The sequence below is a fragment of the Hippopotamus amphibius genome, chromosome 5 (genome assembly GCF_030028045.1).
Source record: "Hippopotamus amphibius kiboko isolate mHipAmp2 chromosome 5, mHipAmp2.hap2, whole genome shotgun sequence".
NCBI lineage: Eukaryota > Metazoa > Chordata > Mammalia > Artiodactyla > Hippopotamidae > Hippopotamus > Hippopotamus amphibius.
Window position 1 is genome coordinate 98566633 of NC_080190.1, and position 144179 is coordinate 98710811.

General features: G+C 35.3%; 1 pseudogene; it reads left to right on the plus strand.

Annotated features, from left to right (window-relative positions):
• Window positions 1-34322: 34322 nt before the first annotated feature.
• On the plus strand, window positions 34323-61173 carry LOC130854262 (iron-sulfur cluster assembly 1 homolog, mitochondrial-like; annotated as a pseudogene).
• Window positions 61174-144179: the final 83006 nt, after the last annotated feature.

Sequence of the window (144179 nt, forward strand, 5' to 3'; positions counted from 1 at the left end):
CTTGGTATCACATGCAATTGCTTCCAGGGGCCCCCAGCCATATACCAAAATCTGCAGATGCTCAAGTCTCTCATATAAAATGGTATTTTACAATGAACATATTGGCCTTTTGTATCTGAGGATGTGAAATCCATAAATCCAGAGGGCTGATTGCATATTTATTGAAAAAAAATCTATGTATCAGTGGACCCATGCAGTTCAAATATGTGTTGTTTTAAGGTCAACTGTATATATTAAGGAAATAACTGGCACTACCAATTAAAAGAAACTGTGTCTTAGGAAAAACTGACACACAATGGTTCACCAGTAAACATATATTGATAAGTAAAGCATCCTATGGAAAAATATCACTTAAAGATAAAATCAATCCAAACTCAGAATTTTCAATATCCCAAATTCAATGGCAAAATCAACCTTTGTTCAGAAATCCCTCAATGTCATGATATGTGATCAAGAAAATGGCCATTTATATATTTTTTGGAAACAGATAAATTTTAAAAACCTAAAATAAACTAATAAAAACCAGACAAATCATTTTAAATATGCAAAACTCAAATAAAATGTGAGGTGACCTTATGTCACAAGACCCATCTATGTCTGTTGTTCTATGCTTGTATTAAGAGTTTAACTTCTCAGCATTAAATATCTTGATTTAGACAATAAAATTTATAGTCATTTTAATAATGAACCCTACACACACACACACACACACTTGATGACAAAATTCAGCCATCTAAAAAAGATTTACAAATAAAGAATTCAGAAATGGCAATATAAATAAGACTTCCAGTTTCAAATCAGAGATATAAAGAGTTTAGATGTTATTACTTATAATCTAAGAAGAAAAAAGCTGAACAAACTGAAAACCAGTGACCTTTCTTGGACCTATCAGAGAATTGTGATTATAAGGCAAATAACCACCCTGGAATCTGTACAGACAAGTTAATACAGTGAATCACAGCCACCAACTTATTTGGAGCAGAACTGTTGGAGGCTTGCAATGATAAGGTGCATGTAAGCAGTAATTAACAAATTGCTGGAGATAGAGTGTGGACTAGCATGACAGTGAGAAACTCCTGGGGGGTGTGGTTTTAGTGGGGTCCCCATGCTTTCATGAATTTTTATCTCCAGGAATTTCCCCCAGGTTCTCAACATGGAATGTCAAGAGAAATCCTCCTGTTTTGGCAGAGGGAAGAGAAAAATAATTATTTAAAAATTAATCCTAGAATGTTCTCTAAAATAAAGACTTAGAGGAAAAGACCTTAACATAGTCTCATCTAAAATAGGGAACAGAAACTATCCAACTCCATCTCTTGCTAGCATTCCTGTCTCACCCAAAGGAGGAATAAAAGCTGAGAAACTGTTGTGAAGGTCATAGTCCAGGATCATAGGCCCACTAAAAGGCAATTTTAATTATAGGATTAGACTTAGATTACTTTTTAAAGTATAATGCATTGGAGTCACAGGAGAGAGGGGATATAGGGGTATATGTATAAATACAAATGATTCACTTTGTTGTACAGCAAAAACTGGCACCACAATGTAGAGCAATTATATTCCAATAAAGAGCTTTAAAAAAAAGTATATTGCAAAATCTAAGGCAATGGCTGATTTCTTTAAAAGAAAGTATGATAGATATGTTAAGATAATAGAGAAAATTTAATACTATAAAATGCTTTATTAAAACCAAAGAAGGAAAAACACAAGCAAAAATAATTAAACAAATTAAAGAAAGAAATAGTAATATAATGACGTGAAACTGTCAGGTTCTAGAGTTTGTCTTTAGCAAAATATGAATGTCTACTTCCTTTTTCATCTCAACTGGAAATAATTTGGAAAAAGAAAACCAGTTATTAATATTAATAGCAATGTTCATAACTTCAAATTCAGTGATTGTGATTATGTTGTGATTTTACTATTTCTTGTCTACTTTTTTTCTACTGAAGAAGAGTGACTTTATTTCAAATAATTAACAATAGACATAAAAAGTGATGTTCTAATGATATATGAGGAAACAAATGAAAAGAACCACAATATTCAGATTATCTTGTAAATTTCTTCAATTTTGCATAGTTCATATCTTCTTAAAACAAAAACAAAAAGGGAAACCAAGATGGTGAAGTAGAAGGATGTGGAGCTCACCTCCTTCCACAAATACTTCAAATATACATCTACTTGTGGAACAATTTTTACAGAACAAGTACTGAATGCAAAAGATCTCAAACACACAAAGCTGCAAGAAAGATCACCATGTAACTGAGTAGGGTGAAAGAAAAAGCAGGAATCAAAATGATACTTGTGCCCTGGGGGTTGGGGGGAAGGGGGGGAAGCTATGGAAGAAGAAAGGTTTTCTCACCCTGGAAACACCATTCACCAGTTGGGAAATTAGCTGAGAGAGATAGGGTGTTTCAGAGGCTCAGAGGAGAGTGCAGCAGTTGGATTGCAGCAGGCAGAACAGATAGAGACCAGCACAGATGGTATTGGCCACCTCATGTCAGTCTTCAGCAGACAGACCTGGGGAGAGGACTGAGTTTGGCTGGACAGAAATAGCCTGAAGGGAATAGTGTACAGTCCAAGTCACTACTGGGGGTGTATTCAGGATGGAGACCAAGTCTGCCATAGAAGCCCCATTGTTAATGCCCACACAAAGGGAGGGGCAGGGTGTTGCCTCATTCTTGGAGTGCTCACAGCAAATGCAACTCCACTTCTATGAGAACTGGGAGTGTGCAAGCACCATAGGTTTCCCACATGTGGAAGTGATGCTGAAATCTGAGCCATTTTCCAGTGGCTGTGCCATCCACTCATTTACTCCACCACTGGTGGCTTTGAAAGCCCAAAACCTGCAGGACACCTGAGCAGATTAATGGTGTCCTGTGGTTGGGGCAGGTCTGACATTAGCAATTGTGGGCTCTGCAGGTGCACATATGATGAGAGGGCTGGGGTCTGTACTTATTCAATAGTTCCCAAAGTGGGTATACGTTTGTGACTACACCAGTCCTAGTGCCTGACTTTGGCAGATCTGTGCTAGCAGATGTGCCCTGGTGGCTTTGTGAGCACAGAGCCTGAGGGACACCCAGGTTGATTGCCTGCATTCTCATGGTTAAGGCAGTGCAAAAGGCAATCAACAACAGTGTACCTTGTAAGTCTGCACAACAGGTAATTGTCAACACCACACTTCCTGGTGGACAGCTTCTACAGATGAATACTCTGTGGCTCCTCTCCTAATGAGATCATTCCAGTCACGCCTACCTCACACTGCAGCTCACAAATGGATTTGGAGGACTCTACTGCAATAACTGGGGATCTGACTGTACCCCCAATGTTCTGTGACAACCACAGAGAAAAGAGGAGGCCCCACTCAACATCCAGTGCAGGCTCTGGTCATCACAATACCAATCACACCCCCTATCAAGGGCATAAAGGCCAGTACACATGGAGGAAATATGTGGTAGGCATCCATACTAAAAACAGCTCTCATACCAAAAATATTAGATTCTCACAGGTTGCACAGGGGTGGCCCCACATAAAAAACATCCCTTCAAAACCACAGTAGATCACTGTTTCTCCTAGAATCAGAAAAAATAAACTGAAGTAGTAGAGTAACCATTCCCAATTAAAATATCAAGAGAATTTCCCTGAAAGAACAAATGATAAAACAGATTTCTCCAGTCTACTAGACTCCAGGTTCAGAAAGAAGGTAAACAATATGCTAAAGGAATTAAGAAAATCTACCAACAGAATGCAGATAATTGTAAAAAGGAACTAGAAAAGAAAAATTAGAAAACTCATTTGCTGAGATGAAAGCTAAGCTTAAGGCAATATATAGCAAACTAAATTATGCAGAAGAACAAAGAAGTGATCTGGAAGATAATAATAATGGAAATTACCAAATCAGAACAGCATACAAAAAGACAAATTAAAAAAAAAAAAAATGAAAACAGTATATGAGACCTATGGGATAATATAAAGAGTGTAAATGTATGCATAATAGGAATCCCAGAAAGAGAAGAAAGAGAAAAGGGGATCAAAAATGTATTTAAAGAGATTATAACTAAAAACTTCCCATACCTAAAGAAGGAAACAGATATCCAGGTACAGGAAGTACAGAGAATCCCAAACAAGAGGAACAAAAACAGATCTATACTAAGACATAATTAAAATGGCAAAACTTTAAAAATAAAGAGTCTAAAGGCAGCAAGATGAAAACAAAGAGTTAATTACAAGGGAACCCATATAAGGCTATTAGGCAATTTCTCTATAGAAACATTGCAGACTAGAAGGGAGTGGCAAGATATATTCAAAATCCTGAAAGGGAAAAAACTGCAATCTAGGATAGTCTACCCAGCAAGCTTATCACTTAGAATAAAAGAAGAGATAAAGAATTTCTCAGATAAGCAAAGACTAAAAGAATACAGCAATACTAAACTTATTCTAAAAAATATGGAAAGGTCTTCTCTAAATAGAAAAGAAGCAAGAATATAAAAGAAACTGCAAAAGTTAAATTGGAAAGTAAATCACTTAGATAAGCCAGTACACAAATTAAAACATCTTTTTTTAAATTTTGTGAAAGCAATTTTAACTAAAATGAACAGCAAAGGGAAAAACATGAAGATGTAAAAGAGGATAACAAAATAATAAAATGTGGGGGAAGGGAATAATAAAATATATATATTTTTTTAAGAATGTGTTTTAGCCTATATAATTACTAGCCTGAAGCAAGTAGATATAGTAATGATTTTATAAACTTGAAAAACAGGGTAACCACAAATCAAAAATATACTATAGATTCACAAAAACCAAAAAGAAGAAAATAAAAGCATAATACAAAATAAAACCAGAAAACCACAAAAGAAAAATATAGAAAGAAACAAAGAAGAAATAAGAATCGACTGGAAAACGAGGTTTAAAATGATGATAAATACATATCTATCTATAATTATCTTAAATGACAATGGACTAAGTGCTTCAATAAAAAGACATAGAACTGCCTACAATGGACCCACTTTAGGGAGAAGGACACACAGATTGAATGTGAGGTGATGAAGAAAGATATTTCATGCAAATGGAAATGACAAGGAAGTGGAGGTAGCAATACTCATATCAGACAAAATAGACTGTAAAATAAAGGCCATAAAACAAGATAACGAAGAACACTATATAATGATAAAATTATCAATACAAGAAGAGGATATTACACTTAACATATATGCACTCAATTTAGGAGCACCTAAATATATACAAAAATACTAACAGACATACAGGGTGAAATTTCACAGGAATGCAATCATAGTAGGAGATTTTAGCACTCCACTGACATCAATGGACAGATCTTCCATACATAAAATCAATAAGGCAACAGAGTTCCCTAGTGACACAATAGAACAATTAGACTTAATTGATATTTTCAGGATATTCCATCCAAAGGAAAAATAAAACAGACTATCTATTCTTTTTGAGTGCATATGGAACATTTTGGATTTTAAAATTGCATCCAGAAATGTAGCATACTTAGGAATAAACCTGACCAAGGACATGAAAGACTTATATGCTGAGAACTATAAAATGTTACTAAAGTAAATGGAGGATGATTCAAACAAATGGAAAGATATCCCATGCTTTTGGATTGGAAGACTTAATATTGTTAAAATGGTCATACTACCCAAAGCAATCTACAAATTTAATGTGATCCCTATCAAACTATCCATGACATTTTTCACAAAACTAAAACAAATAATCTTAAAATGTATATGAAAGCATAATGACCCAGAATTCCCAAAGCAATCATGAGGGAAAAGAACAAAACTAGAGGCATAACACTCACAAACTTCAGACAATACTACAAAGCTACAGTAACCAAAAGAATGTTGTATTGGCACAAAAACAGACATATGGATCAATGGAACAAAATAAAGAGCTCTGAAATAAACCCACACACCTACAGTTAATTAATCTTCAACAAAGGAGGCAAGAATATACAATGGAGAAAACACAGTCTCTTCAGCAACTATTGTTGGGAAAGCGGGAGAGCTGCATGTAAGTTAATGAAGTTAGGACACTCCCTCAGACTGTACACAAAAATAAACTCAAAACAGCTTAAAGACTTAAATATAAGACCTGACACCATAAAACTCCTAGAATAGAACATAGGCAAAATATTCCCTGACATATACTTTAGCATATAGTTAAATAATTACAAAACTGAAGATGAATCTCAAGATATTTCTCAAGAGGCATCACAGAGATATTTTCTTAGATGAAAAATATATCAGAGAAGTTAAGAATGGGATGGGAAGAAAAGGTTTAACAAATATTTCATTGGATTTTCAGAATACTAGAATAGAGAACATGAAGGACATTGGCTATTTTTTTTAATGTCTGAGAAATTCCTAGACTTGAGGAAATATATGATCCCTTAGATCCAGTAATCATAGCAAATCCCAAGGACAATACGTTAAAAAGAAAAGGAAACCAAATATAAGCCTATTATTTCTGTCAAAAATCCCCAAGTACTGGTGGCTTATACAAACCCAAAATATTATTCCAGAAATGTGTCTTTCTATCTTGTTTGACATCTCCAGGGTGATGCCCTCATTCACATGATGTAAGCTGACTCCAGGTAAGCTGCATACCTCCCAGCTAGTTGCCAAAAGGGGAAGCAAAGAAGAATATACCTTTCTTTGAATGTATAATTTGGAATTTGCATGCAGATTGGGTTTTTTTCATCCCTTTAGTAAATCTTAGTCTACCTGGCCACAGCCAAACCTAGGCAAAGGGAATCTGGAAATAGTAGTTTTTCACTGAGCAGCCACTTGCCCCCTCCCCCCAAAAAATACTATAAATATACTGTCCAATACAATCATTAGTAGTCACACTTAATCAGAATTAAGTAAAATTTAAAAATCATTTCTCATTCCCTCTAGCCACACTCCAAGATTTCAACAGCTACATGTGATTAGTGTGGGGAAGCACAGTTTAAGAATATTTTCATAACTCAATGCACAGTGACTACCGCTGCTCTAGTAGTAGGGTAGAATATTGATTGGAAGAAGTTCAGCATTCTGTGTCATCAGCTTCTCCTTTAGCCACACAAATATTTGTTTGAACCCTATTTCCATATTTGAAACACACTCTCATTTTTAGACATAATTACCAGTCCAAGGCCTTTGGATGCTGTCTCTGCTCAGATGACTACTTTTTCAAGATATCTCCATAATAAAAGATAATTGATCTATCTATGACTACTCCATATACAGTGATAGAATAGGAACAGGAAAACAACATTTAAAGTACCCGTATAAGCAGGGAAGAAAGGGAAGCACACAGCAGTCATTGGCCCCAAATAACTACCCAATTCCCCTGGACAGGAATTGTTAAATATTCAAGCTGGATTTAGTTTAGCTCAGCCCATCCAGCAGTTTTGGCTCTATTGTCTTTATATCTCTGAAAATGTCTTCCTTGGGGCCATATCTGAAATGATACTGGAGAATATTCTTTGTGAGTATTCTGGTACAGATTTATAGGTTATCTTAGAATTTGAACAATCACAAGCTTTTGCCTTTCTTAAGGTCATCTGAAATAAGGGTTTTGAGTGGGAAGACAACATTCTTAATTCATTGCCACTCAGCTGATTTCAAGTTGTCTGGCCTAAAACTCTTAATGGAAAATACTTGAGTATTACATGATACTACCTGTTGGTTTGAATCTTCTGCTAAGTCTGCACTTTCAAAGATACTTGTTAAAATTGCTTTTTGTTTGGGACACAGAAATGAGTGGATTTCTAAAAACTATTAATTTATATTGCAGGCCATAGGCAAAGAGTGCTAGATCTTTCTAATTATAATTTTACAATAGCAATATTCAAAATCTTCTCCAATGTCTTCCTCTAATCTTGCTAGCCAGTGTGCATTAAGGGAATAGGATGAATTAGGAAAACAAAATTTGGGGGCGATAGATAAAAAGAAGTATGGAATATTTTCTGTAGTATGAGGTATAAGTCACAGTTGAGTCTATTTACAAGATTTGGGGAGACAAACTACCTTAGTGTCCTCTGGCATTTCTGTCAGATTTGATTGAACTTGCTCAAACAGTTTTAATATTGTTAAGCAAAGGGCATACTTTCAGGTAGACTGGGTGATTTATAGCAGAAAGAAGACTTTCACTATCTAGTCTATTAATCATTCACTTTTCTAGAAAAATGTTTCAGCTAAGTTTCTTAAACAAAATAACAGACAGCAGCTTGTGGGTATAAAATAGCCTGGGTTCTAGTCCTAGGTTTACTGATGTCTTAGCAGTGTCAATGCAAATCTTTTTATCTGTTAGCTGTAAGAAAGCACATTTATTTGAGTTTACTATATGAAATTAAACTGACAACACAGCTTATGTAACATGCTTCAAATTGTGAAATCTCAAAGTAATATTGAATTGTCTTTTTTAAGTCCTATAGAATAATTTCGTTTAAGCCATTGGAAGAAATCCTAGCCAAGTGTAGCCAGGTAAGAAGAAATAAATAGAAAAAAGTCTCAATAATGGATATAAGTAATACCCTATTGTTTCATTTAAATAGGTATAATGGTAATTGTCACAGCATTTTGGTATTCTACCCAGCAGTGTAGGATATACTACATAGGGCCTTTTATGTTAAAATATCTGAAGAGTACTCAGCAGAAGCCCTCACCTCAAAACATGTCTCTAAGTGCATGCCCAAAGGGCATAAATTCAAGAATAGAGAATGCTTCCTCTGCATTTTCAAGGTTTATAAAAAAGCTTTTTATAAATGGAATTTTTTAAGTTTACATGGAACTGTACACTTAAAAAGGGTTAAGATGTTAAATTTTGTTATGTATACATTACCACAATTTTTTAAGAAGGGAAATTCACCAGGTTTTACTTCTTAAAGACAACACTTCAAGAATAAGAATGGAAAGTAACATTTTTTTAGAAATGGAAAGTATCTACATTAGGTTAGGTGCTTTCTATTTGGATTGCATTTACTCTTTACCCAAATTCTTACAGGTATTATTAACATTTACAAATTTGAAACTGGTTCAGTAAGATCCTGTAGTGTATCTGTGGTTGCAATATTAAAAAGTGGAACAGCCAGGATTCAAATCTATTCTACTGGTCTGCAAAGTCACTGTAAATAAATATGTGTAAGAAAGCAGAAGCAAAGGAAGAGGGGTGGGGAAAATCTTATGGATTCCATGGAATATGGAAAATGTAAATAGAGCATCTCTACCACATTCTAATTGCCTTTACTGTATCCCATTCCTGAGCAATTTCCCAAATTAACATTAAGATAGCAAGATCCAGCAATCAATTCAAGTAAAATTAAAGGGAACTATAAATTGTTGTCATCTATCTATCTATTTATCTATCTATCATCTATCTATCTATCTATCATCTAATCTATCATCTATATCATCTATCTATTTTTATATATCTATCAACTGTCTATCTATTGTCAGTAACAGACTTATGCCCCATAAGAAAAATAAGGCTTTAGTATAACATCCTCTCCCAAATATGTTTTGAACAATTCTGTCCCAAGTTTTCTCTCAGGGAGAGCTAACTTTAAAAATGAAATTTCAAACTGATATTTTATTCAAACAATTATAAAACAAATACAAAATTCTGCAGTAAAAAAAGGTAAGAACTAAAGATAAGAATAGTTCCAAATATACACACAGGAAAAGGTACTTTAAAAAATAAAATGCTACTAGTGATTGCTTCCTGTATTCTTTACAATTCTTCCCTCTGTTCACCCTTCCTCAACTTTATAGCCAGCAGCACACAGGAAATATGAATGCTGAGAATCTTAATCTTAAAATCTGATCCAAAACTCTGAAAATAAATCAATAGCAAAAGTCTGTCTATGCTACTTACTGTTTTTTACAGGAACAGTAAAAAAAATTCTTCATCAGATAAAACAAAAACAGATTTTAACATTAAGGTTAAAAGGTGACATAACATTTAAGAGATGAAGACATATATAATCTGTCTTTATCTACAGAAACCTCATGACTAACTATTACTGTTTTCCTAATATTAGTATAATCCAGGAAAGAAGGACAGGTGTGAATTACTCTTGCCTTTGGGTTGCTGTAGTATTTACTAATAGAATTGAGAACTATGCATCTCACCTACTTCTAGGAATGGCATCATGAACTCATCGGAGGGGTATTTTGTTTGTTTGTTTTCTGAAATTCTAATAATTTTATAAGAAGGGTTTGTAAATAGACTATTACATAATAAAAGGAATCCAGACCGCTAAACACCTAATCACTCTATTAGGTTGGCCAAAAATTTGTTCTGGTTTTTGGTAGGAGCTTATGGAAAAAACCTGAATGAGCTTCTTGGTCAACCCAATATTTTGTGATATTCCCACTGCCAGGAGTTAATTAGCTTCAAGTTAGTGGAACACTTCCCACAAGAGACCACCTCATTTGACACCAACTGCAATTTCAAGGGATTCTCAAAACCATCATCCGTATTGATTACTTTCTAGAAGGACTCACAGAATATCCTGAAAACTATTATATTCATGGTTATGGTCTATTCCAGGGAATAGATACATAAAGTCAATCCAGAGAAGTACATAGGTAGCCAGGTAAGTACCAAATACAGAGGTTTTATAGTCCTCTCCCTGTCAAGTCAGGATATATTTCTTTCTTGGTATCAATCAACAACACCTATGGAGTATTTCCTAGTTGAGCTTTCGGCTCAAACAAGCCCTGGTGTTCAGTGATTTTATTGGGATACCAGTTACATAAGTATGATTGATTCATTGATTGCTCATGTGGTTGATCTTAGTCTCCAAGTCAGCTGATACTGCATGACTTAAAGCCTCCATGCTAAATCATACCATTGGTTTTTCTGGTGTGGCCAGCCCCCACCTAAAATCACATGGTTACCTCTCTTGGGCTAGACTAGTCCAGGCCAGGGTCCATCTCTGGAGAACAGCTTACCTGAGGGCTGCCTTGCTGAGGTTCTTTTTCTTTCCTGCTCATTTCTATATGATCTTTCCATGATCAGTAGCTGTTCAATCAACAGTTCAGGTATTCTTCAAAAGGAATTGCTCTACATGTAGGTGTAGATTTGGTGTGTCCATGGAATAAGGTGAGTTTAGTGTCTTCCTATGTTGCCATCTTGGACCTTTCCATACCCAGATTTCCTTTTGTTTTTGCCTAAAGTCTTTATTCTGTTCTAGGATCCCAATCAGTATACCACATTACAAAAAGTTATATTTCCTTAAGCTCCTCTTGACTGACAGTTTCTCAGACTTTCCTCGCAGTTGATGACCTTTACAGTTTTGAGGAATACTGGCTAGGCATTTTGCAGAATGCACCCCACTGGAATTTTTCTCATGTTTTCCTCATGATAAAACTGGTGTTATGGATTCAGAGGAAGAAGATCACAAAGGTAAATTACCATTTTCATCCCATCATGTCAAGGATACACATCATCAATATTGTTCATGACTGTTGATGTTGAGCTTAATCACCTGGCTCAGGTAGTATGTGTCAGATTTCATCAACATAAGGTTAGTCTGCTTTCCCCCTTTCCATCCTGTAATCTTTGAGGCAAGTCACTTTGTGCAGCCTATAGTTAAGAAGTGGAGAGCTATACTCTCCCTACTGGAGGGTAGAGTATCTACATAAATTATTTCAAATTCTTCTGCATAGGACAATTATCTTTTCTCCCCAATTTACTAAATTAGTCATTCATTTATACTTTATGACTTATGGATATGTATTTTATTTGGTAGATTATAAATTAATACTGCATATTTTGTTGCTCATATCACTTTAACTTTTGCTTTGAGAGCTGTCTCAGTTGACTGTGTTGCTCCTTTGAGTAACTGCTTTGTGTAAACAGACATGAAATGTTATCATAAACCTCTCATATTAAGTAATTAGACCAAAAAAGTACTAGGAGTTGTCTTCTAAAAGTAATACATATTTACAAGTGTTTTCTTTCTCTAGCTGTGCGTTTCTTCTTATTTTATAACCATCCCTTTTCTCATTGTCAAGGTCATGACCAAATAATAACCCAACAAGAACAACTGTACTTCAATGTAATGCAAAGCACTCTTTCTTCTCCATATCTCAGAAGTCCTCTGTTACACCTTAGTAAATGATTGTGGCATTACTAAGTTTTATAATTCAATGTCAGGAGCAAATTTAAAAACACTGAAAAGAAAAGATGTGTTCTATAAGGACAGGTAATCATGTCAGCTTTTATTTAGCACTGTACAATGATCTAAATAAAGCCTCTTATTTCTTACTGGAACTCATAAATGTTCTGTCACAAAATTTTGTAAGCTAGGGTCAGCTACATGTTAGCATGTGTTTAGTGAAGTTGGCAGATAGTCCAATGGGGGAAAACAACCAACAGTAATGTGATGTTAACATATCAGACTAATGTTTCCCTTGTGTCCTGAAAGTGAACATAGTTTCTATAGACAAAATATTTAAATAATATATACATAGTTTTATATGGGAATTTAGAATAAATACAGCTATAATCTCTGTTGTTGAAGACCTGCCTTTATAAACATGCACATCATTCTAAATATTAAGCACTTTAAATTACATGCTGTTTAGACTTTTAAAAACCAATCATAATTTCTAAAAGTAAAATGTCTTTTTTCTCTTTGTAACAGAAGACATAGATCAATGACATCTTCATTTTGTGTTCTGTATAAGCCTCTCAATCTGAAAGATTTCTTATTCTTTTCCCTAATTTCCTAATTTGTTTACTTGGTGTGCAGTTATGTTTTATTCATCTGTAGTTTCACATTCAATTACTTTCTGTTAAAAGAAATTACAAAATTAATTGCAGATTTTTACAAGACATTGCTTGAAAGATATAAAATATGTCATTTTAGCAGGACCTAATGCTTATTAATATTTTTAAATTAATTTTATATATTTATGTATTTAAATTTATATAAGTTAACAATCCAGTTGCATGTATTCAATGTAGTTAACTCATACCTTCATCTCTTGTAGTGCCTATCTAATATTATGCCTTTCCATATTGACTATAGTTGGTTGCTAATTCACAACCAGTATTACTAGTATTACTATTTAACTTGTCCTGTTGTATTTTCCCTTGTCATTTTCAAGTTTTCCTCTTCTCTTATGTCTGTCTTCATTGAAGAGAAGTTTCTTTTTGCCTCTTCTCTTTAATTACAGTAAAGTTTCACTAGAACTTTTCTACAGTTTCTTAAAGTTTCCACAGCTCAGTCATATTTGTGTTTTTAGAAACTTTTGAACATGATCTAAGACATACTTTTTAAATTAAGTTAGTCCTAGAAATACACTTATAATTCTTATAATACTCATGAATTAAGTAAACACCAATAATAGCTATTAGTTCAGAAATGTAAGCAACTTTTATACCCAGTATCTACCGGTCTATTTGTTGGGTCAATATTTAGAAATTCAAATGTATTGCTTTATTCCGGTCACTGGAATCTTTCAGGAGTTCTGAAAGTGATCAAGTGATAATTATGCCTTCCAGAACCCTAAGGTATCAAACTTGTAAGTTATCTAAAACCCTAAAATAATAAATTGAGTTTCCTGTCTATCTTATATTCTATTCATTGGTACTTTCTCCCATTACATAGCAGCAAGTTAAAATATGTGCCTTCATAGAAGTTATACAAGTAAAATTGTAAACAGAAGGAAAACTTAGTTTAAACCAAGTTAGTCAACAGCATTTCAGAATAGGTTGGGAAAGATACAATTGTCTTAAGAGTGAGAAATGAAGATGGTATTTCAATCTCAAAATTAGACTCTCTGACTCTCAACTGTGTTCATAAACAATAGTTGTGAAAAAAAAAAAAAGACCTAAACTGATCAATCTCCTGCTCCCAATGATGAGGGAAGGGAAGAGTAACTATTGTGAAATATACTCAGGGCCTCTACCTTTGGAAGTAGGTAGAAACTTTGCAAAAAACTTTGTCCTACCAGCTGGAGGAAGGGCTTTTATCCCACTCCAGACACTCTAGGATTTCTACCTCACTTATAGAGAAAAAAAAGTAGTCAATGGGGGTCAGTTCTTCAAGGAAACTGATGAGGAACACTGTAACCAGGGAAGTCTCTAGGAAGTACAGGGTAAAATGAATACCTATACTAGTGGAGACACACTTGTGAAAATCACAGTCCCAATACACAGGCAACAAAAACACTAAAATTTAATGGGAATATTATAGAACACTCCCAGTCTTTCACACCTTATCACCATACCAACATGAATCCAGAATAACAGTGGATTGCAGCTGAAAGAGCTGCAGGATACAAACTCTTTTGAGAAGTGCATCAGGAAGCCTAAAGTTAAGAGTAGAAGAAAATAAAAATTCACTAAAGGAATTTGAAGTCTTTGACACAGCTACAGGAAACATTAAACACAGCCCAACTCCTAACCATAGTAATATAAATCTTTACACTAAATGCCAATTTACTTTCATCTTTATGATCCAATTCCTGTCTCATTTTCAATAAAAGATGCAAGGTATACCAAGGCACACCAAAAATCTGAAGAAAAAACTGTTATCATTCAACTAGATCAGATATGATACATATTTTGGATTAATCAGACAGGAAATTTAATTAATATGTTAAAGATTCTATTGATTCTATAGAAAAATTAAATAATATTAAAGATAAGATAAGCCTTTTTTCAGAAAAATGGAAACTATAAGAAAGAATCAAGTGAAAATGCTATAAACCAAAGAACGCAAATTAGAAGTGACCTTCAATGGACTGTATGGTACACTCAACATAGCCATAGAAATAATCTATGAACTTGAAAAGAGGGCAACAGAAATCATGCAAATAAAAAAATATACTTAAAAAACTGTTAGAAAAGAGCGTCAAAGAACTGAGAGACAAGGTAAAACTATGTAACAGAGTCATAATTGAAATTCCTGATGCTAGAGAATGAGACAATGGAGCAGAGAAAATATTTTAAGAAGTACTGACTAAGGATTTTCCAAAGGCAGTGGTAGATACCAAAATGCAAATGTAATAAACTCAGGGAAAAATAAGCAAGAAAAACTGCTAAATATTAAAGAAATAAAGAAAAATCTTGAAAGCATGTATAAGGAGAAAGATATAGCAGAAAAATTATTAAAAGTATAGTATATTTTTAATCAAAGTATATTCAAGCCAGAAAAAGTAATTTTGACAGAAAAAAGAATCAACTGAGAATTCTATACCCAGATAAATGATCTTTCAAACACTGAGGAGATATTAAGACTTGCTCAAATAAAAACAAAGATGATGCATTGCTAACAGACCTCTATTTTACAAGAAATGTTAAAAGAAGTTCTTCAGAATTGGATTCAAGATGCTGGAGTAGAAGGATATGCACTCACTCCCTCATGCAAAAGCACCAGAATTACAACTAACTGCTGAACAATCATCAATAGGAAGACCCTGGAACTCACCAAAAAAGACACCCAAAATGCAGAGAAAAAGGAGAAGCCACAATGAGATGGTAGGAGGGGTGCAATCATAATAATATCCCATAACCACTGAGTGGGTGACTCACAAAATAGAGAACAGTAATACCACAGAATTCCACCCACTGGTGTGAGGATTCAGAGCCCCACATCAGGCTTCCCAACCTGGGGATCCAGAAATGGGAGGAGGAATCCCCAGAGAATCAGACTTTGAAGGCCAGTGGGATTTGATTGCAGGACTTCCACAGGAATTGGGGAGACAGACTCCACTCTTGGAGGACACACAAAAAATAGTGGGCACACCAGGACCCAGAGAGAAGGAGCAGTGACCCCACAGCAGACTGAACCAGACCTACCTGCTGGTGTTAGAGGGATGCCTGCAGAGGAGGGGGGTGGATGTGGCTCACCATGGGGATGGAGACATTGGTGGTGGGCATTCTGGGAAGTGTTCATTGGCATGAGCCCTCCCATAGTCCACCATTAACCACACCAAAGAGACTGAAATCTCCAGTGTTGGGACACATCAGGCCAAACAACCAACAGGGTGGAAATGAGTCCCACCCATTGGCAGACAAGTGGATTAAAGTTTTTCTAATCTCTGCCCACCAAAGCAACATGCAGCCCTACCCACCATCAGTCCCTCCCATCAGGAAGTGCACACAAGCCTCTTAGAAAACCTCCTTCACAAGAGGGCAGAGAGCAGAATCAAGCAGTATCAGCAGTATTTCATTCTATGGAATTGAAAACCATAGCCAAAGAAAGATAGAAAAAATGAAATGGCAGAGGACTTTGTACCAGATGAAGGAACAAGATAAAACATCAGAAAAACAACTAAATCAAGTGGAGATAGGCACCCTTCCAAAAAAGGAATTCAGAATAATGATGGGGAAAATGATCCAGCACTTTGAAAAAAGATTTGATGTAAAGATTGAAAACATGCAAGAAAAGTTTAAAAAGACCTAGAAGAATTAAAGAACAAACAGAGATAAGCAGTACAATAACTGAAATGACAAATACACTAGAAAGAACCAATCAATAAAAGAATAACTAAGGCAGAACAGATAAGTGACCTGGAAGACAGAATGGTGAAAATCACTGACATGGAAAAGAATAAAGAAAACAGAATGAAAAGAAATGAAGAGAGCTTAAGACACTTCTGGGACAACATTAAATGCACCAACATTTGCATTATAGGGGTCCCAGAAGGAGAAAAAGGAGAGAAAGGACCCGAGAAAATACTTGAAGTGATTATAGTCAAAAATATCCCTAACATGAGAAATGAAATAGCCACCCAAGTCTATGAAGTGCAGAGAGCCCCGCCAAGATAAACCCAAGGAGAAACACACCAAGGCATATAATAGTTAAATTGACAAAAAATAAAGACAAAGAAAAATTATTAAAAGGAACAAGGGGAAAATGACAAATAATATACAAAGGAATTGCCATAAGGTTAACAGCTGATTTCTTAGCAGAAACTTTGCAAGCCAGAAGGGAGTGGCAAGATATATTTAAAGTGATGAAAGGGAAGAACCTACAACCAAGAATACTCTACCCAGGAAGGATCTCATTCAGATTTGACAGAGATATCAAAATCTTTACACACAAGCAAAAGCTAAGAGAATTCAGCACCACCAAACCAGCCCAACAAGAAATTCTAAAGGGACTTCTCTAAATGGGAAACACAATAGAAGAAAAGGATCTACAATAGCAAATCCAAAACAATTAAGAAAATGGTAATAGAACATACATATTCATAATTACCTTGAGCATAAATGTATTAAATGCTCCAGTCAAAAGTCAGGAACTGGCTGAAAGGATACAAAAACAGACCCATATATATGGTGTCTAGAAAAGACCCACTTCAGACCTAGAGATACATCAGACTGAAAGTGAGGGGATGAAAAATGATATTCCATGCAAATGGAAATCATAAGAAATCTGGAGTAACAGTATTCATATCAGATAAAACAGACTTTAAAATAAAAACTGTTGCAAAAGACAAGAAAGGACACTGCATAATGATGAAGGGATCAATCCAAGAAGAGCAGATAACAATTATAAATATATATGCACCCAATTTGGAGCACCTCAATACATAAGGCAAATGCTAATGACTATAAAAGAGGAAATCCAGAATAACATAATAATAGTGGGGGATTTTAACATCACCTGTACACCAATGGACAGATCATTCAGAGAGAAAGCTAATAAGGACCCACAAGCTTTAAATGACACAATAGACCACCTAAATTTAATTGATATTTATAGAACATTCCATCCAAAAACAACAGAATACAAGTTCTTCTCAAGTTCACATGGAATATTCTGTAGGATAGATAACATTTTGTGTCACAAATGAAGTCATGGTAAATTTAAGAAAATTGAAATAATATCAAGTATCTTTCCTGACCGCAAAGCTAAGAGATTGGAAATCAATTACAGGAAAGAAAATATAAAAAACACAAACACAGGAAAGCTAAACAATATGCTACTAAATAACCAAGAGATCACTAAAGAAATCAAAGAGGAAATCAAAAAATACCTAGAGACAAATGACAATGAAAACACAATGATCGAAAACCTATGGGATGCAGCAAAAGCCATTCTAATAGAGAAGTTTATAGAAATACAATCCTACCTCAAGAAATAAGAAAAATCAAAAAAAAAAAAAAAAAGAAAAGAAAAAAGAACAATCTAACCTTACACCTAAAGAAACTAAAGAAAGAAGAACAAACAAAATCCAAAGTTGGTAGATGGAGAGAAATCATAAAGATCAGAGCAGAAATAAATGAAAAAGAAAGAAATCAATAGAAAAATCAATAAAATTAAAAGCTGGATCTTTGAGAAGATAAACAAAACTGATAATATTTTAGCAAGCCTCATCAAGAAAAAGAGGATGTGGACTCAAATCAATAAAAGTAGAAATATGACAGAAGAAGTTACAGAAGAGACACTGCAGAAATAAAAAGCATCATAAGAGATAACTACAAGCAACTATATGCTAATAAAATGGAGAACCAGGAAGAAATGGACAAATTCTTATAAAGGTTTAACAGTAGAAGATTGAATCAGGAAGAAATAGAAAATATGAACAGACCGATCACAAGTAATGAAATTAAAACTGATTAAAAATCTTCCAACAAACAAAAGTCCAGGACCAGTTGGCTTCACAGGTGAATTCTATCAAACATTATGGAATAGCTAACACCCATTCTTCTCAAACTCTTCCAAAAAATTTCAGAAGAAGGAACACACCCAAATGCATTCTATGAGGCCACCATCACCCTGATTGCTAAACCAGACAAAAAAAAAAAGAAAATTACAGACCAATATTACTGATTAATTTACATGCAAAAATCCTCAACAAGATACTAGCCAACAGAATCCAAAAACACATTAAAAGGATCATACACCATGATCAAGTGGGATTTATCACTGGAATGCAAGGATTCTTCAATATATGCAAATCAATCAATGTGATATACCACATTAACAAATTGAAGGAAAAACATCACATGATCATCTCAATAGATGCAGAAAGAGCTTTTGACAAATTCAACACTTATTTATGATAAAAACTCTCCACAAAATGGGCATAGAGGGAACCTACCTCAACATAATAAAGGCCATATATGACAAACCCACAGCAAACATCATTCTCAATGGTGAAAAACTGAAAGCATTCCCTCTAAGATTAGGAACAAGATAAGGATGTCCACTCTCGCCACTACTATTCAATATAGTTTTGGAAGTTTTAGCCATATCCATCAGAGAAGAAAGAGAAATAAAAGGAATCCAAATTGGAAAAGAAGAAGTAAAACCGTCACTGTTTGCTGATGACATGATACTGTATATAGCAAATCCAAAAGATGCCACCAGAAAATTACTTGAGGTACTCAATAAATTTGATAAAGTTTCAGGATACAAAATTAACACACAGGAAACTCTTGCATTTCTCTACACTAACAATGAGAGATCAGAAAGAGAAATTCAGGAAACAATCCCATTCACCATTGCGACAGAGAGAACAAAATATCTAGGATTAAACCTAACTAAGGAGGTAAAAGACCTGTACTCAGAAAACTATAAGACACTGATGAAGGAAATCAAAGAGGACACAAACAGATGGAGAGATATACCATGTTCTTGGATTGGAAGAATCAACATTGTGAAAATGACTGTACTACCCAAAGCAATCTACAGATTCAATGCAATGCATATCAAATTACCATTGGCATTTTTCACAGAATTAGGACAAAAAATCCTAAAATTTGTATGGAGACACATAAGATCCTGAATAACCAAAGCAATCTGGAGGGAATAAAACGGAGCTGGAGGAATAAGACTCCCTGACTTCAGACTACACTGCAAAGGTACATTCATCAAGACAACATGGCAATGGCACAAAAACAGAAATATAGATTAATGGAACATGACAAAAAGCCCGGAGATAAACTATGGTCAACTAAGCTATGACAAAGGTGACAGGATATACAAGGGAGAAAAGAGAGCCTCTTCAATAAGTGGTGCTGGGAAGGCTGGACAACTACATGTAAAAGAATGAAATTAGAACTCTCCCTAACACCATACACAAAAATAAACTCAAAAGAGATTAAAGACATAAATGGGAGCCCAGACAGTATAAAACTCTTAGAGGAGAGCATCTTAAAAATACTCTTTGACATAAATCACAGCAAGATCTTTTTTGACCCACCTCCTAGAGTAATGAAAATAAAAACAAAAATAAATAAGTGGGACCTAATGAAACTTCAAAGCTTTTGCACAGCAAAGGAAACTATAAGCAAGACAAAAAGAGAACCCTCAGAATGGGAGAAAGTATTCGCAAAGGAATTAACAGAGAAAGAATTAATCTCCAAAATATGCAAACAGTTCATGCAGCTCAACATCAAAACAACAACAACAACAACAAACAACCCAATCAAAATATGGGCAGAAATGCCTAAATAGGCATTTCTCCAAAAAGCACATGCAGATGGCCAAGAGGCACATGAAAAGCTGTTCAACATCACTAATTATTAGAGAAATGCAAGTCAAAACTACAATGAGGTATCACCTCATACCTGTTAGAATGGCCATTATCAGAAAATCTACAAACAATAAATGTTGGAGAGGGTGTGGAGAAAAGGGAAACCTTTTGTACTGTTGGTGGGAATGTAAATTGTTACAGCCACCATGGAGAACAGTGAAAAACTAAAAATAGAACTACCATATGAGCCACTGGTCCCACTACTGGGCATACACCCAGAAAAAAAATATAATTCAAAATCACATGCATCCCAATGTTCACTGCAGCACTACTTACAATAGCCGGGTCATGGAAGCAACCTAAATGTCCATCAACAGATGAATGGATAGAATAGATGTGGTACATATATACAATGGGATATTACTCAGATGTAAAAAGGAATGAAATTGGGACATTTGTAGAGACATGCATGGACTTAGAGATTGTCATACAGATTGAGGTAAGTCAGAAAGAGAAAAAGAAATATCATGTAGTAACACATATATGTGGAATCTAGAAAGATGGTGCAGATAAATGATTTGCAATGCAGAAATAGAGACACAGATGTAGAGGACAAATATATGCACACCAAGTGGGAAAAAAGGGGAGGGGGATTGGAGTGGGATGCATTTGGGAGATTGGGATTGCCATATTTACATTACTAACAAGAAAAAAATCAAATTATACACTTTAAATGTATGCAGTTTATTTTCAATTATATCTCAGTAAAAGTTCTTAAAAAAATAAAGTTCTTCAGACGAAAAAGAATTACTACAAGAGTATTGTAAATGGAATAAATGAAGATGAGCTATTCAATATAATGCTCTTAATACTGTCTTAATTACTTGAAGAGATACTAGAATTTTTGAAGCAGTAATAACAGCAATGTGTTAAAGAAAATTTAAAAGTAAAATCTCTGACAAGAAAGGCACAATTTATGAATATTACTGTTATAAAGTCCTTACAATGCATGTGAAATTTTATGCTGTTATTTGGGAAATGCCCTGAGATTACTAAAAATATATAATGTAAACCTAAGATAATTGACTAAAAAATTATTTATTTATTTATTTTAATACTGTCTATTTATTTATTTATTTATTTATTTATTTATTTATTTTTGTCTGTGTTGGGTCTTCGTTGCTGTGCTCAGGCTTTCCCTAGTTGCAGTGAGCAGGGGCTATACTTCATTTAGGTGTGTGGGCTTTTTAGTGTCACGGCTTCTCTTGTTGCGGAGCACGAGCTCTAGGTGCATGGGCTTCAATAGTTGTGGCTCACAGGCTCTAGAGCACAGGTTCTGTAGTTCTGGTGCACTAGCTTAATTGTTTCATGGCATGTTAGATCTTCCCAAACCAGGGCTTGAATCCTCCATTGACAGGCAGATTCTTAACCTCTTAAACACCAAGGAAGCCCTAAAAATGTTTTTAAAAGACAAACTAATATAAGTTAATTGAAGAGACAGAATTTAAGTTTATAAAATACTCTGAATTAAATCTAGAGAAGGAAAGAAAAGCAGGGAAATGAACAAGTGCAATAAAAATAAAACACTTTGGAAGACAACTGATTTTAATCCAACTATTTCAATGAATACTTTAAATGTGAATATTTAAATATACTAAAAGACAGAAAATTTGATATTTGATTTTAAAAAAGACAAACTATATGCTAAGTATAAGATTTAAGTTAAAAATACAAGGAAAGATAATTAGATTTCACATATATAATCAACTGTTTTTTGACAAAGATGCAAAGGAAATTCAATGAAGAAATTTTAGTCTTTTCAACAAAAATTGCTCATATGACTGAATGTCCATAAGGAAAAACAGAAACCTTGAGATGTATATCACATCTTCTAAAAAAATTAAGCGGAAATCAAAGATCTAAATTAATTTTTTCTAGGAAAAATATCTTCAAGACTTTGGATTTTGTTTTGTTTTTTATTTTTTTTTATTTTATTTTTACTGCAGTATAGTTGGTTTACAATATTATGTTAGTTTCAGGTGCTCAGACTAGTGATTCAGATTTTTTTTCATATTGCAATCCTTTATAATATTTTACAAGATACTTGTTAAAGTTCCCTGTGCTATATAGTAAATCTTTGTTGCTTATCTATTTTATGCATAGTAGCTGGTTCCTAATTTGTCACTAGCCCTCTCCTTTGGTAACCATAAGCTTGTTTTCTGTCTCTGAATGTGTTTCTCTTTTGTATATAGGTTCATTTGTACTCTTTTTTATATTCAACATGTAAGTTATATCATATAGTGTTTGTCATTCTCTATGTGACATTCCACTAAGCATAATATTCTTTAGGCCAATCTATGTTGCTACAAATTGCAATATCTCATTCTTTTTATGGCTCAGTAATATTTCATTTGTGTATATATACCACATCTTCTTTATCCATTCACCTGTGATAGACACTTAGGTTGATTCCATATCTTGGCTATTGTAAATAACACAGCTATGCTATGAACATTTGGGTGCGTGTATTTTTGAATTATTGTTTTCTCTGGGTATACCCCAGGACTGGAGTTGCTGAGTCATGTGGTAGCTCTATTTTTAGTTTTTAAGGAACCTCCATACTCTCCTCCATACTGACTGTACCAATTTACATTCCCACCAACAGTTTAGGAGGGTTCCCTTTTCTCCACACTCTCTCCAGCAGTTATTATTTGTAAGCTTTTTCATGATTGCAATTCTGACTGCTATTAGGTGATACCTTATGTGGTTTTGGTTTGCATTTCTCTAATGATTACTGATATGAGCATTCTTTCATGTGCTTGTTGGGCATCTATATGTCTTCTTTGGAGAGATGGGCAAAAGATCTGACTAGACATTTTTCCTAAGAAGATATACAGATGCCCAACAGGCACATGGAAAGAAGTGCAACATCACAAATTATTTGGAAAAATGTATATTTATATCTCTACCCATTTTTTATTGTTTGTATTTTTGATATTGAGTTGTGTAAACTTTTATACATTTTGGATGTTAATCCCTTGTTGGTTGCATCATTTGCAAATATTGTCTCCCATTCTGATGGTTTTCTTTTCATTTTGTTGATGATTTCCTTTGCCATACAAAAGTTTTTAAGTTTTATTAGGTCCCATTTCTTTATTTTTGTTTTTCTTTCTTTTGCTTTGACAGACTGACCTAAGAAAATATTCCTATGATTTATGTCAAATAATGTTTTGCCTATGTTCTCTTCTAGAAATTTTATGATGGCATGTCTTGCATTTAGGTCTTTAAATTATTTTGAATTTACTTTTGTATATGGTGTGAGGGAGTGTTCTAATTTCATTGTTTTACATATAGCTGTCCAGCTTTCCCAGCACTGCTTCTTTAAAAGACATTTTTGATACAATGTGAAATGCAAAACCATTAAGAAAAAAAAATGATAAATTGGACTTCATGAAAATTACAATATTTCGCTTTTTAAAATACTCTGTTAAGATAATGAAAAGAGAAGACTCAGACTACAATCAAATATTTGTAAATTACAAGATTGATAGAAAATTTTAAAAACTCAATAATAAAAAACTTCAAGAGTAACATCAGCAAGATGGAAAACTTGCAGCTCCAAATAGTCATCCTCCCCACCAAAAAAACAAACAAACAAACAAATGATTACTCAACAACCTACCAAAGACAAAAACACTAGGAGTACAAGAAACTGCAGCAACACATTGGAACATAGAAATCAGAGCTAGAAAAGTATAGACAGCACTTTACATATGCCAATCCTTCTGACACAGTTCAATGTATGAAGGGATCCCCTGGGCCATGCTCTACCCCCACTGATGGAAAACAGATCAGGAGGACTTAAGCAGTCTTTGCCACCAATGTGGACACCCACAGCTTTCACCACTAAGAACACATACAATCTTTGCTAAGGCTGACCCCAACTGACAGAGGTCTCTAAAGCCCATGCCACTACAGACTGGTAGAGAAGGATGTGTTTCCACTGATGTGCTTCAGTGAGGCTAGAGCCCCACTCTCCACCCCTGTCCTGATAATACTATGCACATGACCAGAATCTGGTTACACAGCCACTCCATTAGTGCCTGTATCCTTGAAAATGTTGTTATTGCAGCCATATATGTGCCCATATTCTGGACTCCAGTGCCAAGAGGGTTCTTCTAGGCCATGACTTTCACCCATGTGGGAAAAGGAAAGCAGGAGGACCAGAGCATCCTATTCCATAGAGGATCCAAGTAGGCCTCACCACTGCCATGAACACACACAGCCTTGGCTATGGAAGATCTCTGCAGTATTCACTAACATTGACCTAATTTGATGCCTGGAGTCTATGTTTTTATATTCTGAGGAAATAAAGAAAACAATATGTGAACACAATGACAAGTTCAACAAAGAAATAGAAACCATAAAATAGCAAAGAGAAATTCTGGAGCTGAATAATGTAATAAAAAAAATGAAAGAGGCAATAAAATGTTTCAACAGTGGAACTGATCAAGCAGGAGTAAACATATGCAAACTTGAAGACAGATCACTTGAAATTACCTAGTGAGAGAAGAAAAAAGACAAAAACAATGAAAAACAGTCAAGAAAACTTTCAGCATTTATGACATATCATCAAACAAATCATTGTATGCATTACAAGTGTCCCAGAAGGAGAAGAGAGAGAAAGGTGCAGAGATCTTACTTAACGAAATAATAGCTGATTTTTTTTTTTTTTAATTTCAGGAGGAAAATGGACTTCTACATTCATGAAGTGCAAATATTTCCAAACAAAATCAACCTAAAGAAGAAACACTAAGAACAATTAAAATCAAATTGACTAATGTCAGACAAAAAAAAATTTTGATAGCAGCAAGGGAAAATTTATTTGCCACATATAAGCATTTCCATAGGATTATCAGTGGATTTTTCAGCAAATCATGAAGGCCAGAAGGGAGTGGGATGTTATTTTAATCATCCCAGTGGAAGGAAAAAAACTGCTTCCAAAGAATACTATACCTACCAAAATTATCCTTTGAAAATAAAAGTCTCAGGCAAACAAAACTGAGGACATTCATTGTCACTATGTCTGCCTTACAAGAAATACTTAAGAGAGCTCTTTAGTTTTAAAGAGAAACACACTAAACAACAATGAAAAATTATACAAAAACATAAATATCACTGCTAAAAGTAAATATATAACCAAATACAGATTAATGTAACATTGCAATGGTGGTGCAAAAGTTACATTTAAACTGAATATAAAAGTTAAAAGATTAAAAATTGTTAATGGCAGTAAAAATGTACAGTTTTGTATGTGAATGAAGTTAAGTTGAATTACCTTAAAATAGATGGTAGCCTCAAGCTAATAATGAAGAAAAATCTTGTGTTAGATACACAGAAGATCAAGAGAAAGGATCAAATCACAGTACTACAAAAAATTATCAAATCACAAAGAAAAACAGCAAGAAGGAAAAGTGGGACAAAACAACTGCAAGCCAAAACATAATTAAAAAAGTGGAAAAAATAAGACCATATCTATCAATAATAAATTTAAATAAGGGGATTAAACTCACCAATCAAAAGGCAAAGAGTGGCTTTGGAATGGATAAATACAGACAAACAAACAAGATGGAGGTCAGAGTCAATTCAACAGGAAGATATAAAAATATAATATATATACCCAATTTCAGAGACTAAATATATAAAGCAAATATTAACAGAACTGATGGCAGATATTGACAACAGCTCAATAGTAGGGGACTTCAGTACTCTACTTACAGTAATGATAGAATTTTCAGACAGAAATTAAAGAAAAAAAGAGGTGACTGCAACAATACTATGGACCAAATGAACCTAACAGATATTTGTAGAATCTACACACAACAGTAGAAGAATACACATTCTTCTAAACCACACATGAAACATTCTCCAGGACAGAGCATATGTTAAGTCACAAAGCAAATTTTAAAACAAATAGAAAGCTCAGGCCCACTTCAGACCTAGGGACACATACAGATTGAAAGTGAGGAGATGGAAAAAGAAGATATTCCATGCAAATGGAAATGAAAAGAAAACTGGAGTAGTGATATTTGCATTAGATAAAATAGACTTTAAAATAAAAAAATGTTACAAGAGACAAGAAAGGACACTACATAAAGATTGAGGGGTCAATCCAAGAAGAAGAGATAACACTTATAAATATATATGCACTCAATATAGGAGCACCACAATACATAAGGCAAATGCTAACAACTATAAAAAAAGGAAACCAACAGTAACACTATAATAGTGGGGGACTTTAACACCCCAATTATACCAATGGACACATCATCCAGACAGAAAATTGATAAGGAAACACAAGCTTTAAATGACACAAAACACCAGCTAGATTTAATAGATATCTATAGGATATTACATCCAAAAACAGCAGATTACACATCCTTCTCAAGTACACATGGAACATTCTCCAGGATAGATCACATTTTGGGTCACAAATCAAGCCTTAGTAAATTTGAGAAAATTGAATTCATACAAGCAACTTTCAAGACCAAAACGCTAGGAGATTAAAAATCAATTACATGAAAAAAACTGTAAAAAAACACAAATACATGGTAGTTAAACAATATTCTACTAAATAACCAAGAGATCACTGAAGAAATTAAAGAGGAAATCAAACAATGCCTAGAGACACATGACAATGAAATCACAAGGATCCAAAATCTATGGAATGCAGCAAAAGCAGTTCTAAGAGGGAAGTTTATAGCAATACAATCCTACATAAAGAAAAAAGAAAAATCCTAAATAAATAATTTAACCTCACACCTAAAGAAACTAGAGAAGGAAGAGAAAACAAAACCCAAAGCTAGCAGATGGAGAGAAACCATAAATATCAGAGCAGAAATAAGTGAAACAGAAACAAAGAAAATTATATCAAAAATCAATAAAACTAAAAGCTTGATCTTTGAAGAGAAATAAAATTAATAAACATCTACCAAGACTCATCAAGAAAAAAAGGGAGAGGACTCAAACCAATAAAATTAGAAAGGGAACAGGAGAAGATACAACAGACACCACAGAAATTAAAAGCACCATGAGAGACTACTATAAGCCAATATATGACAATAAAATGGATGAAACAGAGAGATTTTTAGAAAGGTATAACCTCCCAAGCCTGAAACAGGAAGAAATAGAAAATATGAACAGACCAATCACAAGTAATTATATTCAAACTTATTAAAAATCTTCCAACAAAAATAGTCCAGGACCAGATGGTTTCACAGGTGAATTTTACCAAAAGTTTAGAGAAGAGCTACCACCTATTCTTCTCAAACTCTTCCAAAAAATTTCAGAGGAAGGAGCACTCCCAAACACATTCTATGAGGCCACCAAAACCCTGATACCAAAACCATACAAAGATACAACAACAACAAAAAAAAGAAAATTACAGAACAATATCACTGATAAACTTAGATGCAAAAATCCTCAACAAAATACTAGCACACAGAATCCAACAACATATTAAAAGGATCATACACCATGATCAAGTGGGGTTTATCCCTGGAATGCAAGGATTCTTCAATACATACAAGTCAATAAATGTGACACAACATATTAAAAACTGAAGGATAAAAACCACATGATCATCTCAAGAGATGCAGAAAAAACTTTTGACAAAATTCAACACCCATTTATGACAAAAACTCTCCAGAAGGTGGGCATAGAGGGAACCTACCTCAGCATAATAAAGATCACATATGACAAACCCACAGCAGACATCATTCTCAATGGTGAAAAACTGAAAGCATTCCCTCTAGATCAGGAACAAGACAAGGATGTCCACTCTCACCACTACTATTCAACATAGTTTTGGAAGTCCTTGCTACAGCAATCAGAGAAGAAAAATAAATAAAAGGAATCCCGATTGGAAAAAAAAGAAGTAAAACTGTCACTGTTTGAAGATGACATGATAGTACACATAAAAAATCCTAAAGATACCACCAGAAAACTACTTGAGCTAATCAATGTATTTGATAAATTTGCAGGGTACAAAATTAACACACAGAAATCTCTTGCATTTCTAAGCATTAACAATGAAAGATCAGAAAGAGAAATTAAGGAAACAATCCCATTCACCATTGCAACAGAGAGAACAAAATATCTAGGATTAAACCTAACTAAGAAGGTAAAAGACCTATACTCAGAAAACTGTAAGACACTAATGAAAGAAATCAAAGAGGACACAATCAGATGGAGAGATATACCATGTTCTTGGATTGGAAGAATCAACATTGTGAAAATGACTATACTACCCAAGGTACTCTACAGATTCAATGCAATCCCTATCAAATTACCAATGGCATTTTTTACAGAAAAAGAACAAAAAATCCTAAAATTTGTATGCAGACACAAAAGACCCCAAATAGCCAAAGCGATCTTAATGGAAAAAAAAAAAGGGAGCTGGTGGAATCAGGCCCCCTGACTTCAGACTATACTACAAAGCTACAGTAATCAAGACAATATGGTACTAGCACAAAAACAGAAATATAGATCTATGGAACAGGATAGAAAGCCCAGAGATAAACTATGCTCAACTAATCTATGACAAAGCAGGCAAGGATATATAAACTAATCTATAATAAAGGAGGCAAGGATATACAATGGAGAAAAGGAGGCCTCTTCAATAAGTGGTGCTGGGAAACTGGACAGCTACATGTAAAAGAATGAAATTAGAGCACTCCCTAACACCATACATAAAAATAAACTCAAAATGGATTAACGACCTAAATGGAAGGCCAGACACTACAAAATTCTTAGAGGAAAACATAGGACGAACACTCTATGACATAAATCACAGCAAGATCTTTTTTGATCCACATCCTAGAGTAATGGAAATAAAACCAAAAATAAATAAGTGGGACCTAATGAAACTTCAAAGCTTCTGCACAGCAAAGGAAACAATAAGCAAGTGAAAAGAGAACCCTCAGAATGGGAGAAAACATTTGGAAAGGAATCAACAGACAAAGGATTAATCTCCAAAATACATAAAAAGTTCATGCAGCTCAATATCAAAAAGAACAACAATCCAATCAAAAAATGAGAAGAAGACCTAAATAGGAATTTCTCCAATGAATCCATACAGATGGCCAAGAGGCACATGAAAACCTGTTAAACATCACTAATTATTAGAGAAATGCAAATCAAATCTACAATGAGGTATCACCTCACACTGATTAGAATGGGCATCATTAGAAAATCTGCAAACTATAAATATTGGAGAGGGTGTGGAGAAAAGGGAACCCTCTTGCACTTTTGGTAGGAATATAAAGCTATACAGCCATTATGGAAAACAGTATGAAGTTTCCTTGAAAAACTAAAAAATAGAATTACCATATGACCCAGCAATCCCACTACTGGGCATATATCCAGAGAATACCATAATTCAAAAAGACACCTGCACTCCAATATTCATTGCAGCACTATTTACAACAGCCACGTCATGGAAGCAACCTAAATGTCCATCAACAGATGAATGGATAAAGAAGATGTGGTACATATACACAATTGAATATTACTCAGCTGTAAAAAGGAATGAATTTGGGACATTTGTAGAGACATGGATGGACCTAGAGACTGTCATACAGAGTGAAGTGAGCCAGAAAGAGAATAACAAATATCATATAGAAACACATGTATGCAGAATATAGAAGAATGGTACAAATCAACCTGTTTGCAAAGCAGAAATAGAGACACAGATGTGGACAAACATATGGACACCAAGTGGGGAAAGTGGGGGGAGAGGGATTGAGGGGGAATGAATTGGGGGATTGGGATTACCATATATATTTTACTAATAAGAAGAAAAAATTCAAATTTTACACTTTACATATATGCAGTTTATTGCATATCAGTTGTACCTCAATACAAGTTCTGAAAGAAAAAATTAATGAAATAAAAAATTAAAATAATATAAAAATGACTTTCAGAGAAAAAAATGAAAATAAAAAAGTAAAAATTATAGAAAGTTCAAATTTTTCTGGTCATCTATTACAACCACAGTGAGCTAAAACGAGATATCAATATCCTCAAAAAATAGGGAAAAGTTTAAAAGTGAGTGGAAAGTAAATAACCCATTATTGAAAACCCACTTAGTCAAGGAAGAAATGAAGTATTTTAGTAATTTTGGACCAGTGAACTGTTAACATCAAAGCTGAAGAATCTGAATGTAATAAACTGAGTGGCTGTAAAAACAACAACACACCTATCTTAAGACTAATGAAATAAAAAACACAACAATTCAAAACTTATGGGTCACAGCAAACTATTAAGTTTAAGATTAACTAAGAAGGAAATTTATAGTAATAAATGCCTGCAGTATAAAGGAAGAAAGATGTCAAATAAACAACTGATTTTTACAAATAGATTAGAAAAATTAAAAAAAAAAAAAGCCCAAAAAGGAGGGAAACAATGAAGATTAAATCAAAAGTAAATCAAATGAAGAAATAGATGATACATAGATATATAGATAGATAGGTGATAGATAAATAGATAGATAGATATCAATAAAACTCATAAATAAAAATAATCATGCAACTATTAAAAGCATTTATATTCCCACGAAGTGGATAAACTAGAAGAAAAAGGTTAAATTCTTAAAAATCTAACAAAACTGATTGAATAAGAAATATAAAGACTGAATAACAAAAAAAAAGTGAGATTAAATTAAAAAAAAAAAAAAAAAAAAGGCTTCATATGTGAACGCTACCAAAGGGCTTCATGGCTGAATTCTACCAAACAATCAAAAGAGAAGAATTACAAAATCTTCTTAAAGTCTTCCCAAAAATTTAAGTAGAAGAAGCATGAGGCTGTCAGCATCCTAATACCAATGCCAGATATGGACACTACAAGAAAAGAAAACTAAAATCAATATTCCAAAATAGTCAGTGGGAAGTTGTTGTATAACAAAGGGAGTCCAACTCGAGGATGGAAGATGCCTTAGAGGACTGGGGCAGGGAGAGTGGGGAGGACTCGGGGGGGGGGGGGTCAAGGAAGGGAGGGAATATAAGGATATGTGTATAAAAAACAGATGATTGAACCTGGTGTACCCCCAAAAAAATTAAAAAAAAATCATCAATAAAATACTAACAAACCAAATTCAGCAGCACATTATAAGGATCATATATCATGACCAAGTGTGATTTATGCCTCAGATACAAGGATGGTTCAACATACGCAAATCAATTGGTGTGAAAGAATACATTAACAAAATGAAAGGAAAAAACATCTTGATTATCTCAATAGGTGAAGAAAAAGCATCTGAGAAATTTTAACATCCACTAATAATTAAACTCAACAAAATATATATACAAGGAACTTGACCTTAACACAGTAAACAAGCCCACAGCTAAAATAATCAATGGGAGAAAAACTGAAAACTCTCCTTCTAAGATACAATAGAAGATAAGGATACCCATTCTTGCCTCATCTTTTCAATACAGTACTGAAGAGACCTAGTCAGAACAATTTAATAAGAAAAGAAATCCAAAAGGAAGAAGTAAAATTATCTCTTAGCATATACATGATCATACATGTAGAATAACCTAAAGACTTCTCAAAAAAAAAATATTAGAACAAGCGAAAAAATTCAACAAATTTGCATAATATCCATATACAAAAATTTGTTGTGTTTTTATCCACAAAAAATAAAATATCTGAAAAGGAAATTAAGAAAACAATCTCATTCACAATAGCAACAATGAGAATAAAATTCTTAGGAGTAAAGTTAACCAGATTTGTAAACTAAACATATAAATTATTGTTAAAAACATTAAAGAAGACACAGATAAATGGAAAAACATCTTATGTTCATGAGTTGTATGAATATGCTTAAATGTCCATAATACTTAGAGTAATCTAGATTCAATTACCTTCAAAATTCAATAGCAGTCTTTACAGAAATATTTTTAATCCTAACATTTTTATGAAACCACAATAAACCCTGAATAGCCAAAGGAATTTTGAGCATGAAAACCAAAGCTAAAGAAATCACACTTTCTTATTTCAAAATACATTACAAACCTGTAGTAATCAAAACAGTATTTTACTGATATAAAAACAGACATATAGAGAATAGAACAGCATATAGATCTCACAAGTAAATCCACGTCTACGCTCATCTGATCTTTCACAAAAGAACACATATTGCCAAGAACACATAATGAGGAAAGGATAGTTCCTCTTCAATAAATCATGTTGGAAAACAATATCCACATGCAAAAGAATGAACCAGGCCTTCTATCTTAATCCACTCACAAAAAATTAACATGAATATAATACTTAAATGAAACCATAGTCTTGAAATCATAATATTTCAACCCATACACTTAGTAGAAGACATAGGAGAAATCTCCTTGACATTGGTGTGGGCAGTGATTTGTTGTATATGACAGCAAAAGTTCAGGCAACAAAAGCAAAAATAAATGTTACATTACATCAAACTAAAACGTTTCTGAACAGCAAAGAAAATAATCTATAGAGTGTAAAGCCAATCTACAGAATGGGAAACAATAATTGCAAATCATGTATCTGATAAAAATTAATACCAGAAATATATAAGGAACTCATACAACTCAAATGCAAAAAACAATTTGATTTAAAAATCTGAAGACACACTTCTCAAAAGAAGACATACATGGGGGGAGGAGACAAGATGGTGGAGTAGAAGGACCTTGAGCTCACCTTCTATCACAAGAACAGCAAAATCACAACTAATTGCTGAACAACAGTCAATAAAAAAGACTGGAACCTATCAAAAATGTTATCCTACATCCAAAGTCATAAAGAAGAGGGATTCCCTGATGGCACAGTGGTTAAAAAATCCACTTGTCAATGCAGGGGACATGGGTTTGAGCCCTGTGCTGGGAAGATCCCACATGCTGCAGAGCAACTAAACTGGTACACCATAGCTACTGAGCCTATGCACTGCAGTTACTGAAGCCCATGTCCCTAGAGCCTGTGCTCCACAACACGAGAAGCCACTGTAATGAGAAACCACACACTGAAACAAAGATTAGCCCCTGCTTGCCACAACTACAGAAAGCCTGTGTGGAGCAACAAAGACCCAATGCAGCCAAAAATAAATAAATAAATAATAAAATAAATCTTAAAAAAAAAGACATGAAGAAACCCACTGAGATGGTAGGAAGGGCACACTCACCATATAATTAAAGCCCATAGCCCACAGGTAGGTAAAAATTGGAGAATAATTATATTGTAGAAGATCTCCCACAAGAGTGAGTTCTGGGCCACATGTTAGTCTCCCCAATCACACATCAGACATCAGGGTAAGGAACTCCCAGAGCATTTGGCTTGGAAGGCCAACATGTCTTAATTGCAGAAGCTCCACAAGACTAGGGAAAATAGGGACTCCACTCTTGGAGTGCTCACAAAAGGTCTCATGTGCACTGGGACCCAGGGCAAAAACAGTGACTTCATAACAGTCTGGGCTAGACCTAATTACTGGTGTTGGAGGGTCTTCTGGGGAAGTGAGGGTGGTTGTGGTTCTCTCTGGGGTAACAAATGAGAGTTCATCTACTTGAACTCTTATTTGAGACAGACATCTGTCTTGGGTAATTAACACCATGATCTGCCCACACACTATAGGCTCCAATGTTGGCACACCTCAGGCCAAACAACCAATAAGGCAGGAACACAAAATGACCCATCAGCAGACAGGCTACCTAAAGACTTCCTCAGCCCACAGCCACCACGAGACATGCCCCTTGATACAGCCCTGCCCACCAGAGGGTACAGACTCAGCTCCACTCTCCAGTGGGATGGCATTGGCCCCTCCCACCAGAAAGCCTGCACATGCATCTAGACCAGCCTTACCCACCAGAGGGCAGACACCAGAAGCAAGAAAATTATGATCTTGCAGCCTATGGAAATGAGCCTACAAATGCAGGTCAGAACCTACCCTGAGACCAGCTGGTCCCTGGCCCTTGGATGAAGAGTGGGGAGTCTAGCAATGGGATACATTGGACATCCTCTATAGAGGACCACTTCTCCAAGATTTAGAAACATAATTAACCTTCCACATACATAAAAAGACAAATAGAAATTTAGACAAAATGAGACAGCAGAAAAATACATTCCAGAAAAAGGAGCAAGATAAAATGACAAAAATACAACAAAATGATGTGAAGATAGGCAAGCTACCTGAGAAAGAGTTCAGAGTAATGATTATAAAGATGATCAAAGAACTTGGGAAAAGAATGGATGCACAGTAAGATGTTACAAGGATTTTTTAACAAAGAGTTAAAAAATATAAAAAATAATCAAACACAGCAGAAGAACATAATAACTGAAATGAAAACTACACTAGAGGGAATCAGTAGCAGAATAAATGAGGCAGATGAATAGATGAGTGAACTGGAAGAGAGGGTGGTGGAAATCACTACTATGGAGCAGATAAAAGAAAAAGAATGAAAAGAAATGAGGACAGTTTAAGGGACCTCTTGGACAACATCAAATGCACAAATATTATAGGGGTCCCAAAAGGAGAAGGGATAGAGAAAGGGCCTGAGAAAGTATTTGAAGAGTAATAGTTGAAAACTTCCCTAACATTGGGAGGGAAACAGTCACTCAAGAGCAGGAAGTACAGAGTCCCAGACAGAATAAACTCAAGGAGAAACACACCAATACACATAGAAATCAAATTGACAAAATTTAAAGATAAAGAGAAAATATTAAAAGAAGCAAGAAAAAGGCCACAAGTTACATAGAAGGGAATCCTCATAAGTTAATCAGTTGATTTTTCAGCAGAAACTCTTCAGGCCAGAAGGGAGTAGCATGATATATTTAAAGTGATGAAAGGGAAAAATCTATGACTGAGAATATACTACCCAGCAATGGTCTTATTCAGATTGGCAGATAAATCAAAAGCTTTACAGACAAGCAAAAGGTAAATGAATTTAGCACCACAAACCAGCTTTACAACAAATGCTAAAGGGACTTCTACAGGCAAAGAAGGAAGGGGCACAACTAAAAATAAGAAAATTATGAAATGGGAAATTTCACAAGTAAAGGCAAATATACAGCAAGGTAACAAATCATCCACACACAAATATAATATCTAAACTAGTAACTGTGAGAAGGAGGGAAGTACAAATGGGGGAGATATATATATATGGTAAGCTATAATAGATATTCACATGAAAGAGAAAAAAAGAATCTAAACACAGCACTAAAGATAGTCATCAAATCACAAGAGAAAAAAACAAAACAGAAAAGGAAGAATAAAAGACCAAAACAACAAATCCAAAACAATTAACAAAATGGTGATAAGAACATGCATAGTGATAATTGACTTAAATGTAAATGGATTAAATTCTACAACCAAAAGACAGACCAGAATGGATACAAAAATAAGACATATATATGTATATATATACACACTGTTTATAAGAGACCTACTTCAGATCTAAAAATACACACAGACTGAAGCAAGGGGATGGAGAAAGATATTCCTTGCAAATGGAAATCAAAAGAAAGCTGGAGTAACCAATACTAATATCAGAAAATAAAAAAAAATACACTTTAAAACAAAGACTGTTACAAAAGACAATGAAGGGCACTACATAATGATCAAGAGATCAGTCCAAGAAGAAGATATAACAAAAGTAATTATATGCACCCAACATAGGAGCAACTCAATATATAAGGCAAATACTAAGAGCCATAAAAGGAAAAATTGACAGTAACACAATAGTAGTGGGGAACTTAAACACCCCACTTTCATCAAAGGACAGATCATCAAAACAGAAAATCAATAAGGAAACACAGGCCTTAAATGACATATTAACTGATATTTATAGTGTTCCATCCAAAAGCAGCAGAATACATTATTTTCAAATGCACATGGAACATTCTCCAAGATAGACCACATACTGGGTGACAAAGCAAGCCTAGGTAGTTAAGAAAGTTGAAATCATATCAAGCACATTTTCTGCCCACAATGCTATGAGATTAGAAATCAACTAAAGAAAAAAAACAGAAAACCCAATCACATGGAGGCTAAACAATATACTTCTAAACAACCACTGGACCATGGAAGAATCAGAGACAAAATTAAACAAACATACAAACAAAAACCTAGAGACAAATATCAATGAAAGCACAATGATCCAAAGCCTATGAGATGCAGCAAAAACAGTACTAAGAGGAAAGTTTATGTCAATACTAGCTTACCTCAGGAAAGAAGATAATTGTAAGTAAGCAAATTAAACTTATCCCTAAAACAACTAGAAAAAGATCAATAAACAAAGTGCAAAATTTGCAGAAGGAAAAAAATCATAAAATCAGAGCAGAAATAAATGAAATAGCCATGAAGGAAGCAAGAGAAAAGATCAATGAAACTAAAAGTTCACTCTTTAAGAAGATAATCAAAATTGATAAACTTTAGGCAGACTCATGAAGATAAAAAGGGAGTTAATAAAATTGATAAAATTAATAATGGAAAAGACATTGCAGAAGTACAAATGATCATAAGAGATGACTACAAGCAACTCTATGCCAGTAAAATGGACAACCCAGAAGAAATAGACAAATTCTTAGAAAAGTACAGTCTCCCAAGATTGAAACAGGAGGAATAGAGAATATGAACAGAAAGATTACAAATACTGAAATTGAATCTGTTATTTAACAACCCTCAGAACTTCTCTGGTGTAGTAGTCCAGTGGCTAAGACTCCATTCTCCCAATGCAAAGGGCCTGGGTTCTATCCCATATGAGGTAACTAGATCCCACATGCCTCAAGTAAAAATCCCAGATGCTGCAACTAAAAAAATAGATCTTGCATGCTGCAAATAAAAGATCCTGCATGCCACAAGGAAGATCCTGTGTGTGGTAACAAAGATTTCACATGTCACAACTAAGACCCAGTGCAGCCAAAGAGATAAATAAATATTAAATAAAATAAAATAAAATAAAATAAAAACTCCCAACAAACAAAAGTCCAGGACCAATGGCTTCACAGGCAAATTCTATCAAACATTTAGAAAAGAGTTAATACATATCCTTCTGAAACTATTCCAAAATTTGCCAATGAAGGAGCACTTCCAAACTCATTCTATGAGGCCACCATCATCCTGATACCAAACACAGAAAAATATACCACAAAAAAGAAAATTACAGGCCAATATTGCCAATGAGCTTAGATGAAGAAATCCTCAAAAAATACTAGCAAACCAAATCCAACAATACATTATATGAATCATATTCTGTGATCAAGTGGGTTTTACCCCAGGGATGCAAGAATTTTTCACCAAATTATCAAATTGAAGAATAAAAACCATATGATCATATCAATAGATTCAGGAAAATCTTTTTATAGAATTCAACATCCATTTATGATAAAAAAAACTCTTTAGAAAGTACTGCATAGTGGAAATATACTTCAACATGATATAGGTTATAAATGATAAACTGGACGCTATCATCATATTCAATAGCAAAAAACTGAAATCATTTCCTTTAGACCAGGAACAAAACAACGATGTCCACTCTCACTACTTTTATTCAACATACTTTTGAAGTCCTAGCTAGAGCAATCAGAGAAGAAAAGGAAATAAAAGGAGTCCAAATTGAAAAAGAAGAATTAAAACTGTTACTGTTTGCATATGATATGACACTTATACCTAGGAAATCCTAAAAGTGCTACCAGAAAACTAAGAGAGCTCATCAATGAATTTGATAAAGTTGCAGGATAAAAAATTAATAGTCAGAAATTGGTTGCATTTATATACACTAGCAATGAAAGATCAGAAAGAGAAATTAAGGAAACAATCCAATTTACCATTGAATCAAAAAGAATAAAAGAACTAGGAATAAACCTACCTAAGAAGCAAAAGACCTATACTCTGAAAATTATAAGATGCTGATGAAAGAAACTGAAGACAACACAAACAGGTGGAAAGATATACCATGCCCGTGGACCGGAAGAATCTGTATTGTCAAAATGACTGTAACACCGAAAGCAATCTACAGTTTCAATGCAATCCCTATCAAATTACCAATGGCATTTTTCAAAGAACTAGAACAAAAAATTTTAAAACATGTATGGAAACACAAAAGATCCTGCATAGCCAAAGCAATCCTGAGATAGAAAAATGGAGCTGGAGGTATCAGACTTCCTGATTTCAGACTGTACTACAAAGTTGCAAAACTATATGGTACAAGTACAAAAACAGACATACAGATCAATGGATCAGGATAGAAAGCCCAGCGATAAACCCACATGCCTATGGTTACCTAATCTATGACAAAGGAGGCAAAAATATACAATGGAAAATTAAACAGCCACTTCAATTAATGGTGCTGGGAAAACTGGACAGCTATGTAAAAGAATGAAATCAGAACACTCTCTAACATCATACACAAAAATAAACTCAAAAAGGATTTAGACCTAAATGTAAGACTATATGCTATAAAACTCTGGAAAAGCTAGGCATAACACTCTTTGACATAAATTGAAGCAATATCTTTCTGGATCCATCTTCTAGAGTACTGGAAATAAAAACAAAACTAAACAAATGGGACCTAATTAAACTTACAAGCTTTTGCACAGCAAAGAAAACCATAAACAAAATGAAAAGACAACCTACAGAATGGGAGAAAATATTTACAAATGATGCAACAAACAAAGGATTAATCTTCAAATTATACAAAGTGCTTATCCAGTTCAATATAAAAAAAAAATAAGAAATGGGCAGAAGTTCTAAATGGACATTTCCCCAAAGAAGACATACACAAGGCCTAAAGGCACAAGAAAAGATGTTCAACATCACTAATTCTTAGAGAAATACAAATCAAGACTACTATGAGGTATCACCTCACACCAGTCAGAATGGCCATCATCAAAAAGTTTACAAATAATAAATGCTGGAGAGGGTGTGGAGAAAAAGAAACCCTCCTACACTGTTGGTAGAAACATACATTCTTACAACCATTATGGGGCACAGTATGCAGGTTCCTTAAAAACTAAAAATAAAGCTACCATATCATCCTGCAATCTCAGTCCTGGGCACATATCCAGAGAAAACCATAATTCAAAAAGATACATGCACCCAATGTTAATTGTAGCATTATTTGCAATAGCTAAGACATGGAAGCAAACTAAATGTCCATCAACAGAAAAATGGATAAAGAAGGTGTGGTATTTACACAATGGAATATTAGTCAACAATAATAAAGAATGAAATAATACCATTTGCAGCAACATGAATGGACCTAAAGATTATCATAATACATGAATTAAGCCATAAAGAGAAGGACAAATATGGTATGATATCACTTACATGTGGATTCTAAAAAAATATGATACAAATGAACTCATATACAAAACAGAAATAAACCCACAGACATAGAAAACAAACTATGGTTACCAAAGGGGAAAGGGGGGAGAGAGATAAATTAGGAGTTTGGGGTTAACACATACACACTACTATATATAAAATAGACAAACAGTGAGGACCTACTGTATAACACAGGGAACTATACTCAGGTGTATATATGTATATATATATATATATATATATATATATATATATATATATATATATAATCTTAATCACTTTTCTGTACATCTGAAACTAATACAACATTATAAATCAATCATATATCAATAAAAAATTAAATTAAAAGAAAAACATACAAATGTCCAGCAAGTATAAAAAAAAGGTGCTCAACATTACTAATCATGAAGGAAATGAAAATCAAAATCATGTGAAATATTGTTCAGACCTCTTAGAATGACTATTATCAAAAAGACAAATATAACAACTGTTGTCAAGGTTGTGAAGTAATTGGAACCCTTATATACTGTTGGCATGAATGTTAATTAGTACCATCATTATGGAAAAGAGCATGGAGTTTTCTCAAAAATTAAAAATACAGCCACCCTATAATTTAGCAATCTCATCGGTGGGTATGTATCTGAAGGAAAAAAAAATAAACCATTTATTGAAGAGATAGTTTCATCCCTGTGTTTATTTCAGGATACTGTGCAGTATCCAAATATGTAAATAACCTAAATACCCATCATTGGTTGAATGGATTTATGTGAAAAGGTGATATATATGTATAAATACACACACACACACACACATACAAATGGAATTTTTTAGCCCTAAAAAGGAGTAAAATCCTGCCATTTGTGGCAATACACATATACCTGGAGGACATATTCCTAAGTAAAATAAGCCAGATGCAGAAAGATAAATACTACATTGTATCATTTATATGAGGAATTCAAAATAGTCAAGCTTGTACAAGTAGAGAGTAGAATGGTGATTTCCAGGGTTTTGGAGTAGGTGGATACAGGGAGATGCTTTTCAAGGGATACAAAGTCTCAATTATGCAAGATGCACAAGTTTTAGAGATCTAATGTAAAGTAATGTGACTCTAGTTAACAGTACTATATTATGTACTTTAAATTTCCTCAGACAATAGATCTTATATGTTCTAAACATACAAGAAAAAAATGTAAAACTGAAAAGGTAAATATGGGAGATAATGAGTATGTTAGTCACCTTGATTGTGATGACTATTTTGCAATATATACTTATATCAAATAATCATCATCACTATGGTTGTATATGCCAAATATCTTCAATTTTTAATTATCAATTATAACTCAATAAAGCTGGTAAATAAAGGAAACTCCAATGATAATCATGCTAATTTCACTTGATAACATGTACCTCTTGTTAAGATGCAATGAGAAGACAATTCACAAAATAATTTGCTGTGGCATCTAAAAAAAACCCTCTTTGTCCCATGGAGATAATATCAGACAAGCATAATTGAAGGACATTTTTCAAAATACTCTTAAAATAGTCAGTACTATGACTAACAAGGGAAAAGTGATAAACTCTTACACACCAGAGAAGACTAAGTATACATGTTGACAAGTGTTGACAAATTGTAATGTGGCATCCTGGAACAGATGTCTGAAATTCTAGTGAGTTCTGTGTTTTGATTAATAACATTTTACAAATGTTAGTTACTTAGTTTTAACAAGTATACTATCATTTACTTAAATGGGAAACTGGATCAAAAGTACATGGGAATTTTCTGGAGCATGTTTGTAAATTTTCTGTAAGGCTATAATTCTTCCAAAATAAAAAGTTTATTCAAAAAGTAGTTTGATCTGTGATATTACACAAGATCTATTAAACACATATCAACTATAATAGTTTAAATGTGAAATCAAAGGCTAATAAATAAAACATAGTTAAAATAGCAATGAAGATATTTGCAATAGTTTTAAGAAAGTGGAAGAAACAAGTTGAGATGTTGAGACAGGCTGTGGAGTGGAATGAAATAGAAATGACTTTAAGTTTTAGTGTTAGCCATTAGAGCAGAATAGAGACACTATTCACAGAAATGTTTAGAAAATCAGGAAGAGGAGTACATTGGAGAATAGATCTGATTATTCCAGTTTTGTTAATGTCAAGCTTGACTTGTTCCTGGATATCCATGTATAAATGTCAATGAAACCATTATTAGAACATAACAGTAAGAAAACTGGATTCAGAATTCAGAAAGTGTTTTTTTAGGAAACCTCCATACTTTTCTCCAGAGTGACTGTACCAATTTACATTCCCACCAACAATGTAGGAGGGTTCCTTTTACTCCACACCCTCTACATTTCTTATTTGTAGACTTATTGATGATTGGTGTTCTGACTGGTGTGAGATGATACCTAATTGTAGTTTTGATTTGCATTCCTCTAATAATTAGCGATGCTGAGCACCTTTTCATATGCCTCTTGGCCACGTATTTCTTCTTTGAAAAATGTCTACCTAGATCTTCTGCCCATTTTTTTGATTGTTTTTTTTTTAATATTGAGATATATGAGTTGTTTGAGCTACCATATGTTCATGCAGTCACATTCCTGGGCATACATTTGGAGAAAACTATAACTTGAAAAGATATATGCACCCAATGCTCATTGCAGTACTATTTACAATAGCCAAGATATGGAAGGAACCTAAATGTTCATTGACAGATGAATGGATAAGCAAAATGTGATATATTTATGCAATGGACTATTAGTCACAGAAATGAATTAAATAATCCCAATTGAAGCACATGGATGGACCTAGAGATTATCATATTAAGTGAAGTCTCCAGACATAGAAAGATAAACATCATATGATATCCCTTATATGTGGAATCTAAAAATAATAATAATACAAATGAACTTGTATACAAAATAGAAATAGACCCACAGACACAGTAAACAAACTTATGGTTACCAATGGGGAAAGGGGAGAAGGATAAATTAGAACTTTGGGGTTAAGATATAGAGAAAATAGATAAACAACAAGGACCTACTATACAGCACAGGAAACTATACTCAATATTTAGTAATAACCTATAAGGGAAAAGAATGTGAAATATATATGTATATGTTTGTTGTATATTAACACAATATCATGAATAAACTATACTTCAATTAAAAAAAGGAGCTCAGGAAGTGAATGAAGAAATATACAACAAAATAGTAAAAGAAATAGGGAAGTAAAGGAAAGCAAGGAGAGGATGTATGATTAAATAAGGGGAGTAGAGGATGGCAAGAATTAGAGAAACTCTAGTGTCAAGTGCTAAACAGATAAACATCCAAGTTAAATGAGTAACACCATAACATTTGAACACTGAGAAGTTATTGATTATCTAAGGAGACTGGTCTCAGTAGATTATCAAGGAACAAAAGTAGAGGTGGTAGAAAACAATACACAGCATTAAATTTCATGGCATTAATAGGGTTAAAAATTTAAAGAATAAATGAAAGCAGGAGGTGAGCACTGAGATTCTGAGTTTGAAGACAAATAAATATCTATGGTAAACCAACTGCAAACTATAAACTCCTTGAATTAGGTGTCACTATTATGTTCTCACAAGTCACATGTTAAATGCATATGTGACATTTGTAATACCTCATAGGGGTATTACTGTTTGATTTTTGTCACATATTTTATTTGTTACATGGAATTAGATGTATATATACATCAAAATGATATCTCATTGAATTGATATGAAAAATAATGTATAGGGAACTTTTGTAACTGAGGAATGCTATGTTAACATAATGTTAATTTAGAAAAAACAAAAATGATGCAACATAGCTTGAGTAGAGAAAGGACTTTTTTCTTTTTCTTGAATTCAGGAAATTGCACATTTTTCTAACAGCAAGAAAGAAGCCAATAAAGTTAATAATGGGGAATATGAAAAAGGAGTGGAGAAGGTTTATGAAAAAACAACAAAATAGCAGTGATGAGTTAGAAGCACAAGTGAAAGAAAAAAGGAATGATTCTACTTGTTCTAAATATGACAAGAAGGGAAGGAAAAAAATGGAAAATAAACTTTTTGGAAGCTCATACTTTAATAGACATTCATTCATATATTCAACAACTATGTGAGCATTTGCTATGGAAAAGGTGTTGACCTATGTGATAGGGATAAAGTGGTAAAAATATATAGGGTTCCTGACTTCATGCATGTCCCTGGTGGTTGACAGGTTTTTTGTTTTGTTCTTGGTTTTGTTTGTTTGTTTGTTTTGTTTATTTACAGCACTTCTTTAAATATGTCATCTTATTGCCTTCTGACCACATTTTCTCATAAGAAAAAAAATATGTTAATCTTGTAGTAGATCCCATGTATGTGACAATTTCGTTCTGTCTTTGGCTTTTGACAGTTTGATCATAATATGTGTCAATAGCAATGTGTATCTAGAGTTTATTCTATTTGAAGGGATATAGAGTTACTTAGATGTGTAGATTCATGTATTTCATTAAATTTGGCAAGTAGTCAATTATTACTTCTTCAAATGTTTCTTCTGCTCTTTTCTCACCCTCCTCTGCTTATGGGACTCCCATAATATATTTGTTGGTATGTGTGGTGGTGTTCCAAAGATTATTTAGGCTGTGTAAAATTTTCTTCATTCATTTTAGCTTCTGCCTCTCAGACTGAATAATTTCAATTTACACATCTTCAAGTAGCTGACTCTTCTGCCTGCTCAGATTTGCTTTTGAACTTATCTAGTGAATTTTTCATTTAGCTATTGTACTTTCAACTTCAGAATTCCTATTTAATTGTCTTTTATAATTTTTCTTTTCTAAATATTCTTTATTTCTTTGGACATTACTTTCCTGGTTCCATTTAGTTCTATAATCATAATTCCATTTAGCTGCTTGAGAATATGTGAAACAGTTGATTTAAAGTCTTTTTCTGGTATGGCCAATGTTAGGTCCTCCTCAGTGTTAGTTTCCATCAATTTTTATTTAATCTTGTTAATAGGTCATGCTTTTCTGTTTATTTGTATGACATAATGTTTTTATTGAAAAGTAGACATTTAGATTATTATTATCTGGTAACTCTGGAAATGAAATTCTTCCTCTTGTTTATTGACTTTTTCAATTATTTTTGGAATGACTATTTCCCTTTTTTCATGTAATTATTGATGTTTCCATTCCATTATCTAAATGGTCAGGCAGTGACCTGAGAGCGTTTCCTTCAATGCTAAAATTTAGGAGCCTCTTTCTTCATTAAACACTCCCTTGGTTGTTGTTAGTTCTTGAAATGATTCTGGAGTTCTGAAATGTTAATTCTGACAGTTTTTGCCAGATTCATGGCTAATTCAGTGGATGGATGAAACTTTGGAATTCCCTATCTCACCATTGTCAGTGAAGTCACTTTTATTTTCTAAGAGACAGTAAAGTCTTTCTCTCTCTCTCTCCGCTCAAAGGATTGCTCCAGCTGAGTGCCTCAAATACTTGGAAAAACTCAGAGCAAATTGTCATCTCAGTGTATATTCTTTTTATTTCATGGAAAATCTATTCCAATTCAACAAGAGGGGATGTAATTAGTCCCCAAAACTGAAGACCTAAAAATCAATAATAGAGCTAAGGTTAAAGTTACATTTAATAATTGTTTCATGGAATGGTCAATTAATGAGGAAATGTGTTGCTACTCAGTTGCTGACATACACTAGTAAATGAACTGCACTAGATTTCTTCAGAGATACAAAAACCTAATTAGTGGGATATTTTTAGCACAGCTAAACCACATTTATAAGGTAACATCTTAGCAATTGAAACCAATGATTTCAATCTGGCTGCTAGCAGGCAGAAGACAACCCAAGAGCATACTATCATGTTGTCCATCATGTTGCTTTTTATTGTTTGTTAGTTCTTTTCCTTTTTATTAGTTATTTGAGCACTTTTAGTTGAGGTATGCACTCTCCATGTTAGCCTATTTACCAACATTCTTTATTATCTTGCCTCCAGCTCACGTTTAGTGCCCTTGAATATTGCTCAGTTTGTGACTCTTTCTCTTTACATTATATGAGAGTATATTTTACAATCAAACAACAGAGAAAACATCTCATTTTCAGGAGATCAAGCATGAGGATTTTTAAGTGGAAGTGGTAAACATTAATTTACTTTGGATTCTGCTGTTTTGTTGTTGTTGTTGCTGCTGTATTAGTATATAAAATTTCATTCTAGAAATTTCATTTGGGCTTTCTGCCTTCTCTGGATTTGGAAAAAAACAGACATATGCAGTAAAAATTACATTGTACTGGAATCTATGTGCATGGTCAATTGTTCTAACAGCCTGACTAAAAATGCCATGATATTTATATATAGATTAATAAATAATGGAAATTCTGAAGAAACACCATTGATACACAGGTGTCAAAAAGCTCTAAGCCAATTATCTACAGCATTTATGTATCTTACAAGTGAACTAAAATCAATAAATTTAGAAATTAATCAATCACTATCTATTGAGTGCTTCCTCTACTTTGTTCTATGCATGTACCTTACACCTGCAAGTTTGTTGACTGATGTGGATCACTGCAAAATCAGTATGGCTGGGGCAATATTTATTAGTCATGGAACCTGACTGGGACAAAGATTGACATTTGTATTTGTCTTCCAATCCTCGTTATCAGCTACATGGTTACATGGCTTCTATCTGAATTAAGTAATAAAGAATGGACAATAGATTCTTAATAACTCAGATTGTTTAGATAAATGCCCCCCAAAGCTCTCTTTCTGCAACATATATTGTATATAAATATGCTTATCTTTATCAGAATGTTCCCAAATACTTTTACTTAATATTATTGTATTTTATGTTTTAAGAACTTTTATTGAGATATAATTGACACACAATAAGCTGCAAATATTTAAAGTGTACAATTTGATATTTTTTTCCATATTAGTAATGTATATATGGCAATCCCAATCTCCCAATTCATCCTACCACAACCTCCCCACCCTGCTTCTCCTCCTTGGTGACGATATGTTTGTTCTCTATACCTGTGTCTCTATTTCTGTGTTACAAACTGGTTGATTTGTACCATTTTCCCATATTCCACATATATGCATTAATATATGACACTTGTTTTTCTCTTTGTGACTTACTTCACTCTGTGTGACAGTCTCTAGGTCTATCCATGTCTCTACATATGTCCCAATTATGTTCCTTTTTACAGCTGAGTAATATTCCATTGTATATACATACTACATCTTCTTTATCGATTCATGTGTTGATAGACATTTAGGTTGCTGCCATGACCTGGCTATTGTAAATACTGCTGCAATGAACATTGGGGTGCATGTGTCTTTTTGAATTATGGTGTTCTCTGGGTATACGCCCAGTAGGGGAATTGCAGGGTATGTGGTAATTCTATTTTTAGTTTTTCAAGGAACTTCCCTACTGTTCTCCATAGTGACTGTATCAATTGCAATTCCATCAACAGTGTGAGAGAGTTTCCTTTTCTCCACACCCTCTCCAGTACTTAGTGTTTGTAGATTTTCTGATGATGCCCATTCTACCCTGTGTGAGGTCATATCTCATGGTAGTTTTGATTTGCGTTTCTCTAATAATTAGTGGTGTTGAGTAGCTTTTCATGTGCCTCTTGGGTATCTGCATGTCTTCTTTGCAGAAATGCCTATTTAGGTCTTCTGCCCATATTTTGATTGGGTTGTTTATATTTTGGATATTGAGCTGCATGAACTGTTTATATATTTTGGAAATTAATCCTTTGTTGATTCATTTGCAAATATTTTCTCCCATTCTGAGGGTGGTCTTTCATCTTGTTTATAGTCTCCTTTTCTGGGTGAAAGCTTTGAAGTTTCATTAGGTCCCACTTATTTATTTTTGTTTTTATTTCCATTACCCTAGAAGGTGGGTCAAAAAAGATCTTGCAGTGTTTTATGTCAAAGTGTGTTCTGCATATGTTTTCCTCTAGGAGTTTTATAGTGCCTGGACTTCCATTTAGGTCTTCAATCCATTTTGAGTTTATTTTTGTGTATGGTATTAGAGAGTGTTCTAATTTCATTCTTTTACATGTAGTGGTCCATTTTTCCCAGTACCATTTATTGAAGAGGTTCTCTTTTCTCCATTGTATATCCTTGCTGCCTTTATCATAGACTAGTTGACCATAGTTTATCTCTGGGCTTTCTATCCCGACCCATTTGACACATATACCTGTTTTTGTTCCAGTATCATAATGTAATATCTTGATTACTGTAGCTTTGCCATATAGCCTCAAGTCAGGGAGTCTGAATTCGCCAGCTCTTTTTTTTTTTCCCCATCAAGTTTGCTTTGGCTCTTTGGGGTCTATTGTGTCTGCATACAAATTTTAGGATTTTTTGTTCTAGGTTTGTAAAAAATGCTGTTGGTAATTTAATAGGAATTGCATTGAATCTGTAGATTGCTTTGGGTAGGATAGTCATTTTCACAATGTTCATTTTTCCAATCCAAGAACATGGAATATCTCTCCATCTGTTTGTATCTGTTTGATTGCTTTCATCAGTGCCATAGTTTTCTGAGTACAGGTCTTTTACCTCCTTAGGTAGGTTTATTCCTAGGTATTTTATCCATCTCATTGCCATGGTGAATGTGATCATTTCCTAAATTTCTCTTTCTGATCTTTCGTTGTTAGTGTATACGGATGCAAGAGATTTCTGTGTGTTAATTTTGTATCCTGAAATGTTTCCAAATTCATTGATTAGCTCACATAGTTTTCTGGGGCATCTTTATGATTTTCTATGTATTGTATCATGTCATCTGCAAACAGTGACTTTTACTTCTTTTCCAATTTGGATTCCTTTTGTGTCTTTTTCTTCTCTGATTGCTGTGGCAAGGACTTCCAAAACTATATTGAATAGTAATGGCAAGAGTGGATATCCTTGTCTTGTTCCCGATCTTAGAGGGAATGCTTCCAGTTTTTCACCACTGAGAATGATATTTGCTGTGGGTTTGTCATATATGGACTTTATTATGCTGAGGTAGGTTCCCTCTATGCCCACCTTCTGGAGAGTTTTTATCATAAATGGGTGTTGAATTTTGTCAAAAATTTTTTCTGCATCTATTGAGATGATCATTTGGTTTTATTTATTCAGTTTGTTAATATGGTGTATCACCTTGATTGATTTGCATATATTGAACAAGTCTTGTATCCCTGGGATAAGTCCCACTTGGTTATGGTGTATAATTCTTTTAATGTGTTGTTGGATTCTGTTTGCTAGTATTCTGCTGAGGATTTTTGCATCTAAATTCATCAGTGATATAGGTCTGTAATTTTCTTTCTTTTTTTTTTTTTTTGTAGTATCTTTATCTGGTTTTGATATCAGGCTAATGGTGGCCTCATAGAATGCATTTAGGAGTGTTCCTTCCTCTACAGTGTTTTAGAATAGTTTGAAAAGGATGGGTGTTAGGTCTTCTCTAATTGTTTGCAAGAATTCACCTGTGAAGCCATCTGGTCCTGGCCTTTTGTTTGTTGGAAGACTTTAAATCACAGTTTGAATTATTTGTGATTGGTGTTTTCATATTTTCTATTTCTTCTTGATTCAGTCTTGGAAGGTTATACCTTTCTAAGAATTTGTCCATTTCATCCAGGTTGTCCATTTTATTGGCATATAGTTTATGCCAATAAACTACTTGTACTAGTCTCTTATGATATTTTTTTTATTTCTGTGATGTCTGTTGTAACTTATCCTGTTTATTTTCTAATTTTATTGATTTGAGCCCTCTCCCTCTTTTTCTTTTTCTTTCTTTGCCTTTAAGAAAATTATTTCTTTATGTGAAAGAAAGGAAACAACTAGAATATATATATAATATTAACAATAATTTTTTGGTGATGTATCACTCTTTTTCTGGATGTGTTTTGCTAAGGTTTATCAATTCTGTTTATCTTCTCAAAGAACCAGCTTTTAGTTTTATTGATTTTTGCTGTTGATTTTTTTTTTTTGTTTCTCTTTTATTTATTTCGGCTCTGATCTTTATGATTTCTTTCCTTCTACTAACTTTGTGTTTTGTTTGCTCTTCTTTTTCTAGTTTCTTTAGGTGTAAAGTTACATTGTTTACTTAGGATTCTTCTTGTTTCTTGAGGTAGGATTGTAAAGCTATAAACTTCCCTCTTAGAACTTCTTTTGCTGCATCCCATATGTTTCAATCATTGTGTTTTTGTTATCATTTGTTTCTAGGTATTTTTTGATCTCCTCTTTGATTTCTTCAGTGATCTCTTGGTAATTTAGTAGCGTATTGTTTAGCCCCTCTTTGTGTTGTGGTCAGAAAACATGCTTGCTATGATTTCAATTTTCTTAACTTATCAAAGCTTGATTTGTGACCCAAAATGTGATCTATCCTGGAGAATGTTCCATGTGCACTTGAGAAGAATGTGTAATTTGCTGTTTTTGGATGGAATGTCCAATAAATATCAATTAAATATAGGTGGTCTATTTTGTTATTTAAAGCTCATGTTTCCTTTTTAATTTTCTGTCTGAATGATCTGTGCATTGGTGTAAGTGTGGTGTTAAAATCCCCTATTATTGTGCTACTGTCAGTTTCCTCTTTTATAGTTGTTAGCACTTGTCTTATGTATTGAGGTGCTCCTATATTGGGTGTATATATATTTATAATCATTATCTCCTCTTCTTGGATTGATCCCTTGATCATTATGTAGTGTCCTTTCTTGTCTCTTGCAACATTTTTTATTTTAAAGTCTATTTTATCTGATATGAGTACTGCTACTCCAGCTTTCTTTTGATTTCCATTTGCATGGAATATCTTTTTCCATCCCCTCACTTTTTAGTTTGATGTGTCCCTAGGTCTGAAGTGGGTCTCTCATAGATAGCATATATATGGATCTTGTTTTTGTATCCATGTTTGATCATTTCTTTCTTCTTTTGTGTAGAGTAAGCAAGGTAGAGAAAATATGTTTACAAAAGCATAGCTGGCTATTCACAGCATTGTCTCATTCATTCTTTCTCTAATTTATGAGACAGCTAGAGATGTGAAAATTTGACAAATTAAACAAAAATCTTCCTCCTCAGGTAAAGATTATAAAATAAATTTACTTTCTTGTCACACATTTGGTAAAAATGCATAACGTATTTTGTTTTCAGTTTAAATGTTTTAAACATTCAAATAAAGGAGGATAAAGGAATATTCTAACATTCCAAATATATGCTTTATTTATTTGTTTTTATTTTTGAAATATTTATTTGAAGATAGACTTTGTCTCATATTCCAGAGTTTTAACATGCTGGATGTCCAGAATATTTTAACAAAAGCTTAGATTATTATTTGATACCTATGATTGCTGTTTATATGTATTGTGTATATTGGTTAATGTCCTACATCAATTATGCAGTTTATTTCAGCAATCCTTTATTTTTTTTATTTTTCTTTATGGCTGAGAATACTTCTTTGGTGGGAGTCCCAACTGAGCATAAACTGACATTCAGAGTTTGATTTTGTCCAAAAAGCTGTGTATAGACAGCTCCAGGGCCTTAGTAGTCCAGTTGCAGGCATGGGGATTTTTCAGGGGACTGAGAAAACCTGTTAAAAGAACATTTGTGAAATGCCATAAAGGAATACAGATTAAGAAATGATAACATAAACAAAGGGGCTCAAAACTCCTGCTTTTATAGTACTCTTCCCCCAAAAAAATTAATCTATTCATAAATAAAATTTTAAAGAGCCAAAATTGTTAATAAACCATCTTACTCTATTTAATCAGCACAGATGTTCACTAGTCATGGTTCACACTGGAGTGTTATGTATTTTTTGCCCTGCTGAGTAAAGAGACTATATGTTGAAAACAAAATTTTATAAAATTCTATAAAATAGACCATAACTTTCTTTTGATTCCATGACAAATCAACACATGGAAGTCTATGCTTGTAACTTTACACTTATTATGGTAAGCAAAACCCAAGACATTAATTACATAAAAAAACACAGGAAGGATGGAATGGTAGTTACTGCTAAAGAAATTAACCCCCTCCCTTTGGAAAGAAATGGCATGTATAAAAGCTAGTGAAGCTGTGACATTTTACTTCCTCGCTTGGAAATTGCTACTTAACAAACTTTCTTGCCTCTCTTTGAAAGTAGCAGAAGAATTTTATTTTATCAGAAATCAGTGCAGTGCTCTTCTCCTCACTTGGTATTGAAAGTAGTTGCTTGACACACTGATGCTGAGTGTCTCAGCTATAGTATTTAGCAGTAAAACTTAGTTAATGAAAGTGAAAAAAAATAGTGGTGGCAAATAACCATCTCAGAAAGTCTTGACTGTCCATCATAGCAGATTCTTCTCATTAAAGTCACAAACCTTGAGAGAAAAAAATTTTGTGAAAAAGTCAACATGATTCAGACACTAATATCTCTCTTTCTAAAAGAGATTAGATGTTCAGTAATTAATGAATGCAAATGAAAAGTTATATTTTTAGCACTAAGGTGTTTTCTTTATTATTGGACTTTCATTTCTGATTAGATTGAAGAAAATTGCCCAATTAGCCTCTTGAAATATTAAATGTAAGTAAAAATTCAAAAAAAAAACCTTTAAAAGTTATACTATTATTTGCTGTTATTTATATTTACTATTATTATTCATTTGTAAACACTTATTGAGAGTATTCTTTTTGAAACATGCAGGGCAAAATGATGGGAGTAATTTGAAAATTCTGAAACATAATTCCTGCACCCAGAGATTTAAGTGACACGTTAGTTGGAGAAATAAATGTTACATGGCAGAAACATATTTCAGGTCATGAAACTCACATACATCAAAAAAGAAAACTTTTTTCAATTTTCTTTGATACTTTATCTTTATTTTAAGACCAATTAATCTGAAGTAGACATTTCATTTTAGGATTAACCTGAACATGGAGTTTCCTGCTGTCAATTAGAGTGCTACCCTATTTTCCTCAATTGCTCAGATCTTATATAATGCCAATCAGTAATCACAGAGAAAGAAAGTGTCTGGTACTTTGAGGTCATCTGACATCACTTCTTGGAATGTATATTTTTTTCTGTTCTTTAAGTTGACGTCATTGCTTCAAGCTGTCATCTTTTAAGGGATCTTTTTAAAATATAGATTCACATTGAATAGACTGGGGCTGGGGCCTAAAATTCTGCATTTCTAATAGGCTCTCCAAATAAGCTGCTGTTGTTGCTACCGATCTTGGTGAGTATCATGCTGTATGTCTGTAGGTAGACTCTAAAGATAAATCTTTGTACTACCACAGTTCTCTGTCACTGGTTGGTAATAGTATGCACTTTACGTAACCCTCACTCTTAAGTACAAGGCTAATTCAGCTGCTTCTATATTTCAGAAGGATAGAAGAAAAGTTTTCTCATATTGTGGGAAAAAAAAAAAAACATATGCTTAACACAGGCTGAGTAGCCATTCATAATATGCTTTCCTCACATTCATGTTGTCTTTGATTATTCTGACAGTCCAGTTTATTCCTAAAGGACTCCAGAAAATATCTACTCTAAGAAGTTTTATCCCCCTTCAAATAGATTATTTAGCAAGGTAAATAGGCAAGCTGCAGGGCCTATTCTCACCTACTTAGTGCTCTGAGAATTCTTCCTAACTAGGAAGTCTAAGTTTTCCTTAGGTGAAATGTGAATTGGGTGGAAGACTCTAGATTCACAAGTAACTTTTCAATCTTTTGTTTATCCCAGGACATCAGTTTTGGAGATTAAAAAGGAGATAATCATATTCTTTTGTCCTTTAAATTTTTGTTTCTTCTGTTCTCTAAGTCATAGATAAAAAAAAAATTTGGTTTAAATAGGAAAAGGTGAAAAGGTAAATAAAATCAGAAAGAAAAGATACGTTTAGCAATCAATTACATGCACTATGGCAGACTCAATGTTGAGAAAACTCCATCTCAATCCTGGTTAATTTTCCAAATATATTTTAGTTTTTATCAGGATTCATCAGAAGATTAGATATTCTCAGAAGCCATAAAACATCAGTGAATAAACCAAAAAAAAATTTTGGTCTGTTGTTAGATCTGGGGACCTAAATCCCTGAGATGTGTGGGACTGCAGGTGTCTAAATAGGTCTATAAGTAGAATTCTACCAAATATTTCTCTTTGTAAATTTCTTAACTCTAGTTCACACTTGCTTGGAAAGGAAGTTAGAATGCAAGCAATATCTGGGAAAATGCATTCAGGAAAACTTCAAAGAACTTCTGCAAAGTCTGCAAACACTATCATAACTTCACAAAAATAATTGCTAAAAATAAACAAGCTTCCAGGTACCAGGATGAGTAGAGGAAAATAGAAAAAGACATAGGAAAACAAATGAGAAAATGTTTTAAAACATAGGAAACATTGGAAATCACAATGCCCCAATCACACACACACAAAAAAGGTTAAATAGCAGATTAAAATCTTAACTTTCGCATTCCCTTCCATATTCAAGTAAAACAACAGAACTAAACAATTTACATTGCTGTTCTGGAAAATATTCAAGGAACAGATAATATTGGACTTTCCCAAGTGTATTAACAGAATAAAAAAAAAAAAAAAAGAGGCATGTTCCAATCTTATTTTATAATGTTTGTATTATCCTTAATCCAAGACCAGAAAAGATCAGTAATTAAAAGGAAAATAAAAATCAAAATTTTTTGAATATTGGTACAGACATACTAAGAAAGCTATTAAAAATCAAATGGAGTATTTCACTACAAAAGAATAAAACACCATGACATATTGGATTTACTCCTTAAATGAAAGACTTTTTCAAAATTAGATCTGTATATACAACAAATTAAAGGGTAAAAAATGATTGACATGATTAACCCAATTAGTGAAGAAAATAATATTTAAAAAAGCATCAGAATTTATGATAAAATTTTTAGCAAATTAAAAATAGATAGGGACTTATTTGTTCTGAGGAGTAGTTAAAAGAGCATGGTAAAACATTAAAAGCATTCCATTTAAAACCACAACATTCACCCATCCTAGACATGAACAATAAAATTATATGAAATATGAAAGAAGGAACTGCTTGAAAGTATCTAGAGACAAATCATTTCATGGAAGAATAGAATTAAGCAAAATTACCAGAAAATAAGATGAATACTGAAAGTCAAAAGTCAACATGCTCATGTTGTTCAAATACATTTTCCCTAATTTTATTGTGTTCGTTTGTAATTCATTAAGCTTCTTCAACATATTTATTTTCAATTTCTTTCAGGCAATTCATAAGTCTTCATTTCTTTCGGTTAGTCACTGGGGATTTATTCTGTTCTTTTGATTGTGTGATGTTTTACTAATTCTTCATGTTTCTTGTAGCTTGGCATTAGTGTCTGCACATTTAAATAAACAACCATAATGCCTAGCCTTTATGGATTGACATCAACTGGGAAAGACCTTTACCAATCAGTCTGGTTAAGGTCCCATAATGTTTCTAGATGTCCCAGTTATCCAATATATATATTTTTCCTTTTAGTAACTTGTCATATTTTGCTTTCTCTAGTGACTGGCTATGTCACTTCCTTCAGAATTCTGTGTGAATTGGGCCATAAACCAAGCTTCTGGGGAGAACACTGAAAGGTCATGGATGTTGGTTCCAAGCCCCATTCCTTCCTTCTTCCTGGAGGATAAGCCTCATTCCTGTGCTTTCTCCAAGCTGAAAAGCTACTTGAAGGAAGGTGGCCTCTCCCCTGAATCAGAAGAGAGAAATAATAAAGAAGAATGAAAAAGAAATTCTGTAGGTGAAGAATATAATACCTGAACTAAAAAAATCACTAGAAGGTGTTCAACTTCAGACTTGATCAAGTAGAGAAAAAACAAATCAATGAACTTGAAGGCAGGTGATTTGAAATTATGCAGTCAAAAGATAAACAGAATAGAATGAAAAAAATTAGAAAGTCTAGGGGAATTATGAGACATCACCAAGAGAACCAATATATGAAAGTCACAGAAGGATATTTTGCATTAAGTGAGTCCAGAAGAAGACAGGAAGGGGCAGAAAGCTTATTTAAAGAAAAAATGGCTAAGGTAGAGTTAAGATGGTGGTAGAGTAGAAGGATGTGAAGTTTGTCTCTCTCTAAGGATGCATCAGGAATACATCCATAGATGCAACAATTCTCAAAGAACCTTAGCTGAATACTAGCAGAAGACCTTGGACACCAGAAGGACTATAAAGATCCATGCACAACTGGGCAGAACAAAAAAAAAAAGAAAAAGGGAGGAGGACAGAAATGGAATAGGACCTGCACCCTGGGGCAGCGAAGCTGAAGCAGAGCAGATATTCCCAAATTCAGGGAAATCCCCTCTCCAATGGGAAAATTGATTGGGACAGAAAGGAGACATTTGGGGGTGTCAGAAGAGGGTGAAGTGGCTGATCTGTGGGAGATGGGACATAGTGAGAAATACACAGACTGTCCATAAGGTGGCCCTGCCTGCCCTGGACTAGATGTGTGTTCACCAGTGTGCAAGAGGGCTAGGAGCTGGAGTGTGGGGATTGGAGAACAGGCCCAGGGTGAAAACTGCTGTTGGCTGCAGGGAGATGGACTGAGGGGACAAGAGGGAAGAAATCTGCAGCAGGGAATTCCTACTTGGGAAGACTGGAATGCCACGGAATTGGAGTGATACTGCTGAGTCACGCAGGGAGAGGAGCCACTATTGTAGCCTCTATCTCAGTACCTGCTAATGAAGAATAAAGGAAGCCATCTCCAGGTCTGGCTGAAATATGCCAGTTGACAAGTAATAGAAAAAAAACCCTCAAGGGCTGGCCCTAGAGTGCCTGATGTCAGGTGTCAGAAAGAGACTGGCCAGGGCTGGTCCTCACTAAGGCCATATCTCTTATGCCTGGGACACTGGCTTCTCTGCACATTTGGCACTGCTGCCAGGGCTCCTACCATCCAAGCAGGTTGCTACTGCTGAGTCACACACAGAGAGAGGAACCACCATTGTAGTCTCTGTTTCTACACATGTCAGTGCCTGCTGATGAACAATAAATGATGCCCTTTCCAGGGCTTGCTGTCATGTGCTGGTCACCAAGTGATAGAAAAAGCCCCAGAGGGCTGGCCTTCATGTGTCTTATGCTAGGCCCCAGAAAATGCCCTCACTAGTGCCATACCTCTTGTGCCCATGGCCACCAGCTTCCCTTCACATTTGGCACTGCCAGAGCCCCCACAATGCAAGCAGTCTTACCACCTATGTGCCCTGTCCTCACTAAGGCAGACTCAAGATCTCCAAGGCAATCTTAGCACCAGAATCCTGCGGGAGGACCACATGCAGAAATGGGGATAAAACCAAAGCTGAAAGCCAGGGACAGGGGAAATAAGGAAGAGAATCAAAAATCTTTCCATCGGCTATACAAATCCCCATGATCATCTAGGTTGACCCTCTGTCTATGGAATATCTGAGTAGACAAAGAGTGTTCCCCCATGATGAAAAAGGTATGTCTCTAGCAGCTGTGGATTTTGGGGATAACCACATGCAGGAATTGGGCCAGATCAGAGTCTGAGTGGTCCCCACAGGGCCCACAGCAGGTCCAGAGAACAATGAAGAGGCAGAGGAGGGCCTCATGGGGAGGCAGAGGTGGCCTAAGGCTCAAGGTGTGTGCAAGGACACTTACAGCTGAGACACCAAGGAAACATAATTAATATTAATAAGTCTATTGTTTTGATTTTATCTCTTGTTAGCTCTGGCTTTTTTTTTTTTTTTTTTTGTCTATTTGTTTTTAAATTTAGTCCTATGAGCCTTGTGTTTACAACATACTTTAAAAATTTTTTATATGTTTCTATTCTTAGTTTGCTTTTATGTTGTACTGTGTTTTTTTCCCTTATTTACTTTTTCTTCACTTTCTTTAATATATCTTTATTCTTTTAAAACATTTTCATTTCTACTTTGCTTTTCTGTTGCCCTGTGTTTTTCACTTTTAATTTAATTTAATTTTATTTTATCTTATTTTATTTTCTTTTTAATCACTTTTATCAGTTTGTTCTGTTGTGTTGCTTTATTCTTCAGTTGGCACACTGCTTTGGTTTTCATTTTTAGCTTTTGTGTTTTTCTTAATTCTGAATCTAATTGTTTTGGGGTACTTCTATTTATCTGGATGTTCTCTTGCTTTTTATTTTATTAGGTTCTATTTTTGTGTTTTTTACATGAGTGTGTTTGTTTCTGTTTTGTTTGTTTGATTTTGTTTTCACCATTTCTCTGGAGTTTTAAACAAAATTAGTCTTTTTTTTTTCTTTTCTTTTTTTTTCTTTTCTTTAATATATTTTTCTTTCTTTTTTTTTCTATTTCCACATAGCTATTCTGTTGTTCTGTCTTCTTTCCCCTTTCCTTTTTTTTAAATAATTTTTGTTCATTTGTTTTCTTTCTTTGATTCCTTCTTCAGTTGGCATTCTGCTTTCATTTTGTTTTTTTAGGTTTTATGTTTTGTTGGTTTTCTTTTTAATTATCTGATTTTGTTCTAGGGTCCTTTCATCTGGTTGTTCTCTTGCTTTATGGTTTGATTCTGTTTTTGTTTCTTTTGTGTGTGTAGGAGTTTCCCTGTTTGTATATTTGTTTGTTTGTTTTTACTTTTTATCATTAGTCTGGGGCTTGGTTAGTCTTTGTTTTTAATCCTCTTTATTGCTGGAATGAGCAACCTGCTGGGTCTTGACTCCTCAGCCAGAAGTCAGGCCAGAAGCTCTGGGGTGGGAGCTCTGAGTCCAGGACACTGGACCACTAGAGAATTCATGGCCACAGGGAAGATTAACTACTGAAAGATCTCAAAGAGGGCTCTATCAAAATCCAAGACCCAGCTCCTCCCAACTGCCTGTGGCTCCAAATGCTGAATGCCTCACACCAAACAAGAAAGGAACACAAATCTGCCTATCATCAAACAGACTACATAAAATCATATTAAGTTCACAGACACCCCAAAACACATCCTCTGACATAGCGCTGCTCATCAGAGGGAAAAGACTCAGTTCCAACCACCAGAATGCAGACACTAGTCACTCTTATAAGAAAGCATACTCAGGATACTGGACCAACCCCACCACTGGAGTCTGAGAACAGAAGCAAGAGGATATATGACTCTGCAGCCCAGGGAAAGGAGACCTCAAATACTGTAAATTAGACAAAATGAGAAGACAGAGAAATATTTTGCATGCAAAAGAGCAAGATAAAACCCCACAAGAACTAATAAATGAAGAAGAAATAGGAAAACTGCTGGAGAAACAATTCAGAGTAATGATAGTAAAGATGATCCAAAATCTCTGAAACCTAATAGAGAAAATACAAAAAACCTTTAATAAGGACATAGAAGAACTAAAGAGAAAACAAACAGTAATAAACAACACAATAACTAAAATTAAAGATACTCTAGATGGAATCAATAGCAGAAAAAGTGAGGCAGAAGAACAAGTAAGTGAGCTGGAAGACAGAATGATGGAAATAATTGCCAAAGAGCAGAATAAAGAAAAAAGAATGGAGGACAGTCTCAGAGACATTGGGGACAACATTAAGTGCACCAACATTCGAATTATAGGTGGCACATAAAAAGAAGAGAAAAATAAAGAGTCTAAGAAAATACATGAAGCAATTACAGTCAAAAACTTCCCCAACATGGGAAAGGATATAGTCAATCAACTCTGGCAAACACAGAGAGTTCCATACAGGATAAACACAAGAAGAAATAAGATGAGAATATATTAATCAAAATTTTAAAATTAAACAAAAAATAAAAAAATATTAAAAGCAGCAAAAGAAAAGCAACAAATAGCATGCAAAGCTACCCCTATAAGGTTAACATTTGATCACTCTGCAGAAACTCTGCAGGCAGAAGTGAGTGTCATTATATATTAAAAGTGATTAAAAGGAAAAACCTGCAACCAAGATTAACCTACCCCACAAGAATCTCATTCAGGTTCAATGGAGAAATCAAAAGTTTTACAGACGAACAAAACCTAAGAGAATTCACCAAACCAGATTTACAACAAATGCTAAAGGAACTTCTTTAGGCATGAAACACAAGGGGAAAAAAAACCTACAAAAAAAATCCAAAACAATTAAGAATGGTAATAGGAACATACATATAAATAGTTACCTTAAATGCAAATGGATTAAATGGTCCAAACAAAAGATACAGACTGGCTGAATGGATACAAAAATAAGAACCATATATATACCATCTACAAATGACCCACTTCAGACCAAGGGACACATACGACTGAAAGTGAAGGGATAGAAAATTTATCCCATGCAAATAGAAGTCAAAAGCTGCAGTAGCAATACCCATATTAGAAAATAAGACCTTAAAATAAAGGCTATTAGAATAGACAAGGAAGGACACTACATAATAATCAAGGCATCAGCCCAAGAAAAAGATATAACAATTGTAAATATCTATTCACCCAACATAGAAGCACCTCAATACATAAGGCAAATGCTAACAGCTATAAAAGGGGAAATCAACAGTAACACAATAATAGTAAGAGACTTTAACACCCCACTTACACAAATGGACAGATCATCCACACAGAAAATTAATAAGAAAACACAAGCTTTAAATGATACAATACATCAGCTTGATTTAAGAGATATCTATAGGACATTACATCCAAAAACAGCAGATTACACATTCTTCTTAAGTGCACATGGAACATTCTCCAGGATAGATCACATTTTGTGTCACAAATCAAGCCTTGGTAAATTTAGGAAAATTGAAATCATATCAAGCATACTTTCTGACCACAACACTATGAGATTCGAAACCAATTACAGGAAAAAAAAAAAAAAAAACTGTAAAAAACACAAACACATGGAGGCTAAAAAATATGCTACTAAATAACCAAGAGATCACTGAAGAAATCAAGGAGGAAATCACAAAATATCTAGAGACAGAGGGCATCGTGCCCTGGAGCTTGTGGCATCAATGTGCCTACTGTGTCCATGGAGAGAGGCTGAGGTAGCTGAGTTCCAGCCCAAGGCACTGGGGCACCAGGATGGTGAGGGTGTCAGTGCTATTAGTCTGGACCACCATCTGGGCTGTGAGCAAGTGGAAGCTGCAGGCCACCCGGGTGGCCCTCACCCTGCCACCTTCAGAAGTAAACAAGATAAAACAACTTCTTAAAAATAAATCTGAACATATTGGTGTGAAATTTGGTGTCTGAACCAGGGGTTGCAATGGCCTTTCCTACACTCCAGAATATACAAAGACAAAAGGAGACTCTGATGAAGAAGTTGTTCAAGATGGAGTCAGAGTGTTCATTGAGAAGAAAGCACAGCTAATACTCTTAGGAACAGAAATGGATTATGTTGAAGACAAATTATCCAGTGAGTTTGTGTTCAATAACCCAAATATCAAAGGAACAAGTGGCTGTGGAGAAAGCTTTAATATTTGACTCCTCAGGATTACTTGGGCTGTAGGCCCCAGGAAAGCTTTGGAAGCTCTAGGGCTTATTGAAGAAATCATGTGACTGTCACATGCTTAAGGTTTGTAATGTATGACTGCCTTACAAGAAAAATAAAGTCATGCATTTGAAAATGAAGCCAGTGTGTTAGATTCCAGAAGAATTGATACTTGTGTTCTTTGTAAGGGACAGAAAATGAGAATCCATTGCTCTCTTTGAGTCATCTTTTTGATCTGTAGAGAAAAAAAATTTTACCCTGCAGTTCAATTCTCCTTCCTGCATCCTTTCTGTTAGAACTAGTTTCATGGAAGTTGTCTTCCTGAGAGGATTTCAGAAAACATATTCTGAACAGGTATGCACTGTAGATCTTTTGAAAGCCTTGAATGTACATCTCCTAATAAGATTGATGGCTTTTAAAATTCAGAGGCAGGAAGTCTTGCCTGCTGGTGTGATGTGGTGGTGCATTGTTTCTCTACCCAAACTTGGCAGAGTGTTTCGCCGTTTTTATCCAAAATTTCCTTGTTAGATACATCATTTGCTTACCCTGTAGCACCTCCAGCCATTAGATTAAAGTAATGGACAAAGATTTCCTTGAGCTGTAGTGCAGAATAGTTTGGTAAATAATTTACTCACCTGGTTTTAAATCTATTTCTTTTGCTACCCTAAGTTTCTGCTCAGAGATGGGATGTCAAGCTGACTTAGATCCTTTTAGTTAGAAAGCTTCTTAAAAGCCATCTAGCCCACCCCTTCAACTCTATACCTGGTGAAGCAAAACCACAGGGGAGCTGAAGGGCTTTTGCCCTTCCCTACACTGCAGGCTAGGTAGGGGTAGAGCCAGGACCACCCACATCTTCCCTTCTTTTAGGTGACAGGCCAGCTCTGCCCTCTGAGGCAGTCAATGAAGGTAAATGGGTGATCTGTCTTCTTTATCTGGTGAACATTTTGATAAGATTTCTTTGCAATTTAGAGAGCATATTTAGTTTTATTTTATCTTGGGTGAGAAGAATGTTATTTTAAGATGCATTTATATAAATTACCATTGTGTTTCATCAGGAGGGAAAAGAAGACTTCGTAGCAAACCAAAATTGTTTTTTTGGAATGCAGATGTAATTGTGAAGCAGAATAAGTCCCAATATGTGTACACTCTGGATCTTAGGTCCAGTTGCTAAATTTTTAAGCCTAATATTTTAACCTAACATTTTGATCACCAGCAGTGTTCCTTTTGTCATTTAGTTATAGACTTTCCTGGGTTTGGCATAGTAGCATTCTGTGAGATGATATATTTGCTTTTCTTGAAAACCAATTCTTATGAATTGAAGTAGCTGAGTTCCTCTATGTTTGTCATATTTACTAAAGTACCTGGCAAAAAATGCACCAAAACCTAAAGCAGAGGCTTTATGTAAATGCTTATGAATTTGTATTGTTAATATAATTGTCAACCCACTTATAATTTGTGCAATACTGTATACATATAGAGACTGAGATGCCAATAAAAAAGTAGCCTATTTGTGATCATAATATATATATATACACATATATATATATATATATAGAGAGAGACAAATAACAATGAAAATGCAAAGATCAAAAACCTATGGGGTGGAATGCATACCTCTCCACAGATGCATTGGGAATGCACCGAAGGACACAATAATTCCCACAGAGAACCAGCTGAACACCAGCAGACAGCCTCAGACACCAGAAAGGACCACAAGGAGCCCGACATAACCGGTAGGGAGGCATCTATAATGGCTCAAAGAAGGTGAAGCGGCAGAGCTGTGGCAGACGGGAGGGAGTGAGAAACAAACGGAGGGTCCACACTGCAGTTCAGCGTTCCCGGACCAGGACGTTGATCCACAGCTGAACAGAGGGTTCAGCAGCGGGAGCGTGGGAACCGGAGAGCTGGTTCAGGGTGAGAAACATTGTTGCCAATAAGGTGACAGACTGAGAGGACAGGAGGGAAGAGGTCCGCGGCGAGGAGTGCCTGCCCCTGAGAGCTGCCTGGACATGATGGCGGCTGGAAGCTGTGGGCTCATGGGTGGGGGGGAGGAGCCGTGGGCATAGCCTCTCTCTCTCTTTTGGGGACTCTGCAGCAGGCAGTGGAGAGACGCCCTGTGGACCACCTAAGGTGCTCAGGGATAACAAGCAGCCTCAGGCACTTGGGCGGAGCTAGATTAAAACCCCTTGGAACACCAGCAGCAGGGAGGCTGCTGAGAAAAAAAACAAACAAACAAAAAACCCAAGAGAGGCCCAACTCTGAGACTTTCTGTTTACACCTGAGCCACCAAGGTCCCTCTGCAACAGGCACCTCCAAGCCCGACTGAAACAACAGTGCGCCACTGCTCACTCACTCCCAGGGGAAGGAGACACTATTGTACCCTCTCCCTCCCCACACACCAACGCTTACAGAGGAACAATAAAGGAACCTCTTATGGTCACAGAATAATGCAAAAAAACCCAAGGCGAGTAGAAGGACACTTACAGCTGAGACTCTAAGGAAACAGAAATATTAGTATCGATCCTATTGAACTGGTCCATTCTGGGATTAGTTCTGGATTTTTTTTTTTCTCTCTCTTTTTTTTTTTTTTTTTTAATTAATTATGATCTCAGTCCTAAGAGATCTACAAGTTTTATAACATAATTTTTAAATGATATTTTTTATTCTATTTTCATTTTTTTGCCTTTTTATATACTTTTATGTCTAGATAAGTTTTTGGTAGTATGGACAATATATCTCTCATACTTTCCTTTCATCCCTATCTTTTATATATTTCTATTCCTTTCTTTTTATTTCCATATTCCCAACCACACTATGCTTTTTTGTTCCCCTTTCTTCCAGCTATTTTAAGTTTATTTTATCTTAACATACTTATAAGCAACACTATCGATCTGCTCAGACTCCTTGCTCTATTCTCCAGATGATGTACCACCATGGTATTTAATATAGGGCTTTTGTCTTTATCTTAGTCCTTAGTACAACCATCTAATTTCATTCTGAGAATCTCCATTCTGTCTGGTGGTACTCTAGCTCTTTTCTATATTTGATCCTAGCTTACAAAATCTCCCTGGATTAATGTTTGTATGTGTAAGGTGTTATCTGTTTGTTTGCTTTTGCTTTTGTCTCTGATTTGTTCTGCTTCAGTTGGCAATTTCTGTTGGGTTTCTCTTTGAATACCTGATAGCACACAGGGGTTCTGTCAGGTCTTTCCAGAGCCTTATGTCCTAAAGGATTCAGTAATTGTGTGTCTTATACATGCATGTGTTTCCTAGACTTAGTATTTGCTTAATCCAATACTTGGACATTAGTCTGAGGCTTGGACAGTTTTCTATAAACACCTCTATCACCAGGACAATAAACCCCAAAAGTGTGGACAACCATGAGGAAACAAACAAACACCATGCAGGCAAAAGAGCAGGGAAAAAACCCACAAGACCAAATAAATGAGGAGGAAAAGGGAAAAATGCCTGAAAAAGAATTCAGAATAATGATAGTAAAAATGATACAAAATCTCAATAACAAAATACAGAAAGTACAATGAACAGTTCATAAAAACTAAGAAAAACAAACAGCAACGGATAACAAAATAACTGAAATTAAAAATACTCTAGATGCTATAACCAGCAGAATGACTGAGGCAGAAGAACGAAAAAGTGAGCTGGAAGATAGAATGGGGGAAATAAATGCCACAGAGCAGGAAAAAGAAAAAAGAATTAAAAGAATAGAAGACAGTCTCAGAGACCTCAGTGATAACATTAAGCATACCAAATTCGAATTATAGGCATCCCAGAAGAAGAAGAAATCAAAAAAGGGTCTGAGAAAATATTTGAAGAGGTTCTAGTGGAAAACTTCCCCAACATGGGAAAGCAAATAATTAACCAAGTCGAAGAAGCACAGAGAGTCCCATACAGAATAAACCCAAGGAGAAATACACCAAGGCACATATTAATCAAACTAAGGTCAATTAAACACAAATAAAAAATATTAAAAGCAGCAAGAGAAAAGCAACAAATAACATATAAGGTAAAACCCATTAGGATAACAGCTGACCTTTCTACAGAAACTCTGCAGGCCAGAAGGGAATGGCAGGATATACTGAAAGTCCTGAAAGAGAGAAACCTACAGCCAAGAATACTCTACCCAGCAAGAATCTCATTCAGATTTGAGGGAGAAATCAAAAGCTTTCCAGACAAGCAAAAGTTAAGAGAATTCAGCACCACCAAACCAGCCTTACAACAACTGCTAAAGGAACTTCTCTAAGTAGGAAACACAAGAAAAGGAAAACACCTACAAATACAAACCCAAAACAATTAAGAAAATGGTAATTGGAACACACGTGTCAATAATCACCTTAAATGTAAATGGGTTAAATGCTCCAACCAAAAGACACAGATTGGCTGAATGGATACAAAAACAAGACCCTTCTATATGCTGCCTACAAGAAACCCACTTCAGACCAAGGGATACATATAGACTGAAAGTCAAGGGATGGAAAAAGATATTTCATGCAAATGGAAGTCAAAAGAAAGCTGGAGTAGCAATACTCATATCAGACAAATTAGACTTGAAAGTAAAGACTATTACAAGAGACAAGGAAGGAAACCACATAATGATCAAGGGATCCGTTCAAGAAGAACATATCACAATGGTAAATATCTATGCTCCCAAAATAGGAGCACCTCAATACATAAGGCAAATGCTAACAGCTATAAAAAGGGACATCAACAGCAACAAATTAAAAGCAGGAGACTTGAACACCCCACTTACATCAATGGACAGATCATCCAAACAGAAAATCAATAAAGACACACAAGCTTTACATGACATATTAGATGATCTTGACTTAATTGATATTTATAGGACATTCCATCCAAAAACGACAGAATACACTTTCTTCTCAAGCGCACATGGAACATTTTCCAGGATAGATCACATCTTGGGTCACAAATCAAACCTCAGCAAATTCAAGAAAATTGAAATCATATCAAGCATCTTCTCAGACCACAACGCCGTGAGACTAGATATCAATTACAGGAAAAAAACTGCAAAAAATACAAACACATGGAGGCTAAACAATTCACTCTTAAACAACCAAGAAATCAAAGAGGAAATCAAAAAAATTTAGAAACAAACGACAATGAAAACACAAAAACCCAAAACCTATGGGACGCAGCAAAAGCAGTTCTAAGAGGGAAGTTTACAGTGATACATTCCTACCTTAAGAAACAAGAAAATTATCAAATAAGCAACCTAACCTTACACCTCAAACAATTAGAAAAAGAAGAACAAGGAACCCCAAAGTGAGCAGAAGGAAAGAAATCATAAAGATCAGATCAGAAACAAATGAAAAAGAAAGGAAGGAAGCCATAGCAAAAATAAATAAAAGTAAAAGCTGGTTCTTTGAGAAGATTAACAAAATTGATAAACCATTAGCCAGACTCATCAAGAAAAAAAGGGAGAAGATGCAAATCAACAGAATTAGAAATGACAAAGAAGTAACAACGGACACCTCAGAAATACAAAAGATCATGAGAGACTACTACAAGCAACTCTATGCCAATCAATTGGATAACCTGGAAGAAATGGATACATTCTTAGAAAAATACAATCTTCCAAGACTGAACCAGGAAGAAATAGAAACCATGAACAGACCAATCACAAGTACAGAAATTGAGACAGGGATTAAAAATCTCCCAACACACAAAAGCCCAGGACCAGATGGGTTCACAGGTAAATTCTATCAAACATTTTGAGAAGAGCTAACACCTATCCTTCTCAAACTCTTCCAAAATATTGCAGAAGGTGGAACACTCCCAAACTCATTCTACGAGGCTACCATCACGCTGATACCAAAACCAGGCAAAGATGTCACAGAAAAAGAAAATTACAGACCAATATCACTGATGAATATAGATGTAAATATCCTCAACAAAATACTAGCTAACAGACTCCAACAGCACATTAAAAAAATCATACACCATGATCAAGTGGGGTTTATCCCTGGGATGCTAGGATTCTTCAATATATGCAAATCAATCAACGTGATACATCATATCAACAAATTGAAGGATAAAAACCATATGATCATCTCAATAGATGCAGAAAAAGCTTTTGACAAAGTTCAATATCCATTTATGATAAAAGCTCTCCAGAAAATGGGCATGAAGGAAATTATCTCAACATAATAAAAGCCATATATGAGAAACCAAAAACCAACATCATTCTAAATGGGGAAAAACTGGAAGAATTTTCCCTCTAAGAACAGGAACAAGACAAGGGTGTCCACTCTCACCACTGTTATTCAACATAGTTTTGGAAGTTTTAGCCACAGCAATCCGAGAAGAAAAAGAAATCAAAGGAATCCAAATTGGAAAAGAAGAAGTAAAATTGTCACTCTTTGCAGATGACATGATATTATATATAGAAAACCCTAAAGACTCTACCAGAAAACTGCTAGCACTATTTGATGAGTTTAGTAAAGTATCAGGATACAAAATGAATGCACAGAAATCTCTTGCATTCCTATACACTAACAATGGAAGAGCAGAAAGAGAAATGAAGGAAACTCTCCCATTCACCATTGCAACAAAAAGAATAAAATACCTAGGAATAAACCTGCCTAAGGAGGCAAAAGATCTGTATGCAGAAAACTTTAAGACATTAATGAAAGAAATCAAAGACGACACAAACAGATGGAGGGACATACCATGTTCCTGGATTGGAAGAATCAACATCGTGAAAATGACTGTACTACCCAAAGCAACTTACAGATTCAATGCAATCCCCATCAAATTACCAATGGCATTTTTCACAGAACTAGAGCAAAAAAATCTTATGATTTGTATGGAAACGCAAAAGACCCCGAATAGCCAAAGCAATCTTGAGAAGGAAAGCCGGAGTTGGTGGAATCAGGCTTCCTGACTTCAAACTATACTACAAGGCCATAGTGATCAAGACAGTATGGTACTGGCACAAAAATAGAAAGGAAGATCAATGGAATAGAATAGAGAACTCAGAAGTAAGCCCAAACACATATGAGCACCTTATCTTTGACAAAGGAGGCACGAATATACAATGGAAAAAAGACAGCCTCTTCAATAAGTGGTGCTGGGAATATTGGACAGCAACATGTCAAAGAATGAAATTAGAACACTTCCTAACACCATACACAAAAATAAACTCCAAATGGATTAAAGACCTACATGTAAGGCCAGACACTGTAAAACTCCTAGAGGAAAACATAGGCAGACCACTCTATGACATCCATCAAAGCAAGATCCTTTTGGACCCACCTCCTAGAATCATGGAAATAAAATCAAGAATAAACAAATGGGACCTCATGAAACTTAAAAGCTTTTGCACAGCGAAAGAAACCATAAACAAGACTAGAAGGCCACCCTCAGAATGGGAAAAAATAGTTGCCTATGAAACAATGGACAAAGGATTAACCTCCAAAATATACAAGCAGCTCATGCAGCTTCATACCAAAAAAGCAAATAACCCAATCCACAGATGGGAGGAAGACCTAAATAGACACTTTTCCAAAGAAGACATACAGATGGCCAACAAACACATGAAAAGATGCTCAACATCACTCATCATCAGAGAAATGCAAGTCAAAGCCACAATGAGGTATCACCTCACACCAATCAGAATGGCCATCATCACAAAATCTAGAAACAACAAATGTTGGAGAGGGTGTGGAGAAAAGGGAACTCTCCTGCACTGTTGGTAGGAATGTAGGTTGGTACAGCCACTATGGAAAACAATTTGGAGGTTCCTTAAAAAACTACAAATAGAACTACCATATGATCCAGTCATCCCACTCCTGGGCATATACCCAAAGAAAACCATAATCCCAAAAGAAACTTGTGCCATAATATTTATTGCAGCACTATTTACAATAGCCAGGACATGGAAGCAACCTAAATGCCCTTCAACAAATGAATGGATACAGAAGATGTGGCATATATACACAATGGGATATTACTCAGCTATAAAAAGATATGAGATGGAGCTTTATGTAATAAGGTGCATAGACCTAGAGTCTGTCATGCAGAGTGAAGTAAATCAAAAAGAGAAAGACAAATATTGTATGCTAACTCATATATATGGAATCTAAAAATGGTACTGATGAACTCAGTGACAAGAACAAGGACTCAGGTGCAGAGAATGGACTATGTAATACTATCTTACATATTAATTGTAGGAACATAGTTTTTTACAAAGACGGTAATTCAGTTTTTGACTCCACAACATATAAGATTTCTCCAAGCCTGATGAAGACAAATTCATTCCACTTATGCTAACACTGAACATCAGCTATTTCAAAGCCCTCTGCTGAATGCTGCAGTAGATAAAAATGTAAAGAAGTTACAAAATATGCTCTCAAGTAGCATACAGTCTTGCAGAAGTTATAAGAAACATACAGTAACATACACATATTCTTGTGTTTGAACAGGTAGATATCTGCAAAAATCAGGGGTGAGATTCTAAAATGGTGAAAGAGGCACTTACAAGGTTTTTAATTGAGATACAGTGGAATAAGTTCAATAAACTGTGATAAGCATGGTCTACTCAGAAAATAAAATCTATGTGTTTCAGTAGCTTGAGAATTTGACATGTCAAGGGATTACAAAACAGAATTTGGTAAATTATTGTTAAATCTTTCATATTGATGTCCTATTCAACAGATGAAAATCCAACTTCATTTAAGCTAAGGTCATGATTCATAAAAAGAAATCCTGCTTAATTCATTTCACACCTCCTCTTTCTCATTTGTAGTTATGATTTCTCAGTTTAATGTTTTGTTAGGAAATGAATAAACTTGTCAAAGGGGATTACATAATAAATGGGATATAAAAAATATAATCAGACACTTGCATTTATCAAAAAGTATCATTTCAATCTTTGAATGCAGCTGGTGAAAACATCAATTTTTTTTCCTATGAAATTATATTGCCAACTAAATATAAGTGATGCTAAGAAACCCATATGATTGTTTCCAATTATGGATAGAGGTAAGCCAAAGAGACAAATTAATATCAGATTATATTTGAGCAAAGAGGCAATTTTTGAAGAGTGGGAAAATATTATTCACCTTGATTGTACTTTGCATAAAATTACTACAGGCTGACAGTATTTGCATGAGAATTTAGCTCTTTAGTACAGGAAGTATGTTGGAAGAGGTGAAGAAATTGGATTGGACAAGTAAGGTTTGTAGTGTGGCTGGGATCATAAAAATAGATGGAAGGCAAATGTACTGTGTGATACATTGTCTCATACAGACTGAGCTCTCCAAACAACTCATTTATTTAAAAGAAGCAAAATCATCTAAAATACCTAGAGCTACAATGGAAATCATAGCTGTGGCAGAACACCCTTCTCTTACGATGATTCTTGCAGTTAATCCTTTACTGTACAATATGAGCTATGTTGCTTATTTAGCATATTAATTTGCAGATATCACATGCAGCTATATTAAGGAAGTACCCAAATTAAGTAGGAAGAATGTTGTCTAGCTTTGGCTTAGTGAAATGTGCATGATCAATCACCTCCTATAATTCAGAGTAGCTAATATCCCAGCTGTGTGAAAGAAAATAAATAATATATATCACTGGAATAGGCTGGACAAAACAGGTGGGACAAAACAGTTTTAGCAGTGAGTGGGAAATAAAAGGAGTAAATTGGTATTTTACATTTTACAATCTTGCTATTTCATTACAGACATAAAATATAGGCCCCGGAATAATTACACTCATTCATTGTCCAAACTTTTAGAAGACAACTTTTATATGCTAGACACTTGGCTAGATGTTAGGATGCAAAAACAAATAAGATATAATTTATTTCTGCGTGAAGTTCATAGAACAATATGAGACAGAGACAGAGATTGGGGTGGAGGGGTGTTATATGTGCTCTAGAATATTGTAGTATAAATCTGGGTTTAAAGGCTGATTCAGATATTTTCTTTCTTAAGGACCTTGAGAAAGTTGCTTAAGCTTTCTGGGGCTCAAGTTTTCCATCAGTAAAATGAGGATAATATAACTTTCACATAGAGTCAGTTAGGAGGCACTTGCTTTGAGAAGACAATGAGTTTAATGATGTGGATGGATCTCAAAGGAGGCCCTGAAGGTAAATACATTGACTTTGGAAGATATGGGTACATAAATTATAAAAAGGCTCCAGGAAAACAGTATAATAAAAAGAGAAAAAAGCTGAGAACACATTCTTGATAACACTAACATTTGTGGGGCTGGTAAACAGAAGAAAAGAAACCAGCAAAGAATAACAAGAGGCAAGAGAAATCTATGGAGAATCAGCATAGATTGGAGGAATGGAGGCTGAGGAAGAATCATAGGCTCTGACTTAGATGTCAGGTTCAAAACAAAGATGGGAAGAGATGCTTGATGCCAATTTCACTGATGTTCTTTAGTATTTCACTGACAATATCATTGCAGAGAGAGGAATGTGGAGAAGTAACAGGGTATGATAAAATGAGCACTGGACTAGGAATCAAAAGAATTACTATTGATACTAGCTGTCACTTGAAATTATCATTTTACCTTCTCTCGTTCTTAATTTCCTCACTTATGACAGTAGGATGATAACTATTCTCTCAACTACGCTTATCAGGATAAAAGAAAAAGTATTGGGTTGCCCAAAAGTTTCATTTATTTTTTTCCCATAAGATGGCTCTAGTAGCATTTAGTTGTCTTTAACTTCATTCGAAACAATTTTGTTAGATTGTGTGTGACAGCTGTCATATCAGCATACATTTAAAGAAAGACATCAATATTGCTGAATGTTTGTGTAGCCATTTTAATATTGAAGATGGAAGAAAAAAAGCAAGATTTTTGGCATATTATGCTTTATTGCTTCAAGAAAGGTAAAAATGCAACCAAAATGCCAAAAAACCTTTGTGCAGTATAGGGAGAAGGTGCTGTGACTAACAGAATGTATCAAAAGTGGTTCATGAAGTTTTGTGCCAGAGATTTCTCCCTGGATGATAACCCACAGTCAGGTAGAGTGGTTGAAGTTCATAGTGAACAAATCAAGACATTAATTGAGAAAAACCAATGTTATACCATGTGGGAGATAGCTGACATACTCAAAATATCCAAATGAAGTGTTGAAAATAATTTGCACCAGCTTGTAATCACTTTGATGTTTGGGTTCCACATAAGTTAAGCTAAAAGAACATTTTTGACCGTATTTCTGCATGTGATTCTCTGCTTAAACATATTGAAAACATTCCATTTTTTAAGATTTATTTTATTATTTATTTATTTTTATTATTGGCTGCATTGGATCTTCGTTGCTGTGCACGGGCTTTCTCTAGTTGTGGTGAGTGGGGGCTACTCTTCATTGCGGTGCACCAGTTTCTCATTGCAGTGGCTTTTCTTGTTGTGGAGCACTGGCTCCGGGAGTGCAGACTTCAGTAGTTGTGGCACACAAGCTCAGTAGTTGTGGCTTGTGGGCTCTAGAGTGCAGGCTCAGTAGTTTTGGTGTATAGGCTTAGTTGCTCTACAGCATGTGGGATCTTCCTGGACCAGGGAACAAACCCGTGTCCCCTGCATTGGCAGGCTGATTCTTAAACACTGTGCCACCAGGGAAGCCCAACATTCTGTTTTTAAAACAAATCGTGACAGGTGATGAAAAGTGGATACTATACAATAATGTGGAATGGAAGAGATTGTGGGGCAAGCAAAATGAACCACCACTCAACCACACCAAAGGCCTGTCCTCATCCAAAGAAGGTGATTTTGTGTATATGGTGGGATTGGAAGAGAGTCCTCTATTATGAGCTCCTTCCAGAAAACCAAATGATTATTTCCAGCAAGTACTGCTTCAAATTAGACCAACTGAAAGCAGCACTTGATGAAAAGCACCCAGAATTAGTCAACAAGAAATGCATAATCTTCCATCAGGTTAATGCAAGACCACATGTTTCTTTGATGACCATGCAAAAACTGTTACATCCTGGGTGGGAAGTTCTGGTTCATCTGCCGTATTCACCAGATATTGCACCTTTGAATTTCCATTTATTTGGGTCTTTACAAAATTCCCTTGATGGAAAAAATTTCAATTCTCTGGAAGACTGTAAAAGGCACTTTTGAATTCTTTGTTCAAAAGGATAAAACGTTTTAGGAAGATGGAACTATGAAGTTCCTGAAAAATGGCAGAAGGTTGTGGAACAAAAGGGTGAATACATTTTTCAATTAAGTTCCTGGTGAAAATGAAAAATGTGTCTTTTATTGTTACTTTAAAACAGAAGACACTTTTTGGTCAACACAATATGCTAAAATGATCTTTAAGTAAAAAATAACTATAAATTTCAAGATATTAATGATATAACAAAGTATAATCATTATTAAAATGCTACATATTATAAGATACTTAAAGTATACCTTTAATTCAGATCTGAGAATAAAAATCATCAGTTGTTTTGATTTAGGTTCTATTGTTAGCTCTCTCCTTTCCACCTGGCCTTGGGATACCCCTCTACATATGCATGGTCTTTGTACTATGCTGATACAACATATTATGAGTAGTCAATAAGCCAACTGCTTTGAATAGGCAATCCAACAATCATTTCAAAATTCCTAAAATATAGTTTATTAAATCTGAATCTAAAACACAAATATTTAGACTAAATAGGGAAAATAATTTCTTATCACATAGAATTTAGAATCACTTTTCAAGTTTCAGAACATATAAGAAGTTTTTCTTTTTTTTGGGGGGGGGTACACCAAGTTCAATCATCTGTTTTTATACACATAACCCCGTATTCCCTCCCTTCTTTGACTCCCCCTCCTCGATTCCCCCAACCCTCCCTGCCCCAGTCCTCTAAGGCATCTTCCATCCTCTAGTTGGACTCCCTTTGTTATACAACAACTTCCCACTGACTATTTTACACTTGGTAGTATATATATGTCTGTGCTACTCTCTCGCTTCGTCTCAGTTTCCCCTTCACCCCCCGCCCCCTCCCATACCTCGAGTTCTCCAGTCCATTCTCTGTATCTGCGCCCTTGTTCTTGTCACTGAGTTCATCAGTACCATTTTTAGATTCCGTATATGTGAGTTAGCATACAATATTTGTCCTTCTCTTTCTGACTTACTTCACTCTGTATGACAGACTGTAGTTCTATCCACCTCATTACATATAGCTCCATCTCATCCCTTTTTAGAGCTGAGTAATATCCCATTGTGTATATATGCCACATCTTCTGTATCCATTCATTTGTTGACGGGCATTTAGGTTGCTTCCATGTCCTGGCTATTGTAAATAGTGCTGCAATAAATATTATGGCACAAGTTTCTTTTTGGATTATGGTTTTCTTTGGGTATATGCCCAGGAGTGGGATGACTGGATCATATGGTAGTTCTATTTGTAGTTTTTTAAGGAACCTCCAAATTGTTTTCCATAGTGGCTGTACCAACTTACAGTCCCCTCAACAGTGCAGGAGAGTTCCCTTTTCTCCACACCCACTCCAATATTTGTTGTTTCTAGATTTTGTGATGATGGCCATTCTGATTGGTGTGAGGTGATACCTCATTGTGGCTTTGACTTGCATTTCTCTGATGATGAGTGATGTTGAGCATCTTTTCATGTGTTTGTTGGCCATCTGTATGTCTTCTTTGGAGAAATGTCTATTTAGGTCTTCTACCCATTTGTGGATTGGGTTGTTTGGTTTTTTGGTATTAAGCTGCATGAGCTGCTTGTATATTTTGGAGGTTAATCCTTGGTCCGTTGTTTCATAGGCAACTATTTTTTCCCATTCTGAGGGTTGCCTTTTAGTCTTGTTTATAGTTTCTTTCGCTGTGCAAAAGCTTTTAAGTTTCATGATGTCCCATTCATTTATTCTTAATTTTATTTCCATGATTCTAGGAGGTGGGTCCAAAAGGATCTTGCTTTGATGGATGTCATAGAGTGTTCTGCCTATGTTTTCCTCGAGGAGTTTTACAGTGTTTGGCCTTACATATAGGTCTTTAATCCATTTGGAGTTTATTTTTGTGTATGGTGTTAGGAAGTGTTCTAATTTCCTTCTTTTACATGTTGCTGTCCAATTTTCTCAGCACCACTTATTGAAGAGGCTGTCTTTTTTCCATTGTATACTCGTGCCTCCTTTGTCAAAGATAAAGTGCCCATATGTGTTTGGGCTTACTTCTGAGTTCTCTATTCTATTCCATTGATCTTCCTTTCTATTTTTGTGCCAGCACCATACTGTCTTGATCACTGTGGCCTTGTAGTATAGTTTCAAGTCAGAAAGCCTGATTCCACCAACTCCATTTTTCCTTCTCAAGATTGCTTTGGCTATTCGGGGTCTTTTGTGTTTCCATACAAATCATAAGATTTTTTGCTCTAGTTCTGTGAAAAATGCCATTGGTAATTTGATGGGGATTGCATTGAATCTGTAAATTGCTTTGGGTAGTACAGTCATTTTCACTACGTTGGTTCTTCCAATCCAGGAACATGATATGTCCCTCCGTCTGTTTGTGTCGTCTTTGATTTCTTTCATTAATGTCTTAAAGTTTTCTGCATACAGATCTTTTGCCTCCTTAAGCAGGTTTATTCCTAGGTATTTTATTCTTTTTGTTGCAATGGTGAATGGGAGAGTTTCCTTCATTTCTCTTTCTGCTCTTCCATTGTTAGTGTATAGGAATGCAAGAGATTTCTGTGCATTCATTTTGTATCCTGATACTTTACTAAACTCATCAATTACTGCTAGAGTCTTTAGGGTTTTCTATGTATAATATCATGTCATCTGCAAAGAGTGACAATTTTACTTCTTCTTTTCCAATTTGTATTCCTTCTATTTCATTTTCTTCTCTTATTGCTGTGGCTAAAACTTCCAAAACTATGTTGAATAATAGTGGTGAGAGTGGACACCCTTGTCTTGTTCCTGTTCTTAGAGGGAATCTTCCAGTTTTTCCCCATTGAGAACGATGTTGGCTTTTGGTTTTTCATATATGACTTTCATTATGTTGAGGTAATTTCCTTCTATGCCCATTTTCTGGAGAGCTTTTATCATAAATGGATATTGAACTTTGTCAAAAGCTTTTTCTGCATCTATTGAGATGATCATATGATTTTTATCCTTCAAGTTGTTGATATGATGCATCACATTGATTGATTTGCGTATATTGAAGAATCCTTGCATCCCAGGGATAAACCCCACTTGATCATGGTGTATGATTTTTTTCATGTACTGTTGGAGTCTGTTAGCTAGTATTTTGTTGAGGATTTTTGCATCTATATTCATCAGTGATATTGGTCTGTAATTTTCTTTTTTTTGTGACATCTTTGCCTGGTTTTGGTATCAGCGTGATGGTAGCCTCATAGAATGAGTTTGGGAGTGTTCCTCCTTCTGCAATATTTTGAAAGAGTTTGAGAAGGATAGGTGTTAGCTCTTCTCAAAATGTTTGATAAAATTTGCCTGTGAACCCATCTGGTCTTGGGCTTTTGTGTGTTGGGAGATTTTTAATCCCTGTCTCAATTTCCGTCCTTGTGATTGGTCTGTTCATATGTTCTATATCTTCCTGGTTCAGTCTTGGAAGATTGTATTTTTCTAAGAATGTATCCATTTCTTCCAGGTTATCCAATTGATTGGCATAGAGTTGCTTGTAGTAGTCTCTCATGATCTTTTGTATTTCTGAGGTGTCCGTTGTTACTTCTCCTTTTTCATTTCTAATATTGTTGACATATAAGAAGTTTTAAAGGATTTAAATCAAACCATAGAATAACTGAGAGGAATTGACATGTACATAACATTTATTTTTCCCACTTCACCTATCTCATATGCTATTTTCTTTTTTTAGCCATTATTTCTTTCTTTTATTTTTTATTTAATTTTTATTTTAAGCTCTTTATTGGAATATAATTGTGTTACACTGTTGTGCCAGTTTTTTGCTGTACAACAAAGTGAACCAGCTGTATTTATACATATATCCCCATATCTTCTCCTTCCTGTGACTACTTCCCACACTCTCTATCCCAACCACTTAAGTCATCACCCATCATTGAATTAATCTCCCTGTGTTATGCAGGAACTTCCCACAGGCTATCTATTTTACATTTGGTAGTGTATATATATATCAATGCTGCTCTTTCACTTAGTCCCAGCTTCCCCTTCAACCACCACCACGCATCCTCAAGTCTGTTCTCTACATCTGCATCTTTATTCTTGTCCTGTCAACGGGTTCATCAGTACCAATTTTTAGATTCCATATATATGAGTTAGCATATGGTATTTGTTTTTCTCTTTCTGGCTTACTTAGCTCTGTATGACAGACTCTAGGTTCATCCACCTTAATAAAAATAATTCAGTTTCATCCCTTTTTATGGCTGAGTAATATTCCATTGTATATATGTGCCATATCTTCTTTATCCATTCATCTGTTGATGGGCATTTAGGTTGCTTCCATATCCAGGCTATTGTAAATAGCACTGCAATGAAATTGTGGTAGATGTTTCTTTTTGGATTATGGTTTTCTCAAGATATATGCACAGGAGTGGGGTTAGTGGGTTGTATGGTAATTCCATTTTTAGATTTTTAAAGAACCTACATACTGCTCTCCATAGTGGCTGTACCAGTTTACATTCCCACCAACAGTGCAGGAGGGTTACCTTTTCTCCACATACTCTCCAGCATTTATTGTTTCTAGATTTTTTTGATGATGGTCATTCTGACCAGTATGAGGTGATACATCATTGTGGATTTGATTTCCATTTCTCTAATGATTAGTGATGTTGAGCATCTTTTCATGTGTTTGTTGGACTTCTGCATGTCTTCTCTGAAGAAATGTCTATTTAGGTCTTCTGCCCTTTTTTGGATTGGGTTATATGCTTTTTTGGTATTAAGCTGCATGAGCTGCTTGTATATTTTTGAGATTAATAATTTGTCCATTGCTTCATTGGCAAATATTTTCTCCCATTCTGAAGATTGTCTTCTTATCTTCTTTGTGGTTTTTTTGCTGTGCAAAAGATTTTAAGTTTCTTTAGGTCCCATTTATTTATTCCTGATTTTATTTTCATTATTCTAGGAGGTAGGTCAGAAAGGATCTTTCTTTGATATTATGTCATAGAGTGTTCTGCCTATGTTTTGCTCTAAGAGATTTATAGTGTCTAGCCTTACATTGAGGTTTTTAATCCATTTTGAGTTTGTTTTTGTGTATGTTGTTAGGAAGTGTTCTAACTTCATTCTTATACACTAGCTGTCCAATTTTCCCAGAACCACTTATTGAAGTGGCTGACTTTTTTCCATTGTATATTTTTGCCTCCTTTGTCAAAGATAAAATACCCATATATGTGTGGGTTTATCTGTGGGCTCTCTTTTCTATTCCATTGATCTATATTTCTGTTTTTGTGCCAATACCATACTGTCTTGATCACTGTAGCCTTGCTGTATAGTTTGAAGTCAGGGAGCCTGATTCCTCCAGCTCCATCTTTCCTTCTCAAGATTTCTTTGGCTATTCAGGGTCTTTTGTGTTCTCATACAAATCATAAATTTTTTTATTCTGGTTCTGTGAAAAATGTCATTGGTAATTTGATAGGGATTGTTTTGAATCTGTAAATTGTTTTGGATAGTACAGACATTTTCACAATATTGATTCTTCCAATCCAAGAACATGGTATGTCCCTCCATCTGTTTGTATCATCTTTGATTTCTTTCATCAGTGTCATAATTTTCTGCATACAAGTCTTTTGCCTGCTTAGGCAGGTTTATTCCTGGGTATTCTATTCTTTTAGTTGCAATGGTAAATGTGAGTGTTCCTTAATTTCCCTTTCTGCTCGTTCATTTTTAGGAATGCAGGAGATTTATGTACATTAATTTTGTATCCTGCTACTTACTAAATTCATCAATTAGTGCTAACAGTTTTTGGGTAGTTTCTTTAAGGTTTTCTATGTATAACATCAAGTCATCTGCAAAGAGCAACAATTTTACTATTTTTTCAATTTGGATTCCTTTTATTTCATTTTCTTCTCTAATAGCTGTGGCTAAAATTTCCAAAACTATGTTGAATAATAGTCAGGAGAGTGGGCACCCTTGTCTTGTTCCTGCTCTTAAAGGGAATGCTTTCAGTTTTTCACCATTTAGAATGATGGTTTGTGATATATGGCTTTTATTATGTTGAAGTAATTTCCTTCTATGACCACTTTCTGAAGAGTTTTTATCATAAATGGATGTTGAATTTTGCCAAAAGCTTTTTCTGCATCTGTTGAGATAATCATATGGTTTTTATTCTTCAATTTGTTAATATGATATATCACATTGATTGATTTGCATATATTGAAGAATCCTTGCACTCCAGGGATCAACTGCTCTTGATCATGGTCTATGATCTTTTTAATGTGCTGTTGGATTCTGTTTGCTAGTATTTTGTTGAGGATTTTTGCATCTAAATTCATCAGTGATATTGGCCTGTAATTTTCTTTTTTCATGAATCTTTGTTTGGTTTTGGTATCAGGATGATTGTGGCCTCGTAGAATGAGTTTGAGAGTGTTCCTCCTTCTGCTATATTTTATAAGAGTTTGAGAAGGATAGATGTTACCTCTTCTCTAAATGCTTGATAGAATTTGCCTATGAATCCATCTGGCCCTGGACTTTTGTTTTTTGGGAGATTTTTAATCACAGTCTCAACTTCAGTGCTTGCAATTAGTCTGTTCATATTTTCTATTTCTTCCTGGTTCAGACTTGGAAGATTGTACTTTTCTAAGAATTTATCCATTTCTTCCAGGTTTTCCATTTTATTGGCATATAGTTGTTTGTAGCAGTCTCTCATGGTCTTTTGTGTTTCTGCAATGTCAGTTGTTGCTTCTCCTTTTTCATTCCTAATTCTGTGGATTTGTGCCTTCTCCCTGTTTTCTTGATGAGTCTGGCTAATGATTTATCAATTTTGTTTATCTTCTCAAAGAACCAGGTTTAGTTTTATTGATCTTTGCTATTGTTTCCTTCATTTCTCTTTCATTTATTTCTGATTTGATCTTTATAATTTCTTTCCTTCTCACACTTGGGTTTTTTTGTTCTTGTTTCTCTAATTGCTCTCAGTGTAAGCTTACATTGTTTGCTTGAGATTTTTCTTCTTTCTTGAGGTAGGATTGCATTACTATAAACTTCCCTCTTAGAACTAGTTTTGTTGAGTCCCATAGGTTTTGGGTCATCATGTTTTCATTGTCACTGTTTCTAGGTATTTTTTTTATTCCTTCTTTGATTTCTTTAGTGATTTCTTGGTTGTTCAATAGCATGTTGTGTAGCCTCCATGTGTTTGTATTTTTTACAGTTTTTTTTTTTTTCCTGTAATTCATGCCTAGTCTCATGACATTGTGGTCGGAGAAAATGCTTGATACATTTTCAATTTTCATGAATTTTCCAAGTCTTGATTTGTGACCCAATATGTGATCTATCCTGGAGAATGTTCCATGTGCACTTGAGAAGAAAGTGTCTTCTGTAGTTTTTGGATGGAATGTTCTATGAATATCCACTAAGTCCATCTGGTATAATGTGTCATTTAAAGCTTGTTTCCTTATTGATTTTCTGTTTGGATGATCTGTCCATTGATGTCAGTGGGGTGTTAAAGTCTTCTACTATTATTGTATTACTGTCGATTTCCCCTTTTATGGCTGTTAGCATTTGCCTTATGTATTGACGTGCTTCTATGTTGGGTGCATAGATATTTTCAGTTATTATATCTTCTTCTTGGATCAATCTCTTGATCATTATGTAGTGTTCTTCCTTATCTTTTGTAAGAGTCTTTCATTTTTTTAAGCTCTTTATTGGAATATAATTGCTTTACACTCTTGTACCAGCTTTTGAGGTACACCAAAGTGAATCAGCTGTATTTATACATATATCCCTATATCCCCTCCCTCCCACATCTCCCTCCCACCTTCTCTGTCCTGGCCCTCTAAGACATCACCCATCATTGATTTGATCTCTCTTTTTTATACAGCAACTTCCCACTGGCTATCTATTTTACAGTAGGTAGTGTATGTTTATATATATATATATATATATATATATATATATATATATATATATATATATGCTACTCTCTCACTTCATCCCAGCTTTACTTTAAGGTCTAATTTTTCTGATATGAGTATCACTACTCCAGCTTTCTTTTGACTTCCATTTGCATGGAATATCTTTTTCCATCCCCTTACTTTCAGTCTGTATGTGTCCCTAGGTCTGAAGTGGGATTCTTGTAGACAGCATATATAAAGGTCTTGTTTTTGTATCCATTCAGCCAGTCTGTGTCTTTTGGTTGGAGCAATTAATCCATTTACATTTAAGGTAATTATTGACATGTATGTTCCTATTACCATTTTCTTAATTGTTTTGGGTTGTTCTTGTCAGTCTTTTCCTTCTCTTGTGTTTCCTTCCTAGAAACTTCCCTTAGCAATTGTTGTAAGGGTGGTTTGGTGGTGCTGAATTCTCTTAACTTTAGTTTGTCTGGAAAGCTTTTGATTTCTGCGCTGAATCTGAGTGAGATTCTTGCTGGGTAGAGCATTCTTGGCTGTATTTTTTCTTTCAAGATTTTAAGTGTATCCTGCCACCCCCTTCTGGCCTGCAGAGTTTCTGCAGAGACATCAGCTGTTATCCTTATGGGTGTTTCCTTATATGTTATTTGTTGCCTTTCTCATGCTGCTTTTAATATCTGTTATTTGTGTTTAATTTTAATTAGTTTGATTAATATGTGCCTTAATGTGTTTCTCCTTGTGTTTATTCTGTGTGGGACTCTCTGCACTCCTTACACTTGATTTATTATTTCCTTTCCCATGTTGGGGAAGCTTTTCCTTATAATCTCTTCAAATATTTTCTCATACCCTTTCCTTTTCTCTTCTTCTTCTGAGACCCCTATAATTCGAATGTTGGTATGTTTAATGTTGCCCCAGAGGTCTTTGAGACTGTTCTCAATTCTTTTCATTCTTTTTTTCTTTATTCTGCTCCTTTTCAGTTATTTCTACCATTCTATCTTCCAAGTAACTTATCCGTTCTTCTGTCTCAGTTATTCTGCTCTGCATTCCTTCCAGAGTATTTTTAAGTTCAGTTATTTTGTTGTTCATCATTGTGTGTTTGCTCTAGTTCTTCCAGCTCCATGTTAAACATTTCTTTCATTTGCTTTATCTGTGCCTTAATACTATTCCTGAAATCTTAGATCACATTTACTATCATTATTCTGAATTCTTTTCCAGGTAGACTGTCTATCTCATCTTCATTTGCCTGGTCTTGTGGGGTTTTACCTTGTTCCTTCATCAGCTGCATCTTCCTCTATTTTCTCATTTTGTTTAATTTACTGTTTGGGGGGTATATTTTCTTTAGGCTGCTTTGTTGTAGTTCTTCTTAACTCCATTGTCTGTCTCTAGAGGATAGGCTGGTCCAGTGGGGTGTGTAGGCTTTTTGTGTGTGGGGGGAGGACTGGTGCCTGTGTTCTTGTGTGTGGAGCTGGATCTTATCCTTCTGATGTGCAAGGCCATGTCTGTTGATGTGTTTGGGTGTGTCTGTGGGCTTAGTATAACTATAGGCTCTGTCTGCTAATGGGTGGGATTATGTTCCTGTCTTGCTAGTTGTTTGGCATGAGGTGTCCAGCACTGGAGCTTGTTGGCCTTTGGTTGGATTTGGACCTTAATTTTGAGGTTGAGACCTCTGGAAGAGCACTTGCTGATTAATATTCCATGGAGTCAGGAATTCTCGGGTGGTCCAACATTCTGGACTCAGCTCTGCTGCCTCAGAGGTCCAGGTCTGACCCCTGGCCAGGGCACCAAGCCCCTTGAAGCTGCACAGAACAGAGAGAAAGAGGTAGAAGAAGAGAAAAGAAAAAAAAGGAAGAAAGGGAAAGGACAGACAAACTCCCAAGACAGGTGGCAAAAGCAACTCTAAACAGTCAAAATCACACAAGGAGATGTACATACTTCCACTGCAAAGAGAGAATGAAAGAGAAGGAAAAGAGAAAACAAAGAAAAGAGAAAGAGGGAAAACAAAGAATGGAGTAATCAAACCCATAAACAAACCCACCTACAAATATATACACTAAAGATTAAACTAACAAATACCTAAAACCTAGATAGGTCTCTGCACCTGCTATGGGGAGGACTATGGAGAGCTCAAACTGTAATCCGGTATGAGTCCTGTGTTTATTTGTCCCCACAGTCCATAGTTGCCGCCTAAGTCTACAGCTTCTCTTGTAGAAATATTCATCTATTCAGGTGATCCACAGTTGCACAGTCTATCAAGCCTATTGTGGGTATTACATTTCTGCCTTCTGTGGCTGTTTCCCTTTCTCTTCTTTGGTCCTACAGTCCTTGGAGATCAGTTTTGGTTTTGGTCCCTTCTTTGCATGTGGGCTGCTCTCAGGAGTTGGTTCCCTGCCCAGGCAAGAGGGCTGAAATAGGGTCATTGGGGCTCACCTGCAAATTTAGGTCGGTGGAAGGGATGCATATGGCAGTCTAATTGCAATTTGCAGGAGTGCTTGCAGCAGCAGAGGTTGGCATCAGCCTGAGGTGTGCCATGTGCTCTCCCAGGGAAGATGGTCCCAAATGCAGGACCCCCAGGGCTGGTGGGCTGCACCTGCTGCAGGGAGGGTGTGGCCAATGACCTGCCTTGCAAACAGGACCCTTGGCAGTGATGGCGGGTGCAGCGCAGTGGCAGGCTCTGTCTGTGTTTTGATTTAGCAGCCATGAGTCACAAGTGGTGCTTTTATAGGCACTACTCTGCAGCCTGTAAGTTCGCAGAGCAGCAAGCTCCTCTGGAGCACCCTGAAACAAAGGTCTCCTGCCTCTTTGTCAGGCCCAGGCTCTCCCCCAAACTCTCTCCCAGCTAACTGTAGTGCACTTTCCCCCCAGGCTGTTTTCTCAGAGCCAGCGCCATTTCTTTCCCTGGTGTCTGTTCTCTGAAGCCCAAGCCTCAGTGCCCAGCCCCCATCTGGAACTGCGGGTGAGCTTCTCTGACTGGGAAGTGCTGCCTGAATCCTCGGTGTGGGAATCTTTCTACTCTGTCCTCCACACACCTGTTTCTGCTCTCTCCTCTAGGGGCTCTGAAGCAGCACCTGTCCATCCCCACCAGTGAGGGGGCTTCCCAGTGTGTGGAAGCTTTCCACCCTTCAAAGCTCCCTCCCAGAGGGACACGTTTCCTCAGGATTCCTTTGTCTCTTTTTCTCCACTTTTTCTTTCACACTACCCAGTTATGTGGGGATTTTCTTGCCTTTCTGGAGGTCCAAGGCCCCCTGTCAACATTCAGAAGATGTCCCCTAGGAGCTTTTCCACAAGTAGATGTATTCCTGATGTATTTGTGGGGAGGAAGGTGATCTCCATGTCTTACTCCTCCACCATCTTTTTTTGGTCCTCATATGCTATTTTCATCTTCTTTTTATTTAATATATTTTAAAATTTTCTTTTTTTTTTTACTTGCATAAAATTTTGTCTATTAGATTTCCAAATGGATTACTATTGGAGTATAGAAAACGGTTGTTTTTTCTGTATTCTTATAGTAAACAAACATCTTTATGAATTCTTTTTTTCTTTAAGTATATTTTCATTTCATTCCCTTGCATTTTTTATTTAGGCCTTCGTGATGTTCTCAGATATATATGACTCTTTTCTTGCTACTAAAAGTTTTAATTATTTAGTCCTTTTATAATTATATACTAGTTTAAAGATAAGAGGGCTAATTAAAATTTAATAAGTTAAAAACACAAGTTCCTTTCAATTTTGAAAGCTTATTTTTCAATTTGGAATGTCAGTTTTATTTTAAATTGAAGTAGAGTTGATTTACAATACTATATCAGTTTCAGGTGTACAGTGTAGTGATTCAGTATTTTTAGAGAATATATCCATTTAAAGTTATTAAAAAACAATGGCTATATTTCCTTATGTTGTACAACACATCCTTTTTGCTCATTTATTTTAACATAGTAATTTGTATCTCTTAATCCCATATCCTAATGTGCCTCTCCCTCTTCCCTCTCCCCACTTGTAACCACTAATTTGTTCTATCTGTGAGTGTGTTTCTATTTTGTTACATAAACTTGCTTGCTTTATTTTTAAGAATCCATATATATGTGATAACATAGCATATTTATTTCTTCCTGTCTGAGTTATTTCAGTAAACATAATACCTTCCAGGATCATCCATGTTGTTGCAAATGGCAGATTTCATTCTTTAAGGCTGAGTAATATTCCACTGTGTATGCATGTATAATCACAACTTTATATCCATTCATTTATTGATGGACATTTAGAATGTTTCAAATCTTGATTTATTCTTTTTGATGTGATTTTCTCACTTGTTCTTTCTGATAGTGCATTATTAGTGTATAGAAAATTAAGAGATTTCCATATACTATTGTCATATCCTGTAATTCTACTGAATTCAATTTTTACTCCCAATGATTTTTTGATGAAGACTTTAGGGTTTCTTATATATAGTATCATGTTATCTGCAAAAAGTAACAAATTTACCTCTTTCTTTCTAATATTTCTTTTTCTAGTCTTATTGCTGTGGCTAGGATGTTGAATATTACTTTAAACAAAAGTGGTGAGAGTGGGCATCCTTTTCTTGTTACTGATTTTAGATGAAAAGCTTTCAGCTTTTGAGTTTGATGTTAGCCGTAGGTTGTCATAAATGCTCTTTATTATGCTGAGATATATTCCCTTTATACTAACTTTGATGAGAGTGTTTATCATGAATGGATGTTGAATTTTATCTAATACTTTGTTCTGCAACTGTTGAGATGGTCATGTGATTTTCATCCTTTGATTTGTGAATATTGCATCATTCTTGCATACCTGGAATAAATCTCACTTGATCATGGTATGTGATCCTGTTTATATATTGTTGATTTTAGTTTGCTAAAATTTTGTGGAGGATTTTTGCATCTATATTCATCAAAAATATCAGCCTATAATTTTCTTTATTTTTTTTGTAATGTCTTTGTCTGGTTTTGGTGTCAGGTTAGTAGTTCCCTCATGGAATGTATTGTTAGTAATCTATTGTCTTCAGTTTTTCAGAATATTTTGGGAGTGATAGACATTAGCTCTTCATATGTTTGGTAGAATTCTCTTGTGAAGGCATCCAGTCCTGGACTTTTATTTCTGGGGAGTTTTTAAATTACAAACTCAATTTCAACACTATTGATTTTTTTGTTCAGATTGTCTATTTCTTCCTGATTCAGTCTTGGAATTTTGCATGTTTTTAGAAACTACTCCATTTTTTCTAGGTTATCCAATTTGTTGGCCTATAACTCTTTATGGTATTCTCTTTTAACTTTTTGTTATCACTCCTCTTTGATTTCTTATACTGTTTGTTTTACTCCTCTCTCGTTTCTTTTTATGATCTTGGCTAAAAGTTTATTGATACTGTTTATCTTTTCAAACAATGAGGTGTGGTTTCATTGATTTTATTTTCTTTTTTGGGGGGGGGGCTCTTTTACTTATTTCCTTTCTGTTTTTTTTTTTTTTTTTTTTTTTTCCTTCTGGTGACTTTGGACTTTGTTGTTGTTGCTGTTGTTTTGTTTTGCTTTTCTTTCTTTTTTTTTTTTTTTTTTTAGCATTCATTTAGATTGTAGGTTATGTTGTTTATCTGAGATTTTCCTGCTTTTTTGAGGTGGGTCTGTTTCACTATAACTTCCCTCTTGGAACAGTTTTGTTGCATCCCACAGTTTTTAGAGAGCTGTTTCCATTTTCATTTGTTCCCAGGTCTTTTCTGATCTCCTCTTTGATTTCTTCCTTGATCCATTGTATTTTAGTGCATGTTGTTTAGTCTCCAGGTTTTTGTGCTTTTCCTATTTTTCTTCCTGTAATTGATTTCTAGTTTCATATCATTGTGGTTGGAAGAAATGCTTGATATAATCCTTATTGTCTTAAATTTGTTGAGACTTGTTTTGTCACCTAGCGTGTGATCTACCTTGGAGAACTTTTCATGTGCACTTGAAAAGAATGTGTATTCTTTTGTTTGGAATGGAATGTCCTTAAATATATACTATGTCCAACTGGACTATTTTTTATTATTTCAGACAGCTACTTCTTTATTAATTTTCTCTCTGGATGATCTGTCCATTAATATAAGTGGGTGTTGAAATCGCCTGCTATCATTGTATTATTGTCAATTTCTCCCTTTATGTCTGTTAATATTTGATTTGCAATTTGGTTGCTCCCTTATTAGGTGTATATGTTTAGAATTTTAGTATCCTTATATTGAACCCTCTATCATTATATAATTTCCTTCCTTGTCTTTTGTTATAGACTTTCTTCTACTAGCTTTCTAACTAATTGATACTCAGCCTTTACTATATATTTGCTTTTCATAGTGGGATTTTTCCTTTCCAATGGATTCTTAATTATTGTTATAGTCTTTTCTACTTACAGAAAACCTTTTAACATTTCTTTTAGGATAGGTTTAGTATTGATGAATTTTTTTGTTTTTTCTTTCTCTCTCCTTCAATTCTAAATCATAATCTTGCTGGGTAGAGTATCCTGGGTTGCAGGATTTTCCTTTTCAAGCACTTTGTATATGTCATGCCACTCCCTTATCACCTGCAAAGTTTCTGCAGAAAAATCATCTGATAACCTTATGGGGTTTCCCTTGTATATGACTCTGCTTTTCTCTTGCTGCCTTTAGAATTTTTTTCTTTAACTTTTGCCATTTTAATTATATGTCTTGGTGTGGGTCTGTTTGAGCTCTTTTTTGGAACATTCTGTGCTCTCTTTGCCTGGATATCTGTTTTTTTCTTAAGTTTGGGGAACTTTTCTCCTATAATTTCACCAAATACATTTTGACCCACCTTTTTCTCTCTTCTTCTGAGGCCCAGTATAGTGTAAATGTTCGTACACTTGATGTTGTCCTAGAGACCCCTTAAACTATTCTCTTTAATAAAAAAAAAAAAAAATCTTTCTGTTATTCTGATTGGGTGATTTCCATTATAATTTCTTTCAGATCGCTTATGCTTTCTTTTGTATCACCTAGTCTGCTATTAGTTCCTTGTAGTGTGTTTTTCACTTCACTAATTTTATACTTCAGTTCTGACTGGTTCTTTTTTAATATTGTCTCATTCCTTTTTAAAATTGAAAACTGTGTTCATTTATTTTCCCCTAATTAAGTTAGTATCTTGTTACTAATGCTTTTAAATCTTTATATGGTAAATTGTTTATTTACTTTTTTTTAAGAGTTTTCTCTTGTTCTTTCAATTGATACATATTTCTCTGTATTCTCATTTTGTTTAACTTTCTTTGTCTCTATGAAACTAGGTGAAACAGTTGTTTTGCAGTCTTGAAGGCATGCCCTTGCATAGCAGTATCCCTATAGAGTCTGTGTGTGACCAGTGGCTTTAGTGGGAGAGCTAGGATTGAAGTGAACACAAATCACACCTTTACTTGAAGCTATCACCTTTGTAGGAGGTGCGGATGTTGATGGGGTGGCTAGAGCCAGAGCTAAGTCTAAGCTAGGGCTTCTTCTCTACTCACTTACCATAAATACCCTATCAGGCTGGGGTTGGGTCACAAGTTGCTGGAATGAGAGCCCTGAGTGTTGGGTCCAAGCTGCCTCCACTACCTTGAAGTGTGTGCTCTCCCCTTCACAGCACTGACATCCTTGCCAAAGGGAAGTAGTGCTGGGACAAGAGGGGCTGGTGTGAGTGCTCACCATGTATTGGGCTGTGGGATCTGGTGGTTGAACTGAGTCAAAGATCCAGAGTTCTTTTGATGTGCTGCCTGTGTAAAGTACCAGGAATAGCTGCCTCCACTCTGTTCAGACACCATTTTTTCTCTGAGTCCTTTATTCCTCATTGTTGAGCTCTCCCCTCAGCTTCTGCTGTCCTTGCCGTAGTGTGGAAATGTGCTGCTGGGCAGGCAGGGACAGTGTAGGTGCTTGGAATGGGTGGAGGTGTGGACTGTGGTGGTCTGGCCACAGAGAGGAATCAGTATTCCTTCTGGTGTGTTGCTTGTATAAGTGCCAGTAATGGCTGTCCCATACCCCTACCCCCACCGCCACTTAGATGCCATTTTAGGTCTCATTCTTCTTTATGTCCCATAGCAGAGTTCCTCCCTTAGCCTCAGAAGCTGTTACCCCAGTGTGAAGTAAGCTGGGCCAGAGAGGTCTCTCAGCTCATGCTGGGACATGTGCTGGGGAAGTAGCAGAATACCAGCCAGCAACCTGTGCAGTTTTAATCTGCCCTCTCCATCTTATTTTGGGAGAAAGAAAGCATGTGTGTTCCACTCTACAGCAGAGTCCAGGCTTCCCACAGCCCTCGTACTAGTCCCACCAGCTCTCCAACCAACAAAGTTGACTCATTTCCCAAATGTTGGACCCCAGGGCTGCATCACCTAATATGAGGCTCAAATTGCTCACTTCCCAGGGAAGATCTCCACTGTATGATTTCCCTTCTCTTCTGAACCCCCTCCCAGGGGTACAGGTCCCAAACTGATCACTTCTCTTCCCTTCTTATTCCATTCTATGTGGATTGTTCTTACATTCTTGGTTGTATAGTAGTTATTCTGCCAGTCTCCAGTTAGTTTTCAGTGAGTGTTGTTTCATATGTAGATGCATTTTTGATGGGTTGTGGGGGGAGGTGAGATCTGCATCTTCCCATTCTGCCATCTCAATCTCCTCTCTCCATTTTGTCACTTTCTTAATGTTAAATTATAACAGTATTAAAATATATTACCTTCTAAATTTGACTCTATTAAGGATCTATATAAAATTAATAACAGCCATGTATAAAGTTAATTCAATATAAATAATAATTTGAAAATGGAATTGAGTGTGCAAATTTTGATCCAGAATATTTAACAGTATCTTCCTACTTGCAAGATAACAAAAGTCATCATGTTTTTGGTGGCTGAGTTGGCTAGAATGTCCAAAATAACAGTTCACCTAAATAACATATAAATTTGCAACTCTCTGATGTGGCCGTCTGAGCTTAAGCAATGCAGGGCTGACAAGGCAACTCCTTCTTTCAGACATAGCACATTGCCCTCATCCAGGGAGTATGAGATGGCTTGCCACTGTGTCCATTTTCCAGGCCACAACATGGGAAAATAAGAGACAGGAGAAGCACATTGCTTCCCTTTAAGCACTTGACCAGCCAGGGGAATTTATCATTTTATACATCTCCATTGACAGAACTTTTATTTGGCTAGTTTGGTTGAAAGGGGGCTGGGAAATGAATTATTTAGCTTAGCAAACATAATCCCAGCATAAAATGCTATTGCAATATATAAGTAGAGGAGAAGAGGTATTGAGATTCATGAAAGACAGCTCTCTACCACAATCTAAAAGCATTTTGAGATATTATCCAATGCTGATTTTCTTCCACATTTTCTTCCACCATTTGTTTTCCATGAATTTCACTCTCAATTTAGTCTGTGGCAATCATTGTCTCAGAGAAAAGATGATACTGCCCAATGTAAGAAAAATTCATGAGCATAAGTTTTTAAATTTCTAATATAATGTAAGTTCACTATACTTCAATAAAAATACTAAACTTTGAAAGACTCAATACATAAACCTCTACATAAATTTCTGTAGTGCGCTTAAATATGTATGGAACTAAGTAAAAGGTGGAAGTCAAAAGGAGTTGAGAGAGAAAATAATACTGTACTCTAATTGATCACTCATGGGGGGAGACATAGGAGAGGAAGCAGATTGATAGAATTTTATGTGTCACCTAATTTCTCTTTAGGTGTAGAGAAGATAGCAGATAGATGCCATAGCTGTTCCAATCAGTCTCTGGCAGAGCACCAAAATATTCACAGGTCTGAAAAATGTAATCACATCTGATATCAAATCTTAAATTCACATTGTAAAAAAAAAAAAAAAAAATCCTGCCTCTTTTACTCCAGATTTCATCTAATTTATCTTTGGAATCAACAGTTGGGGAAGCCAAGTGTGTTTGTTTTCCTTTCCCCTTTCTCTTTGACCTCTTATGCATTAACCACACTGTCCCTGGTTACTACAAGGCTTGTACCAGGAAAAGAGGAGACTGCTACAGTTGTACCCACTATCAATTTCATTGTAACAGGTGCCCAAATGCTGACCTCTTAGGTGTTTATCTGTTCCTCCCAATTCCTGATTTACATCACAGCATCCTCCTAGCTCCTGGATTCCAGTTTTATCTTCTGCACAAAGGCTCTCTCCATTAGGCCTCATGATTTTCTTTCAAGATCATCTAAATCCAACCATCTTTCTGGGGGTCCTGCTCCAGAACATGAGAAATAGACTCCAGATGATTCGCGGCTCTCTCTCCTTACTCCAACCAGTCTCTGGCCTTTAGATCTATCAAATAGCTTCCTGTCATCACCACTCTTCAAATCCAGTGGAGACATACTGAACTTTCCATTTGTTTTTTTCTTAATCAATTTTCATGTTGCTTAGGGTAGATGGAGCACCCACTAGGGGAAAAGGGGAATGTAAAACATATTTAGTTTTGTTGTTTCCATCACACCAGCTTCTGCTTACATATCCTAAACATAAGCAGTGGAGAGGAATGCAAAACCAGTGCTGCAACTTCTTTAAATGTCCTGCTTAGGTGATCTGGTACCTACAGTTCTCCTTTGCCTCTGGGATTGCTTCAGAATCTCTGAAACCACAGAAAAAATTCCATTTAATATTCTATCACAGCAATATGAAATAAACTATTAAGACTTTGAGTACCATAAGGATCTGAACAGTCTGCTTTGGACAAAAATACATTTTGAAATTTTCAAATAGATCATAGTCATGAGAAAGCTTTAGAAGATGTCTTTATTAAGAGAAAACAGGAAAAACCAGCAAGTGGGAGTTAAACAGGATGAAATAGTATGGATTTAGGGGCTATATCAATAAATGATCTTCTTACATCTTTCACTTTATACTTTGCTTAAGTGAAGAAGAAAAATAAAATAAGAAAGCAGCCCAAGATCTCAGGTTTATCTTTACCATCTTGAAATTGTGTTTAGCAAAAATTTTTAAATGCTAGCTCTGGTACACATACAGGAAAATAGTTATTTAGGGCTTTAGTGAAGTGTAATCTACTGGAGATACTTTATTAGGATGCCTTGGAGAGGGAAAAGAAAGAAAAAACTAACTTGAAAATACAAAGACTCAATTACCAGAGAGAGAAAGCACAGCCACAAAAGGATTTCACAAGTTGCCTACAAAATGTGTGATAATGGTGGAGACTAACACTTTGTTCAGGTTAAGAAAAATTAAACAGTTGCCCAATGCATGTTAATATGCTGTTCTTTTTGCCATAGTGTATTTTTTATTTATGATAAAATCTGCATTGCCTTAGGCAGTTACTTAAAATCTCATTATAGTGAATACTTGGAAGTTTTAGAAACAAACAAGGAACATTTACACTAAATATTGATTGCAGCCATAAGCGAATGTGTATGAATTTCATTACCTTGTTAAAAGACAGAGAGAGAGAATGAGAGATCATATACTCCAATAAGTCAGATAGAAATTACATGGGTGTTAAAGTATTTCATTTGGCTTTTGATTGGAATGGTATCACACAATTGTTTTCATCATTGTTCATCTAGTTCTAACTCAAATGTTAATATGTATCTAAGGGTCAGTCATTTTTTATTCACAATTTGTTAGGAGTTACATTTGTTAATATATCCAATTCTTTAAATGGACTATGATTTAAAACACTATTTTTTGCATGAATTGTTGAATATTAAAGAGAAAGATCAGTCACAATAAAAATAAGCTATTTTCAAATGATTGCATTAAAAATATAATATTATACCCTTTGTTAAGTCCCTTAGAAACTATAATACACTTTAAAAATTTTTGTAATTTGTTTTTATGATTTATTATTAAGATTTAGTCAACTATTAAGAAAAATACTTTATAAAAATAATTCATGTTTTTGATGTTGTGGAGTACTGTTGAGTGCATTATATCCCTTTATTTGCAGGATATTATTATATGCCATAGGTCCATTAAAGATACATATTTTGTTTTTTTTCATTTTATTTGTAGTATTTTTTGTCTCTTTCTTCTCTAAACCCTACTCCCATTCTAATTCTCCATAGGTACCCACACTAATATATTTAATATATATCCTTATATATGATTGTATCCTACTATATATATGTAGTGTTTGTGAAAGAGGAAATATGGTTTAAATTTACATAAATGTTAATGATTTATAAATCTGTTCTTGTTACCTGCTTTTATCACTCAACAACACTTTTGAGATGTATGTTGATCTATGAATAATTAGATTTTTGCTTCCAACTACTGCTAAGTAGTCAATATTACAGGTTTTCAGCACTTGATCCATTTATGTAATGATTGATGTCTGGTGTTGCTCCTGACTTCCAGCTGCCACAGGTAATGGTACAGTAAACATCTTTCTACATGTTATTTTAAAGACCTATGTGAGAAAAATTTCTGAGCTAAATATCCAATAGTAGAATACTGGGCCTTAGGAGGTACAAATATATAATTTCACTAAATTCAGTCAGATCGAATCAGTAGAACCTCAATAGTTTACATTTTCCATTTAAGAATTCCCATCTATCCACAACCTCAAGAGTACTTAGTATTATTAATCTTTCTAACATATATAATGTTGAGAAATAATTTGTCATATTGTTTAATTTGTTTACTTTTCATTTCTCCAATTTTACATTGCACTTCTCTAGTGAGAAAAAGCAATTCTTGATAAAACTGTCAGCAATTTAGACTTCCCTTTCTCTGAACTCTTATATACATACTCTGCCCATTTTTTCCTGCATCTACACTCTTTTTGAGGATGTGTAAGTGATCATTTTATAGTCTACATATTAATATCTTGTTAGTTTTGGACATTGCAAATGTCTTTTTTCTTTCTGTTGTAATCTGTCAAATTTGTCTATGTAAATCTTTGTTCAATAGATATAATTAATTCTGATGTAGTCAAATCTACCCATTTTTAGCCTTATAAACTTATACTTTTAAAACCTTGTTTAAGAATTTTCTATCCATTTTGAGGACTAAAGGTTATTTTACTACACTTAAGAGAAGATATTTTGCAAAGATTCAAAGGCAATCATGTGTTAGTTTGTCTGTTTTCAATTTCCGTTTATTTACATTATATAAGTTCACAATGGTATTTATATATACAAATTTTACTGTATTCATAAAATAATGCCGTTATCTAGGTAATACAAAATAACTCAATGAGAAAAGGGTTATTGAGATACATGAGTTAAAGAACATGAAGATTTTATTTAAGAAAAGGATTGGGAGAGACAAATGTCCATAGTAATTGCTGAGCATTTCCTACATGCTTTAATGGCTCAAGTCATATTCCATGGGTTAAAAACTAACATAAAATGAATAATTGGAATACAAACAAATATCATTAGGAATATTTCAGAGCCTTTTCATATGTAAGTTGAAGAAAGAGTAAGAGAGTTTCATTTCAAAGAGAAAATGATACTCTTTGATTCCTTACCAGTGGTCAAAATATTCTCTTTTAAAATTTTGTGTGATTGAAACTTTTATCATATTATTAACAGGTAGTGCTAATCATACTACATATTATCAACATGTAGTGCTAATCATCTTCCTAGGTACCAGACAGCAGTTTTTTGTCTGTAGGTCCAGATTAAGATTTATTACTTAGAGCTTTTTATTTTGAGATTTGTAAACAAAAATCATTCCTGAATTTTTCCAATCTGTTCCACACACTGTCCTTGGGTGAACTTGTCCATACCCTTAACATCAGCAATCTCCCATGCACAATCTCCCAGTTGTCTAAATTCTCCAGAAACATAGGTGATTTTTCCTTTGAAAAATCTTTTAAAATTTTATTTGCTTTCACTTGCCCTTTCTCTAACATATACACATAAATACATGCCCTCTCTTTCTCTCACACACACTTAAACACACACATACACTATTTCCTCTTTATCCAAACACAAAATCTCATCCAAATCTGGTTGCAGAGCCCCTCATTACCCATCATTTACTTCAAGCAAAATATTTATGAAATATTTATAAAACAATTTGTTAGAGCTTTTTCCCTCAGATCATAAACAGGTATGAAAAATATTATACAGATACTAGATATAGTTTGATGATTAAGGATCTGCTTTTTGGAAGTTGAGACATGGAGATAAGGGAGCAATATGAGGGTTATAAAAAGACAAGGAGGAATGTAAGAAAATTCCATATTTTTAAGTTTTTGTGTGAGTCATATGCCTAAAGAGAAATATTTTAACACTAATCCTATTAATAATGCATTGTAAAATAATCCTGTACTATTTTGAAAAACTAACATTTCAGAGACAAATTTTTATTATAAACCTTATTTAGTAATTCAAGATTTTTAGCATTTAGTTCTCTTAATCTATGTTCAAATTTTGAGAAAAATAAAAAGAAGAAGAAAGAAAACGGAAGGGAAAAAAGTCCCAAATTACAATGCTGGATTTCTTGATACTTTTCTCAATTTTTCTTGCATGCTAGTGACTAATGATCCCTGACTTTGGCTGTCTCTTATCAGCTTCCTTCAGGTCCTGATTTAAAAATTGAAGCTTAACCTTTCTACTGTTGATCAAGGGTATGTGGAGCCTTCTGGAAAATAACAGACTACAAATGAGGACTCCTTTAACTGAAAATATGAAAGCTCAGAAGTAAGATAAAGACTTTTAAAATCATGGGATTTATGGATAGGATAGACATGAACTAGTTCCCAAGATTTTACTGTGCTAAAATCAGAGGTAATTCTTGAGAATTACTTAACAATAACAATAGAACTATTAAATTGAAAATAATCTCTTCATATGGAGCATAAATAGTATTTCATATACGTAAATAAATTGAAAGAATTTTAGATATATTTATAGATGATTAATCTATATTTGTTTATCAAAGTAAAGTAAGAGTATTCAGAAATATAAGTCTAAATGTAGGGACTAATAAATTAGGGGAATTTGTACTTTGTCTATGCATCAAATATCTGAGTCTACAGAATATTTCATTAATATTAACAGCATATATTTAAAAAATACTTTAAAAATTATTTTTGTTCTCTGGATGTTAGGAATGAGATGTAGAGGTCTCAATGTTCTAGACATTCCCATCTGGCCATGACACATCCTCAGGGGAACTCTGCATACTTCTGGCAAGAGATCCCCTTTCCACCCCCATTCCCATGATCCATTTTCCACCCTCATCTGCAACACTCACCAGTTCACTACCAGCACTTGCTTTTGTGACCACCCAGATTAATGTTATTAGGCTCTAACCTAAATGTCCATTGACAGAAGAATGGATAAAGAAGATGTGGTAGAGGGACTTCCCTGATGATACAGTGGCTAATACTCCATGTTCCCAATGCCTCTGTTCAATCCCTGGTCAGGGACCTAGATCGCACATGCTGCAACTGAAGATCCCACACACAGCAATGAAGATCCCACATGCCACAACCAAAATCTGGTGCATCCAAATAAATAAATAAAAATAAATGAATACATAAATAAATAATTGTATTTTTAAAAAGAAGATGTGCTACATATATACAATGGGATATTGCTTACCCAAAAAAAAAGAATGAAGTAATGCCATTTGCAGCAACATGGATGGACGTAGAGATTTTCATACTAAGTGAAGTAAGTCAGACAAAGACAAATATCACATGATGTCACTTACATGTGGAATCTAAAAAAATGATACAAAACAGCTTATTTACAAAGGAGAAACAGACTTACAGACTTAGAAAACAAACTAAGGGTTACGAAAGGGGAAAGGTGGGTGGGAGAATAAATTAGGAGGTTGGGTTTAACATATACACACTTCTATATATAAGATAGATAATAATGAGGATCTACTGTATAACACAGGGAACTCTACTCAATATTCGGTAATAACCCTTATGGAAAAGATTCTGAAAAAGAATACATATGTGTAAATGTATAACTGAATTACTTTGCTGTACATCTGAAACTAACACAACATTCCAAATCAAATATACGTCAATATAAAATGGAAATTTAAAAAATAAAATATGATAAAAAGTTTAAAAAAAAGATGAACAAGATTCTCAGAGCTATTTAAAAAAATAAAAGACAAAGCTGAGTTTACTTACTAGTCAAGTGGACACATGCTACAAAAAGAAAGGTACTGAGTAGTTCAATGAGGGGGAAATGTGATACATGGTGGCTGTGCTTACTAAGGATTAAAAACTAGTACTCTACACAGAATGTTAAAGACCTACACACAGTAAGGTTCAATAACACTAAGACTGTAGCAAACTTGAAATGACTCAATTTATTTGGTCCTTTAATAATTTTATTTGGGTAGAACCAGTTATGAAAAATACAATATCCCATTTTGATATTTCCTCAGCAAGATTACTGTAAGATAAAAATTTTCAGTTTACACATTTATTCCTCCTATTTGGTCTCCAGAATAAATCCCCAAGTCTCAGATTACCCCTTGTCACTTGGTCTTTAATGTAATTTGATCTAATTCTCAACTCCCAAATCCCCGAAATAAATTGTCAGTCCTTATCAAAATTTCCTATTTTCTTGACTTCTTCTCCACCAGTTTTGGAAACTTCCAAACTGATACATTACTCTCTCCTCATGACTTTATATTGCTGTGACCTTGTTAGGAAGTAGCTTTTTTTCTCACACACAACCTCAGGTCATTGGGCTTCTAGGTGTTCTCTGTGCTCACATTGTCCCTTTTAGCTCATTCTGCTTGTCCTCCACAAGAACATCCACTCATGTTAACATATTACATAGTAGATTGAGTAGTTTACCCCCTCAGGGGCTCTTGATTTGCCCTGGTGATTCGCTGTAGCCAATAGGACAATTGTAAATATGACAAAAGCAGAAACTTACAAATTTCTTGTACATGGGACTTGCTCTAGCTCGATGTTTATGGGAACCCTGAAACCACTAGTATGTGTAGGAGTCTATGGCAATCATGCTGTATAAGAAAAGACCTTTGGTCAAGTCATCCCCATTGATCTTTTACCTCCATATGACTTCTAGACATATGATTAAGTTCATTTTAGGTCACCTAACATCAACCAAGAAAATATAGACTAGAAGAATCTCCTAGCCACCCCACAAAATCAATCAGAACTAATAACCATTGATGGCCTTAAAATACTAATTATGGAGTGTTTTGTTATACGGTAAACTTTAACTGATAAGGATTATCAGTTAATCAAATGCTAGACTATAAATTATTTGTGAACTGATTTTCTCCCCAACAGCTATTGTCCCAGTGTCCAGAAAAATTTATATTTTTAATAATTTCTTCTTGAATACATAAAGGTTAAACATGTTTTTAAATATATGTTGTCTTGAATTAAATATAAGGAAGAAACACTTGTTTCACTTATTGCTCACATTTCCTGAGATATTTGAATACACATATTGCTTAGGCAATCATTTTGCTAAACCTACAGTGAAGTTAATTATTTTTCAATCCTCTCTATTCTAAAATTAATGTAGTGAAATAGCAATAATGATGATATGGTAATGGTTAATCATAATTATTATAATCTTAGCATAATGTTATAGTGATTCTTCTTCTTCTTCTTCTTCTTCTTCTTCTTCTTCTTCTTCTTCTTCTTCTTCTTCTTCTTCAAGCCCTTGATTCCTGGCATTTTGCCATATAACTTTCAAGTGAAACTTATAGACAATGTTATTTAACCTGTTTTATTAAGAAGACCTGATACTTAGTGAAAGTAGTAACTGATACAAAGTCTCACAATTAGTGATAGATTTTATATACAAATCCAGAGATGTATTATTCTAGGACATTAGTTATATTCCTTTTTCTAATGTCAATCTTCTTTATATCCCTATTTTTAAGGTGTTTTTGAGATAGAAGAAAACTTAGGATATATTTGATTCAATTTCTTATTCAGTAAGTGAGGAAACAGAGGGCAAAGAGGTCAACTAATATATCTAAGAGGACATAAAGAATAATTCATTCAATAAATGTACAAGAAACTAAAGACTAGAAGTAAGTGGACTCACAAATGGCAGGAGAAAAGATATTTTCATTTATTGAGATTATATCATTCACTGAGCACAAGGTAGGTACAAATATACATCTAACCTGGTTTATTCCTCACAAGAAACCAGTAAGGTGAGTGTTTTATTTCTACTAATGAGGAACTTAAGATTCAGAATTGGTTAGTAGCTGAAAGAGATGTCTGAAATCTAAACTCACTCCTGTCTGAATACAAATAGTATACTTTGTCAATAAATACACAGAAATTCGGAGTTATCTTACACAACTTACAAAACTTTTTAAAAGGAAAAAAGACTATTTATCTGAGAAAGAATATAGTCTCCATTAAAAAATAACTCTAAGTAAGAAAAATAGTATTCATTAATATTTTGAGTTCACCTGGTAGACAAGAGGAACAGCATTTAAGGTAAATGTCAGGTCAGAGGGGGAAACACATTTTAAAAAATCATTCAAAATGTAAATTTTGTTTCAAAACTCTGTTTCAGTGAGCTTCAAATAGCTGAGAAGTATATGAATATTTTGATATAATTCACTCTTTACGTTTTTGCAATAAAATTATAACTAAATAATAACCTGAAAATAAAATCAATAAAATTTATGTAGCAGCAATAATATGCTTAAAGATGTCTTTTGGGACATCAAGAGGCACTTGTCCTTAGGAGTATAGAGTAAGGGCTGGTTCATCTAATAAAATCTGGATGCCAGGGGTCAGGCTTACCACTGCATGTGGTCAGTTCACAGAGAATGAAACCGTGGAATGGGTAATTCTCCAGAAGGCAAATGCAGTATTTTATTTGTCCAATTGTTCACCTCCTAAATTAAACTGTGAATTATTTAAATGATGGTAATTAATAAATGATGAACGAACGAATGAATGAACGAGGCAAGAGATGAAATAAACTTACCGAGTAGAAACTTTAGCCTACAGGAAATATACGACACATCTTGGTCAGAAAAAAAAAAAAAGGATTAATATGTTACATTAAAATACATATTTTACACACAGTGAATCTTTGCTCGAGGTACTATGAATGGTAAAGATCACAAGTTATTTTTAAAATTTTATGTATGAAAATATTACTTAAAATATTATGAAAGCTAAAAATCCCTCCTATTTATATGGATGTAGAGTAATGAAATGTTAAAATGCATTTTAATACACTAATTAAAACAGCTTCAAATTAGATGAGAGTTACCATTTTACATTAACATAATGTCAACATAATTTCAATTTAAATATATTTCCATGCCTTTTGATCAGAATCTTGTTAATATTCTTGTTCATTACCTCTTTCTAAAGACTTTATTTAGAAGTCATATGAATATGTTAGCTGTTGAGCATGCTAACAACAGTTAAAATTTTGTAATTAAAATTTAAATTGGAATACAAAATGTGTAGTGTACCAGTGGACAAAGCAAGCCAAATACAAATCTTTTTGTTTCTTTGGAGACCATTGTGTCTCTTCTGGTTACACTTGGGAACCTAGGAAAATAAGTTAATATCCTTCTCAGTTGAATTCATTTATTCCTATACTTGTAGATGATTTTCAGAAATGCTACTTTTCCTGGGCTCAGTCTTTAAAACCATTTCTCTTCTTTCAATACCTTTCATGCTTTCTGAGAAATCATAAGCATTTTAATGGGGCACCCATCCTGACTAATTATTGTAAGCTATTTCCTACACAGCTTGGCTATTATAAATCACTATTCATGTCACAAATATATATATATATATATATATATATATATATATATATATATATATATGTATATTAGGCTATTTTAGGAGTAAGCATTACTATGGGAATCTATGACTTAAGTCACTAATTGAATGCAATTAAAGTATATACCAAACTTCATGAGTTTAAAACTTTATCTTTTGTGACATATTCACAAGGAGTCAGGAAAGAATATTTTCAGTGAGAATGTGACCACCAAATTCTGCTTATTGACAGACAGTTTTATTATGAATTTAAGCCCAGGATATAAAAAGAGACCACTGAACACATTTATCACTGCTTGAGGTTGTGGATGAGAAGGAAAGAACTTGTTAACATGGGTAGGTGGAGGTTATAGTTTCCAGAAGCTATTGATCTAGTTCTGTCTGCAACTCAATCACAATTAAGGTATGTGGGGGAGAGGGAGACTGGGAGTCTAAGGCAAAAACAAAATAGAAAATATATAGACTTTGTGGCATCTGGGAGACTAGATTTAGTTCAAAGTGGAGCTAACAAACAGATGTGTGATTGGTGGCAAACAAAATTTTCTAAGCTTCAATTTCTTCATTTAAAAGAAAGATGAAGTTTTAATGATTTCAGTAATGGCATAAGTCAACACTTGGTGCGAACCTAAAGTGTCTTAATATGATGCCTTGGCAAACTTCTCTTTCAGGCATATGTTTTGTTTGTTTGTTTGTTTTTTCTTTTAAAAAGAATTCTATTGAGATATAATTGACATACAATAAACTGCATACTTATAAAGTGTACAATTTGGTATTTTTCTTATCAGTCATCTATTTTATACATACTAATGTATATATGGCAATCCCAATCTTCCAACTCATACCACCACCACCACCACCACCACCCCCGCTTTCCCAACTTGGTGTCCATATGTTTGTTCTCTATATCTCCATCTCTATTTCTGCCTTGTAAGCCAGTTGATCAGTACCATTTTTCTAGACTCTGCACATATGTGTTAACATACAATATTTGTTTTTTCCTTTCCGACTCACTTCATTCTGTATGACAGTCTCTAGGTCCATCCACATCTCTACAAATGACCCAATTTCATTCCTTTATATGGCTGAGTAATATTTCATTGTATATACATAACACATCTTTTTTATCCATTCATCTGTCAATGGACATTTAGGTTGATTCCACGACCTGGCTGTTGTAAATACTGCTGCAATGAACTTTGGGGTGTATGTGTCTTTTTGAATTATGGTTTTCTCTGGGTATATGCCCAGTAGTAGGATTGCTGGGTCACATGGTAATTCTAGTTTTAGCTTTTTAAGGAACCTCTATGCTATGTTCCATAGTGGCTGTATCAATTTACATTCCCACCAACAGTACAAGAAGGTTCCCTTTTCTCCACACCCTCTCCAGCATTTACTGTTTGTAGATTTTCTGATAATGCCCATTCTAACTGGTGTGAGGTGATATCTCACTGTAGTTTTGATTTGCATTTCTCTAATAATTAGTTATGTTGAGCAGATTTTCATGTGCCTCTTGGCCATCTGTATGTCTTCTTTGGAAAAAGGCCTATTTAGATCTACCACACATTTCTTGATTGGGTTATTTGTTTTTTTGATATTGAGCTACATAAATTGATTATATATTTTGGAGATTAATCTTTGTCTGTTGATTCATTTGCAAATATTTTCTCCCATTCTGAGGGTTGTCTTTTCATCTTGTTTATAGTTTCCTTTGCTAGGCAAAAGCTTTTAAATTACGTTAGGTCCTGCTTGTTTATTTTTGTTTTTATTTCTATTACTCTAGGTGACTCAAAAAAGATCTTGCTGTGATTTATGTCAAAGAGTGTTCTTCCTATTTTTTTATCCTCTAAGAGTTTTATAGTGTCTGGCCCTACATTTAGGTCTTTAATTCATTTTCAGTCTATTTTTGTGTATGGTATAGGGAGTGTTCTATTTTCATTTTTTTACATATAGCTGTCCAGTTTTCCCAGCATCATTGTTGAAGAGACTGTCTTTTCTCTGTTGTATCTCCTTGCCTCCTTTATCATAGATTAGTTGACTATAGGTACATGGGTTTATCTCTGGGCTTTCTCTCTTGTTCCATTGATCTATATTTCTGTTTTTGTGCCAGTACCATAATGTCTTGATTACTGTAGCTTTGTAGTATAGCCTGAAGTCAGGGACTCTAATTCCTCCAGCTCCATTTTGAGTTGTTGTTGTTGTTATTGTTTTTGTTGTTGTTTCCTCAAAATTGTTTTAGCTATTCTGGATCTTTTGTGTCTCCATAAAAATTTTAGGCCTTTTTTGTTCAAGTTCTGTAAAAAAATGTCATTAGTAATTTGACAGCAATTGTATTGAATCTGTAGATTGCTTTGGGTAGTATAGTCTTTTTCATAATATTGATTCTTCTAATCCAAGAACATGGTATATGACTCCATCTGTTTGTGCTGTCTTTGATTTCTTTCACCAGTGTCTTATAGTTTTCCAAGTACAGGTACTTTACCTCCTTAAGGAGGTTTATTCCTAGATATTTTATTCTTTTTGTTGCAGTGGTGAATGGGTTGTTTCCTTAATTTCACTTTCTAATCTTTCATTGTTAGTGTATAGAAATGCAAGAGATTTCTGCGTGTTAATTTTGTATCCTGCAGCTTTACCAAATTCATTGATTAGCTCAAATAGTTTTCTGGTGACATCTTTAGGATTTTCTATGTATAGTATCATGCCATCTGCAAACAATGACAGTTTTACTTTTTCTCTTCCAATTTGGATTCCTTTTATTTATTTTTCTTCTCTGACTGCTGTGGAAAGGACTTCCAAATTTATGTTGAACAGTAGAGATGTGTGTGGACATCCTTGTCTTGTTGCTGATCTTAAAGGGAATGCTTTCAGATTTTCACCATTGAAAATGATGTTTGTTGTAGTTTTGTCATATATGGCCTTTACTATGTTGCGGTAGGTTCTCACTATGCACACTCTGAAGAGTTTTTTATCATAAATGGGTGTTGAATTTTGTCAAAAGCTTCTTCTGCATCTATTGAGATGACCGTATGGTTTTCATTCTTCAATTTGTTAATATGGTGTATCACATTGATTGATTTGTGTATATTGAAGAATCCTTGCATCCCTGGGATAAATCTCACTTGATCATGGTGTCTAATCCCTTTATTGTGTTGTTTGATTCTGTTTGCCAGTATTTTGTCATGCATTTTTCATCTATATGCATCAGTGACATTGGCCTGTAATTTTCTTTTTTCTGTAGCATCTTTGTCTGGTTTTGGTATCAGGTTTGGTATCCAGTGGCCTCATAGAATGAGTTTGGGTGTGTTCCTTCCTCTGCAATGTTTTGGAAGAGTTTGCGAAGGATGGGTGTTTGCTCTTCTTTACTTGTTTGATAGAATTCACCTGTGAAGCTATCTAGTCCCAGACTTTTGTTTGTCGGAAGATTATTAATCATAGTTTGAATTTCATTACTTGTGATTGGTTTGTTCATACTTTCTATTTCTTCCTGATTCAGTTTTGAAAGGTTATACCTTTCTAAGAATGTGTCCATTTCTTCAAGGTTGTCCATTTTATTGGCATATAGTTCCTTGTAGCCGTCTCTTATGATGCTTTCTATTTCTGCAGTGTCCATCATAACTTCTCTTGTTTCCTTTCTAATTTTATTGATTTGAGTCCTCTCCCTCTTTTTCTTGATGAGTCTTGCTAAAGCTTTATCAATTTTGTTTATCTTCTCAAAGAAACAGCTTTTAGTTTTATTGATCTTTGCTATTGTTTTCTTTGTTTCTCTTTCATTTATTTCTGATCTTTATGATTTCTCTTCTACTAACTTTGGGTTTTGTTTGTTCTTCTTTCTCTAGTTCCTTTAGGTGTAAGCTTACATTGTTTATTTGGGATTTTTCTTGTTTCCTGAGGTAGGATTTTATTGCTATAAACTTCCCTCTTAGAATTGCTTTTGCTGCATCTAATAGGTTTTGAATCATTGTGTTTTTGTTGCCATTTTTCTCTAGATATTTTTTTCATTTTCACTTTGATTTTTTCAGTGATCTGGTTTTATAGTAGTGCATTTTTTAGCTTTCATGTGTCTGTGTCTTTTACTTTTTTTTTCCTGTATTTTTTTTTTTTTCTAATCTCATAGTGTTGTGGTTGGAAAGGATGCTTGTTATGATTTCAGTTTTCTTAAATTTACCAAGGCTTGATTTGTGAACCAAGATGAGATCTATCCTGGAGATTGTTCCATGTGCACTTGAGAAGAATGTGTGACCTGCTGTTTTTGGATGTAATGTCTTATAGATATCCATTAAATCAAACTGATTTATTGTGTCATTTAAAGCTTCTGTTTTCTTATTAATTTTCTGTCTGGATGATCTGTGCATTGGTGTAAGTGGGGTGTCCGAGTCCCCCACTATTACTGTGTTAATGTCTATTTCCTCTTTTATAGTTGTTAGTGTTTGGCTTATGTATTGAGGTGCTTCTATATATTTATAACTGTTATATCTTCTTCTTGGAGTGATCCTTTGATCACTATACAGTATCCTTCCTTGTCTCTTGCAACATTATTTTAAAGTCTATTTTATCTGATATGAGTATCGCTACACCAGCTTTCTTTTGATTTCCATTTCCATAGAATATCTTTTTTCCACCCCCTCACTTTCAGTCTTATGTGTCCCTAGTTCTGAAGTAGGTCTCTCATAGACAGCATATATATGGGTCTTGTTTTTGTATCCATTCAGCCACTCTGTGTCTTTTGGTTGGAGCATTTAGTCCATTTACATTCAGGGTAATTATTGACGTGTATGTTCCTATTACTCTTTTCTTAATTGTTTTTGGGTTTCTTTTTGTAGGTCCTTTTTTTCTCTTATGTTTCCCGCTTAGAGAAGTTCCTTTAGCATTTGTTGTAGGGCTGGTTTGGTGGTGCTGAATTCTATTAACTTTTGTTTGTCTGTAAACCTTTTGCTTTCTCCATGAAATATGAATGAGACCCTTGCTGTGTAGAGTATTTTTGTTTGTAGGTTCTTCCCTTTCATCACTTTATATATATTGTGCCGCTCCCTTCGGGCTTACAGAGTTTCTGCTGTGATAGCAGCTGTTAATCTTCTGGGAGTTCCCTTTTATGTTACTTGTCATTTTTCCCTTGTTGCTTTTAATAATTTTTCTTTGTCTTTAATTTTTGTCAATTTGACTACTTTGTGTCTTGGCTTGTTTCTCCTTGGGTTTATCCCGCCTGGGACTCTGTGCTTCATGAGCTTGGGTGGCTATTTCCTTCCCCATGTTAAGGAAATTTTCAATTATAATCACTTCCAAAATTTTCTCAGGTCCTTTCTCTCTGTCTTTTTCTTCTGGGACACCTATAATGTGAGTGTTGCATTTAATGTTGTCCCATAGGTCTCTTAGGCTGTCTTCATTTCTTTTCATTCTTTTTTCTTTATTCTGTCCTGTGGCAGTGATTTCCACCATTCTGCCTTCCAGGTTACTTATTCTTCTGCCTCAGTTATTTTGCTATTGATTCCTTCTAGTGCATTTTTCATTTCAGTTCTTGTATTGCTTATCTCTGTTTGTTCTTAATTCTTCTAGGTCTTTGTTAAATACACCTTGCATCTTTTTGATATTTGCATCCAGTCTTTTTCTGAGGTCCTGGATCATCATCACTATCATTATTCTGAATTCTTTTTCTGGAAGGTTGCCTATCTCCACTTCAATTAGTTGTTTTTCTGGGGTCTTATCTTGTTCCTTCATCTTGTACAAAGTCCTCTGCCTTTTCATTTTCTCTGTCTTTCTGTGATTGTGGTTTTCATTCCACAGGCTGCAAGATTATAGTTCTTCTTGCTACTGCTGTCTGCTCTCTGGTGGATAAGGCTATCTAAGAGGCTTGTGCATGCTTTCTGATGGGAGGGACTGGTGGTGGGTTTCTCTGGTGGGTAGAGCTCAGTAAAACTTTAATCTATTTGTCTGCTGATAAGTGGGGCTGTGTTCCCTCCCTGTTTGCATTTGGCCTGAGGCTACCCAGCACTGGAGCTTACAGGCTCTTTAGTGAGGCTAATGGCAGACTCCAGGAGGGCTCAAGCCAATGAGTACTTCCCAGAATTTCTGCTACCAATGTCCTTGTCCCCACAGTGAGCCACAGCTGCCCCCTGCCTCTACAGGAGACCCTCCAACACTAACAGGTAGATCTGCTTCAGTCTTCTATGGGGTCACTGCTCCTTCCCCCTGGGTCCTAGTGTGCACTCTACTTTGTGTGTACCCTCCAAGAGTAAAATCTCTGTTTACCCCAGTCTTGTGGAAGTCCTGCAATCAAATCCTGCTGGCCTTCAATGTCTGATTCTCTGGGGATTCCTCCTCCCATTGCCAGAACCCCAGGTGGCGAAGTCTAACATGGAGCTCAGAACCCTCATTCTAGTGGGTGGACTTCTGTGGTAAAATTGTTCTCCAATTTGTGAGTCACCCACACAGTGGTTATGGGATTTGATATTTTTGTGATTGTGGCCCTCTTATGGTTTCATTGCAGCTTTTCCTTTGTCTTTGGATGTGAGGTGTCTTTTTTGTTGAGTTCCAGAGCCTTCCTGTCAATGATAGTTCAGCAGTTCATTGTGATTCTGGTCCTCTTGCAGGAGGTAGTAAGCATATGTCCTTCCACTCTACCATCTTGAACTAATATCCCAAACAGGCATAAGTTTAATTGTCACTGCTTCTGGCAATTAATAACAGAATTATGGCATCCCTAAATTGCAATTGAAGAGTTATTGCTTCTCATAAGAACCAGGAGGAATTTTCAGAAAGTATGATAATATTTTGTTTTTGTTGTTCTGGTGGGGGAAGGAGACATTACTAAAGAGGGCCAAAGAAGTAGAAGAAAATATGCTGCCACTACCAAAATTATTTCCACTCAACTCATTTATTCCTAGTACCTCATCTACTATGGAGACCTATTTCCACTGGAATCCTCATCTAATGAAGAGAGTACAGAGACTGCTATGGCTCTCAGATTATGAGAGAAATTTATTTACCCTTATCATAGGAACAGATAATGTAACATCTCATATTTGATGCAAAAGTGTAAACTTTGATAATATTTTATGTGGGTGATATTTTTCTTCCATTTGCCTTTATGCCTTCAACATTCAACTTATTTTTCCAATCTCCACAAGAGTCCATTTTTCATGAATTGTATACTATTAGAGGAGGCAAAAAAATAAGCAGGAAAATGCAAATATTACCTTCAGGGTAGAGATGTTGGTCCCTTGTGAGACCATAGTTGGTAGTCTCATTTTGTTATACAGTCCCATGATGCAAAACACTCACCCATGGAAAAGTCCTTGGTTGGAAATAGACATGAATGAAATCTTGGAATAAAGTGTATATCTTAAGAACAACATCAATAAATAAGAAAAATTTCAAAATTACACAATTATTACAGGTCAAATAGAAAGTAAAAATCTCAGTGTTGAAAATCATGGCTCAGTTTTGAATCACAAAATGGAATGTGGAATGGAAAAATCATTGAATGTGGATTTGATCTATTATGATAAAATACAAACTAAAAAAATCATAGGTTTTTCAAATCCCCCAAAGACACCAAAGGAAGAAGAGTATGTGCTAATAAAGCCTGCCTTTTGGGCTTAGTGAATATAGTTCCACACAATTCAGTGTTGGTAGGCTTCTTAAACATCAACAGAAAAGAGAAACTGCCTAGAGACATTTATTAAAATTATATCATGAGAGGCTTAGTGACATCACCAACATGGCAAAAGTGGTCATCCTGATTTTACTATCACTAGCAAGGAGAATAACAACAATTGATGAACAAGATGGCACTGAGACAATCATAGAAAATGTGGGAGAGGCTGAAGTAAACCCCTACAACAAGAGACCAAGACAGACCCCATTAAAATGATAAGCAGAGTGGTTACATGCTAACCACATTGCACCCTAAGGTCAATACAGCACCATGTGTAGCAGTCTCCTCTGAGCCTATAGTTTCTACTTGGGAAAAGAGATCCCAAGGTGGATATCCAGCTCCCTCAGCATTGTGGGTCCCTTCTTGGGAGCCTTCACTCCTGTCTTACGTCACATGGATTGCAGAGGAATCTGTGGGGCTTAACCACTGAGATATTATTATGTCTAAAAGAGGAAGAGGGGCTTGAAACAATGAGCACTTGGACCTTGGCAGACTATTTCTACCTGCAGCACCCAAGTAGCAGTCCCAATCAGGGGCTTTGTTCATCTGCAGAGTGAAGACAGTAGTATATGCTGACCAGGGAACTCAGCAGGGTACAGGTCTGCCTGATTTGGGCCCTCAAACAGAGTTTTTTCAACCCTACAACCTGGTCTACCCCCACCCAAAGAGGAGAGTTGAGTCATAGTCTAGTACTTTGCTGAGTGTAGCACCCAGCCCCACCTGGCTAGAATACCTCAAAGCTGCATAGCCCAATTATACTTAACAGAGAGAATGACAGTCAGAACCAATTGTCTGTAGACCAAAGCCAGAAGCCCTCTTTGGCTACGAAACTTGGAGTGTGGGTTGACTTGAGTCAAGGCCATAAACAAAATCTTGCTAACCTCTGAGCCAGTTCTCATGCTCTACTTGGGTAGGGAAACTAATGCATAGCCCTGCCCATTGCTGAATACAGCCTTCAGCCCACCCAACCAGGTTAAATAACCAGAGCACAGGAAAGTACAAAGCTCATCCAAAAGTCCTGTATAAAGTGTTGTTTGCATCTGTATACAGCCTGTGGCTCTCTCCATCTACAGAGCAAAACTAGTGGCCCCATCAGGCCAGGGAATTGTGTAAAGAGTATTGCTTAATTCTGGTTTTAAAACAACTGCTGAGCAGCCCCTGGCCCATTCTGCTGCCTTACCAGGACAGGGAAACTAATCAACAGTAACTGAATCAGGAAGAAATAGAAAATCTGAACAAATCAATTCTAGTAAGGAGATTGAATCAGTAATCAAAATTTTCTAAATGAAGAAAAACCCAGGGTCAGATGCTTTCATTGGTGAATTTTACTAAATATTTAAAGAATTAATGCCAATCTTTCTATAAGACTTCAAAAAAACAGAGGGGGAGAGAAAACTCCCAAACTCTTTTACAAGACCAGCATTAATTAATTTGGTACCAAAACCAGACAAGGACACTACAACAAAAAGCCAATATTCCTGATAAATATAGATGAAAAAATTTTCAATAAAATACTATGAAGCTGAATCCAGCAGGACATTAAAAAGACCATTCTCTATGATCAAGTAGAATTTACCTCTGGGATGGAAAGATCATTCAACATATGCAACTCAATCAATGAGATATATCACATTAACAGAATAAAAGAAAAGATAGATGAGCAATTCAATAGATGCAGAAAAAGTATTTGACAAAGCTCAACATCTATTCATGATCAAAATTCTTAAAAAATTAGGTATAGAAAAAAACCTACCATAACATGACAAAAAGCCATATATGACAGACCCACAGCTAACATACTCAATGGTGAAAGTTTGAAAGTTTTACCCCTAAGTTCAGAAAACAGACAAGTGTGCCCACTCTCATTACTTCAGTTCAACATATTACTGGGAGTCCTAGCCAGGGCAATCAGGCAAGAAAAAATAAAAGACATCAGAATTGGGGGGGGGGGGGTGTAAAAATATCTCAATTGGCAGCTGACATAATTTTATATATAGAAGATCCTAAAGTCCAACAAAATTCTTAGATCTAATCAATAAATTCAATAGTTGTAGGATACAAATTTGACACACAAGAATCTGTAGCTTTCTTATACACTAACAACAAATTTTCTGAAAAAGAAATTAAGGAAAAAATCCCATTTAAGACAGTATTGAAAATAACAAAATTCTTAGGAATAAATTTAACCAAGGAGATGAAACATCTGAAAGCTGCAAGACACTGTTGAGAGAAATTAAAGAGGACACAAATAAATTGAATAGTATCCAAAGTTCATTGATTTCAAGAATTAATATTGCTAAAATTTAATAATACCAGAAAAATCTATATATTCAATGCAATCCCTATCATAATCCCAATGGTATTTTTTATGGAAGTAGAAAAAAAAAAATCCTAAAATTTATATGGAACCACAAAAGACTCTGAATAGCTAAAGCAGTCCTGAGGGAAAAAAAAAGAAAACCATCACATTTCCTGATATCAGACTTCATTATAATACTATAGCAATCAAACAGTATGTTATTGGCATAAAATCAGAACTGAATCTAGAGCTCAGAAATAAACCCAAATGTATACCAACAGTGAATATTTGGCAAGGGAACCAAGAATACTCAATGGAAAAGGCAGTCTCTTCAACAAATAGTCCTAGGAAAATTTGATATTCACATGTAAAAATGAAACTAAAACTCTTTCCTACATCCCTCACAGACATTAGCTCAAAATGGATTAAAGAATAATGTAAGATCTAAAACCTTAAAACTCCTAAGAGAAACCAGAAAAATTAAAACTCATTGACATGGATCTTGGTGGTATTTTTTGTATATGACACCTAAAGCACAAGAAACAAAATTAAAATGAACAAGTGAGATGACATTATACTAAGAAGCTTCTATATAGCAGCAAAACAGTTAACAAAATAAAAAATGAACCTACAGAATGGGAAAAATATTTGTAAACCATATAGCTGATAAGGGATTAATATCAAAATATGCAACGAAATCATACAACTCAATAGAAAAAAAAAAAAGTCCAATTTTAAAATGGGCAAAAGACCTGACTAGACATTTGTCCAAAGAGGATACATGAATGGACAATAGGTACATGAAAACATCAACATCATCAACCATTAGGAAAATGCAAATGAAAACCATTATGAGATATCATCTTGTGCCTTTTAAAATGGCTAATATCGAAAAGACAATAGATAACAAATGCTAGTGAGGATTCAGAGAAAAGGTGCATTGTTTTGCACTGCTGGAGCAGTAGGTAAGTTCCTCAAAAATTTAAAATTAGAACTACCACATGATCATTTAATCCCACTTCTAGGAACATATCAGAAGGAAAGAAAAACTACTGAGTCAAAGAGATATCTACACCGCCATGTTCATTTCAGTATTATTTACAGTCACAAAGAAGTGGAAATAACCTAAGTGTCCAGAGACAAATGAATGGATAAAGCAGTTGTGGTACGTATTATTGTGTATTATTCAGCCAAGATGGGTCAAGATGGCAGAGTGGGAGGACTCCTCATTACTAGGGCACCTACCAGGCACTGATGGGGGACATCAATGCCCAAGGAAATGGAAAGAGCCCCCTAGTGATCAGGCAGGACATGAGGAGGCGTGAGGGGGGAGCAGAAGTGGAGGACAGGACTGGTGTCTCTGAGTGATGGATGGGAGAGGGGAGGGAGGAATTTCCATGCCTGGAGGGACCTTCAAGAGCTCAGAGGATCAGGGGGAAGTATGACTAGCATTTCCCCTTCCCAATCAGGCCCTGGAAAACCTTCTGTGGTCCCAGGCCAGGTCCTCTGCCTTTGAGGGTGCACTTTTGCGGTGTTGGTCTTAGGGGCATAGAAGGGAGGGAGAAGGGAAGAAAAGGAGAAGAAGGGGATGGGGAGGACCTTTCAGGACCAGAAGATCAGAGAAAGCATGGCTGTTGTTTCCTTCAGCCACTCAGGCCCATTTGAGACCCCTCTGGTGACTTTGGTCCTAGGGGTGTGGGGGGAAGGGAAGAAAAGGAGAGGCGATGGGGACAGGCCCTCTGGAATCAGAGGATCAATCAAGGGGGAATGCACCTAGCATTTTCCCTGCCCACTTAGGCCTGGGGAGCCAGCTGGGCTGCAGGACATGGTCCTCCACCCACTGGGGCCCACTCTGGCCATGTGGATCCTAGGTGCATGGAAGGGAGAGATTGAAGCAGGGAAGAGGAGGAGAGGTGGATTGTGGGGAAGGACACTCTGGGATGGGAGGATTGGGGGAAATGCACCTAGGGTTTCCCTGCTCACATGGCCCCAGGGAGCCTACTGGTGTCCCAGACCTGGTCCTCTACCCTCCGAGGCCAGAGGTATTTCTGGGCCCCTTCAGTTGTTCCTAAGCCCCACTGCCCACCCCCACCCCCCAGGGCCTTTTCCAGCTGTGTGGGTCCTAAGCATAAGCCTTGACCACCACCTAAACCCCATCAATGCCTAAGCCCGCCCCTCTCACAGCCAAGGCCTTTTCTGGCTTTTTTTTTCTTCTTCTTCTCTTTTGCTGCCTCAGTTCTGTTTTGCCCTCTAGTTTTTGTTTCATCTATTATTTTTTTATTTTTTCTAACATATATGTTAGTTTTGTCTTTGATTTTTTACTCTTTTTATTGTTTTACTCTGTTGTTTTTGTTTGTTTGTCTGTTTGTTTTGCCACCCTATGAAGCTTATGGGATCATGGTTCATGAGCTGGGGTTAGGGCCTGAGGTCCTGTGGTGGGAGATCTGAGTCCAAACCACTGAACTAACTGAGAATCTCAGAGCCCAGGGGATATTCATCAGAATGAAGTCTTCCAGAGATCTTCATCTCAGCACCAAGACCCAGCTCTACCCAACAGCCAATGCTGGAAGCCTCAAGCCAAACAACCAGTAAGACAGGACCACAGTCCCACAAATAAAAAAGAAATAAATAAATGAGATGACCAAAAAATGTGTTACAGATGAAGGAGCAAGTTAAAAACCTAGAAGACCAAATAAGTAAAGAGGAAATAGGAAAACTACATGAAAAGGAATTTAGAATAATGACAGTAAAGATGATCCAGAATCTCAGAAATAGAATGGAGGAAGGGATAAAGAAAATAAAAGAAATACTTAACAAAAATCTAGAAGAACTAAAGAATAAATAAACTGAGATGAGCAACACAATAACCAAAATGAAAAGTACAGTAGAAGGAATCCAAAACAGAATAACTGAGGCAGAAGAACAAATAAGTGAGTTGGAAGATAGAATGGTGGAAATAACTGCTGAGGAGCAGAGTATAGAAAAAAAGAATGAAAAGAATTGAAAATAATTTCAGAGACATCCGGGACAACACTAAATGAAACAACATTCAAGTTATAAGGGTCTCAGAAGAAGAAGAGAAAAAGAAACTATCTGAGAAAATATTCAGAGATTATAGTCAAAACTTCCCTAACATGGGAAAGGAAATAGCCACCCAAGTCCAGAAAGCTCAGAGAGTCAGATACAGGATAAACCCTAGGAGAAACACACCAAGACACATATTAATCAAATTAACAAAAATTAAATTCAAAGAAAAACATTAAAAGCAGCAAGTGAAATGGAAAAAATAACACACAAGGGAATTCCCATAAGGTTATCAGCTAATTTTCCAGCAGACACTCTGCAGGTCAGAAGGGAGTGGTAGCATATACTTAAAGCAATGAAAGAGAAAAAAACTACAACCAACATTGCTCTACCCAGCAAGGATCTCATTCAGATTCCATGGAGAAATCAAAAGCTTTACAGACAAGCAAAAACTAAGAGAATTCAGCATCACCAAACCAGCTTTACAACAAATGTGAAAGGAATTTGTCTAGGTGGGAAACACAAGAGAAGAAAAAGACCCACAAAAACAATAAAGGAAATGGTAATAAGAACCTACATATCAATAATAACCTTGAATGTAAGTGGATTAAATGTTCCAACCAAAAGAAACAGACTGCCGAATGAATACAAAAACAAGACCCATATATAGACTATCTACAATAGACCTGCTTCAGGCATAGGGACATGTACAGACTGAAAGTGAGAGGATGGAAAAGATATTCCATGCAAATGGAAATCAAAAGAAATCTGGAGTAGCAATACTCATTTCAGACAAAATAGACTTTGAAATAAAGACTGTTAAAAGAGACAAGGAAGGACACTACATAATGATCAATGGACCAATCCAAGAAGAAGATATAACAATTATAAATACTTAGGTACCCAACATAGGAGCACCTCAATTTATAAGGCAAATTCTAACAACCATAAAGGGGAAACTGACAGTAACACAATAATACTGGGGGACTTTAACACCTCACTTACACCAATGGACAGATCATCCAAACAGAAAATAAATAAGGAAACACAACCTTTAAATGACAAAATAGACCAGATAGATTTAATTGATATTTAAAGGACATTCCACCCAAAACTGGCAAAATACATCTTCTTCTCAAGTGCGCATGGAATATTCTCCAGGATAGATCACATCTTGGGTCACAAATTAAGCCTCAGAAAATTTAAGAAAACTGAAATCACGTCAGGCACCTTTTCAAACCACAACTCTATGAGATTAGAAATCAATCATGGGGGAAAAAAAAAAAAACTAAAACAAAAAAATACATGTAGGCTAAGCAGTATGCTGCTAAATAACCAAGAAATCACTGAAGAAATCAAGAAGGAAATAAAAATATACATAGAAAAAATAACAATGAAAAAATGATTACCCAAAACCTATGCAATGCACAAAAGCAGTTCTAAGAGCTGTTTATATCAATTCAATCTCACCTCAAAAAATAAGACAAATCTCAAGCAATCTAACCTTACACCTAAAGCAACTAGAGAAAGAAGAACAAAGAAAACCCAAAGTCAGTAGAAGGGAAGAAATCACAAAGATCAGAGCCAAAAGAAATGAAATAGAAATGAAGAAAACAATAGCAAAGATCAGTAAAAGTAAAAATTGGTTCCTTGAGAAGATAAACAAAAGTGATAAACCTTTAGCCAGTCTCATCAAGACAAAAAGGGAGAGGAAACAAGTCAATAAAATTAGAAATGAAAAAAAAAAATCACAACTGATGCTGCAGAAATACAAAGGATTATAAGAGACTGCTACCAACAACTACATGTCACTAAAATGGACAACCTCAAAGAAATAGCCAAATTCTTGGAAAGGTGCAATTTTCTTAGACTGAATCAGGAAGAATTAGAAAATATAAACAGACCTATCACAGGTAATGGAATTGAAACTGTAATTAAAAATTTTCCAACAAAAGCCTAGGACCAGACGGTGTCACAGATGAATTCTACCAAACATTTTTAGAAGAGCTAATACCTATCCTTCTCAAACTCTTCCAAAAATTTGCAGTAGGAGGAACACTCTCAAATTTGCTAACAAGACCACCATCACCCTGATACCAACAGCAGACAAAGATGTCACAAAACAGAAAATTACAGTCAATATCCCTGATGAATATAGATGCAAAAAGTCTCAACAAAATACTAGCAAACAGAATCCAATAACACATTAAAAGGATCAAGAGGGATTTATCCCAGGAATGCAAGGATTCTTCAATATATGAAAATCAATCAATGGGATACACTTTATTAACAAATTAACTAGTAAAAAACACATGATCATCTCAATAGATGCAAAAAAATACTTTTAACAAAATTCAGCACCCATTTATGATAAAAACTCTCCAGAAAATAGGCATAGAGGGATCCTACCTCAACATAATAAAGGCCACAGCAAACATCATTCTCAATGGTGAAAACCTGAAAGAATTTCCTCTTAGATCAGGGACAAGATAAGGATGTCCACTCCTGCCACTCTTATTCAAAATAGTTTTGGAAGTCCTAGCCACAGAAATCAGAAAAGAAAAAGAAATAAAAGAAATCCAAATTGGAAAAGAAGAAGGAAAACTGTCACTGTTTGCAGATATGATACTATACATAGAAAATCCTAAAGATGCCACCAGAAATCTATTTGAACCAATCCATGAATTTGATAATTTTGCAGGATACAAAATTCATGCACTGAAATCTCTTGCATACCTATACACTAACAACAAAAATTGAGAAATAGAAATTATGGAAGCAACCCCACTTACCATCACAATATAAAGAATAAAAAACCTAGGAATAAACCTAACTAAGGAGGCAAAAACCTGTACTCAGAAAACTATAAAACATTGATGAAAGAAATCAAAGATGACATAAACAGATGGAGAAATATACCATGTTCTTTGATGGGAAGAATCAATATTATGAAAATGACTGTACTACACAAAGCAATGTGCAGATTCAATGTAATACTTATTGAATTACCAATTGCATTTTTCACAGAATTATAACAAAAATTATTACAATTTTATTAAAACACAAAAGACCCCAAATAGCCAAAGTAATCTTGAGAAAGAAAAATGGAGCTGAAGGAATCAGACTCCCTGAACTCAGACTATTCTAAAAAGCTACAATTAATTGACAGTTTGGTGCTGGCACAAAAACAGAAATATAGAACAATGGTATGGGATAGAAAGCCCAGAGATAAACCCATGCACCTACTGTCAACTAATCTATGACAAAGGAGGCAAGGATATACAATGGAGAAAAGGCAGCCTCTTCAATAAGTGGTGCTGGGTAAACTGGACAGCTACACATAAAAGAATGAAATTAGAACACTCCCTAACACCATACATAAAAATAAACTCCAAATGGATTAAAGACCTAAATGGAAGACTGGACACTATAAAACTCTTAGAGGAAAACATAGGAAAAACACTCTTCAACATAAATCACAGCAAAATCTTTCTTGACCCACCATCTAGAGTAATGAAAATAAAAACAAAAATAAACAAATGGACCTAATTAAACTTAAGTGATTTTGTACAGCAAAGGAAACCATAAATAAGCCAAAAAGATAAACATCAGAATGGGAGAAAATATTTGCAAACAAAGCAACAAAGTATTAATATCCAAAATATACAAACATCTCATGGAGTTCTAGATCAAAAAAAAAAACAAAAAAACAACCCAATTAAAAAATGATTTGAGACCTAAATAGACGTTTCACCAAAGATTACATACAGATGTCCAAGAGGCACATGAAGAGATTCTCAACACCACTAATTATTAAAGAAATGCAAATCAAAACTACCATGAGAAATGCAAATCAAAACTTACTCAAGTCAGAATGGCCATCATCAAGAAATCTACAAACAATAAATGCTGGAGAGTGTATGGAGAAAAGGGAACACTTTTGCACTGTTGGTGGGAATGTAAATTGATTCAGCCACTGTGGAGAATAGTATGGATGTTACTTTAAAAAAATAAAAATAGGACTACCATATGGCCAAGCAATCCCACTACTGGGCATATACCCTGAGGAAACCATAATTCAAAAGGACACATGTACCCCAATATTCATTGCAGTACTATTTACAATAGTTGGGACATGGAAACAACTTAAATGTCCAATGACAGATAAATGAATAAAAAAAGATGTGGTACATACATACAATGGAATATTACTGAGCTATGGAAAAGGAAGGAAATTGGGTCATTTGCAGAGATATGGATGGACATAGAGTCTGTCATACGGAGTGAAGTAAGCCAGAAAGAGAAAAATATCATACATTAATGCATATATGTGGAATCTAGAAAAATGGTATATATGAACCTCTTTACAGTGCATGAATATAGACATAGATGTAGAGAATGGACATGTGGATATGGGGGACAGAGGGGAGAAGAGGATGAATTGGGAGATTAGGATTGACATATATACACTATGATGCTTAAAATAGATAGCTAGTGGGAACATGCTATAAAGCACAGGAAGCTCAGTTCCATGCTCTGTGATGACCTAGTTGGGTGGGGGGGGGGGGTGAGAGGGAGATCCAAGAGGGAGGGGATATATTTATACATATAGCTGATTCATTTCATTGTACAGCAGAAAGTAACACAACATTGTAAAGCAATGATACTCCAATGAAAAATAATTAATTAATTTTAAAAAATGTCTGGCTTTCAACAACAACAAAATTAATACTAAGAAATCTTGCCATTTTTGCAATTTGTATGGACCTCAAGAGCATTATGCTAAATCAAACATCAGACATAGAAAGAAAATACTGTATGATCTCATTCATACATGGAATCTTACAAAAAATAAAAAAGTCACACATAGGTAAAGAGATCAGATTTGTGGTTACCATATGAAGAGCCTGGGGGAAGGCAGAGTTGGATGGAGGTTGTCACAAAATATAAACTTCCAGTTGCAAGATAAATTGGCACTAGGGATGTAACCTACAACATAATGAATAGAGTTAACACTGCTGTATCATATATATGTAAACCAGTAAGAAAACATTATTTGAAATTTTATTTTGTTTCTATATGTGAAGATGGATGTTCCTAAACTTATTGTGGTAACCACTTCAGTATATATATAAATCAAGTCACTATGCTGTACGCCTTAAACTTATATGGTATATATTTAAATTTGTCAATGTCAATTATATCTCAATAAACTGGATAAGGAAAAGAATTACAGCAATGAAACACATATAGTACCATATAGATTTTCCAGAATTCTCTAGAAAAATTTTAATTGGAAGTCAAGGTACAGTACTTTTATCATTGTCCTTGTTACCTGATGTTAATTATCCTAGCATTATATGGCTTGAAGACCACTGATTATAACAAGATATTATAAAAGAGTATCTGTTATCCTTGCTTTTTCTCTTTTTTAATCCCATTATCAACAATGTTGAATATAAGAAGCCAAAATTCAGGAAAAATGTAAAGAATCACAATGAACATAAAAAAAAATTGAAGGAAAAAGGGAAAAAAAAGACAAAAATAATCCTCAATAAGGCCTGGACAATTGATCATAACCAACTAAAACTCTTGCTAGATGTGCAATATGATTATCTGGTTATTTCATCATCAAAAGAGTCAAATAACATGACTGGTAGCAGGAGAGAAAAAAGTCAGCTTTAGGAATTCACGAGAGAAAGGATACATTTGTACTGTACTACCTGGTTAGTTCTCAAGGACTCAAGTTTGTGAACTAAAATTAAAACCAATTCTACTCATCAAAAGAAAAACTGTATTTTATGATAGTGTGGCCCATAGAAAATTTAATTGCTGTGTTTTAAAGGCTTACAAACTCATTTTGTCCCTAAATAAACACTAACAAATAAAATCATCAAGTTTATTAGGATAAGCTACTCTTAAAGCACAAAATAATCTCCAAGATAATATTCCAAATTTTCAGAGACATTTAAAAAAATAAAAAAGTCTGTATATAAGAAGATATACATATGAAGAGGAGCTGCAATTTTTTCCAAACAGCTCCAGAGAAATTAGATTTGGGCCAAGAAATTTATGCCACAATTTTCTACTAGGGCCCCAAAGGTTATAAACCTCAGTAGAAAGAAATAGCTTTGTAGGAATCGTGGGCATTTTAACACCAACCAGCAACATGATATCCACATGTCCTGTCTAGGAAGAGTATGGAAAGTTCCCAGGCAAATGGGAAAATTATATTCATATGAAAATTAAAAATACATTTTTGTCAAAATGTTGGCACTTAATGTCTCATTTAGGCTCACATTTAGTGTCATTGTTAGGCTGCTTTGATGCCAAATTATCCAAATCCTAGAAAATTGTGGTATAGGCTGCATACCATGATATCAGGCCAAGTGCTTATGAATACTGACCCCCAAATTTGCTTGCTTTGTGACCTCAGGTAAAGTATTTAATCTTCCTAAGTTACATTTTGATTTGCAAAACTAGGATAATAATAGTACCCCCTATATAACTTGACATAAAATAGCACATATAAACTCTTTAGCATCCCAAGGCTTTATAAGGTACTCATGTTTATGAGCTCTCTCAAAAGACTCATATCAGATTAGTGTCAGGGAATGCCTAACAGCCAGAGGTTGTTTACGTGTTTGAATGAAACTAAGTTTGTATTGTTACAAGCATATCTGTCAGAACTGATAGCTGACATGGAACACAAAACAGTGTAATGTTGTGGTTAAGACCAAAACTTTGTGATTAGCCTGAACTGGGCTCAAATTAAACTTCATTTTTCTCACCTTGAAGATGGAAATAATAATAGTACTAACTCCCTAAAGTTGTTGTGTGCATTCAATTAGATTTGGCTAATAAAATGCTAAACAAAGGGTATGGCATATACTAAGGAATTATAACAAAGTTGTTCATAACTATTTTTGGAGGGACATACGAAGTCATCAGAACACAAACCTGAAACCCCTTTCTGTTTTTTACTACCTAGTTTCTAATTGATTTTAATACATCCTCTAGCCTCTAGCAAACCTAGCTCCCATCATTTGGTTGACTACAATAGTGGTGTTGATAGAAAATGGCATACTGAGAATGTTTTTGATTTTATGAAGTTTACAAGATTGATGATTTCCTAGCCATGGGTACAATAACACAACCGTATTTTGGGAATATTTACTTCTCTATACTACAAAGAAGACATTTTATATTAAAATTGTTAGCCATGGATGATGCTGCAAAAGCACAAAATGTCTAAATCAATTTTCTTATTTTTTAGAAATGTAATTTAAAGTTTTGACACTATTTTTTCTCTTGTTATTTATATCCAAAATGCTTGTCAGCAATTTCTACAATTATTTTAAAGTATTTTAAATTTATATCAATGTGGTAACAGGCAACACTGCCTTTTTACCACAGTGGATTTCTTCCACCTGGATATGTCTCTTAAAATGACTATTACTTTCTCATCCTTACATTAATATTTTTCTGCATATATAATACTATCCCTTTGGTAGATTTTATGCAGCCCTTTCAATTCATGCTTTAAGTAAAGTGACCTTTAAAATACATAAGTTTCTATAATAGAAAATGCAATCTTAATAGAGAACATCTGCATAACTAAGACTTTCTAAGGACATGAGGGTCACTGTACATCATTTGTGTAAGACATTTTGAAACACGGAGATAGAAATGTGAATTAATTATATACCATTTCTTATGCTTTGCTCATGTAAACAATTAAACTAACAACTGTTCTTAAAGTATGGTAACCTGATTATCCCTCTAATTGTTACATATCCTTTGCACAATGCTATAAATTTGTATCACACACTATTTATTATTTTATATTTTACCCTTGTTTAAATAACAACCATTAAAATTAAAAGTGAAAATTATTGATGAAACAATGAAAAAGTGACAACCATACATTGTTCTTAAAGGGCTCTGGTTGTTAATTTGTTAATGTGAGGTTTAATACTTAATGAATTTTTTAGTATCAACCACTATATTTTTAAAAGTGAAAAATGTGTCAATGACCTCAGCTATAATCACTATGTATGATGCCCTCTATTTCAAAGTCAAGTTTGATATCATTTGTATTTGATATTTGTCTATATTACCCTGAAGGCAGTTACTCCAAAATTCTATAAAGTTCATTAATGCATTCACTTAGTTTTTCAAATAATAAGTTTACAAGAAGCTTTGTTTTATCGACTTCCTAGATCCAATGAGGCTACTACAGTGAGACTGAAGAAAAATACAAGGTAGGTTTTTAGCACTTAGCTTTAGTGGGTTTTGGTAATTGATATCTTGAGGTAAAGGAGGCAGAGAGAGTCTAGGATTTGTTCTCCTTTTCTGAATTGAATATCTATGTCAAAGGAACTTCCAAGCAAATGCTGACAAATTGCAATTTCACTCACAAACTCACTTCTCGCTCCCAATCAAGCTTTGAGTTTTAATCTTTTCCACCTTAGTTAAGCAGTTTTCTCTGCCAAGCATCTCCATGTGTGAGGCTGAAGTAGATTAATTTGGCCAATTTTGTCAGACTGTTTATCTTACCTTAACCCTTTTGATGTGATTTTATGACTACAAAGCCAAGAGAAGAAAGTTTTAGGAAAGAAGAACTATCAATAGAGATACATTTTATGTAAAGTAAGAAAAACTTTCATTTGGGATGGCAATTCAAAACTCTGTGAAGGTAATTTTTTTTATAAGTTTTAATGAAATTGTTATGAAGTGGAAAATGAAAAAAATACAGAAAATTATTTGAAAGCTGAAGCCCTAGTCCTGTAACATGCCATTCAAATACTCCAAAAGGTCATGATTTCCTTATCTCTTACTCATCTTTTCTCAACTCTTGATATACCAGAAATACTTATCTGCTCATAATTCTCTGCACTCAACATTCTATGATACTACCTTTGTGTTTTTTTTTTTTTTAATTAATGCTGTGCCCTTCAACTAGAATATCCTCACCTTTCTACTTGGCTGAATAACTCTGATTTATTATTTACAATACAGCTCACCGAACACCACTTCTAGGAGTTCTTCCTTGATCCTGCCAGACTGACTGCCCCATACTGTTCAAATTCATACCATCCAATTTTCTATGTTTCTCTTACCATACTGTTTTTCTAAGTATCTGTTTATGAAATCTATTTTCCTCGATTTCTCCTAGACAATGAGCAGCTTGAGGAATGGTATAATTTTTTATTTACATTCATATCCCCAGTGCCTAGCACAGTGACTTGTGATGTTGAATGGATGAATGAATGAATTATTCTAGATTCAGGGAATTGAAGGTGCTCATCTATATATCATATCATTGGGACAGGTTATGTTAAGAAAAAAATGAGTATTAAGAAATACTGTGAGAATATGGGAGAAAATATAGAAGTCACAAAACTGTATTTCTAAGTGAGTTAAATGATTAGAAGTATTAAGAATGAGCTACAAGTGAGGAAGTTTGGGAAAAGAATCATTAAGGTTTACAGTGGTGAAGTTGCAATTGATTATAAGATATTGGTGTGGCCATGAGGGAGCTTTGCTAAAGTGGAATGGAAGAGATGATCAATAGATTTAAAGTCATCAAAGAACAGTGAAGTTATGATGTTGATAAGAACATCATCAATGATGTACAAAACAATTAAGCTAATGGCAGGAGTAAGGTGAAGAAGAGAAAATTTGGGCTACTCCTCTATAAGGATAATGTCATTTAAAGATAGAGAAAGTTATTTGGGATTACCTTAGTCCATATCAAAAGTCATATGGATTTGAACTGGATGAATAAGGAAAAGATTTAAAATTTACAGCCACTTGAGCCATCTAGATAATGACAATTATTTCCCTTTTCTTGTCATAATAAAAGAACATAGGTGGCACACACACTAGAATGTCAGATAATGACTAATTAATCATGAATTGTAGATGGCATTTTTATGTCTCATAGTGTCTCTTCAGATCTCCTCTTATTTCCAGTATTCCTCCTCAAGCATGCACTGCTAGTTCTCCCTGTTCTCTGCATCAAAACTTTTTTTTTTTTCCTAAATGGATAGAAGGCCACTTAGCCCGTGAATAGGTGTTACCTAGGATTATAAATGTGGTTAGCTTCTCCCTGTCTTGGGGAACTCTCCAAGCACAACACCAAGGGACATAGTTGATGGATAACTATCACAGCTTTTCTTCCATTAGTGACAAATGCAGATGTGCCATCATTTGTTTCCTTCCAGGGTACCCAGTGGTAATGAGTCCTCTGTTTCAGGCTAAGAATATGTAGTGGAATTCTTGCCATTCTGCTTAACATAGCATCTCAGAATGATAGAAGAATTTGAGACGGTATTTGGAATCTCTCTCTCCCACATCCCTGATGTATAGAAATGAAGGGATTACAAAGAAACTAAATGATTTATTAAATTTCAGTGACAAATTTTAGAGCCAAGCCAGAGTTCTTTTCATTTTAAGAAACAGAAATGTTTAGAAAAAAAATTTTAAGCAAATTCACAAAATAGATGGCTTACGTAGACAGTTATTGTCTTTGTAATAGGATTATTTTAAATACAAAACATTCTAATCTATCCAGATTTACACTATAAAAGAATATACAAGTATTTTGTTAATTGATCCAACATAGGCATCTTCCCTTGCCTTTCTGACAAGAAATTTTAATCAAATATATAATTTTGACATATGTGTGATTAATTCAGTAGCTACATGTAGACCCATTAAAACATGGTGGTTTGTAAGAATTTCACAGAGCAAAGATCTTATGAAGATTGTGCATGTACGTTAGAGTTGAAAAAAGACAGTAAAGGGGAATAAGTAGGTTGTCCATGGATTGCCATCAGTCAGTTGGTGTGGGACTGTGTTGTGGAAAATCTGTTAAAAACAAACTTGTAAGGATTATGAAAATTTCAGAGAGATTTTTAAAAATCTGTACATAAAGAATTTACTAAAAGATAGCAAGTTTATAAATATGTTTATGCTTATTGTTACAAAATATGCTTAAATTTTAAGCATTAAAATTTGGTGACAAAATATTTCTGAGCAAAGCAACATAGTTCATTTTTCAGTAAATTTTTTTAAGTAATTTCATTTCATTATGTAAATGTTAGGTGCTCAAGAACCATGTATTTAAGTAGCAATATTTATTTTCTAAAGAAGTGAATAAAATAATTATACAGCAATTTAAATTTATTTGTATATATTCATTTGCTAGTTACCCATGTAAATACTTTAAAATGTCTTTTTGGATACAGATATTTAAAGTGAAATGTGACATTTCAAATAGAAATAAGGGAAGTGGATTTTAATCTATGCAAATGTGGTGAATAGCATGACACAAGTAAAAATAAAGTTCATGCAGTTTTCCACAAGCCTATTAACTTTATGAAAATAAGAAAAGGATGCATTTTATTATCAAGTTCTAGATTAGGGTCAATGTCATCTCTCTCTAGAAAATCAGAGTTTCCAGAGGATACTGTGGCCAACTCCCGTAGCCTTGAAATTTGCAGCATCTTTATGAAAAAAAAAGAAAAAAAAGGCATTGTAGCAGATGTGGTCTTCCCTTCAAAAACAGAGAGGGAAAATTCATATGCAGTGAAACGCCCTTGCTGCTTACAGGTTTTTCCACAATGAAAGGTGGAAAATCATTTTCATAAAACCAAAGTATTTAGGAGAAAGGCCTTAGCTAACAGAATAAGTCTAGGGCTTTAAAAATTAAAGTTCTCAGATGAACAACAACTCTAGCAGAAAAGTTTCTTGCCCCAGAAAACACAAAACTCTTACTGGGTAACACTATTTCTGAAACAGTAGAAAAGAATAGTCTCATTGCCTGACCCAGCTTTACTGTTGTCATTTTCAGAGTAAAGTCTCTACCTATAACATATACACTCTAATCCCCCTCAAAATCATCATGTTAAATCAGCTTAACTCTGATACTTTTTCAATGCTATTTTATATGTTTTGGATACATAGAGATAAATAATAATTATTTCCTTTGAGGACTTTGGACAATTTGGTGAATGGATATGATTTTAAGTAAGTCCAATAACAATGGAAAATACAGAGGGTATCAGATCTTAAAAGATTAGTAGTGGAAAACTCAAGAAGTTTTGTCACCTATCATAGCAGGTCTGCTCTTACAAACTTTTAATGAATTTTTGTTTTAATCTATATATAGCCTCATTGCTACATTCCTTGTTTTCATGCCCAACACTAGAAGAACAGTGCCCTGGCTAAGTCAAAAATATTTATTCCCAAATAGAGAGATTCTTCAAAATAAGGTAAAGGAGATTGGTCAAACTACAGTATATGATTCCAACCAGTTCTAGTTCAGACTCTTTACTGAGCCTAAGCCTTCAGATAAAGGCTTAAGGGAAATTAAAAAAATGAAGGACCATAGGCCTAATATGGAAAGTCACATAGGACAAAGAATTTTTCATATTTTTTTAATTAATTAATTAATTTATTTTTTGGGGGGGTACACTAGGTTCAATCATCCGTTTTTATACACATATCCCCATCTTCCCTCCCTTCCTTGACGGCCCCCCCCAAGCCCCCCCCCACCCTCCCCGCCCCAGTCCTCAAAGGCATCTTCCATCCTCGAGTTGGACTCCCTTTGTTATACAACAACTTCCCACTGACTATTTTACAGTTGGTAGTATATATATGTCTGTGTTACTCTCTCGCTTCGTCTCAGTTTCCCCTTCACCCCCCGCCCCCTCCCATACCTCGAGTTCTCCAGTCCATTCTCTGTATCTGCATCCTTGTTTTGGTCACTGAGTCCAACAGTACCATTTTTAGATTCCGTATATGTGAGTTAGCATACAATATTTGTCCTTCTCTTTCTGACTTACTTCACTCTGTATGACAGACTGTAGTTCTATCCACCTCATTACATATAGCTCCATCTCATCCCTTTTTAGAGCTGAGTAATATTCCATTGTATATATATGCCACATCTTCTGTATCCATTCATTTGTTGATGGGCATTTAGGTTGCTTCCATGTCCTGGCTATTGTAAAGAGTGCTGCAATAAACATTATGGTACAAGTTTCTTTTGGGATTATGGTTTTCTTTGGGTATATGCCCAGGAGTGGGATTACTGGATCATATGGTAGTTCTATTTGTAGTTTTTGAAGGAACCTCCAAATTGTTTTCCATAGTGGCTGTACCAATTTACAGTCCCACCAACAGTGCAGGAGAGTTCCTTTTTCTCCACACCCTCTCCAACATTTGTTGTTTCCAGACTTTGTGATGATGGCCATTCTGACTGGTGTGAGGCGATACCTCATTGTGGCTTTGACTTGCATTTCTCTGATGATTAGTGATGTGGAGCATCTTTTCATGTGTTTGTTGGCCATCTGTATGTCTTCTTTGGAGAAATGTCTATTTAGGTCTTCTGCCCATTTGTGGATTGGGTTATTTGCTTTTTTGGTATGAAGCTTCATGAGCTGCTTGTATATTTTGGAGGTTAATCCTTTGTCCGTTGTTTCATAGGCAATTATTTTTTCCCACTCTGAGGGTTGCCTTTTAGTCTTGTTTATGGTTTCTTTTGCTGTGCAAAAGCTTTTAAGTTTCATGAGGTCCCATTCATTTATTCTTGATTTTATTTCCATGATTCTAGGAGGTGGGTCAAAAAGGATGGTGCTTTGATGGATGTCATATAGTGTTCTGCCTATGTTTTCCTCTAGGAGTTTGATAGTGTCTGGCCTTACGTGTAGGTCTTTAATCCATTTGGAGTTTACTTTTGTGTATGGTGTTAGGAAGTGTTCTAATTTCATTCTTTTGCATGTTGCTGCCCAGTTCTCCCAGCACCACTTATGGAAGAGGCTGTCTTTTTTCCATTGCATATTCTTGCCTCCTTTGTCAAAGATAAGGTGCCCATATGTGTTTGGGCTTACTTCTGAGTTCTCTATTCTATTCCATTGATCTTCCTTTCTATTTTTGTGCCAGTACCATACTGTCTTGATCACTATGGCCTTGTAGTATAGTTTGAAGTCAGGAAGCCTGATTCCACCAACTCCATTTTTCCTTCTCAAGATTGCTTTGGCTATTCGGGGTCTTTTGCGTTTCCATACAAATCATAAGATTTCTTGCTCTAGTTCTGTGAAAAATGCCATTGGTAATTTGATCGGGATTGCATTGAATCTGTAAATTGCGTTGGGTAGTACAGACATTTTCACGATGTTGATTCTTCCAATCCAGGAACATGGTATGTCCCTCCATCTGTTTGTGCCGTCTTTGATTTCTTTCATCAATGTCTTAAAGTTTTCTGCATACAGATCTTTTGCCTCCTTAGGCAGGTTTATTCCTAGGTATTTGATTCTTTTGGTTGCAATGGTGAATGGGAGAGTTTCCTTAATTTCTCTTTCTGCTCTTCCGTTGTTAGTGTATAGGAATGCAAGGGATTTCTGTGCATTAATTTTGTATCCTGCTACTTTACTAAACTCATCAATGAGTGCTAGCAGTTTTCTGGTAGAGTCTTTAGGCTTTTCTATATATAATATCATGTCATCTGCAAAGAGTGACAATTTTACTTCTTCTTTTCCAATTTGGATTCCTTTGATTTCTTTTTCTTCTCTGATTGCTGTGGCTAAAACTTCCAAAACTATGTTGAATAATAGTGGTGAGAGTGGACACCCTTGTTTTGTTCCTGTTTTTGGGGGGAATTCTTCCAGTTTTTCTCCATTGAGAACAATGTTGGCTTTTGGTTTTGCATATATGGCTTTTATTATGTTGAGGTAATTTCCTTCTATGCCCATTTTCTGGAGAGCTTTTATCATAAATTGATGTTGAACTTTGTCAAAAGCTTTTTCTGCATCTATTGAAATGATCATATGGTTTTTATCCTTCAATTTGTTGATATGATGTATCACATTGATTGATTTGCATATATTGAAGAATCCTTGCATCCCAGGGATAAACCCCACTTGATGATGGTGTATGATTTTTTTAATGCGCTGTTGCAGTCTGTTAGCTAGTATTTTGTTGAGGATTTTTGCATCTATATTCATCAGTGATATTGGTCTATAGTTTTCTTTTTTTGTGACATCTTTGCCTGGTTTTGGTATCAGGGTGATGGTAGCCTCGTAGAATGAGTTTGGGAGTGCTCCGCCTTCTGCAATATTTTGGAAGAGTTTGAGAAGGATAGGTGTTAACTCTTCTCGAAATGTTTGATAGAATTCGCCTGTGAACCCATCTGGTCCTGGGCTTTTGTGTGTTGGGAGATTTTTAATCACTGCCTCAATTTCCGTACTTGTGATTGGTCTGTTCATGGTTTCTATTTCTTCCTGGTTCAGTCTTGGAAGATTGTATTTTTCTAAGAATGTATCCATTTCTTCCAGGTTATCCAATTGATTGGCATATAGTTGCTTGTAGTAGTCTCTCATGATCTTTTGTATTTCTGAGGTGTCCGTTGTGACTTCTCCTTTTTCATTTCTAATTCTGTTGATTTGCATCTTCTCCCTTTTTTTATTGATGAGTCTGGCTAATGGTTTATCAATTTTGTTAATCTTCTCAAAGAACCAGCTTTTAGTTTTATTTACTTTTCTTATGGTTTCTTTCCTTTCTTTTTCATTTATTTCTGCTCTGATCTTTATGATTTCTTTTCTTCTGCTCACTTTAGGGTTTCTTTGTTCTTCTTTCTCTAGTTGTTTTAGGTGTAAGGTTAGGTTGTTTATTCGATCATTTTCTTGTTTCTTAAGGTAGGACTGTATTGCTATAAACTTCCCCCTTAGAACTGCTTTTGCTGCATCCCATAGGTTTTGGGTTGTTGTGTTTTCGTTGTCATTTGTTTCAGATATTTTTTGATTTCCTCTTTGATTTCTGTAGTGATTCCTTGGTTGTTTAAGAGTGAATTGTTTAGCCTCCATGTGTTTGTATTTTTTGCAGTTTTTTTCCTGTAATTGATATCTAGTCTCATGGCGTTGTGGTCTGAGAAGAGCTTGATATGATTTCAATTTTCTTGAATTTGCTGAGGTTTGATTTGTGACCCAAGATGTGATCTATCCTGGAAAATGTTCCGTGTGCGCTTGAGAAGAACGTGTATTCTGTCGTTTTTGGATGGAATGTCCTATAAATATCAATTAAGTCAAGATGGTCTAATGTGTCATTTAAAGCTTGTGTGTCTTTATTTATTTTCTGTTTGGATGATCTGTCCATTGATGTAAGTGGGGTGTTCAAGTCTCCCACTATTATTGTGTTCCTGTCGATGTCTCCTTTTATAGCTGTTAGTATTTGCCTTATGTATTGAGGTGCTCCTATATTGGGGGCATAGATATTTACCATTGTGATATGTTCTTCTTGAATGGATCCCTTGATCATTATGTAGTGTCCTTCCTTGTCTCTTTTAATAGTCTTTACTTTCAAGTCTAATTTGTCTGATATGAGTATTGCTACTCCAGCTTTCTTTTGACTTCCATTTGCATGGAATATCTTTTTCCATCCCTTCACTTTCAGTCTATATGTATCCCTTGGTCTGAAGTGGGTTTCTTGTAGGCAGCATATAGAAGGGTCTTGTTTTTGTATCCATTCAGCCAGTCTGTGTCTTTTGGTTGGAGCATTTAATCCATTTACATGTAAGGTGATTATTGACATGTGTGTTCCAATGACCATTTTCTTAATTGTTTTGAGTTTGCATTTGTAGGTGTTTTCCTTTTCTTGTGTTTCCTACTTAGAGAAGTTCCTTTAGCACTTGTTGTAAGGCTGGTTTGGTGGTGCTGAATTCTCTTCACTTTTGCTTGTCTGGAAAGCTTTTGATTTCTCCCTCAAATCTGAATGAGATTCTTGCTGGGTAGAGTATTCTTGGCTGTAGGTTTCTCTCTTTCAGGACTTTCAGTATATCCTGCCATTCCCTTCTGGCCTGCAGAGTTTCTGTGGAAAGGTCAGCTGTTATCCTGATGGGTTTTCCCTTATATGTTGTTTGTTGCTTTTCTCTTGCTGCTTTTAATATTTTTTCTTTGTGTTTAGTTGTCGTTAGTTTGATTAATATGTGTCTTGGTGTATTTCTCCTTGGGTTTATTCTGTATGGGACTCTCTGTGCTTCTTGGACTTGGTTCATTATTTCCTTTCCCATGTTGGGGAAGTTTTCCACTAGAACCTCTTCAAATATTTTCTCAGACCCTTTCTTGTTTTCTTCTTCTTCTGGGATGCCTATAATTCGAATGTTGGTACGCTTAATGTTATCAGTGAGGTCTCTGAGACTGTCTTCTAATCTTTTTATTATTTTTTCTTTTTCCTGCTCCGTGGCAGTTATTTCCCCCATTCTATCTTCCAACTCACTTATTCGTTCTTCTGCCTCAGTCATGCTGCTGGTTATAGCATCTAGAGTATTTTTAATTTCAGTTATTTTGTTATCCATTGCTGTTTGTTTTTCTGAGTTCTTATGAAGTGTTTCTTGTACTTTCTCTATTTTGTTATCGAGATTTTGTATCATTTTTACTATCATTACTCTAAATTCCTTTGCAGGCATTTTTCCTATTTCCTCCTCATTTATTTGGTCTTGTGGGTTTTTTTCTTGCTCCTTTGCCTGCATGGTGTTTCTTTGTTTCCTCATGGTTGTCCAAACTTTTGGGGTTGCTTGTACTTGGGTTTTTTTGCATTATTCTGTGACCAGCAGAGGTTCCTTTATTGTTCGTCTGTAAGCATCGGTGTGTGGGGAGGGAGAGGGTACAACAGTGGCTCCTTCTCCTGGGAGGGAGTGAGCAGTGGCGCACTGATGTCTCAGTCAGGCTTGGAGGTGCCTGTTGCAGAGGGTGCCGGTGGCTCAGGCGTAAACAGAAAGTCTTAGAGTTGGGCCTCTCTCGGGGGTTTTTTTCTTTTCTTTTTTTTTTTTTTTTTTTTTTTCCTCTTGGCAGCCTCCCTGCTGCTGGTGTTGCAAGGGGTTTTAATCGAGCCCCACCCAAGTGCCTGAGGGTACTTGTTATCCCTGAGCGCCTTAGGTGGCCTGCAGGGCGTCTCTCCACTGCCTGTTGCAGAGGCGCGGAAAGAGAGAGAGAGGCTATGCGCGTGGCTCCTCCCAGCCGCCAGTGAGCCTGCAGCCTCCAGCCGCCATCATGGCCGGGCAGCTCTCAGGAACGGGCACTCCTCTCCGCAGGCCTCCTCCCTCCTGTTCTCTCGGTCCATCACCCTACCGGCAACAATGTTTCCCACACTGAACCAGCTCTCCTGCTCCCACACTCCTGCTCCTGGACCCTCCGTTCAGCCGTGGATTGATGTCTTGGTCCGGGAACGCTGAGCTGCGCTGCGGACCCTCCGAATGTTTCTCACTCCCTCCCATCTGCCACAGCTCCACCGCTTCACCCTCTTTGAGCCCTCGTAGATGCCTCCCTACCGGCTATGTCGGGCTCCCCTCAGTCCCATCCGGTGTCCGAGGCCGTCTGCTGGTGTTCAGCTGGTTCTCTGTGAGAATTACTGCGTCCTTCCGTGTATTCCCAATGCATCTGTGGGGAGGGATGCACTCCACGTCTCTCTACTTCGCCGCCATCTTTTCCTCTCAAGAATTTTTCATATTGATTTGCTTTGATTTTCTGCTGCAGGTCACAAGTACATCATCATATAATCATCTAGTTTCCTGAAATAAAGAATAATCTTTCTACTTAATCATTTTATTCACTAGTTGGTGCTTTTAGCTTCTATACCTAGAAATTTTTTTTACATTTTTTATTGGTGTATAGTTGATTTACAATGTTGTGTTAATTTCAGGTGTACAGCAAAGTGAATCAGTTATACATATACATATATCCCCTCTCTCTCTCTTTTTTTTTTTTTTTTTTTTTTTAGGTTGTTTTCCCATCTAGGTTGTTACAGAATATTGAGTAGAGTTCCCTGTGCTATACAGCAGGATCTTACTATTATCTATTTTATATATAGCATTGTGTATATGTCAGTCCCAATCTCCCAATTTATCACTCCCATCCCACATTCCCTGGTGACCATAAGTTTGTTATGTCTATGACTCTACTTCTGCTTTGTAAATAAGTTCATTTGTACCCTTCTTTTTATATGATACATATAAGCAATACAATATGATATTTTTATTTCTGTGTCTGATTTACTTCATTCAGTACAACAATCTCTAGAACTTTTATGGCCAATTATTTTTCTTAAGCCTCCACTCACTTTCTGTTTGAAATGTCACTAATTTTCTACAAAAGAATGTAGGTAAAATTAGTTAATAGTTTTCTCCACCCTCTATTCGAACAAACCATATTCCACTTGTATCATCTCACATGATTCAATTCAAGCTTTTAACAAATATTTACTGAATAACTCATTTAAGTGCATTTGACAATTCTATCCACACTCATCTTTCCTATTTCTATTATTTTGATCTACTATTTTAACCCCACAATCATATTTGAATCTTTCTTCAATCTTTCACAGCCTGTAGTTTCCATAATGTTCTTTTTGTTTGTTTGTTTGCTTGTTTAAGTTGATTTCTATTGGAGTATAGTTGATTTACAATGTTGTGTTATTTTCTGCTGGCCAGCAAAGTGAAACAGTTATGCACACACATATATCCACTCTTTTTTAGATTCTTTTCCATACAGGCCATTACAGAGTATTGAGTAGTGTACCCTGTGCTATACAGTAGGTCCTTATAGGTCATCTATTTTATATATAGTGCTGTGCATGTCAATCCCAATCTCCCAATTTATCCCTCCCCCCCTTACCTCTGGTAATCATAAGTTTGTTTCCCACTTCTGTAACTCTAATTCTTTGTAGATAAGTTCATTTGTAAATTCCACATATAAGCAATATCATAACTTGTTTTTCTCTGTCTGACTTACTTCACTCAGTATGACAGTCTCTAGGCCCATCCATGTCTTTTTGGAGAATTCCAAACTACTATGTGTTTTTGCCTGACAATAAGGACAACTTTCTTTTCTATACATTGCATGTTCTCTTTTGTTACTTTATATATAACTAGCAATTTATTTTTCCCTAGAAATATTTAATTATATTCTTGCAGCAAAATCTGTAGCCTCAACTGCATTATTTTATCAGTTTCTGAAAGCTTATTAGGACCGCCATATTACATAGTTCCAGGTGGAATTATGCCCAAAGGAATTGTGCAAAGTTGCAGTGTTCGTATTCATAGTAAATCTTTTCCTTGAGATTTCTTTTATTTTGGGTCTTTTTGAATCTTCTTATTTTTCATTTTTGGTAACTATTCAAGTTTTACACAGTCCACTTAAAAATTTTATTGACTTTTTTTATAGCCGTATTAGGTTTGTAGCAAAATTAAAAAGAAGGTACAGAGATTAACCACATAACTCCTGCTCCACATGTACAGCCTTTCCCATTATTAATATCCCCAACCAGAGTGGTGCATTTGCCACAATTAATGAACATACATGGACATATCATAAACATCCAGTGTTCATAGTTTACATGATAGTAAACTCTTGCTGTTGTACATTCTATAAGGTTGGACAAATACAATGACTTGTATCCACAATCATGGTTTCACATAGACCATTTTCCCTGCCCTAAAAATCTTCTGTGATCCTCCTATTTATCACTCACCCACACTCAACCTCTGGCAATTACTGATCTTCTAACTGTCGCCATACTTTTGCCTTTTCAGTATGTCATATAGTTAAAACTATACAGTATGTAGCCTTTTGAAATTGGCTTCTTTCACTTAGTAAATTTATTTAACTTTCTACCATATCTTTTCATGGTTTAACAGCTCATTTGTTTTTAGCACTAAATAATATTACATTGTCTGGATGTACCACAGTTTATCCATTCACCTATTGAAAGACATCTCGGTTGCTTCCAAGTTTTTGGCAATTAGGAACAAAACTGCTATCATATGGAGGTTATTTTATGGAAAAGTTTTCAACTCCTTTCAGTAAATACCAAGGAATATGATTATTGGGTTGTATGGCAAGAATATGTTTAGTTTTATAAGAAACCACCTGACACAAACAGATAAAGAGACATACTATGTTCTTGAATTGGATGACTCAACATTATGAAAATGACTATACTACTCAAAACAATCTACAGATTCAAGGCAATCATTATCAAATTACCAATGGCATTTTTTACAGAACTAGGAGAAAAAAATCCTAAAATTTGTGTGGAGACACAAAAGATCCCTAATAGACAAAGCAATTGTGAGGCAAAAACAAGCAAACAAACAAAAAACAGAGCTGGATAAATCAGACTCCCTGACTTCAGACCATACTACAAAGCTACAGTAATCAAGACAGCATGGTACTGGCACAAAGACAGAAGTACAGATCAATGGAAGAGGACAGAAAGCCCAGAGATAAACTATGGCTGACTAATCTATGACAAAGGAGGCAAAAATATACAATGAAGAAAAGACAGCCTCTTCAATAGTGATGTTGGGAAAACTGGACAGCTACATATAAAAGAATGAAATTAGAACACTCCCCAACACCATGCACAAAAATAAACTCAAAATGGATTAAAGACCTAAATGGAAGTCCAGACACTATAAAACTCTTAGAGAAAAACATAGGAAGAACACTCTTTGTCATCAATCACAGCAAGATCTTTTTTGACCCACCTTCTAGAGTAATAGAAATAAAAACATAAGTGAAACCTAATGAAACTTCAAAGCTTTTGCACAGCAAAGGAAACTATAAATAAGACAAAAAGACAACTTTCAGAATGGGAGAAAATATTTGCAAATGAATCATCAGACAAAGGATTAATCTCCAAAATATATAAACAGTTCATGCATCTCAATATCAAAAATACAAATAACCCAATCAAAAAGTGGGTGGAAGACCTAAATAGGCATTTCTCCAAAGAGAACATACAGATGGTCAAGAGGCATATGAAAACCTGCTCCACATCACTAATTATTAGAGAAATGTAAATCAAAACTTCAATGAGGTATCACCTCATACCAGTTAGAATGGGCATCATCAGAAAATCTACAAACAATAAATGCTAGAGAGGGTGTGGAGAAAAAGGAACCCTCTTGCACTTTTGGTAGGAATGTAAGGCTATACAGCCATTATGGAGAACAGTATGGAGGGTCCTTAAAAAACCTAAAAATAGTATCACCTTATGACCCAGAAATCCCACTACTGGGCATATACCAGAAAAAAGCATAATTCAAAAAGACATATGCACCCCAATGTTCATTGCAACACTATTTACAATAGCCAGGTCATGGAAGCAACCTAAATGTCCATCAACAGATGAATGGATAAAGAAGATGTGGTACATATACACAATGGAATATTATTCAGCCATAAAAAGGAATAAAATTGGGACATTTGTAGAGACATGGATGGACCTAGAGACTGTCATACAGAGTGAAGTAAGTCAGAAAGAGAAAAACAAATATTGTATAGTAACACATATATGTGGAATCTAGAAAAATGGTACAGATCAACATGCTTACAAGGTAGAAATAAGAGACACAAATGTAGAGAACAAACATATGGACACCAAGGAGGAAAGTGGGGTTGGTGGTGGTGGGATGAATTGGGAGATTGGGGTTGCCTTATATACATTACTAATAAGAAAAAAAATAAAATTGTACACTTTAAATATATGCAGCTTATTGTATGCCAATTATATCTCAATAAAAGTTCTAAAAGTTGAAAAAAAAGAAAAAGAAACCACAAAACTATCTTCCAAAGTGTCTGTAGCACTTTGTATTCTCATTATAAATGAATGAGAGGTCCTTCTGTTCCCATATTTGCCATCATTTGCTGTTTTCCTTGCTTTAGATTTTGGCTATTTTAATATGTGTGTAGTAGTATCTCATTATTGTTTTAATTTTTACTCCTCTGATGGTATATGTTATGGAGCATTATTCATATGCTTATCTGCCATCTCTGTAGATAATAGGGAGTAAAATGGTGATTGACAGGGGCTGGGGGTAGAGAAAATGGAGAAATATCAGTCAAAGTGTAAAAACATCCAGCCATAAAATGAATAAATTCTGGGGATCCAATATATAGCATGGTGACTATAATTAACAATGCTATATCATATACTTGGAAGTTATTAAAAGAGTGGATCTTAAATATTATGGCCACACACACCAAAAAATGTTAATTATGTGAGGGGATGGAGGTTTTAGCTTACCATATTGTGATAATCATTTCATAATGTATACATGTATCAAATCATCATGTTGTACACCATAAAACTGTATATATGTCAATAACATTTCAATAAAACTGGGAGAAAAGGTGTCAGATGTCTTTAGCCATCAGGAAAATGTAAGTGAAAACCAAAATGAATCATCTAACACACTTACCAGAATGACTAAAATAAAAAGCTTATAACTCCAAAAGCTGCCAAAGTAGAGAAAATTGATCACTTGTACATTGTTGATCACTTGTACATTGTTGTTGAGAATGTAAAATGGTACAGCTCTTCCAGAAGATAGCTTGTGAGGTTTTTTTAAAACAAAAATAATCTTAACATAAGACCCAGTAATTGCACTCTTGGGCATTTATCCCAGAGAAATGAATCTTATATTTATGCAGAACTTGTACACAAATGTTCTCGTATGTAATAACCAAAAAATGGAAACAATCCAGTGTCCTTCTATGGGTGAGTGATTTTATAAAGTGTAGTTTATCTAGACCATGAAATACTACTTAGCAATTAAAAAAAAAAAAAAAAACTGTAGCATATGCCCTGAAAAGTTGTTTTTTCTTTTTGTAATGCATGTGCCTGACATCAGCTTTGATTGTTGAGACATCCACTTCAAAGAGGCATCTATTTCAAATAGATCTATCATGAAAACACACATTTCCAGTCACATGACTAAAGAGCCAGAATGTCCCTCCCCCACACCCCCAGCCCAGGCTCCTATATTTTAGATAACTGACAACTTGGGGTACCTGTTTTTCTTACCCCACACTTTAAATTCATGATCTTATGTTTTAAATTTGCCAGTAAAAAGTGAACTTGTGAAACCCTAGGCCCCTATCTCACACTCAATAAAAGCAAAATACCATGGGAGGTGATTCAAGATGGAGCTGTAGGAAGATCCTGAACTCACTTCCACCCATGGACACACCAGATCTATAGCTCCATAAGAAACAACTCTATTTGCAAAAGACCTGAGAACTAGTGAACAGTCACTTCACAAGAAAGGATAAAGAGGCCACATCAAATGGTGGGAGAGGTAGAGACATGGTTTCTCCAAAAAATCTACTCCTGGTGCAGTGACCCACAGTTGGGATGGGGATCATAAAAACAGAACTTTTCCCTCAGGAGCAAAGGGTTTGAGCACCACATCAGGTGCCCCAATCTTTGAGACATGGATGAAAGAGACAAGCTCCCAAAAAAACTGACTTCAAAAACTAATGGGGATATGTTCACGCTACTCAAAAGGCTGTAGAAAAACTGAGATACTGCTCATAAAGGGCCTATGCATAACCTCATTCACCCTGAGACCCAGCATGAACACAACAATTTGAAAAGCATCTAGACGTTTTGTGAAGGAGAGTCACTTGCTAATCTTAAAGCATCTGCCAGAGGGGCAGGCATCTGTTGAGTCTCTCTCAGAGGATGGAGGCACTGGTGGGTGACATTTTTGCATTCACTTTCTACATTACTAGCACCAGCACCTGCAAGTGCTGTTTTTGCACTCTCCCTTTACCTTATTAGACCTGCTTGCCCTGCTCCTGAACTTTCCCACAGCCATGTCCTGCCAAACCTGGTGAGTTGTCTCAGCCCAGCCTGGTGTTCCCCAATGACATTGCCTCACCAAAGCTGGTGGGAACACAGTTCATACAGGGGATGCACCTTGAACACCTGGCTCTGGTGGTCAGGGGACTTGTGTTTCTGGGCCCCATGAGACTAAAACAATCAGAGAGACAGTCCTTGGCAGGGCACCATCCCCAGGGCACAGCTCAGATAGCAGACTGAAACACATATCCAGTCTTCCTGTGACCAGAGCTTCAAGGATGAGAGGGGAGCTGTTTCACCTAATACATAGAAATGAAACAAAGGAATCAAGCAAAATGAGGAAACAAAGGAATATATCCTAAATAAACAAACAAAAAATAAGAGAAAGCCTCAGGGGGGAAAAAAACTAAATGAAACAAAGATAACTAATTTACCTGATAAAGAATTCTAAGTAAGTGTCATAAAGATGCTCAGTCTCAGAAGAATTGAGGAACACAGAGAGAACTTCAACAAAAGGATAGAAAAATATACGGAAGTACCAAACATATTTTACCAAGCTGAAGAATACAATAATTAAACTAAAAATTACACTAGAGGGATTCAACAATACTAGATAAAGCAGAAGAAAGGATCAGTGAACTGAAAGACAAGCAGAGGAACTCAACCAAATAGTGCAGCAAAAGGAAAAGAAATAATAATTTAAGGTGAATATTGCTTAAAGGACCCATGGGACAACATCAAGCAGAACAATATTCATATTATAGGGGTTTCAGAAAAAGAAGAGACAGAAAAGGGAACAGAAAATCTACTTAAAGAAATAGTGATTGAAAATGTTCCTAACCTTGGGAAGGAAACATACATCCAGATCCAAAATGCCCATAGTGTTCTAAATAAGATAAACCCAAATTGATCCTTGCCAATACACATCAAAACTAAAATATCAAAAGATAAAGATAATGTTTAAAAACAGCAAGAAGAAAACAACATATAAAGGAACCCTCAGATGACTATGAGAAGATTTTTCAGCAGAAATGTTTCAGGCCAGAGGGAGTGGCAAGATTTATTCAGAGTACTAAAGGAAAAAAATTTCATCCAAGAATGCTCTATACAGTGAACTTATCACTCAGAAGTGAAGATAGAGTTTCTCAGACAAGCAAAAACTAAATGAGTTCACTACCACTAAACTGGTCTTACATGAAAAGTTATAGGGACTTCTTTAATTAAAAAAAAAAGCATATGAAAGAAAAAATTTTCACTGGTAGAGGTAAATATATAGTAGATAGAGTAGACGAATCACTTATAAAGCTAGTAAGAAAGTTAAAAGACAAAAGTAGAAAACAATAACTATAACCAAAATAACTAGTTAAGGGATATACACACACAAAGATGCAAAATGTGAAATCAAAAACAAAATTTGGGAGGAAGGAGTAAAATTATAGAGCTTTAGAATGTGTTTAAATGTAAGTTCATAACAAAATAGACTGGTGTGTGTGCATATACACACATACACACACACACAAACACATACCTATAGGCTGATATATGTGACCCTCATAGTAACCACAAAGCAATAACCTAAATACACAAAAATAATGAGAATGGAATTTCAACATAACACTAAAGAAAGTCACCAAACCATAAGAGGACAGAGAAGAAAAGAGAAATTACAAAGCAGCCAGAAAACAATTAACAAAATGGCAATAAGTACATAAGTACATTAAGAACATAAGTACATAATTTCCATAATTATTTTAAATGTAAGTAGACTAAACTTTTCAATCAAAAGACACAAAGTGACTGAATGGATTAGAAACAACCACAACAACATGTATCTATAAGCTACCAAAAGGAAACCCACTTCAGATATAAGGACACACACAGACTGAAAGTGAAGGGCTTGAAAAAGATGTTTCCACCAGATAGAAACAAAAACTGTGGTAGCAATATTTATATCAGAAAAAAATAGAGGGTAGGAGGGAGGCTTAAAAGGGAGGGGATATGGGAATATATGCATAAATATAGCCAATTCACTTTGTTATACATCAGAAACTAACATAACATTGTAAAGCAATTATACTCCAGTAAAGATGTATGAAAAAATAGACTTTAAAACAAATACTGTAATAAAGACAGAACCTTCAAGATGGCAGAGGACTAAGACATGGAGCTCACCTACCCACAGATACATTAAAAATACATCCATATGTGGAACAACTCCCACAGAACATCTACTGAATGCTAGGAGACCTCAGACTTCCAAATAGGCAAGAAAATCTCCATGTAATTGGGTAGAGGAAAAGAAAAGAAAAAAAAAAGAGAGAGAGAGAGAGAAAGAAAGAGAAAGACAAAGGAAGCAGGACAGGATCTGTGCCTCTGGGAGGGAGCTGTGATGGAGGAAAAGTTTCCAAACACTAAGAAGCCCCCTCACTAGCAGAGACTGGGGTGGGGGGGGGGAGCTTTGGAGCCTCAGAGGAGAGTGCAGCAACAGGTTTGCAGAGGGCAAAGCAGAGAGAGTTCCACAAAGAGAGTTGGTGCCAACTGGCATTCCCCAGCCTGAGATACTTATCTGCTTGCCTGATGGGGCAGGTGGGGGCAGGGTGCTGAGGCTCTGGCTTCAGAGGTAAGACCCCAGGAAGAGGACTGGGATTGGCTGCTTGAAGACACCCTGAGGAGTTTAAAGCATCACAGCTGATGAAGTCCAGGAAGAAGCCTGTGCCCCCCAGAGAAGCAATGGACCATTGTTGGGGTGTGTGTGAGGAAAGGGGTGGGCCTGCCATAGAAACTTCTTTCTCTGTGCACTCACAGGCAGCAGGGCACCACCTACACAAGCTCCAGGGGTGGGTGTGAGCCAAAGCTGCTATCTCAGACCCCAGAAGCAGGCAGAGACCACTACTGCTGGCACTGCTGTCACCTGAGGCCCTGTGAGAAAGCGCAGGTCACTGCCTACCTTCCTGGGAGTGCAGCCTGCCACTGGTAAAGGTCCCATGATCGAGGCCAACTTCCTTGGGAGAGCACATGGGGCTCCCCAGGCTGTTGCAACTTCTTGCCAACCCCTGCCATTACAGGCACTCCCTGCACTTCCCAATAGTGGCTGGCATATATGTCCCTCTCCTCAGCCAGATTATGTGTGGCCTAATTAGCTGATACTTTTGCCCCCTCTCACCTAGGTGGGGAAGAGACACCTGAGGGTGGCCCACATGCAGAGGTGGGGCCAAAACCAAAGCTAAGCCCCAGGGGCTCTGCAACCAAATAAGAGGAATGGAAATATATCTATGCAGCTGCAGAAGCAGCAGGTTAAATCCCCATAATCAGCTAGGTAAAGCTGCATCTGTGGAATATCTGAATTGACAGTGTTCCCACAATTAAAGTGGTCTAGCTTTAATAACTGAACTTTAGGGACAACTACATGTGGGAATTGGGCCAGGTCAGAGTCTGAGCCAGCCCCACAGGACCCACAGCAGGCCAAGACCTACCTAGAGGTATTTGAAAACCTCCTAGGGAGGCAGGGATTGGCTGTGGCTCATTGTGAGGGCAAAGACAATGAGAGCTGAGGCTCCAGGAAAATATTGTTATTATCACTATTATTTCTTTTTGTTTCATTTTGTTCTCTTGTTGTTCTTTTCTCCTTATTGTTTTAATATTTATTTATTTTTTCTTGTTTATGCTTTTCTTTTTTATATATTTTTATTTCATTTTTTATATTTTTATTTTACTTTTTCATTATATTGTTTTTTCCTTATTTTTTCTTTTGCTTTGTTTTTACCTCATTTTATGTATATTTTACATTTTTCAACTTTTCTGTTGTTTTGTGGGTTTCCTTTTGTTTTCTTCTTTCTTTTGCTTTGTTTTTATCCATGTTTTTTTTCGTTTTTTTTTTTGTATTTGTTTTATGCTTTCTTTTCCTTTTATTTAGTTTGCTTTCTGCTCTTCATTTTTTTTGTTTTGTTTTTGTTTTTGTTAGTTTAGTTTTTATTGTTTGTTTTCATTTTAGGGTTTTCTTATTTGTTACATGGCTCTCTTCTTTTTTTGTTTTCTTTTTTTTTTCTTTCTTCTTGTGTGTGTGTGTTTGTCTGTTTTGTTTTGCTTTTACCATTTGTGTTGGGGTTTTTTTGCCTGTTCATTTTCATCTTCTTTTCTTTCTTTCTTTTTTTTTTTTTTTTATGTTTCTTCCATGCTCTGTGGCTAGGAGAGTCTTGGTTCTCCAGCCAGGGGTCCAGGCTGAGCATCAGAGGTGGAAGAGCCAAGTCCAAGAAACTGGACTGCTATAGAACTCCTGGCCCCAGGGAACATTAATCTGTGAGAGATCTCCCAGTGGTCTCCATCTCAACACCAATACCCAGCTCCACCCAATGGCCAGCATGCTCCAGTGCTCTACTGGACAGCTAATGCCAAACAACTAGCAAGAGAGGAACACAAGCCCACCCATTAGCAAACAGGCTGCTGAAAGTCATACCAATGTCACAGACAGTCCAAAACCCACTACATAGTGTGGCCCTGCCCATCACAGGGACAAGATCCAGCTCCACCAACAAGAATGCAGTATCCCCTCCCCCATCAGAAAGCCTACACAAGCCTCTGGACCAACCTCACCCACTGGGGGCAGATACCAGAAGCAAGAGGAGCTATGACACTGCAGGTGAAGAAAGGAGACCCCAAACACATTAAGTTAAACAAAATGAGAAGAAAGAAATATTTTGCAGATGAAGGAGCAAGTTAAAGACCCACAAGACCAAATAAATGAGGAGGAAACAGGCAATCTATGTGAAAAAGAATTCAGAGTAATGACAGTAAAGATGATCCAAAATATCAGAAATTGAATGTAGAAAATACAAGAAATGTTTAACAAGGACCTAGAAGAATGAAAGAACAATCAAACAGCAATGAACAACACAATAACTAAACTTAAAAATATTCTAGAAGGAATCAATAGCAGAATAACTGAGGTAGAGAAAGGATAAATAAACTGGGAGATAGAATGGTGGAAATAAATTCCATGGAGCAAAATAAAGAATGAAAAATACTGAGGACAGTCTCAGAGACCTCTGAGACAAGATTAAATGCACCAACATTTGAATTACAGGGGTCCCAGAAGAAGAAGAGAAAGAGAAAGTGTCTAAGAAAATATTTGAACAGATTATAGTCAAAAAATTCCCAAACATGGGAAAGGAAATAATCAAGTCCACAAAGCACAGAGAGTCCCATACAGAATAATCCCAAGGAGAAACACATGGAGACACATATTAATCACATTTAAAAAATAGAGAAAAACTATTAAAAGCAGCAGGAGAAAAGCAAAAAATAACATACAAAGGAATCCCCATAAGGTTAACAGCTGATTTTTCAGCAGAAACTCAGCAGGCCAGAAGGGAGTGGAAGGATATATTTAAATCGATGAAAGAGAAAAACCTACAACAAAGATTACACTACTCAGACAAGATTTCATTCAGATTTGATGGAGAAATCAAAAGCTTTACAGACAAGCAAAATGTAAGAGAATTCAGCACCACCAAACCAGCTCTACAACAAATGCTAAAGGAACTTCTCTAAGCAGGAAACACAGAGAAGAAAAAGACCTACAAATACAAACCCAAAACCATTAAGAAAATGGTAATAGGAAAAGACATATGGATAACTACCCTAAATATAAATGGATTAAATGCTCCAACCAAAAGACAGAGACTGGC